We start from the raw sequence: 140747 nt of genomic DNA, 5'->3' as shown, positions 1-140747 counted from the left end.
ACAATGAAAGGAAGACATGGATGGGTCCGGCTCGGCACTCTCGGCTGTGGCTCATTTCCTCTCTGGCTGCAGTTCTCTTAACTCCTTAGGCTCTGGCCTCCACGCTGCCCTCCTCCCTTCATAAGAATCAGGAGGTGGGGGCGCTTTCGTGAAGACACAGTGGGGGAGTGAAGTATCAGCTTCCATGCCACGTTACAGGATGCCAAGATTCAAAAATTAAGCATAAAATACAATAAGCGCTGAAACGAAACTGGAGGTAATCTTATTTTTCTTGATGTTGCAGAGGGCACATCATGAGTTTTGGGGGGGTCCTGAGGCTCATCATGATGACTCCCCAGCAGCCAGGAGGGCACAAGCTTCCAGGGGCTCTGGTTACTGGAGATCGGTGATCTGAAGTCTGGGTAACCAGGGGTGAGGTTAAGCAGTCGGTCTTCACTCTTCTCTCTTTTAAAAATTTGCCACGTGTTTCTAAATGCCACGCTGGTTTGGTGTGGCTTTATGCAGACTGTTCAATATACATCGAACATGACTGGAAAAGATGTATCTTGCAGACCTTCAATTATGCTTACATAGAAGCCTTGCCATTTTGGTCTTGTCCAAAGTACCTGGATCCCCCTGCTGGCCAGATGCCCTAATTGCAAGCAAAATGCTAGGATTTCTTGTAAAGCCATAGGCAGCCTTGGGTGGGGAATTTGGTGGGCCTAATTACACGGGTTGTGAAAGAATGCACGAGTATCTCATGGCAGGTGCATGACACAGGGCTGCCACATGTTGGTTGGCCTCCGTGGGTCCTGTGAAGTGAAGAGATTCTTTGCTTTGGCTCAGCTCCACTCCTGTCCCCCACTCCCTGGAGAAAGGGACTAGCCCGGGTTCCTCTACTTCTACAAGGAACAGAAAAATCTGCTCCCCGCACCCACTGAGAGCCATATATTCTCATTTGCTTCTGCCTGCAGGAACAAAATAAACAGAAGCTTGGAGAAAATAAACATGAAAACCGGGAAGGAGGTGGGTGCTGACTTGAACACTGATTTGCTTCTCGGCAAGAGGCCCATTTGGAGACAAAATCATCACCCTGCACTTTCCACACCGACCCTGAAATCACAAACAGCCCCTTGGCTGAGCTCCTAACGAGCTTCTGACGAGCACAGCCCGCCCTTTTGACACAGAAAATACAATTAGACATGCACAAGTGGCCTCTGAAATACCAGGCCGGGCACTGGGCACTTGAGCTCTCTGAGAATTCCACCCCGGGCTTTCTCGGGAAAACATTGCTTGGGCTCGTTAGGAGTGATAATGACTAATAACACAGAGAGAACATTGTGTTTTGGTTTCGAGTCCTTGGCCAGTGCCAGACCACCATGGCGGCAAGAGAAGAGCGAGTGTGCGAGTGTGTGTGTGTTGATATTTCAGGGGGAAGAAACTGGAGTAAAACACATTAGTGTTAAGATCAAGGTCCCACCTCCAGCAGCCTGTGACACTGGGAAAGTTACCAACTCCTGGGACCTCAGTCTTGGCGCCTGAAAAATGAGGATAATAATAGAAACTTCCCTCCCTCTGATGTGGTGATTAAATGAGATATTGCAGGTAAAGTGCTTGGCCCGATGCCTGGAGCCTAGTTAGGACTCATTCAACATTGACTATAATTAAAAGAACACGCTTTATGTGTTTTGGTCCATTTAAGAAACCATTTTCAAGTGTTTGTAAACACCCATGCAGGAGCTGGCTGTGAACCCGGAAAGCACAGTGTTTGCCCTCAAAGAGCTTGAGAACCGCTAGGATGCTGAGAGAACCATTCTGGGCCAGGTGGGTTTGATGCTGGAGTGTTTGGTACAAACCAGGTGGCAGCTGTGGCTCACAGGTGTTTATGCTCTTTCTAATTTTTGTTCGTCTGTTTCCTTCGGTGGTGGAGGCTGGGCTGGCTGTTTTTGTGGGCTAGAGACAGCAGGGGGTGGGTCGTTGTTTCACTTAAGGCTGTAATAAAGAAGGGAAATCCACTGTGTGTGCTTGTTGCCTCTTCAAAACCCACTATCTTCTAGTTGTGATGATCGAATTCCATGTCCCGTGAACTGAAGCAGATTTATTGCGTCATGTACTTGGAGAGAACAAAGATGGGTCTCACGGGTTTCAGTCACAGCTGGATCCAGGGGCTCAAAAAAGTCTCCTCTCTCCTTCTTCCTTCTCTAGTAAGCCCTTAGCTCATGACTCAGATTAAGAGAGAGCTTCTCTCTCTCTCCCAGAATCTGCATACTGAATTTGGGGGGGGGGGTTCTGGTGCCCTTGCTTGGTCCCTTGCCCTGTTGTTGGACCAATAACCTCTGGGCAGAGAAACGGGGCACCACAGTTAGCCAGACCAGGGTCCCATGCACACCCCTGCAGCCAGAGGATGATGGTGTAGCCAGCAGGACGCACAGGGGACAGATAAGAATGTGCGGCAGACAAAACCGCCTACATCGGTGACACGCTGTGGGTAGGAAGTGTGAATAGACTCCACGCACCCAGGGTGAGCAGCTGATGGAGACTCTTACATTGGCCTTTCACCCGATTGTGTTTAAAATGGCTAGTCTGGCATGATTTGAAGAGTCAGCCCACTTCCTTGCATTCAAAAGTTGAGAAGTTTCTAACAATTCTTGAGCAAACCCGGTGAGTGAGGACTAAGTGTTCCGAGGTGGGGCCAAACATAGAGCACTGTGGTAGCTTTTTCAAGAAAGTGTCCACTGAGCCTCGTCCCCTGACTGATTTTATATCCTGGTTGAGTCCCCTCACCATCAAGTAGAACTGACCTGGGAACCAGTAAGATATTGTGGAAATGAGTCCAAGGCTAGATCATAAAAGACATTGCTGCTTTGGCCCTGATTCCCTTGGATCAGTCTCTAGAGAAGTCAGCTCTACAGAGGAGTCCACATGCCAAGAAACTGAGGACTCCCACCGGCAGCCAGCATCAACTAGCCAGACACGTGGGTAAGCCACCCTGGAAGGGCTCCTCCAGCCCCAGTCGAGCCTTCAGATGAGGTTGCCCTGACTGACACCCTGACTGCAGCCTCATGAGGGACCCTGAGCCAGAACCACCCAGCTAAGCCTCTCCTGAATTCCCGACCCACAGAAATTGTGTGAGATGGTAACTGTTTGTTGTTGTTTTGAACTGCTAGGTTTCGGAGTAATTTGTTACACAGCAGAGGATAACTGATACAAGCACGTTATGATATCCTCACTTCACAGGGACAGAATCATTTAGACAGTCTCCTGGGGTCGTTTTTAAAGCTTTTCTCAATGACCCTATTAGTGATTGCTACAAAATTGAAATTTCACAAGTGGAATTGTGCTGACATTACAGGGCTTCTCTGTCTCAATACCGTGAGTTTGTGGATTGAAAAAAATCAGGTTTACACTTGTGCTTCCCCCTCCTGTACTAGATAGGGAAGGAGTCGAGATCTGAACAGGAAGGATGCCTTCAATGATTTGTCTTTTGCATTGTTAAGAGGAGTCATGGCACGTGCCCTGGTGATTGCAGAGCAATTGCGTGATTCCGCAAGGGTCCCTGGGTTTGGAACCCCAAAGGAGTCCTCCCAGTGGGCTTCTGGCTGCAGCATTGCCTGTCCTGGCAGGCAAGCTAGAATTCAAGGAAGCCTGATTGTAGGCCGTTTGAATCAAGGGAGGTGAATCAAGGGAGGAGGTGAATCAAAAGGTAGGTCCTGAGCAGGCCCCTCAAGGGCCCCACTCCACCAGGCTGACTGAATTATCTCCAGACCTGCGTCTGGTCCCTCAGCATGGCTCTCCAAGCCTGGTCTCACCTGCCCTGCTTTTCCAAATGAGTTTCCCCCACTGTCCTACGAGTCCTCAATCACTTAGGTGCCAACGCCAGGGCCCCACCTACAGAGAACCTTGCATGGGGCTCATTTCTGATGCTGTCCAGTCACTTGTGTGCCCATTTCCTCCCCCTGATGATCCAGACGTGACCATTCATCCTGGGCTCTTCTGGGAAACTTTCCGAAAGACTCCATTTCCCCCTCCCCCATCGCTGAACCCCAGTAATTGAGGGAAATGCCACACAATTTAGTACTTCACCAGCGCACAAGCTAGGACTCTGCAAGTCAAAGGAATGCCAGTTCACACAGGCTCATGCGACCCCCTGGCTCTGGGCTCAAGCAACTCCTTTGGCTCTGGTTTCCTCAGAGTGTCCCCCAGCAGCCCTGTGAGGCAGAGCAGTCCCCCAGGGCCACGCGGGTGGTGAGAGGCTCTTTCCCAAAGGACATAGGGCTGCTGGAAACTCATTTGAAAACCAGCAAGTCAACTTGCTCAGCACACCCTTGATATCCAGCCCATGTCACGTCTCACTCTGCTGTCTGGGGGGTATTTAGGCTCCTCAAGATCAGGCTCTGTTTCTTATGCTCCTCATAGCAGAGAGTAACTAAAAAGGATCCCTTGGTCCTGTCTCTGCTTGCATACATTCTGTGACAGGGAGCTCATCACTTCCGGAAGTAATTCCTTTTATGGAATTGGTCTCCTGTCTGCGACTGTCACCCATCGGGCCAGTCTGCCTAATGCCAAAGAGCACTAGTCACTAGTCACCATGTTTCCTCCTCCCTCCCTCCCTTCTGTTCGCCCATAAGTCACCAGCGGACAGACTGGGTGCAGGGGTACCGTCCAGGGGAGATGCTGTGTTCTCTCCTCCACCCATGGTGCAGTGATTTCTCGCCCTGAAGCAGGCACAGCTGCCTTTGGGGAAAATCCTGTCATCTCATTCTCCCTTAGCCTAGAATAGCCACTTCCTTATTGGGAGTTGTGGGGTGGTGGGGACGTGGTAAGCCACCCAGACATGCCTGGTTTGCAAACATTTCTGGAAAGGTCAATGCCGATATCAGCCAAACACATCAGGCAAGGCACTTTCGGCCGACCATTAACGCAGTGTAAACAGAATGGTGAAGAAAGTCAAAACAGGGGCCCTGAACCACAAATAAATGTCATGAATGAATGTATCCTCTGTGGAGTAGGTAGGACTTTCTTCTAAAGGAGTTTGTCATCGTTTGCAGATAATATCAATGTCCACCTTTGTATTTCGCACCAGGTTAAGGTGATGGACAGCTGGACAGTGTCGGGGTCATATTAAGTGAGGTGCATGGCCCTTCTGAGATAATTAAGTAAGTATCCCTCTTCCGGTTGCATGAGCGATTCTCCCGGCCACCTCCCTCCCCCCCCCCGCCCCCAGCAGGGTGTCAGGGGGCACAGTAGCCTCCTCCCCCCCATGGTTCTCTACATCACTCTTCTCTGGTGCTGCCCAGAAGGACAGCTCACATTTACCTCACTGTGGAGGCTGCCTGCTCGCTTCCTCAGCTAAGGAAATGACATGACTTTCTAGGAGCTCCTTAAAATACCCACTGATCTCTTCCCGGTCCTCCTGCTGCTTGGCTGTCCCTGTGCTTGTTGCCTTGTTGCACCCCCCGCTGTCCAGATGTGCTTCCCCAGGGGTGTCCCCACTGTGTGGATAAGGGGGCAGAGGGCGGAGCCACAGGCTTGGCTGAGCGCCCTTACTCACAGGGTAGAAGAGAGAGGGGTTAGAGGGCAGGGGGTCAGAGGGAGGGGGCAGGAGAGTGCAGATTTCCCCTGAAAGGTCACTGGGTCTGTTGGAATTCCTAACCAAGGCAGGAGAGCCCCTCCAGGATTCCGAAGGCTTCTTGGGAGGAGCAGACTGGTGGCTGGGCTCTGTCTGGGCCTTGGTGCTGAGCAGGGAGGGGAGGATGCTGGACCAGATTCCCTGAACAGGGTCAGAAGGCTGCCTGCATCACTGTCCCCTGGAGAGAATGGCTTCCAGTATCAGGACTGCTGGGGGTGGCCGCTCAGTGTGGGCTGTGGGCGTCACCGGGGAGCTTGTTAGAAATGAGCACAGTCGGGCAACACCCCAGGCCTACTCAATTAGATTCTGGATTTTCAACGACTTTAAATGACATTTCCCTCCATCCCTCTATTTTAACCTTCCAGAAGCAGGAGGCCATCTCTAAGAATGGCCCTTCAGAAGCAGATATTTTGTACAAATCTGGAATCCGGAGCTGGGTCAAAGCACACTTCCGGAGTCAGAACTTTGAGCCAATCTAGGTTCAATGTACAAATGAACTTCGAGGAAAGGCTGTGTAGTGGGCCCCCCAAAGATACGTCACAACCCAGACCTATGAAGGTGACTGTATTTGGAAACGGGGTCTTTGCAGGTGTAACGAGGGATCTTCGGATGGACACCATGGATTACCCAAGTGGGTCCCAAGTTCAATGGTGGTATCCTTATGACAGACAGAAGAGGAGAGGCCCACAGAAGCCGCAATGATGAAGGCAGAGACGAGAGGGGGTCAGCCACATGCCAAGCATGTCCAGAGCCACCTGCTGCTGGAAGAGGCAAGCAAGGATCCCTTCCTCGAGCTTCCAGAACCAGTGCAGTCCTGCCGACACTTGGATTTCAGACTTCTGGCCTCCAGGACGGCGAGACAATAATTTCACGTTGTTGTGAGCCAGCCGGTTTACGTCATTTTATCACGGCAGCCTTGGGAAACGAATACGGCTGGCATTTTCTGACTGTGGAAAGGGAAAAAAAATGGCCAAAAATGGCTCAAGAAACTAGCAATGACCCGGCCAATCCCCAGTTACAGTAATCTTTGCTTTGTTCCCAGAATTAGCTGACTTTCCTCCTCATTTCCTTATTTCTTTTTAACGCTCCATGAAACCCAAATACAGTCGAGACCCAGGGCACCTGGTCTTGTGGGGTTGACTGATCACCAGACCATCAAAGTCCCCGGAACAGCTCCTTCACGCTCCCAAACACAGCGATTTTATTTGTTCCTAACTCCACCTCGTTAGGAAATTATCTAAAGCAGTTATGACACAGCAAAATGGAGTAATAGTTTAACGACCTAGGCACCACTTAGAAAACAGACTTTATCTAGCAAGCCCTTTGGCAAATGATCCCCCGGGGCTGAGTTTGCTAAGTTCCCACGACCATCTATGACGTGAATTTAAAGCAAGGTATACTGGTCTGCCATCTGAGTGGACAGAAATTCTGACGGCTGTGGGGCTGTTAGATCATTTCATCATTTCCTTTTAAAAAGTTTTTTGGTGGGGGCGCCTGGGTGGCTCAGTCAGTTAAGCATCTGACTCTTGATTTTGGCTTAGGTCATGACCTCAGGGTTTGTGACTTCGAGCCCCACGGCAGGCTCTGTGATCAGTTGGAGTCTGCTTAAGATTCTCTCTCCCTCCCCCTCTCTCCCACCCCCCCCCAAGCGTGTTCTCTCTCTCTCTCTCTTAAAAAAAAAAGTTTTTGGAATTCAAAGATAAAGATTCAGGGGAGTCATTCTCAACTCTGACTCACACTGGAATCATTGGGGGGAACTTAAACATAACAATGGCTGTGTTTCAGCCTCTCCCCAGATCAGTTAATCAGAATCTCAGGGGGGCTTCTGGGGAATCACCCACCTTGTTGGGTAGAGCCCACCTTCTGGGACTCTGCAGAGGTCCCCTGAGCCAGGCTGTGCTCCCAGCCTCCCCGTGCAGCCCAGGCATGAGCACGTGCCCAGGGCTGGCCAAGCAGACACGCTGACCCTGGCCTCAAGTTGGGGGCCCTGATGCCAAGGACTGAGACCATCCATTCAGCAATGAGGGGCCCAGGCTCCCAGGGCCAGTGTCGACGGTGATGGCAATGCAAGCTGAAGATGCGGGCTCAGAGAGGTCCAGGGACCTGTCCAGGGTCCTAGGATGAAGGACTAGCAGCCAGGACTTGAACCCGGCCTGCCTGGCTCCGGAAGTTCACAGATCCTAGGCAACTCAGGGAATTCAGGTAAAGGGAACACCCCTGAGAACCAGAACCCAGATTAAGAAACAGAACAGGGCCAGTGCCCTGGAGGTTCCCCGGGACCCCTCCTCCCAAATGCAGTCACCGTAGGATTTCTGGATTGGCTCCGTTTGTCTCTGAGCTTTACATGAATGGAAGTACACAGGTTATGCTCGTTTCATGTCTGACTTCTTCCACTCAGCATCCTGGTGGTGAGATTCCTTCATGCTGCTATGCATCGCCAGGGTTTCTCCGTGCTCCTTGCTGTGTGGCGTAAGCGGACCTCATCCCCATGCTACTGTGGGCGGGCACTTGGTGTTTCCAGTTTGGGACTGTGACAGACAGATGGTGCTGCTAGCAGTACTCTCATGCCTGTCCTTTGGCGCCCAGACGGACATCAGTATCCTCTTAAGAATGACCTTTCCTGCTTATATTAGCTGAGCTGGTTTATGTTGCTTCTAACAAGCACCTTGGCTGGTGCGGTGTACAGACGCCATTATCACTCCCATTTTACAGAGGAGGAAACTGAGGCTCGGAGAGGTTCAGCCCCTTGCCTGAGGTCACATGACTAACAAGCAGTAGAGTCGGGGTTTGGACCAGCGCCTGCCCTCCAAGCCATTAGTTCAGGGACGCATGTGTATCTGCACTCCTGGCACTGTCCCCGGCTGAGAGCAATTTAAGAGTTAACACCCACTCCTTTGATGAAGCTGGTGGAGCGTGGAGGGAGTGGGCAGACAGCTGCTGAGCCCCGCTGTCCCAGGCACAGTTGTGATGTCGGCTAGTGCCCTGGCTTCCTGAGGAGAGGATCGGTCCTCTCCTGGAGAGATGTGTGGGGGAGGACGAGGCTTGCCCTCAGACGAGAGGGCGGGCACCTTGACTGAGCAGAGCAGCGCTCAAATGGCCTGGGGAGAAAGCCTCCAGATTCACCCTCTACCTCTCACATGACTCTGAAGTATGGGAATGACATTTCCATGGCAGGTGCACGTGTCTGGAGCGTGTCCCAGTCCTGCTCACCATCTGGCAGCTCAGGGCCAGGGAACCGTCCCCACCTACTCACCACTGCAAATAGCAGGACAGCATATGGTGGCAGAAGAGAAGGCCCAGAAGTAGTACTTGCTGCCCAATGGCCCAAGCGGTGAGCCTCCCTGTGACTCATAGGAAGGGGGGTCACTTCCTTACAGGTGGAGGAGTGTGTCAGAGGCCAGGCTCCCACAGAGCTCCTTCCTGGGGACAGGTCACAGACCCTCCCCGGCAGCCCTCTGTAAACAGCACTTGAGTCAGGTTCACCCCTCCAGGAATCAGGGATCAGGGCCCCAGAGGCTCCGGAGCAGGCATAGAGGTGAGAGGGCACTGGTCGTACGTCTGACAGGACGCTAAGACCAGATGTGCCGCCCTGGGATGCTCAGTCTAGACCTCCCTGTGTCCCTTCCTGTGGGGCTGCACAGCAGGGGTGGGGGTGCACAGAGGGGGCTGCAGTTACAAAGTATGGTGTCTGGCCAGCAGCAGCAGCACCTGAACATTTGCTAGAAATGCAGAATTTTGAGTCCTACTGAATCAGAAGCTCTGTGGGTAAGGCACAGCATGGTTTTAAAAACCTCCAGGTAATTCTCGTGCAAGCTGTAATTTGAAAGCCACTGACATGTAACCACAGGAAGTAGGGAGACGCAGAAGGTTTGAGCCAGTTGTCCAAAGTTACACAGTTAGTAAAAGGGACTGTGTTCGTTGAGATTAGATTCAGCTGCAAATAACGAAATAAAACCTCCAAAGAACCAAGGTTAACCAAAACAGTTTCTTTTTTCTTCATGGTCTAAGATAGCTGCTGGAGCTCCAGTCGTTATGTCCACATTCCGGGCAGCATAAACGAGGAACAGGAGGAAGTTCAGGCCCTGCGCCTTTAAGGATACTTCCTAAAATTTTATACGTGACTTCCCCTTACATCCTATTGGCCCCAACTTCATCAATTGCTTCATCTAGCTGAAAGAGGGGCTGGAAGGGGTCCTAGGGTCCTAGGATGAAGGACTAGCAGCCTTCATCCTGTCCTGAGGGGACCACACATGCAGGTAAAACGTGGAGCTCTACTGCCGTGGAAGAATGTAGACCCTGGGGCCAACTAGGCAGTGTCTACCCCAAAGTGCACCTGGGAATCGAATCTAGAGCTGACAGTGTCGCATCTGAAGTTATGTTACATTTTTGTTTCCCTGTTGTCTTTACTTCCCCTTTTAGAAGTCCCACAAAGACCAAGCCTTCTGGAAAGTCTTCCTGCTCCCCGCTGCTCCCACCCCCGGCGCCTAGAACAATGCGTGGCATATAGTGGAGGAGATCAATATTTCTCATCAAATGTAAATTTTAAATAGATTACATTAGAGGCCATGTGGAAATAAGCTCGTTAGAGATCTGGCACGCAGTAGGTCCTCAGAATGTGGCTGCTGCCATTTAAGACCACGCTTCCCGGTCAAGCTCAGCTGGCCACATCAGCGTTTCTCTCTCAGACTTAAATTCCCACTGCCATCCCCTGCCTGCATGCAGGGACTCACAGCAAGTGCCACTTCCTGACCTGGGCCCATCGTTGGGCTTTCAAGGTCATTGGCGCTCTTTGATAGGGTCTGGAGAGCCCTCCAGCCGCCCACAGCCCTGGGGAGCAGCTGAATCGGTAAAGAAAGAAAGTTCACATCACCATTCACATCACTGTCCAAACCTGAAACCTTGAGAACCAAGCCAGGTCCAAGCTACAGTTAGTGGGACATGTGTCCCCACCTGGGTCTCGAGCATGTTTCAGCCTCTCCCCTTTCTCCTCTGGGCTTTTTCTTTGTCGCTGCAGGTTCCAGGAACTCTGGCGACCCTGCTTACGGCACAGTGGACGCCCGCCCTCTGGTCCCGTGTTCAGGTTTGCAATGGCCCCAATTTTGCCTAAGTGGGTCAGGCTGGATGCAGTACAAGAGGGCTGTGAGCGCTGGCTGCTTTCCCCTGCTAAGTGGCACACGCTAACGCAGCCTCAAAAATCCAGTTTAACATACATCTTGACCTTTGCACCAAGGCAAATGGGCCTTATTCAAACGCGAACAATCTATTGCCGAGCTGCGTGGGCCAGACAATAGCCCGTGTTGTGCTGTTCCGTTGTAACTGTCCTAATTACCAAAACCCACTAATTTCATGGAATAGTTCAGAGTGAAGCAGATCTTTAGAAAGAATTGTCCCCATTTTTTTCCCTCTACAGAGAGGAAAGGCGAGGAGGGCTCATTTTATTTACCGATAATGAGAACCTTGTCAATTCTTGAATCTCGTTTGCCGAACTACTTGCCTCCCGGAGCTATTAGGAGGAGCCAATGAAGACAAGGTGTTTGTGGAAGCCCTTTGTGAAAGGCACAGCAACCCGCCAGCACGCGGTGTTCCCGTGCATTCCATACTGCGCGCCTTACAGCTGCGCCCATCGGGGGCACCCCAAGAACTCACAGAGCTCCCCCTCCACTCCCCCCACTGCCCCGCAGCTCCCTTGCACCTGTCGCCTTCTCAACATTCAGGTGGAAGCCCAAACATCAGCTCCTTGGGGAAGAGGGTCCAATGAACGGGTCCCAGTGCTGACCTCTCCATTCTTCTAGGCTCCCACTCCTCGCTGAGAGTGTCCCATGCATTTGTTGGCTCCTTGCTTCTCTTCCCCACAAGGAGCATCAGCTCCGGGAGGACAGCACCTGTCTGTCTTGTTCCCAGTGCATCTTTTGTGTCTAGAACTGTGGCAGGTCCGTAGTAGAGATAAACATATGTAGGTTGAGAGACTGCTGGGGAGTTTGGTTCGGGGAGCAAGGGGGGAGAAATTGATGGGTCAACAAGTTGATTAGGGTGCTTTGCACCTGCAGCAGGTGTTATGGAGAAGGACCTGGAGCATCTAAGAACCTGGAGGAGAGTCGTGTGAGTCTTCGGCACTCAGGAGCTTACAGATTAGTATGAGGAAGACCAATTTGCCGGCGTCAAATAACTGCTTCCAATGGGCAGGGTGTCAAGACAGCCATGGTTCTCCTCGGGGGCAGGGCACAGGGTGGATTGTCCCCGTTCAGCAGCCTCCTCTGTCACCTCCGGGTGCCCACAGCTCTGCTCTGCCATTCCAGGTCCAACAAGTGCACTCCCGGACCTCCTGGGGCGCCTGCGTGCCTAGCAGCAACTGTCAGCCACAGCCTGGCACCTGGCTCCTGCGCTCCCTGCCCTTGGCCTCCCCACCCCCACACCCAGCTGGCAGGTGCAAGGTCAAGTACTCTGCCAAGTGCTCGCAAGGTCTGGCCGGGATGGGAGCGCTCCCTGCGCCCACTCGGGAGGTGGCACTTGGTCTGCGCCCTCCTTTTAGAAGTTTTAAAGCCCGCTTGATACTTTTTTCTGTGTGTTTTCTCATCTCATTCTCACCAATAAAATCCTCACTGCGGCCCTCCAGGGAACTGGCTCGAGGGATGGCAGTCCGGCTAATAAGACCTTGAGCATTCCGTCTTCCAGGGATGCCTTGACCCACACGTGCAAAGGAAGCTCTGAAGAACACCTGGAAAGATCACCCAGGCCATGCCCAATGAGGAGCCCATTAAAATGTACTTAGCATTGAGACCTATATTTTTCAAAGCTCCATGATTAGAAAAAAATGGATTTGGAAGGTGAGGAAGACTTCTTGCACAGTGACGGTGTCAAGTGCACTTAGTTTTATAATCATCCTGCCTGGATAGGCTGTTTATACCCAGCAGGGCAGGGTTGTACTGTCTGAGGAGGGGCCAAACAAGAATTGGGATGTTTTGGGGTAGGTTGTTGTTTTTTTGTTTTGTTTTTTGTTTTTTTTTTTTACTCCCTCCAAAAGCAGAACCTATGCTCTTCTCATGTAATCAGCTTGGGCCTAATCCCGAGCACATCGTCTCCGAGGTTCCCGTGTGAGGAGCAGACAAGAGAAGAAAAGAACTTTCTAAAGACAGCAAATTGTAATCATCCCCTAATGAAGCCAGGATGTCACAGTGTAAGGAAGGACCCTGCTGAGAACTGGGGGGGGGGGGTCAGTGATTCGCAGGTTTGCCCCAGACTTTTCAACCCAGATATGCTCTCCTGACCTCAGTCCTTGGCGGCGTCAACAGCTGAACCCATACCCCTTTCCGCAAGGCTGTGCTGGTGGCAGCCAGGGCATCCAAAGCCAGAAGAACAGCTTCCAGTGGCCTTCCCTCCCCAGCGCCACCGAGATGTAGGTGGCTATGAGTGTGGCTCAGCCCTGCTGGGCCTCTCTCCCACCTTCAGGGACATGCGTCATTAACATGACCAGAAATAAAAAAAATGAAGACAGAGCACTGTTATTCCCATCCTGCTCCCAGAACTGGGCTGGGCGAGGGCGGTGCTCAGCAAACGTTAGCCATCACGGGGCTATAGTGGGTCATTGCCGCTCAGGTAATAAAACCATCCCCAGATTTGCAGCGTCACCACGACAACCACAGGGGTAAAGTTATACACCAGTACAAGTGCTACTATGCAAGAGACTCCAGGTCTTGCTGGTGAGGAGTGAGGAAATCGAAGTTCTGCTATGTGACCGCAAACTTGTAAAAATCCACTGACTCTAAAAGAGACGGGGTTCGGGCCGTCTGAGACTCAACCTGCTGATTCACCAGGTGCATGTGGGGAGGCAGGGTTTTGTCCACGAAGGTACAGGGAGTATCTAGTCTATCTCTAGAGAGGTGGAAGGGTTCATGGGTCACTGTGTCCTAAATGCCTAGCCCAGAAGTGTAGAGGGATATGCCAGACGATACAAAACAACACAGTTCAATCTCTGTAGGTCTGCACGTCGTTGTAGAGATCAGGCCCGGCTTGCTTGTTCTATGGTCTAAGTGAGCCACAAAGGCCAAACTCAGACTGAAGAGGAGACCCCAGTGGTCTGGCCACTAATACCCTTGGATTGATTCTATGCATAATAGAACATTCCATAGAAGACCACCTGGAATGAGCCTTAGAGAGTGATTGGTCAACCCCCTTCCTCGAACCAATAGGCTGAAACGGGTTACTAAGAATCCTCAGCATCACTGTAGCATACGTGCCTGAGAAGACACTGTTTCGATTATAATGTAAGTGCCTGACGCTAAGCTTTAACGGCTGAGGCATCTCCGTCCCAGACATCCACGTCACATAAACACATTGCCGGCTGTGTGCCATGGTCACCAGCTATACAGCTGGATAAAGACCCAGGCTGTCCTCCCCATGAAGTTCCTCTTTTAGAAAGCCCTGGGTGACCTAGATCATGGACCACTTGAGTCACCCTGTTTTTCCCTTCTGGCACCCTGATTCCTGCTCCCATATTTTAAATTTGTCAATAAAGAGTGAAACTGAAAAACCGTAGGCTACCCACCCTCGACCCCCAAAAAGGCAGAGCTTTAGGTCTGCTCTCAGTCCTCTGTCTCTGTCTCTATCTCTGTCTCTCTGACCTTGCTCTGTGGCCCTGGGTGTGTGGTGTACCTTCTGGGACTTGTGAGTAATAAACCTTGTTTTTTCAAAGGTCCCGGATGGTTATTGCTGAGGTGTGTATTGCAATCATAAGAACCACAAGGGCAGTCCAGCCACAACATCGGCTCTGGTCTGGGAAATAGCTGTGGGGGCTCACCGCATGTAATACAGGCCCAGGTGAATACCCCAGACAGTCCTAGCTGATAGCCTCTATTGATAGGCTAAGACCAACACAGAACAACCACTATAATCATCATCATCATTATCAGTCACCATCACCACCCTCATCACTAACACCATCACCACCATCACCATCATCACCACCATCATCACTAACACCATCACCACCATCATCACTAACACCGTCATCACCACCATCATCACCAACACCATCACCACCATCACCATCATCACCACCATCATCACCATCATCACTAACACCATCACCACCATCATCATCATCACCACCATCATCACCAACACCATCACCACCACCATCACTAACCCCATCATCACATTATCATCATCACTTATCACTAACACCACTATCACCACCATCATCCCTATTATCACTACATCATCATGACCATCATGATCGTCATCACCATCATCACCAACACCATCACCACCATCATCACTAACACCATCACCACCATCACCATCATCACCATCATCACTAACACCATCACCAACACCATCACCACCATCATCACTAACACCATCACCACCATCATCACCATCACCACCATCACCATCACCATCATCGCTAACCACATCATCACATTATCATCATCACTTATCACTAACACCACCATCACCATCATCACTAACACCATCATCACCACCATCACCACCAACACCATCATCACTAATACCATCACCACTGTCATCACCATCACCACCATCACCACCATCATCACTAACACCATCACCACCATCATCACCATCATCACCACCATCACCACCATCACCGTCATCACTAACACCATCACCACCATCATCACCATCATCACCATCACCACCATCATCACTAACACCACCACCACCATCATCACTAACACCGTCATCACCACCATCACCACCAACACCATCATCACTAATACCATCACCACTGTCATCACCATCACCACCATCATCACTATTATCACTACATCATCATGACCATCATGATCATCATCCCCATCATCACCATCAACATCATTATCATTGTCACTATGATCATCACCAACATCCCCATCACCATCACTACCATCATCATCCTCTTCGTGACCATCACCACTGCTAACACTTACTGCGCACTTCCTGTGCCCTTTCCATGGATTCGTTCAGTTAATCTTCACAAGCCTAGATATGTTTATTATTATCCCAGGTTTACTTATGAGGAAATGCAGGTTACATACATAGCCCAGGCACATAGCTAGTAAGAGGTGCAGCTGGAATTTGAGCCCAGTCTGTCCAGCTCCAGGAACTGGCAGCATTTGGCCAAGACCTTGCAATAGAGGCAGCTGGAGGATTGAAGGAAATATGTCTTGGCTGAGTTTTCAGAAGTATTTTCTGCTGCCCCGCACTGCTTTCACACAGCATGGCTTCAAGAAGTCAGGGCAGGGAGGGAAGGAGGCTGCCATTTGCCAGCTGCTGGGTTGGGATGAAAGACTTTGGTAAAGCAGATGGGAAGCAGACTTTTCCATTCAGTTTGGTCCAGTTCTGCAATGGCTCCACGCACACGGCTTCCATTTTTCTGTCACAGGGCAGCTTATTTATGCCCCAGAAACAAGATGGAAAAACACCCTGAGCTGGGCCACAGAGGGAGAGTTGGGCTACTGGGCTACTGAGGGAGACTCACCCCTCAGTAGTCCTCAGACTCAGACTGTTAAATCCAGTCTTCTCCATTCTTTTTTCTGCAGCCAGAACCCTGAATGTTGTATTGAAACTTCTGTAGTGCAAACATACCTCCCACCCCTTTCTTTATGAAAAAGACCATGTGATGCACTAAAGAACTTTGAAAAATAAAGAGTACCTATAATCCCACCGCCAAATAATGACTTTGGAGTTTAAATATTTATTACCTTCCAGTTTACTATCCCTTTTAAAGCCTCAGAGACTCATAATCATAGCATCTTGTGGCCAGAAGTCTAACCTAGCTCTTTCCCTGTACTAATGAAGGGGGCGATGTTCCCAGAGTTCTGTGATAAGATTTTACACAGAGGGAATAGGGGTGATGCCCTCAGCAGAGTTTCCCTGATGGGCCTTCTAGCCGCTGCTCATACTCTCCAGGCATACCCCAGTCTCAGGGAAAATGTGTTGCCTGGGCAAACCTTGTTCTTTCTTAACCCAGACACCAGCGGATAGAGCGTTGGTCATTTCAGTCTTAAAGTCTATCTATTGGACTGAAGTTAAACTGACCAATGAATGAAGTTTATTAGGAAAATCATGAACAAGGTAATCACTAAAATAGATGGAAATGTCCTTTACTTATAGTTTTTACCCCAAACCTACAGCAAATACCACATTTAACAGTAAAACACTTGCCACGTTCCCAATGAATCAAGAACCAGACAGCAGCTAAGGGAGCTATCCCCCACCATCGTACAGGGGGTCCCAGCCAACCACACAATGAGAAAAGGAAGTAAGCATTAAAAAGATTAGAAAACAAGAGGCCAAGCGATCATTTGTTGGTAATATGGTTGACTATCTACAAAATTCAGAAGAATCAACTACAGATTCATAGAAAATCAGACCTAGAAGGAAACATTTACAAAAACTTACTGGCAGTAACCAATTTTAAAAGTGTAAGGGGAAAGATCAGTGATTAAGTGGCAGGCGTAGACATCTGAGTACTTGGCTCTTTCTGGTGGGTGTGAGGGAGGTCTGGGCTGGGAGGAACAAAGCCCAGGAATGTGACCCAGGACTTGTCCTCAGAAACTGACTGTAAAGAAGTAGAAGGGAATGAGGCTTGGTCTTCTATAACCTGCTAGTGCTGCCCTTCAAATTCCCTGCACAGAATTAGGGAAGAACCTCTTAGGAAAAAGTGATTTCTAAGACACCTGTTCCAGCTACTGTTGCTGGAAACAAACCACCTCCAAGTTTAGCGGCATAAAATAATCCTTTTGTTGTGCTCGCGGATTCTGTGGGTCAGGTGCTGAGTTAGGGTAGAGAGGAGTGGTTCGTCTCTGCTCCACCACGCTGGGGCCTCAGCTGGTGGAGCAGAGATGAGCCAATTTGTCTTATAAAAGGTTGTGGAAGGCAAGGCAAAAACGTACCCCCAAAATGGTTAGCATGAAAAAAAGACGGATTGTCAGGTGCTGGTGAAGATGTGGAGCACCTGGAACTCTCGTACGCTGCTGACGTGAGTGTTAAGTGGGAATAACCAATTTGGGAATCTGTCTGGCAGTTTCTACTCAGCTGAACACACACCAATCGGCGGCCTGGCGATCACGTTCCCAGGCCTACAAATGGGCACCAGAAGCCATACACAAGAATGTTTACAGTAGCACAATCTAGCCCAAACCTCAAAACTTCCAGAATGTCCATCCACAGCAGAATGGATAGATATTCACATGATAGGTTACTTTACATCAATGAAAGTTATAACCACTTGTCCCCAGTATGGGTTAATCTCACAAACAAAATGTAGTCAAAGTAACTAGAAAAAAATACCTGCATAGGATTCCATTTAGGTAAGTTCAGAAGCAGAAAAAACTAACCTAGCATGGTGTCAGAAGTCAGGAGAGCGGTTATGCTTGGAGACAAGAGTGACTGGATGGAGACATGAGTGGCTTCTCACATGCTTGTCAAGTTCTGTTGCTTGATCTAGGCGTCAGGTACATGGGTGTGTTTGCCAGGTGCAAATCGGTCAAGCTGTACACTTCATGTCTTATGCACCCTTCTGGGTGTGTGTCAAACTTCAAGATAAAAAAAATAAAAATTTTGTGGGAGAGCTTGGCTGTCCTACAAGGAGACGGTATCATGCGTGAAGATCAAAGGACATGATTTGTTCACTGAACGTTAATCAGCCCCCCTGCCCACCCTGTGCAAGCCTGTGCTCGGTACCATGCAGCATTTATGAGCTGGACATAAATCGTCAGAGAGAGAAAGGGAAGAGTCATAAGACAAGTACGCATGGGCCCTGGCGGGTTAGCAGAAGCTTGCTGTGAACCCTAAAATGAGACACAAATATATTATTATGATGATTTCCAAACTAGTCATTCCAACTTTCACTCACAAAGTTCAAAAACTTACTCTAAACATTCTGTATTCCCTTACCGCATGGAACAAGAGAAGAGCCATTTACCTGAATCGTTTATGAATTAGAAATAATTTTTCCGGGGCGCCTGGGTAGCGCAGTCGTTAAGCGTCTGCCTTCGGCTCAGGGCGTGATCCCGGCGTTCCGGGATCGAGCCCCACATCAGGTTCCTCCACTGGGAGCCTGCTTCTTCCTCTCCCACTCCCCCTGCTTGTGTTCCCTCTCTCGCTGGCTGTCTCTCTGTCACATAAATAAATAAAATCTTTATAAAAATAAATAAATAAATAAACAAACAAACAAATAAATAAATAAATAAATAAATAAATAAATAATTTTTCCTCCTGTGCCATCTCTTGGCATAATAAATTAGTTCAAGGAATTTCCTGTCCTCTCATTAAAATCACATCTGTTTGGGGTTCTATTAAGTTATTTTATCTAGATGTCAGTTAGCATGAATGTTTACTAACAAAATCTCTTTCACATATGAACTTGCTGCTTTAATGTTTTTGGTATTTGAAAATGAAAAGAAACTTGCTGCTTTAAAGGTGTCCCTCCTACCCCTCACAGCCATTATCCTTCTTCTTGTTTTGTTTTATTTTATTTTTTTAAAGATTTCATTTATTTGAGAGAGAGTAAGAGAGAGCTAGAGCACCGGTGAGGGGAAAGGGGGGCAGAGGGTGAAGAAGAAGCAGGCTCCCCACTAAGCAGGGAGCCTGATGTGGGGCTCGATGCCAGGACCCCGGGATCATGACCTGAGCCGAAGACAGACCCTTAACCAACTGAGCCACCCCAGGCGCCCCCCTCTTTCTCCTTGTTTTAATTATTCATTTATTTTTTTTAATTATACGAGATAAGTGACACCTGTGTGGCTTCCCTCAATCTTGGTCCTTGGAATACCCTGCTTGACTGGCCTTCATCATGTGTCCCACTATTGTCATTCCAGCCTTGTCACTGACTGTAGAGTTACATCCTCCTTGCCTCTGACAGCGAAGGGTTGCCTCCTGGCCTCTACTCCAGGATCCCCATTGATCCTCGGGAGCCCAGGTTCACGGCAGCAACTCACAGTGTCAGCCCCAGTTTATAGAGGACAGCTGCCACCAAGCTTCTCCAAGATGCAGGTGCCAGGACACCTGGGTGTCTCCGTTGGTGAAGCGTCTGCCTTTGGCTCCGGTCATGATCCCGGGGTTCTGGGATCGACCCCCATGTAGGGCTCTCTGCTCAGCAGGGAGTCTGCTTCTTTCTCTCCCTCTGCCTGCTTCTCCCTGCTTGTGCACTTGCTCTCTCTATCTCAAATAAATAAATAAATAAAATCTTTAAAAATTTTTTAAAAATTTAGAAAGATGCTGGTGCCCCCTCACCTCTGTAATTAGTGAAGATGGTGTCCCCTGGGCCCTCCTGAGGACGATAGTCAGGAAACAAGGGCTCTGGTCTCACCTAATACATCCATGTTCATATACCCATGACCCTGACCTTCAAGAGCCCTTCCTCGATCCTGTACCAAGGCATTTGTGGCGTCTGTGCCTTATTTCCGGTAGGCTATTCCTAGGGACATCCCAGCAGGGTACGAGGATGGGCTCCAAGGGACTTTCTGGTCACAGAGATCCCTGATCACAGATGTGTATCTCTGTGGCGCTGAACCTCTCCTCTCCAGCTTTCCATTTCTACTCCACCCCCAGCTCAACACCCTCAGGACCCAGCCCCACCTCTGTTCTCGAAGTCCCTGCTGGCCACGCTGCTCAGTCCGCAGTCCCATGAGCGTGGGAGCTAGTTCCTTCTGCAGCGGGGTCTGCATCCCCTCACACTGCACTGGCACCTGACCCCGCTTGTGAACAGGGACCCGCTATAGCGTGGCAGCTCTGAGTGTCGAGGAGGACACGTGTGTCTTATGAGACACCTGCCTCGGGTGGAGTCCGTGCAGGGCCCCCGGACTGTGGGAGACTGGCTGCTCCCTTCCAGCAAGACAGAGGGGCTGCGGCTGAGGAAGGATCCAGAGACATACCGGAGATTTCCAAGATTCTCAGGCTTGCCTGCAACGTCTCCCTTCCAGGATTCAGGGGTGCTCCCTGTTCCCACCAGAGCCCTGCCTCCCCCACGGGAGACCCCCTGAGGCTGGCATTCTGTCTCCCCTGAAGCGCTGTGGCCCTGCCATCAAGTCCTGGTCTCCGCTGTGGGAAACCAGGCCTCCTCATGCCCTCCCCTGGAGGTTCACGGGCCTTCACAATGGCACACTGTCCTTGATGAGCGGCTGACCTGGGCCTGCCAGGCTTTTTTAGGGTCTCCAAAGCAGATAACAGCAACTATCCAATGCTATCTTCACAGCCATTATCACTGCCTCCAGACCATTCCAGCACCACGGCTGTGGCTTCCTCAACACTTTGCATGAGCTCCGCTCCCGCCAGCCCCAGGTGGGGTCTTCATAACTGTTCTGTCACTGCCCATCTCAGCTGTCACCTCTCCACTTGCAGTCAGTACTGGGGGCCCATCCTGAGGACCTACTTTGCAGGGTCATGCTTGGGGTCCTCTTTCTTAGCCTGGATTCCCCAAAGAGGAGAGCCTGAGGACTCATTCGGGCAGGTGAGCCCAGGAAGGAGGGGTGAGTGATGCGGAGGAGGAAGCCCGGGAAGGAAGGAGGGGAGGCAGGCACAGCAGGAAGCCAGGACATAGGATCAAAGTGGCCATTCCACCGGAGACTGGTGGCTCTACGCACCGGACTATGCTGAAGCCTTATGACCCTGCACCTCGGAACTCTTCCTCTAAGAGAAGTGGGTGGCCAGAGGCATCCCCACTGATGTTACCTGGCTTGCACTCTGGGCTGCACGTGTGTGAGGATAGCGTGGACTGCCACGCGCCCCGCACTGAGATGTTGGCGAGACCCTAGTGCCTGGGGCTACGCGGTGCGGGCCACGTGGCCGGGAGGAGCCAGCTGCACGGGCTAGCTGGTGCACACCTGGGCACTGCAGGGGAGCGGGGCTGAGAGCACCGGTGGGCCTGCCCACGCGGAGCCTGGCGCGGACACGTGGACATTGCCCTTCTTCCCAAGCTTCTTCCGATCAGGTGGCCGGTTTGAGCCGTGTGCCTTCCCACGGCTCTAATGGGCTGGTGCAGGGGGCATAAACTCCCATGCCCTCGGGGTCCCTGGAGGGAGCAGCAGGCCACGCAAACACACACACACACACACACACACACGGTGCATGCACTGGGGGCCTGAGATGGGGCCTCGCCCCCTCTAAACCAGGCATCACTTCTTCTCCCAGGCTGCTCTGGCCACATGGAATATGGGGCTGCTGGTGATGCCTTGGGATTCTTCAAGAGAAGCTGAAAATACAGCAGTTCTTCCGTAAAACCTGTTGATTTTTAAATGGTGATTTTTTTTTTCTTTAATTGTGGGAGTCTTTGGCCCGGCACCAACGCTGCATGAGAGCGAGGGTTTGCCCCGTTCACTGCTGTGTCCTGGCTTTTAGGGACGTTCGGGAGCTGGCTGTCAAGTTCATGGAATGGATAGGCCAGTTAGCATTCTTTGTCCATGCTGTCTCCCATCCCTCTCCCCTCCTCCTTCCCTCTCTGCTCCTCTCCCTCCTCTCTTCTCTCCCTCCCTCTTTCTCTCCCTCCCTCTCTCCCTCTCTTCTTCTCTTTCTCTGTCTTCTTCTCTCCCTCCCTCTTCTTCTCTCCCTCCCTCTCTCCCCCTCCCTCTCTCTCCTCCCCTTCCCTCCCTCCCTCCCTCTCTCTTCTTCCCCCTCCCTTCTTCCCTCCTTCCCTCCCTCTCTGCTGGACCTCATTTTCACATTTCAAAACTTACTGTTTTATCTGGTAACCCTGGTAACTGACCTCTTGGAAGCCTATTTGGGAATTCTAATGCCTTGTTTTTTAATTCCAGGAAAAAAAAAACCCAGATAAATCCTGCCCTTGACTGTAATTTCTAATCTCCCCCCTTGTCGTATGTGGGTGTGTATTTAGATTACAAACTCACCGGATAGGAGCTGTGCTTACAGTTCCGTTTTGTGAGGCGGGTGGAGGTGTGACAAAGACGCCCTTCAAAGGTCCCCTCCCCCAAAGAAAAGCTTGTGTTTTGCTGCCTGCACATCCGGGACTTCATCGGGGCACAGGTGCCCACGGCACTGAAGTGAACACAGCGGTACTGCAGCCAGGCAGAGGGCAGAGGGAGGAGTCGCATCCCTTCCCAGCGCCTTTCCAAGGTGATACTCCCTTGCCCACTGTTTGAACTTGGATGAAGCCATGGTAGAGGAAGGAGTGAAAGCGAGACTGGCCAGGTCCATACTCCATGGAAACCCCAGGAGTCAGAAGAAGCCAGGAGGCCAGGCTGCCAAAGGGTACCGCCCGCTCAGAGCCTGCTTGAGGTCTGTAAGCCAGCCACGGCTCTGAGAAAGAACTACGCGCAGCACGTTGGCTTGCATGAAGGCTTGGGTACAGAACTATCTTTCGTTTTTAAGATCTAATACTTTTGCCCTTTGACAGAAAGAGAGAATAAGGAACCAATCATAAATAATTTCCCTTTTTAAAACTTCGAAGAGACTAAAATGAGATTTCGGGACAACTTAAAAAATCGGATGCTCAGAGGACCTGAGAATTGATTCATTTCAATAAAAATGGTCCCCGAGGTCACCTGCACCGCTGTGATTCCCAAAACCCTGCAAGTCTGCTCCGGATGCCTGGTCCCACAAACAATTCTGAATAGTACTGGCTTTTCGTAGGAATTTGCTGTTTTTTCTCTTTGGTTTAGGTTTTTGGTTTTTTTTTTTCATGAATCCTTTTATTATAAACCATGTTGTAAATAAATATTAGCTGACATGGGAAGCCATTCATGGCAAATTAAGAAAAAAAAAACAGATTATAAAGCATTATGATCCCAAATTTGTTTTAAAAGCACACATACACATTTATGGTGTGTATTTGGAAAAGACAGACAACGAAACGTTCATCGTGGATATCTTTAGGGGTTTGAAGAAAGTTTTTATTTTCTTTTGTGTGTATTTTTTGCACTTTTCAGAAGTTCCTCCACTGAATATACTTTTTGTTAATAGATTTTAAAATAATAGGTATTTTTATAAGTTAAAAAAAAACTTGAAATTATCATTAAGGATGAATTTAGGGGCTAGTAACAGAATGGCCTCTTTTTCACACCTAAGAAGCCTGGAGGTTGGCCTTTGCAACTCTGCAATGATGCTGTCAGAGACCCGAACTCTTTCTCTATATGCGTTCTGCCACTCTAACATGTCATGGCCTCATGATCTCAAAATGGCTACACATCTCCAGGCATTGCATCCACATTCCATCAAGAAAGAAGGGAGAAACTAGCAGCCCCTCACATTTCTTTATCCCTTTTTCATACAAGAATGCAAGTTCTTCTGGAAACCCCTCTCAACAGATTTCTGCTGATGAGGTCATATGGCCACCTCCAGACCAGTCACTGGCCAAGGGGAATGAGATGATCATTTCCCTAGACTAACTCAGCTCCATCACGTTTTATCTCCCAGGGCTGGAGTAAAGGCTGGATAGAGCATGTGTAGGCAATGGATAATATTTGACCAAAAGACAAAAACAAAACCGCTTTTTGCAAGAAATGTTCACCTTGCACTGTAGATATGTCAAATCTCTGTTCTCCATCTGCTCCCGCCCCCGTCCCTGTCCCCTGCCCCCTGCCCACTGCGAGATCTCCAGGAGTAGCAAGGGTGTCTCGTTCATGAACATCCCACATGAGGCAGATTCTTCGGGAATGATAGCTGGGTGCGGGAAGGACAGGCGGATGTGTTCCTGGCTGGCTCAAGTTGCAGACAAGTGGCAGGTTTTGAAAAGTGAGAGAGCCCTTGTGTGCCGCGTGTCCAGCAAGGATCTGGGGGCCGGAAGGAGTGGTGTCTTAAAGGATGTGCTCCTCTCTCTGGTTTTACGAGTTTTTTGCAGAGATTTCTTTACCGCTCTGAGATGGCTCCCTTCACTTGCAGGCTTCCTCATTCTGATTTGATCTGCTTTTTACAAGTTTAGCTGGGGGGGGGGAGGGCGGTGGCTGGGGGCGCTGAACCAGTTGGGATTTCAACTGTAGCTTTTGGAAGATTTCCTTTTGTCATCCGTGTGCTTTTAGCTTCTCAAAACGAGCTGTGCCAGTGCCCAGATCTGCTCGTGCCGCATTCTGCCACGTTTTCCTTAGAAAACAATCTGCTCTTGTCTTCCGGTCGATCTTCCCACAAAGGCCATTTCAAGAGTGGTTTCTGGGCACATCCCTGGAGCAGGAGGCAGAGCTCCTTGGCAGGGCACACATCATCCAGCCCAGGCTCGGCGGCATCCGCCAGTCAGAGGAGCTGATAGGAGGAAAGCGAACGTCTGGGCCGGGAAACGCATTCTTGGCTAACGCCAGAGAGCCTGGTCCCTTGTGCAATATTGTTTCTCCCACGTGATTAAAAGCTTCCCACACCGCTCCTTACAGCCCTCACCTCCTCCTAGCACGTAACGAATGGCCTGGCACGGGGCAGGGCATCAGTCAGTACTTTCATCATCGGAGCAGTGTTAGACCGATGACGATGCTGTGAGCCCGCGGGTTATCAGAACAACGGCGCGGGCAGGGGGTGGGGCGGGGTGAAGGATGTGCCAACATGACTTCTATCTGCTCTGATTTCCATCCGATTTCCAATTTTCTGTACTCCTGGCTGATTCGGAGCTGTGCGTAGACAGCTCCAGAGATGCGGAAACCACAGACATCAGAGGAAAGGACAGGAAGCCGCCTGGAGACATGGGTAGGGATCACACCTTTGACTCAGTTCCCCGGAGCCGCCTGACCTCCAGGGACAGTGCCTGACACCGGACAAGGGTGGTCTCTCATCCTCAGGGGCCCAGGCGGGGAGATGTGACCACCGAGACACCCAAGTTCAAGGTGGGTGAATGACTCGCCCGCGGTCACGGAGCTAGTACTTGGCAGACGTGGGTTTTGGCCTCTTCTCCAGACCTGTCCTTGTGAGCAGCCTGAGCCTACGAGTGGAGGGGCTGCCCTGTTACTGATGATCGCTGCCTGGCTCCTGGCCTCCTCTCACCGCTCCATAAACGAATCTTGCACCTTTATGCCTTCTGCACTGAATCACGCTATAAGAAAACCGAACTTTGAGCCTGGAAACCGGTGTGACTCCGGCACGCAGTCTGGGGCTGACCTGGAGGATCTTGCTGCCTCCTGGGCACTCAGACCATGGCTGCCTTCCTCGCAGGCTGGGCGGCCAAGAAGCTTTCCTAAGCCACCAATGAATTTCACCTATAGGAGTCTCCTTGGCTCCCCGGATTGCGGCTGGCTCTTCCCACACTTGCCTCTCTCCCTGCAGTTGCTGCAATCCCCGGTCAGACAGTTACATAAGCAGTCCCCCTTGCCAACTGTCACCAAGGCCACCTGGAAAATCAAGACTTACGCAAACCAGCAATGGCTTGCCAAAGGTGCAACACCCTCGTGAGCTTGTCCCCGGCTCCTCGGGAGCTACGTTCAAGCCCTCTCCTTACTACCAGCCCTGGTTTTTTCAGAGCTGGAAAAACAACAACAACAACGTGTATTTTCTGCAGACTTGAAGCCAGTTAGGATGCTGGGGCGTTTCTAGAATAAATAGGCTGGAAATTCCATTGTCACATCTGTCCTCTGGTTCCTGGTTTCTTCCTAATGTCAGTATAACATACTTACTCCTGTGTCTATGTCCTGGTTCTTCTATCAACTGGCTGCTTGGCCTGAAGCGAGTCACTCTGTCTCCCCAGGCTCCGGCTTCCTCATCTGCAAAACGAGGGGATCACGGGAGACAAGCACCGGGACCCTTCTAGTTCTGAACTGACTTGTCCATTCTCCTGTGGTTTGGCCTGGAGCCTCCTCTTTCCTCCCGTCTGTCTCATGCACAGAGCTGGTGCCCAAAACACAGCACAGGCACAGACCACAGCTGTCTCCTGACAGCTCTCAGGATCGCACAGTTTGTTGGAGCCAAAGACCTGGCAGGAGATGTTCACAGCTCACAGAACCACAGTTTCAAAGTCATGTTGTCAAGAAAGGATGAAGGACAAGAGGGACAAATGCCGTTCCCTCTCGAAGCTTCTTTCATTTTTCAGCTTGGAACTTGTTGCTGTCTGTACTTTGACGATGTTCCAAACGTCTACAGTTACAGACTATCCCCTCCCGTGCCAGCAGGTCTGGAAGCCCAGCCACGGAATCAGGCTATGACGACCAGCCACACATCCTATCTTCCTCAGCATTCCAGTTGCAGAATAATTTTTCAACTGTAGTTTTGCAACTGTGGTTAGTAACCAAGAGGCAAAAGACTTAACAGCAAATCCAGTGAGGGAAACAAAGTAACTTCTAGGGAAAAAAAAAAAAAGGAAAGAGTGAGAAAAACCAGAAAGGCCATCATGAGAAAAAGGACATTTTTTTAAAAGAAGGATTAACAGAAGGGGCTAAAGTTGGGGCTGTGCAGAGGCACCCAGCAGACAGGGAAATAACAAGCAAAGAAACAAACAAAAACCAAACAAACAAAACCCTTGGCTAAGAGATCATCAGAGAATGCTTAGTAAAGAGATTGGAAAGAATATGGTTATCAGAACAGTAATGACCATTTTAAAAGAAAATGAGTTCTGGCAATGGATTGCCTCTCATTTTTATTCTATCAAAAGCTGGTGGAAGTCTGATGAAAAATAAGGAGGAGTAACAGGGACGAAAGAAAATGTCTTACAGAGAAAATTCTGAGTCTGAACGAAATACAGTCCGGTTTGTGTGCTGAAATGCCCCCAGATGAGTGCTTCCAAGAAATGAAACCATTAACATAAGTGATTTGAGAAACTGGGCATCACAGAGTGTCTCAGAGTAAGGACAGGATGATTGGAAGGAATACAAAGAAAAGAATCAAATTCCGTTCAGAGAGAGAAGAAAGGCCATCTGCAGGATGGACTGGAGGAAAGGCTTTTGTCCTGCCGTTTAAGCAGCGAACTGTGGCTTCAGGGAGCCTTTTCCCGCTTGCTCCGTGCTATACCACGTTTGGCTTGAGCCATGATTGCTGCCTGTTTTGTTTTGTGGTGTGTGTGTGTGTGTGTGTGTGTGTGTGTGTGTGTGTGTGTGTTTTAACTCGCAAAATCAAAGTATCATGTAGTTTTGCAAACTGCCCGAGGTTCCAGGCAATGAGAGAATAGGATGAATCATATGTAAGAATATAGCTTTGATGAAAAAGCCTTCAATCAGTCAATGGCATGATGGGTTAAATAATCCCCATGATGTCTGTCTGACAGAGGAAGGACTATTTTTGGACTTCACATAGAAGGGATGTATCACAAGCACAGTCATAGGTATTTGTGGCGTAGGCCCACTTAGAGCACCTCAAAGTGCCCTTCTTGGATGCAGCCGGTTTTTGTATTTCTACTTGTGGGAACAGTTTGTGGTGATTATTATAAGAAATAATGATGAGGGGTTTTCTTGAAAAATTAAAAAAACAGTAGCAGTAGTAGCTAAAACTTGATAGTACTTACTAAGTGCCTCTTCCAACAGCTCTTTACATACATTCATTCCCGTATCCCTATCAAGTAGGTGCTGTTATGATTCCATTTTGCAGATAAGGAAACTGAGGCACGGGAAGGTGAGATGGCTTGTCCAAGTTCACACAGCCAGAAAGAAGCAGAGCCGGGTTTCTAATGAACCACATTCCCACGTGCCCGCTCCCATTTTTAGCAAACTGTTCATACTTTTCCTATTTGCCTCAAGTCCTCTTATAATATATAAAGGAAATAAAACATTACACAGAAAGTTGCTGTTACATGCCTATCCCCATTCCATGAACATGGGGTATAGTCTCTAGCTCCTTTTAAAACACTTTTACAGGGGCACCTGGGTGGCTCAGTCAGTTAAGCATCTGCCTCCGGGTCAGGTCATGATCCTGGGGTCTTGGGATCGAGCCCCGCATCGGGCTCCCTGCTCTGCCGGGAGCCTGCCTCTTCCTCTCCCACTCCCCCTGCTTGTGTTCCCTCTCTCGCTGGCTGTCTCTCTCTCTGTCAAATAAATAAATAAAATCTTTTAAAAAATACATAGTGTTCGTTTTCACATTTCAAACATCTATAAAGAGTACTATATTCTATTTCCTTTCACCATTATGATTACGAGCTGTCTATGTTGATATGTATTGACCTCCTGGACCACACAGCCCAGTTCTGTAGTCACATACGGCCAGGAGCACTTGACAAGTGGCCATTCAAACTGAGAAGTGCTCTCAGGGTAAAGTGCATAGTAGATTTCAAAGACAGTATGAAAAACAGTAAAATGCCTCTTTAATAATAATTTAATACTTTTTAATATTGATCACATGTTGAACCGTTAATATTCTGGAGATACGGAGTGAAATAAAATGTATGACTGCAATTCATTTCACCTGTTTCTTTCCTTTTTTTAACGTGGCTACTAGAAAATTGAAAATAGCATAACCGTTCAGGACTCTGGGAGGCTGCATGGCCGCACAAAGGGAGGTCGAGCTGGGCCCGGAGGCAGGCAGACTGGCTGAACTTGTAAACTCCCAATGTGACTGGAAACGCTCTTCGAGAAACAGCGTCAATCTGCCCAAGAAAGCAATGACCTGGGGGCTTAGCTTGGTGACGTCTATCACAAAATACAGTCCTTACCTATTAGTGCAGTTTCTGTCTTTTTTTTTTTAACTCTGAACAGAGCCGTTATGACCAGACCCACGTTTGTTGGGGCAATTTCAGCTTTAATGAAGCCAGCACGGCAGATTTTTCTGGCATCTGCCTGCAATGTTATGAAGTCAGCTTTACTCTGTGCCACTAAGTGTATTAACTATTTTTAGGGCCAACTGTCAATGCACCTACTTGTTCACGCTTCCTCCGCTTTCGATTTGTTTTCTTAAGCCACAGCTATTTATACCTGAAGTGCTTTTTCATTTTTTAGAAAGAGATGTCCTCATTCTTCTGCCAAAGATAAAACCGAGGCTCGTAATTAAGTTATAAAACACACCGGGAGGGAAAAGATGATGGGCAATTGCCATGGGGATATTATTGATGATTGCTTTTCGAATTCTGAATAAAAACCTCAGTTTCATATTTTGAATCATAAAGTTACAGACCCAGCAGAGACCTGAGGTCTCCTAGGTGTTGGTCAAGACCGTGGATTTGGTGTCAGGCAAGCTGTGTGACCCTGGGGCCAGTACCTTAACCATCATAAGCCTCGGTTTCCTCATCCAAGGAATGAAGATACCAGCATCTGCCCTCTAGAGTTCTTTTGTGGGTTAAATGTGATAACGATTGTGATCTTCCTTGTACCTACTTTTATTCCACTGCGGTTGTGGTAATTACTATTCATTACTGCACCATTAATATTTCCCCCAGACGGCTCCAAGGGGATAGCCTCTTCAAGCATACCTGGTCCGACTGCAACAGGCTCTCTACCTGGGCTCTCTACCAAGACTCTTAAAACTCTTCCCTGAAATGGAGAGGTCCATGGTTAGCAAGACAAAAACCCTGCAGACTCTCCTCCGCCTTGCTCTCGCCCGGGGCGGGGGGGGGGGGGGGCTGCTCTGGGCAGTTCTGGCTGAAGAAAGCTGTGCTAGGGCCCATCACTACCAGAAGAGTTTCCAACTTCCTACTTCCTTCTACAGTCTGGCTTTCCTAGGGTCTGCCTCCATATGCCTTTCCTGATGCATCTGAAAATAGTAGCATCGATGCTTTCCTTGGGATCAACCACCTTGCACTTAAGTTCTCCGGCTCATCTTGCTACCTGAATATGGGCTTCCTTGCCTCTTCTCAAGACCCTGGATTGTAGACTTTGGAAGGTTGGGGCTTTCCTTGCTCATGTCCTCTCCCGCTCACTAGCTAAGCTTGGGATGGGTGTCACATTGCCCAGAAATCTATTATACACCTCCCATATCACACTTGTTTTGAGAAATATAATTACAAAACCACCAGGTTTGGGGCCTAGGATCCTAGAGGCAAACCAGACCTTTGGAGGTCAGCCATGTACCTGAAATTAGAAAGCAGTTTCGGCTCTGCCATGACCGTGGACTAAGGATTTACGGTTAGGAAAACTGAGACCTAGGTGATCAAGGAACTGGCAGGCAGGTAGGGAGAGTACCTGCTGATGACTTTCCTGTAGGATATATTCATTCTTCTCACTAGTCAATCTCCTTCTGTCTTGTTTTGAAGTTAGGACAGCCTTCCCACCCCCCTACCCCCACCTTTAGCCCTGCATCTGTCATCCAGAAGATGCATATTAAATGTTGAATCATGGGGCCCCTGGGTGGCTCAGTCCTTAAGCGTCTGCCTTTGGCTCAGGTCATGATCCCAGAGTCCTGGGATCGAGCCCCGCATCGGGCTCCCTGCTCGGCGGGAAGCTGCTTCTCCTTCTCCCACTCCCACTCCCCCCGCTTGTGTTCCCTCTCTCACTGTCTTTCTCTGTCAAATAAATAAATAAAACCTTTTTAAAAAACTGTTGAATAATTTGTTCCTCCCTATCTAGCCTTGCGGGGCTTTTGGAGACTCAATTTCTTTGTCTCTGAACGCTTTGGGCTAACACAGTCTCACGCTGGGGCTGGGTCAGGGTTTGCTGCCCGTCCTCCTGGAAGCGTCTGCGTGGTGGAGGAACTGTAGGCCCTCCATCTCTGGATTCTTAATGCCCGTAAAGCCCAGGCCTTTACACATAACAGGTACTGGGTAAGTTGTTTACTCTGCCTGTGGTTCAAGGTGATTCTTTGGGAGGACTTCTCCGAGGGCGGGGCCGTGCAGAGCCTTCTGTATCTCAGCCTTCCTGTATTAGTGGCTTTTAAACCCTCTTCGTCGTGTGACTAAGAATAAGATGTTATTTCTGAAATAAATCTATTTCTGACTATTTAATAATCTAGTTGCCTCGATTTAGAACCAAATCCGTCAATCGCCCGTTGCCTAGTTACAGCAACCACGCCCCCTGCGCGTTGCCCCGCCCCGTTGCCCTGCCCCATATCTTAGTACGCACGCGCACAACCTTTCTCCAGGGCCCGCCCCCCGCGGGCGCGCGGTGGTGACGTGCGGGGACCGCGACGCTTTTGAGAAACTGACCGGTGGGGTCCCGGTGACTGACCGGCGCGGTCCCGAGCGCCATGGCCTCCGCCGGGGTGGCCGCCGGGCGACAGGCCGAGGATGCGTTACCGCCGCCGGCCGAGCCGCCGCTGCCCGAGACGAAGCCGCTGCCGCCTTCGCAGCCGCCGCCTCCGGTCGCCGCGCCTCAGCCTCAGCAGTCGCCGGCGCCGAGGCCTCAGTCACCCGCCGGCGTGAAGGAGGAGGAGAATTACTCCTTTTTACCTTTGGTTCACAACATCATCAAATGGTAAGAGCCCAAGAGAGGACCGGCCACGACACGCCCTCCCGCTTCTCGTCTCATGTTCAGAGCTGCAAAGGCCTAGGTGCTGTCGGCTACACCCCCATTTTACCGATGGGGAAACAGACCCAGGGGGAGGAGACCTTTCCCAAGACCACCCCTAATCGCACCGTGAGTCCAGCAAACGTTTGAGCCCTGAGAGAGTTGCCAGACCTCACGATGGCCAGGCGATATTCTTAAAAAATGAAGGCAGAGTAGAGACCGAACGCACAGGCTCTGCAGTCAGACTCCTCAAGTTTGCCTCTTAGTGATCTGGAGCGAGCCAAGCGTCTCTGAGCCTCAGTTTTCTCACCTGTAATAGAGGAGTAACACTTGGATTCTGTCTTTTCAACAGATCCCACAGATATGGATCATCTCCCTTGAGTGGCACACTGCTAAGTGCTGTGGGATGTACACAGTAAAAGGGCCAAAAGGGGGGCAGAGGGCGAGAGAATCTCAAGCAGACTCCTTGCTGAGCATAGAGCCCCTGGCGGGGCTGGATCCCATGATCCTGAGATCCCCACCCCAGCGGAAATCAGGAGCCCCACACTCTGAATAGACCGAGCCACCCAGGCGCGCGATTTGTCATTCTTTTGGCCAGTCATCAGGTTAGCCTGAGTTTTCAAACTGACCCTGTAAAAGAAAAAAAATAGTGCAACCAAAAGTCTCCTGGACCCCCATGTTTGCCTTAATTATTTTTGCTGTTACGTTACTTATATCCACATGAAACAGGGGTAAACTAGGCTCGTAACTTATTCAACCATTAAAAACCAAAGCAAGGTAAATTAAACTCACTCTTACTCTAACATTCAGGGGAGCACTAATGTGTTCTTGGGTGTTTTGCTGAAATGAACTTGCGACCCACAACATGAAAGTCTTGTTTGTTGATGGCCCAGCTTCTTTGGGTTTAGCCAGACTAGATTCATTTGCTGTGGGATGACCTCATGCTTCCACCACTTTTTAAACAACTGCAAAGCCTTTGTTCTCGCATTAGATGCTGCCTTCGTTTGGCTTCACTTGACGCGAACATACTGTTTATAGGGTAAGGCCGACTCTGTTCTGTTCTCATGAGCCTGTGATCATCAAGTAACGCTTCTAGGCAGCAGTGAGATGGCAGACAAACACAAATGCAGACCCCCAAACCCCACGACAGTGCTGGATTGTAAGTGGGTTATCCAAATTAACCCAAATATACTGGGTTAGGGTTTTTTAAGCTTTTTTTATTTATTTATTTGCAGAGCGCACAAGCAGGGGGAAACGGCAGGCAGAGGGAGAAGCAGGCTCCCCCCCCCCCCCGCTCCCCCGAGCAAGGAGCCCAGTGCGGGACTCTATCCCAGGACCCTGAGATCATGACCTGAACCGAAGGCAGCGCCTTCACCAACCGAGCCACCCAGGTGCCCCGCAAATATACTGGTTTTAAGAAAAATACAGAAAAGTGAAAACATAAAATGTATACAGTCTCTAGAGACAGCTCCGGGACCCCTGAGAGTATATGCGCGCATCCCAGTAGAACCGTTGGGTTGGGCTGGCCTTAAACAGGGAGCAGTAAGCTACGCTAGAAAGAACATGTGTTTTGAAGTCATGTAGTTTTGGATTCAAATCCACATACTGATACTTGCTTGCGTTGTAATCTTAGTAAATACATAACCTTTCTAGGCCTTGATTTCTTTAATACGTGAATAATAACAGTGGACCTCAAACAGTGGGTTCAAATTACAGCTTTATAGTGTATGGGCTAGGTGATCTTGGTCAAATGACTTAGTTTCCCTGAGTTTCTTTGCTCTTGTGAAATGGGATAACAGTACGTAAATCATGAGATTGCTGTGAGGTATACTCAGGAGCAGCCTTCTGTGAAAGATGGTGGGTTAATCGCATGTGTTTATTTCTGTACCCTCAGAAAGGACAGTGAAGAGTGTTTTTTTAAAGCATAAAACCGGAAAGAACAGGAGAGGAGAGAATTGTCACAAAGCAGATGAGCAAAGGCTAATCCATCTCTTAGCCCCAAGAAGCATCCAGAAGCAGCTGCCTTTAACCATGGCTTCCCCCCAAATCTCAGGAATTGACAGTGCCAGGGACTTCTGGAAATAGAGGTGAAGTGGGACTAGAACAGGAGGATTACTCAAAGTCTGTTTAAGAATCAGATCCCATAGTCCTCTTCCCCACTCCAAGCAGATGGGTGAGTATCCTTCTTCCATCTTGGCAATTAACGGATTACTCTCTCCCAAGGTTTATTTTTAAAGGTAAGCCAGAATGTCTCTGGACTGGGGAACAGCAGGCACATGGCAGGAGTTGGAGAAAGGGAGCCATACTGAAAAGAGGGATTAAGAGAAACTTCACAAACTGAATACTGAATACCCAACCCTAGCCTTCTTCCCCAGCCTGGCTTCTAGACTGGCAGCCAAAGAGACAGAGATACCTTTTCTAGGGTGTCTGATGAGCCCAAAAGAGAAGACATTGGGGGCTCCCCAAGAAAGGACTTAGTTTATTCTAAGAAAATAAAGAAGCATCACTAAGAGGTTCCACTGAGTGGGGGCACCTGGGTGGCTCAGTCAGTTAAGCATCCGACTCTTGGTTTCAGCTCAGGTCACGATCTGAGGGTCATGAGGTCCGGCACTCTGCGAGTGCAGAGTCTGCTTGGGATTCTCTCTCCCCCTCCCTCTGCCCCTCCTCCGCTCTCTCTCTCTCTCTCTCTCAAATAATAAAATCTTTTTAAAAAGGTTTTCACTAAGCCTTTTAGTGTTTTACTGGTTTTTTTCAATATTCTCCATTATTTATTTATACCCTGCTTTTTACTAACAGAATACAAAGTATTTGTATTTTCTGTTGGCATTCAGCTTCCTGCTCCACGTCTGATCCGGGTCAGAATAATCAATATAGGATCACATCTTTTTCTTCTTTCATTTAGTCTGGTGAAAGCAGTGAACTATGCACGTGACCTAAATAGTATTTTACTCTTAACTATATGACTGGGCAGCCATGGTCACTAAGCATGTGAAGAAAAACCCTAGCAAGAGACAGGACAAAACAGGAGAGCAAGACTCCACTTGGAGGAAACTGTCGCGGAGAGAAGGAAAGATGCTAGCACCGTGGAAAAAAAGCTAGGATGTGATTTTCAAATATGTGTAGGTATGTATTTGGGTTTATAGGCTAATGAGGGAAGGAGACAGACTGGTAGGAATGGCGACGAGAGAGGGGGCCCAGGGAAGCCTGGAGGAGTCAGAAGGCTTGTTAAGGGTTGATGCCAATGCGGAGTCTTAAATTATGGCAGGTAGGAGGGGTGGTGTAGGAAGAGCACGGGCAAGGATGTGATGCCAGGAAACAGCCTCAGACTCGTGCGGCCAGCTCGCAGTTTGGTGGGGCTGGGGCATAAATGCAAGGCAGGCAGGCAGAACTGGCAAGAGGGCGAGAGCCAGCATACAGAGGACAGCACATCCCCCGCGGGGAGGGAGATTTTGTCCTCTGAGGAGTGGGGAGCTAGTGAGACCTTCCAGCCACTGGGCCTCGGTCAGATTGGTGCTCGATACGGAGGTGGCATCTGTGCCCCACAGGCGGGGAGCCAGTGCGGAGGCTGTGGAGGCTGTCCCGGCAGGCCGGCCTGGCCCGAGGGAGTGAGGGCCCGGACCTGCTGGCTCATGCAGGCCCTTGATCTCTCCCTCTCCTGTAGCTTCCCCAGGAGCCCTTTTATTATCTGTTTACTCCTTGCCCAGGGGATGAATAAGAAAGAAGCTGAAGTAAGGTTAGCCTTTCTTGTTCTCAAAGAATTCACACCGCTGCCTCATGAGGTTCGTAGAAAATTTATACTTAAAAAAGTAACAGTTGCAAATTCAGCGTCCTGTGAAGTGAAGTTCCCTCACCAATCCTAACTGCTGTTAGTGTTTCAAGTACCCTTCCAGGAGCTAAGTATGCATATCGTCTAAGAATTCTATAGAATTAGAGATCATACTGTACTTTGCGTGTTTTCCTCTCATGAGTCTGTTTTGGACACCTTTCCATGCTCACACACGAAGGTCTTCCTCAGTTAGGTGGCCCCCACCGTCAGTTACATAACCGGGCTTCTGTTTGTGGACGTTTCCATGCTGTTCTAATGTTTGCCGTCACCAGCTGCGCTGGGGTGAGCACCCTTGCGTCTGAGTACGGTTATGATGCGGCGAGTCCTCAGCGGTGGAATTGCTGGAGGGGAGGGGACAGGCCTTTTTCATGTTCATAGCTGTCGCTGAAGGTAGAGTGCTGCCTCGCTTCAGCTTTCTCCCGAACACAATCCTGTGGCCTGGACTGCTTCCATTAACCCAAAATGGCCCAGAAATCTGCCATCCAGAAAATATTTTTTAAAAATTGCTGGGGCGCCTGGCTGGCTTAGTCGGTGAAGCGTCTGCCTTCGGCTCAGGTCATGATCCCAGGGTCCTGGGATCGAGCCCCATGTCTTAGGGCTTCCTGCTTAGCGGGGAGCCTGCTTCTCCCTCTGCCTCTGCCACTCCCCCTGCTTGTGCTTTCTCAAATAAATAAATAAATAAAATCTTTAAAAAAAAAAATTGCAGCTGTAAAAAAGTACATAAATAAAATGAAAGCTTTCAGTCGTCGATGTATTCCAAGTGCCCCCGAAGATCCAAAATGGCAAGTGAGCCTCTCCCTGCCCGCCCCCCGCCCCCGCTCCCTCCCTGGTCCCCAAACTGCGTCATACTGCACTTCAAGATTATGCCATCATTTCTTTCAACACCTCCCAGCTCAAGGACACTGCAGTGTTTCTGGCAGTTTGCTGCTGCAGTGACCCTGTTTGTAAACGGCCTCTTGTAAACTCGGTAAATTTCTAGCAAAGGGATGTATGAATTTAAAGTTTCGATCCACTGCTAGCAAGTCGGTATGAATGCACCCGCGTACGCTTTACCAGCAGTGTTCTGTGTGTCTCTTTCCCCCCACCCCCGCCGTCACCTTTCAACTTTGTATCTGAGGCGAATCTGATAGGTCAGAAGTGGTGTGTTGTCTTGCTGTGTGTCTCGTTTCATCAGATGAAGCAGCTTTTCATATGTGTCTTCTTGGGTCGTTTGCTTTTTTCCCCTGTAAACTGGCCATTTTCTATAAGGTCCTCCCTCTACTAATGAACTCCTCGTGCAGTAGGGAAAGTATGCCTCTGCCAGGCTAGTGTATTAGAAATATTTCCCCCAAGTTGTGCCTTTTCTTGTGACTTTGCTCCTGGGCTCTTTTGTTTGCTTTTGTCATTCGGAAGCATATCATTTTATGCAGGCGGATTTGTTAACGCTTTTCCTTTATGGCTTCTGGATTGGGGTCCTAGTTAGCAAGGCCTTCCCACTCTAATAAAATGACAAATATCAGTCTCTTTTTCCGAGGACTTTTATGGTTTCATTTTTCACTTTCAATTCTTTTTTCTTTTTTAATTTATTTATTTGAGAGAGGGCACGTGAAGGGGGAGGGACAGAGGGAGAGAGAGAATCTCAAGCAGGCTCCACACTGAGTGTGGTGCCTGACGCGGGGCTTGATCCCAGGACCCTTAGACAATGACCTGAGCTGAAATCGGGAGTCCGTTGCTTAACTGAGCCACCCAGGTGCCCCGTTCACTTTCAGTTCTGTGATGCTTCTGGAATGTATTTTGATGGAAGAAGGAAGGGGGCACCCCCACTTTTCCTCTGTGAGCCATATCATCCCGCTGCTCTTGCTGAATACTTACTGCTTTCTCTGCCAGAGCCACCGCGTTCATACACACGGACCCCCCATATGTTTGCTCATCTACTTCTGGACATTCTGTTCTTCTCCAGCACCAAAGTGTGAAATCTTCCTGGCACAGTTCACGGTCTGTCCGTGCTGGTCTTCCCTCTTCCTTCTTTCTTGGCGACATTTACCCGGAGCACCTTGACCTCTCCCAGCCTGTTTTCTGTAGCCTGGCTGAGAGATATTGAGATCGGCCTAGTGCAACATTTGGGCTTTCATCTGCCCCTTTACTTCCAAGCCTGTCGGGAACACTCATGGTCAGGTCTTCTAACCTCCTTCCGGGATCTTACAGTCACTTCTTAAATAGTTTCTTTGCCTTTATCCTCTCATCTCTCTCATCCGTCCTGTGCATGTTTGCATTTGCATTCTTCTCTGCTTGGAAATCTACAGGGCTCCCTACTCTTCCCATACTGTGCTTCCTCACTGGTAGCCCTCCATTCAGGGGTCTGTGCAGACCATCTTCAAAGGCCTGCCCGGACCACGCCACAGAAAACCCACAGCAAGTCATTCGGGTGCCAGTGCCCTTTGGGTGCGTGGAGTCCTCCACAGCGCATGCACCCCACACCCCATCTTGGCCAGGGAAATGCCACGTACGCTTGAGGACCCGCTCAGAGGCCCGTCCCGTGCCAGGAGAGCTCCTGGTTCTTGCTGTCGTGGCTGGGGTGCTCCCTGCCTGGCGCTGGAGAGAAGCTCCCGAACTCCTCTCCCACTGTCTGTCCCTTAGTTGAATGAATGATCCAAACAACACATTTGTATTATTTTAAAGAATGAGGACAAGGGGGGGGAGGTCATTTTTATGCCCGTAAGAAATGTTAGAGCTCCCAACTCTTGGAGACCTCTCCTGTTATGTATAGAAATCACATTAGAGAAATACGTGTAGAACAAAGGAGGTAAGAAATGAGGCCTGTTAGACCAGAGCGAGTTCAATTTTTTCCCCCCTCAAACCTGCCACATCCAGTCTGGGTCTGGAACTAAGTGTCCCGGCCTAGGCATTCTGAGTGGCAGTTGTCACTGCCTGGCCTGCCGGTCGTGGCTCACTCAGTAGACGTATTCTGTCAACAGGGATATTTAAATGTTTTCTTGGTTTTGGGTTTTTTTTGTTTTTGTGGGGTTTTTTGGTTAAATTTTTTAGTTCTTTAAAATGTTCTAGGTTGCTAGGTAGGTAAGGGGAGCCACGTGTGACACTGCAGAGGCAGTCCGAGCGAAGAGTACACGGCGGTGTCCTTTACCTCTCAAGCCGGGGCCATATCACTGACAGCAAGTCCCTTCGTTGTCCAGGCAGGTCAGTAAGACCTGAGAGCACAGGCAAGACCACTTTCGTGGAAACAGAGTGTTACTGACCTGCTTCTTCCCACACAAGATCTATTTTCATCTGAGCAGCTCTCCCTGCCAGCTGAGGCCTGCCGCGGGCGGAGCAGGCGGCCGCCCCCACCCCACCCTCCCCCAGCTCCGTGGGGCTTGTCTGCCCTCATCTGACTGTATCCCTCTCTGCCCTTGGCTTCTCCTTCAGCCGAATCCCAGGGAAAAGGACAAGCGCACAGATAGGGAGTATTTATAGACTGTTCAGAAGCATTATTTCTGGGCCCACTTACAAGCCTGTTCCCTCCTCTGCCATTTCATCTCTGTTCATTCGGCAGAACTCATGGAGCACCTGCCGGAACCCGGGCTCCATGAAAGCGGGCACACGGGTCAGCGGTCACATAGTGCAGCGTGAGAAGTGCCACAGTGCGGCATTGGCGCTGAGTCTGGGCAAGAGTGGGAAGTTGCGCCCGGAAGGGGCATAGGCTGCTGGCGGCTGGCCCTGAGGGGCCCCCTTCCAGTGCGAAGTGGCCTGGCAGGTGTTGTCCAGGAGTTTGGGAGCTCAGACTCGGGTTTTGTAAAGGTAGCTGGGGCAGAGGGTGTCAGGAGGAGGAGAGGCCCCGGCTCTGGAAATCGGGGCCGGTGGGAGGAGGAGGCAGGGGCAGGGAGGAGGAGCGAGCAGGACCAGCGACTGGGTGCACATCGGGCACCAGGCAGCGGGGCGCAGCGTTCCAGCTCGGCTCGGTCATGCGGACGGGAGGCCCTCCGTCGGACCGCGGCGTGCTGAGGCGGCAGTCAGCGCGCTTTGACGTCGGCAGCCCTCCCCAGACTCCAGGGAGAAGATCTGCGTGAACTGTTGGCACGAGGGTCCTGAAATTCAGGAAGGAGGGCAGGCTGGGGCACTGCTGGCCTCTGAAGAGGTAGAAGTGGACGAACACGTTCTGGGCTGTTCTGTAGTTTAGCAGAAGAACCTTCTGTTGCCCCTCCCTAAAAGGAGTATTTTTCACCTGTAACCCTGTGAGTGGATAAAAGCAAGGGTCAGAGGCTCAAAGCCCCCCTCCGGAGGACGGCTCAGATGCTGGCGCGACCCGCGGAGAAATGCACACGGCTGCTAGCTCTCTAACAGCCGCCGTAGCGGCCAGTGCAGTCAAGGGCGCAAGGGAAAAGCGGGTCCGCGGCCGCGGTACAGGTTTCTTGGAGGGCATTTTGGCAGTCCGTCAAAAATTTGAATGTACCTAACCTTCAACCTGGAAATTCACTTCTGAGAAATCTCTTACCGAAGTGCTTGCACAAGTACTTACGGGTATAGGTACAAAATGTCCGTTGCCATTCCGATTACAGGTGGGAAGTTGCAGACCTCCAAACACCCATCAATAGCCAAATAATTTAGCTGTATCACTGTACGTGTGTTCACATGGAAAGACATCCAAGGTGCAACCGAAGTGGAAAAAACAAGAACGTTCACATTTTTGTCAAAGCAAAGAACAAAAAAGTACATGTGTGTTTGTAACCTTGTATTTCAAAGCGGTCTGAAACAATATATACCACATGTTCATAGAGGTTTCTCTGGGACACGGATTAGAGAGACCTTCCTTTTCTAAGCCTTGGTGTCTGTTATTTTTAAATGTTTTTCCCTCAAGCACCTATTACAGTCACAGCAGAAACAACAACCCCCACCCTCACCACTATTTTAGAAAGATGCCGGCCACTGAAGTTAGCGTGGAAGGAAGGGGGGGAAGGACTGGTCCCAGCATGGGGCAGCTAGGACAGTAGGGGCGTGGGATGGAGGGTCACAGAAATTCTGAGGAGGAAAAAATGCGAAACAGAGTCCTGCTCCTGCGTGGTCTCAAGTGTGGGAGGAGGCTGGCTTCAGGAACCTGGCAGGTTCCTTTTGCTTCTAAGTTACCAGTGGACACACTTGCCCAGTTGAGGCACCTTTAAGTCCCGAGGCGCCTGTAGGAAAAAATGAAGCTGTCCCTTACTTAGCACCTGCGCAAGGCATCTCTCTTAGGCCCGCCGGCCTAATAAGCCTGTGGTGTTTGCCCCGGGTCTGGTGACACGAATACCGAATGCCTGTGTCCACGGAATGCTGAGTGTCACCAGGATGTGCACAGAAGACAGAAGAAGTGGCCTGTCAAGCCAGACCGGTAGTATTTTTGTCCATCTTTTAGAAACTACTATAAGCGGGACCAAAGGGCCCTAACTTGTTTGTACGATTTTCGTACCTCTCGACCTTGGCCTAGTCTCCTTTTTTTCTCCTTCTTCTTCTTAAGTTGGCTGATGACTAACGTTGAACACAAAGGCAACCCCGTTTGGAGCTTTCTTCTTTTATTCACGCAGTATCTGGGCCTGGCTTGTTCCTTTTGGCTTGAGTATTTCACACTCATCCCGGCCTAGCAGGCTCCTGCTTGGCTCGCGCCAGTTCCTGAATAGAGTGTTTTCCTCGCTCCAGGAGTCCCACGTTATTCACCTTCAACTAGGGCAGGCTGAGAGGCTTGCACGGGGGCCTTGCTGTGGGCTCCGTGGCCCCCTTTCCCCGTAGCTTCCCTCCGGGCCAGCTTTTATGTGGCTCTTTTACCAAAAGGTCACCGGGGGAAGAATGGACAACCCTTGAGCTCCGGGGGTTTTCAGAAGTGAGCACCCTAAGCACAGCCCACTTTCTCTTTCAGAATTCAGTCTTCTTTGGGGCCAGGTCATGTTCGTTTCCAGAACTCGATGATCATTGCTTCCTTCCAAATTCTTATTTCATGTATTTTCATTTGTTTGCTTTTACTGTGTCCTTTCAGATTGGTGATGTGAATCAGCGTTCTTAAAACTAGATTTTAATTTCAAAACTCCCTTGGGACTTCTATTCGTACAATGTGTTAACACATATGCCATCCAAGTATAATGATTTCAGAAATCCAGATGGTTTCTATCCAGGGTTGTAGATTTGAGCTGAGATCTACAATCGTTAAAATAAAAGATGCCCCCCTATTTGCTTCCTTCTAAACAATTTACAATTCTCCTAAGTACCAATTACTCCTCTCTAGAAACTGGGATAAAGTATACCATTAATTGGGTATTTAAAGTGAGGGCATCAAATGACAATAAGAAATGCTTGCCTGGTGAACATTCCCTAGAATGAGTGATTCCCGAGATCTTGCCTCTGAGTTAGCGCTATTGATAAATAGGGAACAGGGCGCACCTCATTTGCCAGGTGTGAGCGTAACCAATGGATTGCCAAGGAAGATGGATAGTCTGTCTGTGTAGGCAGAGAAATGATGAATAATAAACACGAATTAGCACCATCTGGGTTGAAATTTCCCATCAGGAATGGATGTTTATTAAAAAAAATAAATGATCATTGACAGCCCCCCCCCCACCTTGCCGCCACGCCTCAATGGGTGACTTTTAGAGCAGCCTACTGAATTGGCTTTTAGTTTTAGTCCCGACTGTTTGTCTTCAAAAGCTCATCCACTTGCTAACTTTCAAAAAATGTATAGGAGCAACTGACAAGCTGTTTCTTTGATCTTAGGTGAAGGTTTTGTTCTTATTGTTTTTAATTTGGCAGTGCGAGGGGAGCAGGGATCTCGGGGCAGCTAGTAATAGCCCACAGTGGGCTGAAGGCAATGATCCTACCTTTAAAGGGAGCCTGCCCTGGGGCGCCTGGGTGGTTCAATCGTTAAGCGTCTGCCTTCGGCTCAGGGAGTGATCCCAGGGTCCTGGGATCGAGCCCCACATCGGGCTCCCTTCTCTGCTGGGAGCCTGCTTCTTCCTCTCCCACCCCCCCCCCGTGTTACCTCTCTCACTGTCTGTCAAATAAATAAATAAAAATCTTTAAAAATAAATAGAATAAAAGGAGCCTGACCTGAAGGCAAGGAATTAACGGGACTGGTAGGGGAGGCTTCGTACCTGCTGAAAAATTTCCAATGGCTTGTAACTAATTTAAAATTTATAACTAGCTCTGTGGAAATTAGTGCTTACGTGAACAGGTTCAAGCATCAAAACATCAGCTAAACTTAGCTCTTGCTCGCTGATAACATTTCCTGATTGGCCTGGAAATGTCTCCAATTAGAAGAAATGTAAGATTTCGGCCAGTTTTGCCTGCCATTCGTCACCTGACAGTGGTAATGGTGTGTTCATTCATTCAACAAACATTTATGAACTTACTTGCCCAGCATCCCTTCTGGCAACAAAGGCGACTTGAGTGCCCACGGCGCTCAGGGCCCGGGGGTATGGTTCCGAACAAAACAGACCCAGCCCCTGTCCTCTGAGCTAATGGGGTTTCGGCCTCGAGTGGTGCGGGCAGGCTGAGGGGGGCTGCGGTGGCAGGGCTGGGCACGGGCGGTCCCCCGGGGGTGCACGGCCTCGGGAGGGGACGTGGCAAGCAAGGCCTGCCGAAAGGTAAGGTGGGAAGAGAGCAAGTTCTGTGGGGGTGCAGAGGAGGGAAGCCAGGCGCTGCGTCAGTCCGAGCCGTGAACGCTAATGACTGCCCTCTGCCCCCTGCAGTATGGACAAGGACAGCCCAGACATCCACCAGGACCTGAACGCCCTCAAGACCAAGTTCCAGGAGATGCGCAAGGTCATCAGCACCATGCCGGGCATCCAGCTGAGTCCCGAGCAGCAGCAGCAGCAGCTGCAGCGCCTGCGGGAGCAAGTCAGGACCAAGAACGAGCTGCTCCAGAAGTACAAGAGCCTCTGCATGTTTGAGATCCCCAAGGAGTAGACCAGGCCGGCTCCCGGAACGCTCGAGAAAGAAGGGAAGAGCACGCGGCCTCTCTGTCTCCCACCTCCCCCACTACCTCGGCCTGTGGTTCTTTGGGACTCCAGCTGCGAACTCTGTAACCGGAGCTGCTGCTGTCGCTGACCTTGGCATTGACTGTGCGGGGAGGCAGCGCGCAGGCTTGGCTTTGTTGGGGCCTCCTCGTAGCCGATGTATCCATATGTCCAAATGCGTAATTACTCGAGTGCCTGCTGGTGGAAGGAAGAATGTTCCTGGAGGCTGGGGAGGGGCAGGGGATGCTGCCCCTGCTTCTGGGGAGGGGGCCATCTGCTGTGTGTTCTGGCTCCTCGGGCAGAGCGCAGGAGGAAAGGAGGCGGCTGCTCTTCGCTTCCTGCCCTCCCCCCCTCCCTCTGCTCCCACCCCTGGGTATGCTCAGTGCGCGCCAGGTACACACTGTTCTCTTGACAGCAGTGTCATGAAACATTTGCATAGAATTCACCGGACTGATTGGGGCTGCACTCCTATGGCGTGGATTTCAAATGGTAAAAGAAAACTGTGGGGGAACGAATATTGTTCTGAAAGACGAATATTGTTTTGAAAGACGGCAGGGTGGCTTCCTCCCTCCGCCCCCCTATCCCCCGAAACACTTTGTCTCGTTTTTATGTTTGAGCCAATGAATGTAACCATGTCTTTGGGGGTGTCAACCCAGAGCCCGGCGGGCGGCCCTTGTCTCCAGTTTCTCTCCCACCTACGTGTTCTTGTTACTTTCAGCTCTTGCTCCCTTTGTCTCCTGCCCCCTTCAGTCTGCTCGTCCAGCCGTTTCATGCTGGAGGATGACCAGACCCCTTTGGACCCCACACTGCTTCCCACGGGCCCGGAGGGCACCATGGTCTCTGTGCAGGCTCACGCCGGTTCCCAGGGGAGCAGGCCTTGCCTCTTAGCGGTCCAGATCCCCCTTGTCCCGGCTTAAAAAAGGAGTTGCCCCTCTGGCCTTGTCACGGACAGAGGCGATCATGATGTGCTCCGTTCGGAGAGGGGCAGCTCGAGGTGACTGTTCCGATCACCCGTCAGCCAGTGCGACAGTGCGGTTCGGGGTCCGTTCTGACGGAGCGCCACGAGCCCCTGCTGTGAGTTCGACCCGGTCTGGTTCATGAGTGTGCAGAACGCCCCTCATGTCTTCCAGGCGGGACTCTGATTTGCGTACTCCTCCCTTGCCTGTCAAACCGAGCTCTCTCCCTCGCCTCTTCGCGGTGAGGTGAGAAGTGACTGCGTATTGTTTAGATCTAGAAATGGGCACATAACCTGCGCTGACCGAGTCAGGGGCTTCACAGATGCCCGCCGACGGACCTCGTTGGCAGCAAGGCTGCTGGAAGGTGTTTCGCAGGGGTTCCATGTGTGCGGACCCGCAGCCGCCTGTCAGGAGAGGGCTGGTGCGGCAGAGGGGGGCTCGGGACGCGTGAAGGGGGGTGTCCGGTTTCAGTGGCTTTGGACAGAAGAGCGGACTCTGAACTGAAGTGGGCCGCCGCCTGGTACACCAGTCCCCCCGAGACTGTTGCTTAACTGAATCAGTTATGTCCTTGACATTTCAGAGTCGTGTGGGGGCCGGTTTTAAGGCTCCGACCCAACATCATGAAACGTGAAGCACGTAGAGATACAAGACCACCGGGGCCCTTCTGCAAGGCTGAGATGCCCAGGGCCTCGTCCCGGGGCAGAGGGAGACAGAACCTTCCCTGTATTCCAGGCCTTGGACTTGTGACATTTTTTAAGAGTATAATTAAAAGAACTTGTGCTCTGCTCTCAGGACATCTTGGGTTTTGTACTGAGAAATTCATTATTCGATGTCTCTCTCGCATAGTTGAGAGGAAGATGTTCATTTTGCTTAGAGGAAACAGAACAAATTGTGGGAACCTCCACCGTGCACCTCCTCTCCTCACACACACACGGACACACAAACGCACACACATGGCAAAGCCAGAGTGAAAAACAGGGTAACGGCCCTAAGGAGCGACCTCTGTCCCCAAGGACCCAGTTGGCCTGGTGGGTCACCCTGCGGACCTGTGCCTGGCCCCCAGGGCCCAGAGGTGGGAGCAGCCCCCAGGGAGGGCGGGGATTCCCCCCAAGATGACACTGAGCGCCCCTCCCGGCCGAGCACCCGCTCACAGCCACCAGCAAGTCGGATTCCCGGGTGGGGGCACTCGTGCTAAGCACTTCTCAAACGCCGCACTGACTCCTCCCAGCAGCCCCATGCAGAGGGTGCCCTCTGTTTCGTGGGTGAAGAATCGGAGACTTGGCAGGTGTCACTTGGCCCGAGCTTGCAGGGACAAGTGGCAGAGAGTGCTGGGTTCCGAGTCAGGAACGGGTGCTCTAACCTGCGGAAGAGGAGACACAGGCAGAGAAGGTGCCGGACCTACCCCAGGGCGGCAAGTGCTTCCCGAGACTGGAGAGGTAAAGTCACAGAGATTTCAAACTGTCTCCAGGCAGCTACGTGGCAGACCCTGGAAGGGAGTCCGAGGACGAGGGTCCTGCACGGGCCTCACGCCAGTTTCGTCTCTCAAGGCTCTGTGCCCCTTGTGAGAGCAGTACCGTAGTGACCCTTCGAGGGAACTGTGAGTCACAGGGTTGGGGGCCTTTTGTCGCCCTCAGTCTGGAGTGAGTCTGGGCCCAGCCCAGAGGCCATTCGTGGCTGGAAAGATGCAGCTTTAGGAAAGACCTGGACCCCTTTCTTGCCCGGGCTCTCTGAGGAACTGCTCCCAGATAGAAGGGCTTTGGTCCAATCATCTGCAGCTTTTTCGGAATCTTTTCTCGGGGCGGGGGTTTGGGGGGGGCGGCTGAAGCTATTTTGAGAATGCCAGGCTCATCTGCCGGTCTGGGGAGGGTGAGTCTAATGCCACAGAAGTAAAACCCCACCCCCCTCCCTTCTCTCCCTTGGGCCTTCCAGCCATTTCTAAAAAGCAAAGCAAGTGTATGGCCTTCTGTTTTAAATTATTTTATTTGGTATTATAAAAAAAACAATAGCAATAACTTGAAAGACTGTCTCACACACACTGTACAAACGGCTGGGTAGGAGTTTGTTCATGTCCATGATGACTTCAGAGCTACTATTAAAGTGCAAGTTGTGTGTTTTGTTTTCCTTTGTGCAATTTCACACACATGTAAACAAGTCACTTGGCTATGATCTGACCCCCGCCCCCTTAGTCTCGGGAGGGCAGAGGCTGTCGTTAGCTGTCATGGCAACCCAGAATCACAGACAAGTTAATGCCCCATTTGTCCCGTCTTGACCCTCCAGGGGGCAGGACAGGTTTCCCAAAGCCTAACGGAGGCTAACTTACACCCCACCCCCCTCATTCTTGTCTTTGTCACAAACAAGACAAATCCCCCCTCTGCCGGGCCTGTGCCCCCAACTCGTGGGGGTGGCAGGTGCCCATGGGGGACAGGAGGTGGGGGGAGTCCCGGTCCGAGCCAGTTCGCTTTCCTTCCAGAGCAGATGACCGTCCCTTCGTGGTTTGCGCCTCCCCAGTGCGCGCGGGCGCGGGCGCGGGGCCGGGGAGGGAAGACGCCAGTCCGCGCGCGCACGCGGCCCGGGGCTGGCCCGGACGTCAGACGTGACTTTGAAACAAAAAGGTCCTCAGGTTCTGTGGCCGGCGCGGGGGGCTGGGGGGGGAGGGCTCCTAGCTGATGACGCAGCGCTCCTTGTCCTTGGCCTGGCTGCCGCCGCTGGCCTTCTCGCGGATGTACATGAGGTCGCTGTGCACGCTCGGCCGGCGCGCGAAGGGCGCCACGATGCCGAAGGCGTCGCCGGGGTCCCCGCCACCGCTGCCGGCCCGCAGCAGCTTCCGGCTCCGCAGCGCCTTCTTGGGCAGCGCGTCGCAGTACTGCACCGACACCTTGCGGTGCAGGTCCGGGCTCATCTCGCTGGGCAGCTTGGCCATGGCGAAGAGCGCCCGGAACATCTGGTCCAGGCTGCTGTTCTTCTTGGCCGAGATCTCGAAGTAGGCGCAGCGCTGGGGGTCGTCGCCCACCAGCTGCTCGATCTCGCGCTGCTCCACCTCGCGGTAGAAGTCCCGGTCACCCTTGTTGCCGCAGATGACCAGGGGCACGTCCACGTTCTCCTTGGTTTTGTTCTTGAGGCACGACTTGGTGTCCAGGATCTGCTGCTTGAGCCTCTGCACCTCCTCGAAGGAGTCGCGGTTGTCCAGGCTGAACACCAGGATGAAAACGTCTCCTACCGGGGGGGACAGAGGGGGCGTTAAAGGAGCCGGTGAGGGCGGCGGCCAAGAGGACAGCTCAAGCGGGGCCGTCGGGGCTCCAGCCGCCGCGCGCGGGACGCCCCGACCCGTCCCCGCGCACCGTGGCGCGCGGCGGCGGCGGCACCGGGGGTCACCGGGCGCCCTCGGACCGGGGGTCGCCGCCCTCCCGGGGGCGCAGCTCCCTCCCCCCGCCCGCCGCCGGCCGGGCCTCCCGCTCACCGGTGAGGATGGAGAGGCGTCGCATGGCGGGGAACGGGTGGTTGCCGGACGTGTCGAGGATGTCGAGCTGGTAGACCTCGCCGCGGATGGAGTAGAACTTGCGGTGGAAGTCCTCGATGGTGGGCGTGTAGGCGTCCTCGAAGCGGCCCGTGAGGAAGCGCGACACGATGGCCGTCTTGCCCACCTTGGACGAGCCGAGGATGACCATGCGGTAGCAGTTCTTGGCCGGGATACTCAGCTCCGAGTCACTCGGGCACATCTTCTTGATCATCGCGGCCAGTTTCATTGGGCGGAGGAGCCGCAGGGCGGGCGCGGGGCCGAGAGAAGCGTGGAGGGCGGCCGGGGGCCCGGGGCTGGCGCGGGGCTGGCGCGGGGCTGGTGCGGGGCTGGCGCGGGGCTGGCGCGGGGCTGTGCTCGCTCGGCCTGCGGCCGCGGCGGCTCTAGGGCTGCTCTCCGGCTCGAGCTCCGCTCCGGCTCTCGGACAAAGCCGCTCGCTCTGATTCGCGGCGCGCGGAGGGCGCCCTTATATGCAGCCTGCGCGGCCGCCCCGCCCCGAGCCCGCCCAGCCTCCGTGCGTCACGCCCCGCGGGCCCCCGCCGCCCCCTCCCGCGACCTCCGCCGGCCGCTGCTGCTTCTGCCTGCCGCGCGCGGGGAGCGACTGAGTCCGGAGTCCCGCTGGGCCTAGGGGCGAGCGGACCCCGTTTTCCACGGCACGGGGCTGGGTGGCCGCAGGGGTGTCGGGGTTGTAGCCCCGCTCGTGCCTCTGACCCTCTGTGCCTTGGGGCAAGGACCCCACCCGCAACACTGACACACGCATACACGCACTCTCAGGCTCACAGTCACTTCCTTTGGGCCTCAGTTTACCCAGAGAATGACAATAGCAATCCCGGCACAGCAGGAGCGTGATCGCAGGTGCTTAGCAGTGCTCGGCACTGCGCACGGGGCCTTGCGTACCTCCTTTCTCTCCTCGGTCCCGAAAGCGAGCCCCCGCGGCAGCCCCCTTCCCGTCCGCAGGTGCGTGCCTGTTCCGCCGCGAGTGTTAGCGCCGAGGTTTCCGCCGCGCGCTCCGGCCGCCAGAGGGCAGCAGAGGCTCCGCCGGCGGCTGGGGGGCCGCGGGCACCGCTCTCCCGGCCGGAGTTTGCTGGGGGTGTGGGGGGAGCGGCCAGGTTGGGGTGTGGCGAGGTGCGGGGCGTGGGTCTTAGGGCTCCAGGCCGAGACCCAGCAGGAGCCGTCCCCCGCCCCGCGCTCTACGGCAGGCCTCAGCGTGACCTTTCGCCCAGCCGGGGATGCTCTGAAGCCGGCAGGGGCTGTCCCCATCCTTCCCCTGAGCCGCACCCGAGGGACCAGAGACTTGCCCTTCCTTGCTCAGGCCTGGGCCAACGTGCCCTCCTCCCTCCCCCGTAGCGTTCTGTGCCTGGAGAGTCTCTTGGGCTAACATTCCCATTTTGCTGCTGGGGGAGCTGGGCCTCAAAGCCACAGCGTGAGTGAGAAATCCCCGGGCTCGGCAGTCTCGCCTTCCCCGGGTCTCGGGGGCCTCTTCTGGAAGATTGCGGTCCTGGTTCTGATCCGGGATGAGAAAGTGCAAGTTCAGGGGGCAGGGCGTGCTGACGACAGCAATAGTAAATGGCCCTCGGGCTTGCAGCACTGGGGGTGGGGGGAGGGGTGGGGAAGTTGCTGGAGCCCGGAGAGGAGGCAGCGAGTTGATCAGTAACCAGGCGGGGGCTGATCCTCTCAAGGGCCTGGAGCGCTGGGAAAAGCAAGCCGGGCCCTGCTGTGTTCCGCTCTGGCTTTGTCCGATTTGGGAGAAAGCCAGGGAGCCGTTAGCTGGCGCCGCCCCCCGTGTGCACAGGCCTGGGTGCTCAGGGCGGTGTCGGGGCACCCGCCTGCAGCCCCCAGCTGTTTGCACAGGGCTGTGGGCTCTCAGAGGCCATCTCCTCCAGCCCCTCTGTGACAGCGGTTCCCGCGGAATCTCACACCCTGTGCAGGGCGATGCCCGGGAGGGTTTATTTGTGCCCATGCGCTGTACTAAGTCCTTCCTTCTGGCGACCGTGAGGAGTGGGAATTATCACTCTCTGTATTCTACAGGTGGAGAAACTGAGGCAGGGGGAATGACTTGCCCAGGGCGCACAGGTACTAACAGCAGGGCTGGGGCTTGAACCCAGGGGGCTGCAGTCCCAGCTTGTAACCACCTACTGTTCCCCTCCTACAGCTCTGTCCCCCACTGTGGGACAACCGTGCCCCGTTTCTCAGAGCGCAGCCCTCAGATCTCCCTGCCCCTCCACACCTGTCCCCAAGCCTTGTGTCTACTGTTGACCAGGTGTTTCAGAGACACACATCACATGACGAGCACCCATGGGCTCACCACTCGGCTCTGATTTTTGGTGTCATTTATGCAGGAGTTGTGTGACAGGCCAGCTGGGCTGGGTCCCCCCATCCCTCTCGACCCTGCTGAGGCTGCCCTCCCCATCTGAGATGAGAAAGAACTGAGCCGGTGCCCCACACACAGGGCCGCTGTGGACGGTGGTGCAGGGTGTTCACTACGGAAAGGGACCAGCCCAGGATGCAAGCAGGGGCTGGTCACGGCCTGGGCCTGCATCATCCCCAGACAAGGGGCCCTCCCCCTGCCTCCCATGAAGGCACAGTATGGTCAGCTGGGCTCTGAAATACGATGGCTTCTGGCTCCCTCCTGAGGGCCCGTGCTAGAGGGCCAGAGTGAAGGTGTCCTGCAGTCCCCAGAGGGCCACCGTGATGAGCAGAGGCTCAAGGGCGGCGGGGTCAAGGACTGGAACCCTGCTCTCCCTCGGGAGATCCAGTGTGCTGGAACCCAGCTTGGAATCAGAGCCACCCTCCCCCACCCCAGGTCAGATGTCAGGGTTGGCAATGATGTCATGCCCCCGGCCCCTTCTAGCTGGTAAGCGCCAGGTACTGAGGCCAGTCCGGGTTCTCAACCACAATTTCCAGAACCTTCTGGGCATGTCACCCCACCTCACAGATGCCAGGTTATAGCACATGTCCTCCCAAGTCAGCCGAGTTAAGCCCCAAGCGCCTCTGTCATTCATTCCTCCAACGGATGCCCCCACCCCCCAACAGCCGTGCACCTGTCCAGCCCTGGGCGGCCCGTGGGGCCTCCCTGCCACTGGAAGCCAGCACAGCCGACGCTTGCTAGCTTGGGCTGCCTCAGCTCCGGCATTTTCTGGAGGCATAACTCCATTACAAAAGTAACAGCCTCCTGTTTTTGAAGCATCCGAACTTGAACAGAGCGAACCAGGAGCAGGACCCCCGCCCTTTCTGCCCTCGCCCCACCGGAGTGAGGCCCGCTCTGGGGGGGCAGCCACCCCTGCACACAGGGAGGAGTTTCTGCAGCCGCCCAAGGCCAAGCTCTTTGTTAACTAATTGCCCTTTTCTGCCCTCGAGAATTTACACCAGGCCCTGCCCCAGGCTGACCGAATCCTGGTGGCCCGAGTTAGGGGACATATTTTCAACAGGCGAGCCCTGTGGCCCAGCAAATGGGGACTGCTCACAGTCCCATGGACCCGTCAGCTTGTCTGGTCACCAGTGGGCACTCTGGGCCCCACACCGCGGGTGTGGGGACATACACACACACACACACACACACACCCCTTCCCCGCATTCCCACCACCCACGTCCTGCCAGCTGGAGCACTGTTTTTCCTGTTGTCCGGGTTAACAATAGTTACAAATGATTTTGTTTTCTGTGTGTTTGGGCAAAAGGCAACAAAGAGCATCTGCGGGGCCGAGCCTCCTCCTACAGCCATTTTCTTGCAGCACTCAGAGTGGAAAGGGGACTTTACAAACACTTGACCAAGTGGGGGGGGCAGAGGTGAGTGGGTACTTCCGCGGGAACGTGCGTGTCCAGGTCTGTGGCGCCGGCCCGAGCCCACCCCTAGCAGCTCCTCTCCAGGTCCACAGCCACCGCTGAACAGGAGCCCAGCTACACAGAGCTCGTATTCCCCTCACAGGCTCCCTTCATCACGCCTGGGTCATGGCCGTCCTCTGGTTTCCTCTTGAGCCATGAGCTCCGTTCCCTTCACAGCAGACCCTTTCAGGGCCTCTTCCCACTGCCATGTGGCCCTGTGGGTCAGGCTGCCTGGAGCTCCTCGTTTCTGCCCTGACAAAGCCTTCAGGATGCCAGCATCTCCTCTAAGGCTATGTGTGCAGAGGTCCTTGTGGAGGAGCGAGCTCCCTGTTCCTAGGGGTATGCAAGCAGACGCAAGGATTGAAGCACTGGGTAAGATCAGACTAGATGCCTCCTGGGCCTGAGATAGACTCTGGATTCCAGAAATCAAAGAAAAGGGCCCAAGGAGCTCCCTGGGTGACGAGGGAGGCGCCCAGCCTGCACCACTAGACACCTGCTGTATACACGAGGCAGGCCTGAGTATCATGGCCCTTTACAGCGCGGGAGACGGGGGCTCTGAGAGCTGCGTGCACAGGAGGAGGCTCGGCTCGCACGGCATGCACAGGGGAAGGCCCGGCCTGTGTCCTCCGAGAGCTGGCGGCCTGCAGATAAGGCTGGGGCTGGGCACGCCCGGGGGCACTCAGCTCCGCAGTCGGCCTTGACCGACAGGCCCCAGAGGATCACATGGCCTGTTCTTCCTGGCGATTCGAGGCCCAGGAGGAGTAAGGGGAGAAATGTCAGCATTAACCAGAGATGCCGAGCTCAGCCCGGGGATATGGGGGGAGACTTGGGTGCTGGGCCCGGGTCCTCTGGTCCCACCCAGGAAGCCCTATCCCATGGCCCCGGGAGCCCCCAGCTCCCTTCAACTCCCCCCCCCTCAGCGGGAGAGAGGGAGCGTGAGCTTGGGGTGGCACAGACCTGTGCCTCCGGGACAAGCCACCCTGCCTCGGCTGCCAAACGAGAGTGACCCTGGCCTGTGTGGTGCTCTCGAGACACCAGCGCGGGGCAGGGCTCCAGAGCACGCCACGTCCGCGGTCCAGCCCGGCCTGCCCCTTCCCCTCCCTCCGCGGGCTCAGGCACTAACAAGTCTGGGGAGACACGTAGCCCTCACTCGTTCCTTGGCCACAGGGCCTTTGCACGGCCGGCCCCGTGGCAGCCCTCGGGGGCGTGCACACTCCCATCCAGAGGCAGACCCTTCATAGGCCCAAGGGGGTTGCGACATGACCACATTTGCACTTTGCTGATAACCCTCAGATCACTCCACAAAGATGCTCTGTCACCAAGGCCAGCTCATCTAGGCTGGACCTGGTGGCCTGGGGTTCAGAGAGCATGAGCCTCATGGCCTGGCTTTCTGCGAATGCGGTCATGCCCCGGGGGCACCAACCGGGCCCACCCATTGGTCTGACCCCCTGGGGCCAGGCACCTTGTGGCTGACGGTCCTCCCTCGCCCAGTCCCTCAGAGCCTGCTGCTTTGGGCACCCATGCTTGTTCCGACCACAGGGCCTTTGCATTTGCCATTCCAACCGCCTGGAATCCTCCAGTTGGCTCCCTCTGCTCATTTGGGTCTCAGCTCAAATGTCACCTCCTCAGAGGGCCCCCACCACCATGGCTAATAGTGGCTCCCAGCCCCACCAGGTACGTTCACGTCGCTTTTAAATTTTTGGCGTATTTTTCACTCTCTGATCATTTACCTGGACGGCAGCTCCTTGGCACATAGAGGTGTTGGGCCGCTGGGTGGTATGATGATACACTCACCCTGAAGCCGGGCTGGCTCCCCAGAGGAAAGGGACAGAAGAGGGGGTATTGGGGCAGGGGTGAGGCCGGCAGCACAGGAAGCCCAGACATCCGGGCAGGTCCCTTCCCTACCAAGTGTGGATGGCGGTGCCCACCTCAGGTCTGAGAGGCTTCCGAGAGAAGGAGGGCCACACCAGCCCAGCCTGGAGCCCTCAGGGGAATGCCCCATCCCCACCGCCCCAAACTCCCTCCCCTCCACCCCTACCTCCCCGGGCCAGACAGAGAGCTGTATGGGATGCTGGCGTCAGGGTGCCTTTATTGGTGAGTCAGGACGTACTGGGGTCGGCAGGGCGGGGGGCTCGGTGGCCAGACAGCAGCATGTCCAGGGCCCCCAAGGTAGAGGTTTCCAAGGCACTGGAGTGGCCCTCGCCGGGCACGAACACCGAGTGGCGGCCGGGGCCCTTCTCCCCACTGCAGGGCTCGGCACTCGGGGTGGGCCGGAGGCGGCGGGTGCTCAACGCGGTGGCCGCAGGCCCGGTCAGCTCCTCTTGTGCGACGGGGAGGCTTTCTGCTGGTAGATCTGAGCGGTGAAGGGCCTGCGGGCAGGGGGAGAGGCTCCGGTCAGCAGGTCTCGGGGGTGATGCCGCCGCCCCAGGCCGTGCCCCCCTGCGGGAGCGTGGACAGAAGGGGGTGTCTGCGTGGGGCAGGAGGCCCGGGACGTCTCGGCACCGCCTGCCCGGCCCCCCAGGCCCCGCTGGGCCGGCTGTAAGCTTCCTGTGGGCCGCTCGGGTGGTGACGGGCAGCCCAGTCCCGCTCAGCGCTGTGACAGGTGTCTACTCACTCCTCGTACAGGACGGCGACCTTGTAGACAAGAGCCACAACCGCGGTCAGCAGCAGGCCGGTGGGGCTGGCGTGCCTGCAGAGAAGATGCCGTCAGGTCCCGAGCCCGGCCTTGTCCCTCGGATCAGGGACCCCGCCATCCGGGTCCTGACCCGCTGACCGCTCGCTGACCACCTGTCCGTGCTGGCTCAGTCCTCAAAGGGGGGCCCACACTCCCTTTCTCACGTCCCCAGCCCCCTCACGTCCCACGGCGGGGAAGAAATCAGGAAGGAAAGAATCGCCCGAGTGGCCAAGCGGGTCCTTTTCTCACAGGACGATGTTGCAGGGGACCTGCCCTCCACGGACAGTGTCCTTAGGCTGTTTTCTAGAAATGGGTCCAGTGCCCCCCAAAGGCATGTGGAGTATCCAGTGGGCCCTTCGTGGGCTCTCTGCCGGAAGAGCCGGGAGGCATCTGCCATCAGCTGGTCCCACCTTTTCTAGCTCCCTCGGATCCCCGAGGCTCCACGGGGCTGGGCTGCAGCATCTGGATGGCCGGGAGGAGAGAGGGGAACTGGCTCGTGGGGCCGCACAGCGTCCCCGAGCTGGCTGGGAACACGGGCCCCAGGACATGTGTGCACCGTGAAGGGACCCTCTACCCCGTCCACGCTCCTTCGTCCAGGACCTCACACTGTCTCTGTCTGTCCGTCTGGGCACCCCAGCAGGGACAGCAAAGACCGACGCCCATTCTGTGGACTCTGTTAGAACCATCCCCCGGGGCAGCGTGGGCTGCCCGCCGCTCGCCACGGCCGGGTGGACGTGCCAACACCAAACAGAGACCCTTCTGGGGCGGGAATGAAATCTGCCCTCCTGGGGCTTTACTCACTGGGCCTGGTTTGGTTTTCTAGGGTGAGCAGAGCCTCCCCACTCACGAGTCAGGCACCGCAGGAGCTGGGGTGGAGGTGGGCAGCAGGCCGGACTCCCACCCAGGCAGACTGGCCAGCAGGCAGCTCAGGCGGACAGCGCCAGGGGCCAGGGCTCTGCAACCACAGTGTCGCGAAGACCGACCCCTGGGACAGCCCCCACACCGGGCCCTGGACCGTGAGCCAAGCTGGCACCCCCTCTCCATTCCACCCACATGAAACTTCCCCCCTTGCCCAGTGCTGTCACACTCTTGACCTTGACACCCTAATGACCCCGTGTGGAAAGGATCGTCTCCTCCTGCAGATGGGGAGACCGAGGTCCCGACAGACCCACAAGCCTGGCCCTGAGCCCGACATGGTGGCAGGGCTGGGCCTAGGGAACTGGCTGCACACCCTGGGGACAGGGTGTCCCACTCGGGCTAGGGAGCTGGGAAGGTGAGACCTGGACAGAGCGGGAGGCCCCGGTGCCTCGTGCCCCCAGGAATCCTGCCACCCAGGCCCACCAGGGCTCCTGCATGCCCGGTTGCTCCGGGAAGCCCCATCCGTGGGGCCCCTAGTGGAAGACAGCGTCTTGCAGCCCAGGTGATGGCCCATCTCTAATGAGCTCTCAGACGCTGGGCCACGTCCTGAGCCACAGAGGAGGCCCTCTCTCATCACCGTGTGGCTGATGTCCTCCTGAGGGGGCCTCTGAGAGTCCAGGCCTCCCTAGGGCCCCATGTTCCTGAGAGCCATGGCCTGACAGCCCTGAGGCAGAGGTGACTCCTCACTCCTGGGCACCAGGCAGCCCACTGGGGCACGGAGGGGACCCACATGTGAGCTCTGCCTTTGGCGGCCCCATCTGAGCACAGAGGAGGCACCTGTGTGTCGGGGGGTGGGGAGCCAAGGGTCAGGGAGGGCTTCCTGGAGGAGGAGACACTCAAGTTGGGTTTGGAAAGACCAAATGGGGGTGGAAATGGGAGAGAACAGTGGGTGTGCTGGCAGGGGGTAGGGAAAGGAGGTCAGCAGGAAGAATCAAGAAGCTGCAGGGTGGGCCCTGGGAAGATGCTCTGTGGAGTGGGTGAATTGAGGGGCGTGGAACCTTCCCCCTGGGATCCCACTGCCCAAGTCCAGGCGAGGGGACTGTCTGGTCTGGAGGTGGGACTGGGGCAGGGCGAGAGGTCCCAGCCAGACCCACAGACCCTCTAGCTCCTTGCACTCATAGCCCAGCGCTCGGATCTGGGCTGCCCCGAAAGGTGGGGCTTTCAAGAAAATACCACGCTCCTGACATTCCACCATTCGAGATTCACTCCTTTATGTCCCATAACCTTCCTGGTGTCTGGGAGCACCTGTGACGTTCTAGGGATGTGGTTTGGAGTGTTCAATAAAAGCAGAACACTTTCTACAAAACACCTGCCTATGGAAGGAGCCCTCACACGGACAGCGGCCAAACGGGAAGGGCTCCGCAGGGCGCATGGTTAGAACGCCAGAGCCCACAGCGCTCCCGATGCCGGCTCCTCGCCCGACGCCTCCAGACAGCGTGAGCCCTGGAAGCGCTGGGGGCCTACCCGCCCTCGCGTTCAAGTGCACTGTTGGCAGCTTATGGTCTGCAGGCCAGGAATGCTTTTTACATTTTTAAGTGGTTTAAAAAAAAAAGGACTAGAGTATGATGACATGACACATGAAAAGTATATGAAATGCAAATTTCTGTGTCCATAAATGAAGCGTGGCTGGCTCCGGCTGCAGTCACTCCTTCACCCACGGTCTCACGGCTGCTTGTGAGCTGCGGAGCCCCACCTGTGGCCTGGGAGCCTCGCCTCTCCGGCCCTTCGAGAGAAAGCTGGCTGACCCCCTGCTCTAGGACGTGGTTTGTTTCCGCGGCCGCGCGAAGGACAGAAGGCTGCCCCCTCGACCGCAGGCGCCAGCCCGCACGGCAGGCCCGATACTCACATGACGGCCCAGCCCAGGTAATTGGCCGTGCTGCCCCAGTACATGGGGTTGTCCAGGACGTTGAATGGGAACGTGGTCACTCTTGCCTCCTTGAGGATCCCGAAGTAATCGCCTGTGGACAAGGTGGGGCAGGACCGGAGGCTCACAGCCTGGCCACACCGTTCCTGGCCACACACCGGGGTGGGCACCACGAGATCTGCCCTCCGGCAGGCTCCAGGCCAGCCGGGGAGCAGCCTTAACCACGTCAAGGGACACCCCGGGGGGTGGGTTCACTCAGGCCATAGGCACACAGACGCCTCAGAGGGCCTTCCCACCCACCATCTGCTCCTCTCCTCTCCTCTGCCTTTGCACATGCTGTTCCTTCTGCTTGGGACACCTTCCCTGCTCTCTGCTCAGCCAGCAGCTTTCTTCCTTTGGCACTTCTCCCTTGGCTCACGTCACCTCCTGAAAGAGACCCTTCTTCCACGACTGAAAGCAGGCCTGCCTGCTCCCCACTCTTTCCACCCCTAGATCCTCCCTTCTCACCCAACATGTGGCCTGGGTGAGCGCCTCCCACCCCGGGGGGAAACGAGGGGGCCTGTTCTGCTCCTCCACCCCAGACCGCCACCCACACAGGAGGTCAGCGCTGGGATGACGGCCACAACCAGCCCAGAGCAGCTGGTCACAGCGGAGAGCATGACCATCAGACGGCCGACCCCAGACAGGTCCGTCATCCAGGCCTCCCCTCGAGGCCACTCTCAGGGGCACAGAGGCACAGACACCGTGCCTGGCACAGGCCCACCGGCAGCCCGCATGGCCATGGGCTCCGTGCGTCCCCCAGCCTCCTCTCCCCACGAGTGCCTCAGAGCTTCATCTGAGACAGAAGTAGGGCAGCCGCAGGTGGGAGGAGTCCTTGTCTGGGGACAAAGGGTGCGTGGGGCACAGGAGCCGCCAGAGGGGCTGCGGAAGGCTTTCTCCCCAGGAGGCAGGAAAGGGGCCATGGGCCCGGAGGTGGATGGCACAGAAACCCGCTTTGGGGCTGACTCACAGGAGGAACACGGCTGCCTGCCCTACATTCAGAGCCCCGTGGCCTTTCTCGGCCACTTCTCCTGGGGGCAGCTGGGCTCTGGTGACTGGGATTTTCCAGCTCCTTCCCACCAGCCACCCACCCTGACTGGCTCCTCTAGGCCATTCTCCCCCCAACGGCCCCTTCCCCGCTCTCTGCCCACACGGGTGGCGCGCCTGCATGCTGCTGGGCTATTCACGCCTGGTCTTCAGAGGACCCGAGGCGGACAGGACCGTGCCCCTCCTCCCTCCGTGGCCCCGGGCCCCCACTCTGCGCGACAGACACTGCGATCCACTCCTCCACCCTGCCCCTCCCCCAGGACCCCCCCCACCCCCGTCCAACCTCCTCATTGCTGGGAGGAGATCTTTCCAGGCCTCCTGTGGCCCCCACCTCCGCAGGAGTGAAGCCTCAGGCCGTGCCTGGCCTTCAGGGACACGTGTGATGTGGCCCCCACCTGACCTCTGGACTGGCCCACCTGCCCACCATCCCGCCCTGGAGCTTGCTGTTTGCTCCCGGGGCCTCCTTCCCGCCCGCCCCAGTGCCCCACTCCCACCAGGCAGACCCAGGAGCTCCCAACATCTCTTCCCACCTTCCCGTCTGCTGCCCCTCTCCGAGCACTGGGCACCCTAAAGCTCTGGCCTGAGCATGAGGCGTAACCCGCCTGGGGGCCCCGCTGCTGCAGGTGGGCGACAGGCCCAGCTCAGAACGCGCCCCCCCCCCACCCCTGCACGCGCTGCTCCCTCATGTCTCCTCTGCCTGTGAACACAGCGCCTTCAGAGCTCCCACCTGCCCGCTCCCCGCTCCCTGCTGCAGCCTGCGGTACCCCTCGCCCCAAGCGACTTCGGACAGAGAGGCCCCCAGGCGGACGGGGAAGGCGCGGGGACTGCCCTGGGTGCCAGAGGAAATTGAGGCCAGGTCTGCGAAGTTTGCTGGGGGCTGAGAGTGGGCAGGACCCAGGAGCCCCTGATCCAGCCCATCAGAGGGGTGGGCACCTCCCACGTGCCACTGGCCTGCTGGGCTCCTTCTGTGGGCCGCCTCCTCCTTTCTGTCCTTGTCCCCAACGCTGCCTTGCTCTTGCAGCCTCCCCCAGCTGCGTTCCTTCTTGGGCTTCCAAGTTGCTAGAAGTTGCTGATGTCATGAGGACCTCCAGCCCAGGCATCCCGGGGCTCCCAGCCCGAAAGCCCCTCAGCCATAGGCAGTGGGGAACGCAGAGCAGGGACAGCGTCCCCGTACCCCCACCCAATGCAGACCCGCACCAGCCCTGGCTTGTGGCCCAAACGCAGCACATGGCAATCCCACCTGGCCTGGCAGCCAACCGGCTGGATGAGACAGGCGAGCCCTGCTTCCCAGGCTAACCACGGACTGGCAGAGGCCTGGAGGGGGGAAGCGCCCGGAGCCTCAGAGCAACGAGGCAGCCGGGTCCCCCAGGGCTCCCCATGAAGATGTCACAGATGGCAGGGCAGGCAGCCACCCAGCCCCTGCTCCCCCCGGACCCAGAGTGCGTGTGCTCAGGGCCCCCCGGCTCCCTCGGGGTCTTACCTAGGAAGGTCCCGGTGAAGCCCAGTGCGAGGAAGCTGGAGATCACAAACGCGCTGCCCACTCCCAGCAGCGCGAGGCCCGTGCGGTAGGCCGTGGGGTTATCCAGACTCTCCATCTTGGGCTGGCTCAGCATGGCCTGCGTGAAGCTGCGTGAAGCGGGTCAGGAGATCACTGCCACGGAGAGGGGCCGCCCTGCCCTTCCCACCCTCTGTCCCCCGGGCGACCCCCAGAACAGCCAGTCCAGGGCTCTCAAACTCAGTGTCTGCTGGGGCCAGGCAGGTGACTGCCAACGAGGGAAGGCAGCTGCAGGTGGGGCGCAGGGGACCTGCTCGAGGGGGGCTGCCGTGCAGCCCCAGCCCCTGCTGCCACCAGGGAAGTGACCGCAATGAGTTTTCAGTTTCCGAGAAGCCAAAAATCATGACTTGTATTTAAAATCTCCTAATTATGAGAAACAGGCAAGAACGACAACCGCGTTAGACTCCGCGTGCCCGCGGGCCAGATCCATGCAGGGCCCCCCCGTTTGCAAACTGACTCCTGTCCAGGTAGAACCGGGACATCAGAGAAAAATGTGGCTCCAAAATGGACAGACGCATGGTCCTGGCTGCGCCGTGAGGCCCTGCACTTGGCGTATGCCTCACGTGCTGCCGGCATCCCAGACCCCCGGCAGATGCGGTGCCCCCCGGAAGCCCGGGGCACGCCCACCCCTTCCACGGCCTCCACAGTCCCTGTAGAGGGCTGGCCACATCCCAGGTGGCCCCTCAGAGGCCCCCTATGTCTTCCCCCCACCTCCAAAATGGCCCCAGCAAGCTCCTTTTGGGGCCGAGCCATTGAAGGCCTTGTTAAACGGCAAGTGACCACGCTCGTGGGCTTGGAGGCCCAGGTTCTCCAAGTGGCTACTGCAGAGGGAAGGCCTGCTGCAGGCGGGGCAAAGCGGCTGGGCTCGTGCTAGTACACAGGAGCATGTTCGAGTGCTGCCTCGCCAGCGGGGGGCTGGCACTGGGGGGACACACGCAAAGGAAAGGATGTACGTGAGAGCAAGTGCATGGGGCTACCCCTAACGTGCACTCCCCACCCCCCACGATCGTAACACTCAGAAGAGACATGGAGCTCTCCTGTCTAGCCTGGGAAACTGCTTGCACTCACTCTGTACCAGGTACCTCTTAGCAGGGCAGCTCACTGTCTACCCACCCACCGGCACAGCCATCCGCCTGTCTAGCCTCTAACCATCCGGCCAGCCATCAGTCTATCCTCTATCCATCCATCCTTCCATCCATCCATCCTTCCATCCATCCATCCATCCATCTGTCCACCCATCCACCCACCCATCAGTCTATCCTCTATCCATCCATCCGTCCATCCTTCCATCATCCACCCGTCCATCCTTCCATCATCCACCCGTCCACCCACCCATCTGTCCATCCTCCATCCATCCCTCCATCCGTCCACGTACCCACCCATTGTCCTAACCCCTATGTGTCCATCCTTCCACCCATCGTTCCATCCATCAACCTACCAATCTACTCACCCATCCATCCATGCACCCATGCATCCCTCCATCAGCTATCCTGTTTCTATCCATCCATCCGCCACAAAGCACCTCTATTTACAAGGCTCTTTCAAGCAGAACACGTTCACCACCCTCACTCATCCATTCCACCGGCAAATTCAAATTGTTGTAAAACCATCCTGATATAGAGCTAAAAACCACCTCCCCGCAACGTTCTTCCGCAACTACTTTCAGCTCTGGGAGAACAGAGGCTGCTTCTCCTCCCTCGAGTATCTCCCCGGCATCGGGCACACGCCAGGAGGGAGGGGTTATACCAGATATCCGTCAGCTGGAGCGAAAGCAGCCCCCCCATCCACGGCCTTACTCCCCACATGTGGGCAGAGGCCGGCATGGTGACCCGACCAGCTGCAGCACATATGTCAAGGCACAGCCGGCCACCGGTCATGCTGCCCACACCCCCGGCTCTCCGCCCACCAATGCCCTCCCTCAGCCTTCCTGCTGCCCGGGCTCAGGGCCACCCTGCAGAGCCGGCCTGAGCTGCTGGCACAGGCTCAGGGTCACGCACACCCTGCTGTCGTACGTGCTCACCACACCCCTGCCCCACCCCTCTCTGCCCTCACCTGACCTTCTGGTAAACCACCGGCCCCTGTGAGCCGGGCACACCTTCAACTGCGCAGACCCAGCAGCTAGGCCCCGGAGCAGGGAGCTCCAGCACCCGGCCTCGGCACCCTCCCCCTCTGCTGTCTGCAGGAGGGTGTGGCCCCAGCAAGGCTCGCTGCCCCACCCAGAGCGGGGCTCACCTGCAGGCCCCTGGCTCCTTGGCAACCACTGACCACCCAGCAGAGAATGTCTATGTATCCGCAAAGAGGGGTGGGTGGGGATGGGGCTCAGGCCGCCGTGCTCTTGGAGACTAGGGTACCTGCCCCCTGCCCGGCTCTTGGGCTCTCCCTCCCTCAACATAGCGCTGGTATCCGCTCCTCCCTGCCTGGGCTGACCCCTGGCCCCCAAATCTAGGGAAATGAGGCACGGCGGGGACCCTCTGGCCAGCTCAGCATACCCGTCTGCCTCGAGTGCTCTGGGGGCCCTCAAGGCAGCCCACTGAAGGCTCCTGGCAGAAGAGCCGCATCGATGTTCAGACAGTCTTGGCTGCCCGGAGCCTTGGTTTCTGCCTCTGTATGACAGTGACGGTAACCCCTCGTCTCTCTGTGCAGAGCCGCAGCCGATGGCTGCACCCACTCTGGAAGCTCGAAACGCGTCACGCTCTGCCCATGGGGCTTGTGGACAGCGGGAAGGACAGAGGTGTGAAGGCAGGGTGACACCGTGTGATGAAGCATGGCGTGCCACAGGACGGCCACACGGGACAGGGAGCCCAGAAGGCCACGGCCAGGCTTACGCTGAGATCTGATGAAGACAGTCCCCAGGAGAAGGGCATGGGCAGGGAGAGCATTCCAGAAAGAGGAACAGCCCCGGCAAAGGCTGGGGACAGAGCCCAGCACAGGGGCTGGGGGTGCAAGCAGCCCGAGGCAGAGACCTCGCCCTGGGGTCGTTTGGCCCCTGCGCTTGGTGAGTGGGAAGTCACTGCCGCAGGGGTGCAGAGTGAGAGAGCGTCAGCGGCGGCAGCAGTGGGGCCAGTGCCCCGGGGCCGGGGCGCCCAGCCCAGCCACACCCCTGACGGGCCCAGATACAGGGTTCCAGAGAACCCGGCCTCAGGGTCACGCTCCGCCAGAATTCACTCGCATCATCCAAGAAGCACGCAAGTCGCTGACCCTGAGTGCGCACAGCACGGCGCAGATGAAAATGGAAAGTTCTGCCTCTGACCTCTGGCGTGCTGGCCGGAAGCAGCTTCCCAGGGGGACGGCCTCGCACTTAGAGCCATCTGGTTGGAAGCAGATGGAGATTCCTAAGAAAGGGCAGATCAGGGGCCAGCGATGAGGAGGAGAAGGCCCTGAAGTGGCCGGGGCGCAGCCCCAGACTGGACCCGGGCCTCCATCCACCTGCGCCTCCCTTTCTATTCCTTCGCCTTTGGGAACAAGGAAGGGAGAGGCCCAAGGGGAAGCACTTTCCCAACTCCTTCAGCACCCACTCCCCACAAAGCACTATGGGGCCGCTGTCTGGGGTCAGCAGAGAGAGCAGGCAAGGCCCCTCCCGGGGGTTCTGTTCAGACACCCACAGGCGTCAGGGTTCCTGGAATGGCAGGGCCCGGCCCCAATCAGGTGATCTGTGGTGTTCTTGCTCCTGCATTAAGCCAGGAAGGCACAGTCCATTCCCCACAGAAAATTAATGGAGGGATGAGTGGCTCTGTGAGCCACGCTCTCCGTAATAGAATGAAGTAACAGGAGGCAATTTCCTTTGGAAAGATTCCGCACTAGGGGTGGGAGAGGAGAGACGCGTCCATTTGTCTCGGGTTCTATTTTTAAAACTGGGATTGAGCTTTCGGTCACCAGTGTGACTTGAGGATGTCTGCACTCTGCTCCCCTGAAATCCGGGAATCCGCGGTGGAGGCGAGGAGAGGGTGTCACAGCCCGCTGTGTCCCGGCCACATGCCAGGCAGCCGGCTCGGCCACACGTGGTGCCCACAGCCCTGAGAGAGGCCTGTTCCTGCGTCTGTCTGCGACGGACCGGCAGTGACAAACTTTGCTCCCTCGAGGGCATCCTCCCCAGCCGTCCAGGCAAATCTGAGTGGCATTTGCTTTACAGTCTACCTCTCGGGCTTAGGTTAGCACACACCTCGTGGTTCCATACCACGCAAACTGTCCATGAACATGGGTCTCTGGGGATTGGCTTATTTTTCCCTAGTCTATATTTAAATAGACCTATGTGTCCTAAAACAGAACAAAACAAAAATGTTCACCTATGCAACCCCCTATAAATTCGTCCAGCAATGAGAATTTAGGGCTCGGAGGCTGTACGTTGAATGAACGCATCACCTTTTCAAAGTGTTTCCAAAACCCATCACAGTCAAGAGAGGGTCCGTCTTATCTTGCGAATAAGGAAACAGGTGGGGTGGGGGTGGGGCAGGAGAGGAGCCCTGGCTGATAACCAGCCTCTTCGCGGGCGTCAGTGTGGGGAGGTGGGTGGGCAGGGTCCTATGTCTGCCTTCCCAGCTGGAAGTCCTTGGCCCCAACTGCTCTGGAGGGGAAGACCCCCTCTACCTGGGCCCTGACCCCAACATCTGTTGACACACAGGGTTGTGTCTTCTCCACCCCCCACCCCCGCCTACCTGAAATCCCACAGCCAGGCCCCTTTTGCCTCAGAGTAGCCTCTCCCAGGTTGCCTGACCCCCTCTCTGGTCAGGCAGCCAGTTCTCCATCTGCCCCCACCTGTCCTGCCTGCACTGAGGGGCTTCAGGCCTCTGCCTCCAAAGGTCCCAACACAGGCCCCGCCCACAGTTCACGGGCCCAAGCAGGATACACAGAACTCTAGGCTTCGAGGGGTAAAAGGTGCCTGAGGGGACCCCCTCATTCCCACATCAATCAGTTGCCCAATCTCCAGATTCTAAGTCTGCATGGACCTCTGGCTGCTCCCTGGCTCTGGCCTCGGCCTCCACCTGCCTCCTACGCCAGCCTCCCCCTCCTGGAGCACCTCCAGTGCAGATCCCACCTCTAACCGAGGCCCTTCCCCGAGGCAAACCCCCAACGTCCGCAGGACCTGTGGAGTTAAGGCTGACCCCACCCATGCCTCCTGCCCCCTCCGCCTGGAACTCCCTTCCACCACGGGGCAGGCGGACCTCCACGGGGCTCCGGAGCGCAGGCCCGCAGAATCCCTCCCCCTGGGTGTGGGCTGCACCACCAACACAGGTGAGGGCATTTCCAGACGTAATTACAGTTCAAGGAAAAAGAGATTTACGCTGGCCAGGGGGATGGAGTGGAGGAACCTTTCCAAGAGGGTCTGGAGGTCAGAGAGAAGTCAGAGGGACTTTCTCCCGCTGGACTAGAAGAAGCCAAGCCCCACGCTGTGGGGAGGACCACATGCCTTGGAGCACTGCAGGCACCGGCCGCGGAGGGCCTACCGCAACGAGGATCAGAGCCCTCCCACACTCCCCGAGCCTGGGGGAGCCCCCCATTTTCTGGCCGGGCTCTCACTGCCCCTTCTGACAACCCTCCTTGGCAGCGAACTGTCCCCATCCACCCCATTTGCGGGGCCCTGGCTTCGTGCGTGGCAGACGCGCTGCCCAGCGGTCCCTTGACACCCCTGCTCAGGGCTCTAACAGGCCCGTGATCTGTAAAAAAGTTCTGGAATTAGACAAAAGGGGATGCACAACATTACAAGTGTTCTGTCACTGACCTGTACACTCTGAAATGGCTAAACGGTGAATTTCCCGTTATGTGTATTTTACCACAAAAGAAAAAGAAAACACACCTCCAGGAATCAAATGAAGGCACGTGTGAGAAATATGGGGGGGTGCAGAGGGCTACAGGCAGGATTCTCACAAGCCTCTTCTGGAAGCCCCACGCACCTGCCATCACTCGATGCGTCAGAGGGAAGGACAAGTGGGAAAAGACGGGGGGGAGGGAAAGTGCCCGCCGACCAGGAAGGAGAGCAGAGCAAACAGTCCTGCCCGCAATTATGTTCCGTCTCCTGGCAGAAGCTTCCTGGGGTGGCCGGTCCAACCAGGAGAAAAGTCATGGGCTGGAAGGCAGACCCCGGGCCAGGCCAATGGTAATACCGAGGGGCCAGGGAGGAGGAAGAGCCGAGGAACTATGAACTCTAAGAAGCTGGGCATGAGCGGACTTCTTCCCAGCTCTCCCGGGGCACCGGACGCAAGAATGAGCCAGGGAGCTCTTTGCTGGTGTATGCAGGTCTGCAGCTGGGCTGCCAGGGCGCCTGTCCCCTTGGTCTCCTAGGAACCCACAGTGCTGGGCTGGGGGCATGGAGGAAGGAGGCGCCCCCATCAGGGGCCCAGGGCCCTGGGGCCTGGAGCATTTTGCCTCCTGCTGGCATCCAAGCAGAGTGGTCCCTCCTTTACCCACTTCCTACTGGCTCCCGAGTGGAGCTGGAGGTCTGACCACGTCACCGCCCCATCCACGTTGCTATAGGACGGTGCCCAGGGCAGGGCCACCGCTGCTCAGCCTGGGATCCCCTGCGTGGCCACACACTCTGTGAGGAGCCAGTCAGTGAGCATGGATGACTGCCTCCTGGGAGAGGACCAGGAGACCGAGAGAGCCCGAGCGACCTGCTCCAGGCCCGCACATCGGGAGCAGAGCAGAGGCTGCCCAGGGCACCTGCCCCTTCCCCAGGCTGCCGTGACACGCACTCCATCCCAGGGTCCCGGACGGCACCCGCCAGGTGGGCCTGCATATCCAAAGGCAGGAGTGGGACTTTCCTTTCACGGAGCGCGAGGGGGGGGGGCGGGGGGGGGCGAACCACAGCCTGGGCCGATGTGGCCCAGCGGACTGTTCTCGTAAATTCCGTTTTATTGGAACTCAAGCACGTGCATTTCTCTAGCGCTGACGTGCTGTCTCTGGGAGTCACAGCGGAGATTATGTGGGCCTCAGAGTCAAAAACACTGACTTTCTGGCCCTTACAAAAAAAGTTTGCTGACACCCGATATGGAAAATCATAAAATTATGCATCTGCGTGAGCTAGAAGGGACCTCAGCCACCAACTAGTCCAGGGGTTGACAAACTTTTTCTCAAAAGGCCGGAGAATAAATATTTTCAGCTTTGAAGCCTGAGAGGCAACACCTGGTAGGTCATGTAGGAGCTCATAGAACCATTTAAAATGCAACCATTTGTACAATTCAACAGCGACAAAGCACCAACCTGCTGAGAAAATGAGCAAAGGACTTGAACAGACATTTCTCAAAGGGAGAGAGGTGGCCGGTGAGCACATGAAGAAGGAAGTGCTCAGGGGAACGCCAATCCGAACAGTTCACACCCTTAAGGACGGCCATCACCAAAATAATAACGTGAGCCTGGGGGCTCAGGCGGGGGAGGGTCTGACTCTTGATTTCGGCTCGGGTCATCATCTCAGGGTTCCGAGATCGAGCCCCGCATCGGGCTCCACGCTGAGCTTGGGATTCTCTCTCTCCCTCTCCGTCTGCCCGTGCACCCCGGCCTCAAAAAAAAAAAAAAAAAAAAAGTAACAGCGAGCCCTGGAAGGATGTGGAGAAACGGGAGGCCTGCGCACCGCGGACGGGAAGGTGAAATGGTGCGGCGGCTGTGGGAGACGGTACGGCGGTTCCCCAGACAGTTAAATGCAGAACTGTAGAAGGACGTTCTTTAAAAAACAAAAAACTCAAAGTGCTTTTATTTTTTCCCCGTTTCATTGAGATGTCATTGACATATAACTTCGTGTGAGTTTGAGGGCACGTGGTGACCTGATGCATATACAGAGTATAAAAGCATCACAATAAGGTTGGTTACTGTGTATCACCTCCCAGAGTCAGCGTGCGTGTGTGTGTGTGTGTGTGTGTGTGTGTGTGTGTGTGTGTGGCGAGAATTTCCAAGATCTCCTCTCTCAGCAACTTCCAGGTATCAGAGGCAGTATTCACTACAGTCCCCACGCTGTGCACTGGATCCCCAGAACTTACCTTCTAACTGCAAGTCTGTGCCCTCTGACCAACATCTCCCTGCCTCTCGCACCCCCACCCCCTCCCGGGCCCTGGCAACCGCAGATCTACTCTGTGTTTCTAGAAGTTGGGTTTTTTTTACATCCCACATGTAAGTGGAATCATACAGGATTAGGCCCGGGTCTAGCTCACTTCACGTAGCATTATCGAGTAAATTCTGACACGTGCTCCAACAGGGTTGAGCCCTGACGACAGGACGCCAAACGAAATAAACCAGACACAACGGAACAAATACCGCAGAATTCCACTTATACGGGGTTCTAGCGTAGCTCGGGACACATAAAAAGGCAGGTGGCTAGCGGGGATGGACCTTGGGGGCACAGTGCGCCAAGCCCTGACGAGCTCAACACCCAGCTGGGAGCAGAACAGAGAGGGGAAGGGATTCATTCATTCATTCATTCTGAAGGGGGAGAATGTCTGCAGGCCCTGTGGGAAAAGGCTCCTTGGGGAAGAAAACAAAGGGAAAAGAATCCATTGAACTGGAAAGGCTGGGCCGCAGACCAGGGCGGGGGCTGGGGAAGAAGGAATGAGGCCGGTGGGGTCTCCCGGCCAGCTGAGTTCTCAGAGTCATCGAGGGAGGGACCCCGAGGGGTGGCGGAGGAAGGCTAGCACGCAGCACAGGGGGCCCAAAGGTGCCCAGCAGCCAAGCCGGGATGTGGGCCTCTTCACCAGAGCAGACAAGGGGGCCTGGCCGCCGCCCGCACAGCTTCTCCACTAGGAGGGCACCTTCCTCCACACCCCCACCCCTCCCTGTCCCTTCCCTCGGCTTCCGTACCCCTCCAAGCGGTTTCTCTCAGCCGCACGGTGAAGGAGGCTAGCTCAGGAGCTCAGAGTAGCCCCCTGCAAACTGAAAAACCGAGCTGGTGCATGAATTCGCTGCCCTGCCCCTGAGAGCCTCGTGGCGCCTTCGTTCCTACCGTATATCTCAGGTGCGGCCTGACCCCACAGCCCGTGCCCCGCCCGGCCGGGGACACCAAGGGATCACGGGGGGGTGCATGAGCAAGAGAAGGAGTCAGCCCCCCACCTCACAGAAGCCCTTCGGTCAGGGCCAAGAGCGGCAGGGTCCAGATACAAAAGGTTAAGAGAGTCGTGCACGCACGCGTGAGTCTGCTCGGTGACAGGATGCAGACAGACCCAGGTCTGTCTCTGAGCTAGCCTCCCCCACTTCTGCTAAGCGAGCCCGCCCCGCGCCCGCTCACAGAAGGGACGGAAGTGTGTACAGGGCTAAGTCCAGACAGCCTCCCAGAGAAATGGGTAATGAGGTCCCCCATCCCTGGGGGGGAGGGCCATGCCGAGGGCCCACCTGTGCCAGCCCTGCCAGGAGGGGCTTCTCCTGCTGGGGAGCTGAGGACCCTGAGGCTGGGAGGCCACGGCAGGCCACGGCGGGCCACGGTGGGCAGGACAGGCACAGGCCCTCCGGGCCAGCCCCTCTCCCCCAGCATCCGGGGCAGCCGCCGCCCAGCAGGAGAGCACAGCAGGATGGAAGGCCAGGTCTCACTGTAACCCTGGCACCGTGACCACAGTCCGAGTGAGGCCCAGGGGACACAGGGACAGGGCCAAGGAGTGAGCCACTTGTTTCCATGTCTGGCACGCTCCTCAGCTTTCAGACTGCGCTGGAGCCTCTGAGCTACCCTAGGACTCCTCTCCCCGGGGTCAGGGGTCAGCTGGGCTCCCAGTGCCGGCTCCGTCCACTCTGCATTTAGCCCAAGTGCTCACTGATCGCCTCTGAGCAACGTGCGGCATCTGGCCCTGGCCATCAACTGGCTCACAGGACAGGCACAAGCCTGACCCCCTGGGGCTCATGGTCGGTGGACACGTGGGTCCTTCATTGTACCAACCAATGGCCTCGGGGCTCTGCAGGAGCTGGGCTGGAGCAGGGGTCACCCTGGGCCTCTGCATACACGGGGCAGTCAGGGGGGCTCTGGGAGGTGCCACGGACACCAAGGCCTAATGCAGGAGGAGAGGCCAGACACGACCAGAGGTGGGGCAGGGGCCCTGCAGGGGCTTGGGAGGGGGTGACCCGGAGCCGACTGACATGGCTGGGTCTGTCACTGTGAGGAGACAACAGGCAGGCAGCCTGAAAGGCCAAGAAGCAAAGGCCAGGAGTCAAATGTCCGTGGGGGAGGCTGGCCTCGGCGGGGCCCCTCCTGACCACTCGCTCTCCTCACTCCCAGGAAGGCCGAGCCCGCGATGGTGGGAAGGCAGCAGGGGTGTATGGCGACGGTGTCCGGTGTCCCGGACACAGAGAGGGAAGGCTGGCGCCCTGGCTCTCTCAGGGTGGGAGTGACAACGGTCCAGTCAACACGCACACCCCTGCCCTTGGCATCTACTGAGGCCGCTTCCACGTGCCGGGGCCCACAGGAGAACATGGGGACCAGCTGCCACTCGGCTCCCCGGTGATCACTCCCAGGTGGGGGCCGGGGCCACCAGAGCACCTCATCGGTCACGACAAGCCAGGGATGGGGATTCGCCTGTGCCATGCCTCCGTTTTTTAAAGCAGCACGTGGGCCATGTTCAGTCCACGAGCTAGCGTGCCACCCACAGTGGTTCCCACGTAACCGAGGAGGTGGGACCTGAGGCTCAGGGACGGCCAGGCCGGGCTGGGCCACCTCTGACAGAGGTCTCCCTGCCCATCTGCAGCCTGCAGCCTACAAGGCGCGGAGCCTCCCGTCCGAGCACGAGCGCTCGCCAACGGCCCAAGGGCAGCGCTCCGTCATCCAGAAGGAGTCCGCCTGCTTTCTCCTCCTTCTTGGCTGGCAGGAAGGTAACGTACCAAGTCCAGAGATGAGCTGAGCAGCTTGCTGGCACAGCCTGAGCCTGGGTGAGGCCCAGTCCCCAAGTGTCCCCTGCCTTGTGCCCTGGCACTTCCCAGAGGGGACTCCAGCAGCAGCTTTGTCTACATGCTTGAGACTGGGGACGGGAGCCTGGGGTCCACCTGGCCTTGTCCACCCCACTCCTCCATGCCTGCACCCTGGGCACGTGGCACTGTCCCCTTCTTGGGGCCACGAGGACTCCTCTGCCGACAGTAGAGTGACGGCCCAGAGAGGGAAGGGGTGACTTGCCGTGGCACGAAGCCTCGGAGAGCAGAATTCCCCAGTGCAGACACAGTGCCCCCACATCTTGGTGGACCCCCTCACACTGCCGGCGCGGCCGCCCCTTCAGACACCGCGGCTGCCCGCGGGGAACACGTCTGCATCGGGCCGGCCAGCCGGGGTTCTTACCAGTGCGAGCGCAGGACGTTCAGGAGCAAGATGGCGGCACCCAGGGAGTAGCAGGCCAGGTAGGGCGAGCGGAAGGCCCTGCTCAGCTTGCGGGTTTTCTGTTCCCATCTCGCAACCTAAACAGCGCGGAAGAGAGAAGAAGGTAACATAAGATGCTCGCTGGGGAGAATCGGGGGCGACGTGGCATGGGAGGCAGGTCCCCATGCCAAGGAGGGAGAGTTGCACGGAGCAGCTGCGTGTGGCTCTCAGCCCAGCCCCCCAGGGACTGCAGCACCTCTAGTCCTGTCCGGGTGGACCGCGTGGTCCTTCTGGAAGCCCACAACAAACCCACGGAGCGGCGGAACTCAGAAGACATGCCTGAGCCAGAGCAGCTCCACCCAGCCTCTGAACCTTGCTGCAAAGCTGGCATCGGACGGGACTCCCGACGGCCATGCTGGACCGCGAGGGTACAGAGGAGAAGATGCTGGAAACAGGAGCTGCCAAGGGGAGAGCTCAGACCCAGGGTCTACATCCCGCCTGCAGGGTGCTCTCAGCCCCGGGCAGGGGGAGGCCAAGAAGGGGCAACCCACACCCTCACCCCTGCTTTCCCAGCGCCCTCCCAGGCACAGACTTCCAAGTTTTTAATTTTGGCCACAGGATCCTTATTTCAGTTTTTCACACTAACCCTATCTAGACTCTCATCCTTCAACAGCTCACAGTAGAGCACAGTGAACAGACGGCTGTTTGTCTCCACCAGCCCAGCTTCCTCACACGCACAAGCCGCCATGCTGGGGCCCCGCTGCACCTGCTGGTGGAGGCCGGGGGTGGGGGGGCAAATACACAGCCGGTGGTGCTGGAGGGGAGGCAGCTGGGAGTCAAGGTGGCCACTCTCTGGTCCTGTGAGCAGGTCACCCACCTGGGCCCTGAACATGCATAGATGTGTGTGTGTAATATATGGAGGGTCTCGAAGGCCCCAGCGGCCCTCTGTGGTCCCAGAATTACTGCAGGGGGCTACTGGGGCTGGTATCTATTTGCCTTACGGCCTCAGCCACGATTCTGCCTGCTGCCCAGCTCCACTTCCCCAATGAACCTGCCTTTCCCGGAACTTCATCAGTGAGAGACTAGCGGCCCCAGGTCTACCGGTGATTTGGCCCAAGGCCACCGACTCTCTGACTCTCTCCCTGGAGGAAACGGCTCTGAGCCTGTCCTCAGATTTCCTGGACGGTAGAGGGCTGGGCAGAGAGGGTACAGGCTGGCATTTACGGGAAGGAAGGAGGAGAGTGCGGTGGCTCCCGGGCCTTCCCCTCAGTTGCGATCTGATGTTGACACCACCGCTCAGTTCTCCCGGAAGGTAAACAAGCCCTTTGTCCGGCTCCAGGCAGGCGGCCTGCTGACCCCATGGGAAGCTCAGGCCTCAATCAGAAAGGGAGGGTTGAGCGTTCAAGGGGGCTCCGGGTGCTCCACCCCGTGGCCTGCAGGTGGCTCGGTGGGAGGCAGGGCCACAGACTGCACGCTTCTCGTGGCCAATTCAAGGTTTTCGAAACACGTTGAGGGATAAAATTCAAAGGGTTTTTTCGCTGTGCAGCCATCATCAGGGTCTAATTCCAGAACGCTTCCATCACCCCACGCCGGAACCCTGTACCCATCCTCTGTCCCTCTGTCTCCCCCTCTCCAGCCCCTGGCTACCTCTAAACTACTTTCTGTGTCTATGGATTTCCCTCTTCCAGAAGAGGTTTAAACAGGACCTCAGGACCGACTGGGGCTGGCTTCCTTCACGTAGCGTAACGTTTTTGAGGCAGCACGTTGTCGCACGTGACTTTATGACCGAATGACAGCCCAGCGTGTGCAGAGATCACATTCTGCTGACCCACCCAGCAGGTGATGGGCATCTGGGTTATTTCTGTGCGTTGGCTGCTATGGGTTACGCTGCTGTGAACGCCTGTGTCTAAGCTTGTGCGGACACGGGTTTGCACTTCTCTTGGGTGTAAATCCAGGAGTGGAATTACTGGGTCATAGGGTAGATCTATTCTTCACCTACTGAGGAACTTCCAGACTGTTCTCCACAGTGGCTGCCCCGTTTCCACGCCCGCCAGCAGTATGTACGGGTTCCGATTTCTCCACATGCTCGCCAACACTCGGTATTTTCCATTAAAAAAAAAAAAAAAAAAACCATGAAACTACGGCCATTCTAGTAGGTGTCAAGTGGCAAATCAGCTCATCCGGAATCCCCACAAACGAACGGATGACAGGAAACACCTTTTCATGCAGCTACCGGCCACTCGTAGGTCTTCTTGGGAGAAGAGTCTGTTCACGTCCTTTGCCATTCTTTCTGTCAGGTTGCTGTTCTTTTTGTTAATGAGCTCTTTACATATTCTGGATACTAGATCTTTGTCAGATATCCGAGTCACAAAGATTTTTCTCCCTTTCTATAGGTAGTCTTCACTTTCATGCACAAAGGCCTTTTATGTGCCTGAACCACTCTGTTTGCCTTGTAGGATTCAACCCAACTCAACGAACCAACCATGGGCGGGAGGCGAAAAAAGCCGGTAAACCAGCAGGACTGCCCTCAGGGAGCTCAGAGCCTACCAAGACAAGACACAGAGTAGGTTTTCCATCTGTGCACCTGACCCTAAATCCAGAGGGGGTCTGGGGTGGTCAGACTTCCAGTGAGATTATGTGGCTGCATAAGTTTCCTTCCAAAGGTCCCCGGGAAGACACGGTCACCCTCCAAAGCCGTCGATCAAGGGGTACAGACCAAAGGGTAAAGAGAAGTCCTTTCAGAGTGGCCGGTGGGGTCACACAGCCAGAAAGAAGATCAGCAGAATGACCCTCTGGGCTCCTGACCCAGTGCTCCCTCTGTCCAGGGAAGGCCTCTCTTTCCACCCTTCCAACGAGCCAGCTGTTTTTCAAATAAGCTCTCGTTAGCAGACCCTGTTCCTTGAATGTGATTTTAACATACAGCTTGAAAGATTATTGATTTACTTCCCCTCCCAGTTGATGGGATAATGCTTTCAAAAGGACACTGAAATCGGTTAGACCGTCCCAGCAGGCCCAGTCTGGAAAGCGTAGAGGGGGAATCACTGGGAGCACTAGACGCCAGACCCAGACCTGCCCGGTGTACCGTCCATGCTTGAGGAGGCCAGTTTCTCTCTCTGGAGCTGCTTGTCCAGCTGTAAAATGAGGCGGACATGGGAGCAGGTAGCATTCTGTGCTCCTGATGATGGCTCTGCCTCTCAGAAACCCGCCCCCTACTTCTGGAACGCAGAGACACAATGTGTCCCATCGTGCAAAGGGACAATTGTCATCGACTCTATGCTGAACAAAAGGAGCCAGATACAAAGGAGTGCCTTCTGCCTCATTCCATTTACATGAAGTTCTGGACCGGGCAGGACCCACTAGAGTGACAGAAGTCGGAGCCGCGGCTGCTGGGGGGGGGCCGGGGGCCGTGGCAGGGAGGGGAGCTGACTAGGCGGGGAGCATGCGAGGACGTTGTGGGGAAGGAAATGCTCTGTACCTCGATGGCAGCGGTGGTTACACGGGCAGACACCTCGGTCAGGACTCAAACTGTACACTTGACGTGTGTGCCTTATCGTGTATGTAGACTACACCGCAATAAAGCTGAGTTTTAAATCCAATCCTTGCTGTACCGGAGCTCTAGGGACAGATGAGAATGGCTGCCAATGTCACGTCCCTGGCAGACTCTTCCACGCGCGACACCCCGAGTCCTGAGTCCCTCCTCTAAAGGAGGGGACTTCCCCCCGCGTCCGTGGGGCTGACTGATGTGTGCAAGGATACACACCAGACCCCAGCCCAGACCCCACACTCTTCCGCAGCCATGGTGCAGTCCTGGGAGGCCACGAAGGGGGCCCATGCTCCAGCCTTTGGGGACCACTCTGCCACCACCAACCTCCCAGCTGCCCCCCCACACCCCTGTCCTTTCACCTGGGGAACGGGGCGGGGTGGGGTGACAAATGTACTTTCTGAGTAATCTAATAACAAAAGGTGGCAGAGCCCGAGACCGGGCCGTGTGGGAAAGAGGAAACAAGGAATCCTATGAATAACTACCATCTATCTGACTTTCCGTCAGCCTGTATTAGATTGGGCTGTTATTTCAAGGCAATCAATACATCAGCAGCCAGCGGCCTTGCTGAGTCCAAGGTTAATTTTCCTCCCTGCCTGGCAGCCCCACCTTCCCTTCCTCAGGCGCCCAGCTGCACACTTCATCCTATTAAGGGGCCGGAAGCAGGCCGCGGAGCTCGCCCGCAGGGGGCTGGACGCCAGGGCCCGAGCGGTGGGATGACGCAGGCCACTGTCCCATGCGCTGCACGGGCGTAGGTGCGGGAGGCAGAATGGGCACTCCTGGCTTTGCCTGCCTTCTAGATTCCCGCAATCTCCATGATGGGAGATGGGCATCCCCACCCTCCCCCACCCCACGCCGACTTCCACTCCCCCGAGGGCGCCACGTCAATCCAGGGCCCCCCGGGACAAATCTGAATTGCTCATCAACAACATTTTAGCAGAAGTTGTCCCAAACGCTGCATTTGTCGTTTACCCAAAACCCACATTGAACCGGGGCTCTGTGTTTACCGCACTTGGCAACCCTGCCTCTCCCAAGCCCCCGACCAAGGTCACCCGGCTCAGCTCTGTAATGCGGAGGTCTCTTCTTCCAAAATGTTGGTTCATTTTCTTCCTTCCTTCCTTCCTTCCTTCCTTCCTTCCTTCCTTCCTTCCTTCCTTCCTTTCTTCCCTCCTTTCTGTAAACCTCTCCCGCGGGCTCTGCGCCGGGGCAGAAGAGACAGGCTGTAGGCTGCTGGAGCAGGAATGGGCTGGGATGGCCACCCAGGGACACAAGTCGCAATCCCTGACTGCCAGCACCCAGCCGTGCGGCTGGAGGCAATCACTTCGTTGTGTCCCCCTCAACCGACTCACGAAAAATAAGGCAGTAAATCCCTCTTCCGCATCCCGGTATGGGGTTAAGACCAGAGCAGGTATGGACGAAAACACACCGGCCCTACAGCCTCGTCTGGGTGGAGGAGAACGTCTCTCCCTTGGCTCCCTGGCCCCCAGAGCAGGCTCTGAATTTTCCTTACTTCTGGGTGCCACCTGATCACGTTGACAGTGCCGGGTCTGATCCTAAAGGAGGCGGCTCCAAAGTCTGTTCCCAGAGGAAGTACCCACAGCTCCCGACAGGGTGTACACTTCTTTCTGGCACTTTCCAGAGCTCTGTTCTCGGTATCCCATGGACTGCATGCTTTTGCTCAGACAGAGGTCGTAACTGGGAGCCCAAGCAACACTTTGGTCAAACTCATGGCACTTGAAAAATATTTGACTCAAAAACTCAACATAGAGAGTTTTCACATGAAAAGCCTGGCAGCCAGTTTGAGGGGGGAAATCTGGACAACGAGGCCACGGTGGGCCCGCCACCCTACATGGCAGCCCATGGCTACGAGCCCACCTCCTGGCAGACAGGTCAGGGGCAAGGGTCTCCATCAGAGCCGGCTGCACACGTGTGAGCCGAGGGCTCCTGACAGCCGGGGGGAGGGGGGTGTCTGTGAGCAGAGATAAACAAGGTGCGTGCCAGGACTGCTCACATAGCCTCCAGCAAGCACACCAGAGTGACTTCAAACTCCAGGCCCCCAACATGCAAGCCCCGCATGCTGCGGGCCCGAGCTGGGCGGCCCCACCAGCTGCAAAGGGAACCCTCATCAGCGTCCACAGGGAAGGACAAATGTGCCTTCAGCAAGTCCCCAAAACAGTGTGATGTGTTCCAGCCGGGATCCACAGCATCGCGCAGCAGCATGTCCCTGCCGCTCAGACCCAAGGCCTGCTGGGGTTAAGGCCCAGGGACCAGAGGCGCAAGTGTGTACCTAGTAACGTCAGTGACTCTCAATCTGGAAAGCCTTGGAAACCACCAAGGTCGTTGCCAGGCTCAGCAGGCCTGAGAGCCATGAGCTCCAGGGGCCCAGGCTTGAATCCTGACCCCCAGTCTTTACAGACTGTGTGCGCTTGAGCCACTTCCTCTGCTTGAAATATGAGTAACACCTAGCACGGAGCGCTGTGAGATTATATGAGAGCAACGTGATGTGCTCAGCCCAGGGCCGGAGATAAGGGTATCCTTGGGAGATCCTCATCCTTACGCAGGGATGCTGGCAAGCCGGTGCCACCTGTTAGAACCAGGGAGAGCCAGGACTTGCCAAGCATCTTGGGACTGTCTGAGTAGCTCACTGGGAACACAGTGAGTATGGGTGACAACAACTGAGAAGATGGGAGGCATGTGGCTGTGGCCACAAGTGATAGACGCACGGATATCGGGGATGTCTTTCTGACAGACCAGGGAAAGTCTTCAGCTCTGGAAGGCTATGAGAAATATCCTTCCGCTCAATCTACCCACCTATCCACACATCCGGCCACCTACGTGCCCATCCATCCACCGTCCACCCATCCATCCACCGTCCACCCACCCATCCACCCACCCACCCATCCATCCACTCATTCAGCAAACCATCTACCTGTTCATCCAGCATTTACTGGGGATCTACTATAGGCCAGATATTGTGTTAGCCAGTAGAATGTTTTGAGAAGAAAACGGGGAGAAAACCATACAAAGTCGTTCATAACAATGGCGCTTATTTTGGTGTAAAATATGTAACGTAACGAAAATAATTAAAGCCAAGGATGCCTCAGTCACTGAAAGCACCAGCAGCAGCCCCTCCCTCGGGGTGTCCACGAGACAAAAGCAAGGGCCAGGGAGGAGACGATCGGAGTCCATGCAGGGGCCTCAAGAGCCATCTCTCCAACTTGATGAGGACCTTTTCTGGACACACACTCCTCTTTGCCTCTCAAATTTCCTACATGTCCTCAGAAAGAGGGTCACCAAGGGTGGATTTGTGAAATACCCCATTTGAAATGAGACAGAGGCTTTTTCACGCTCACTAAATGCCTCACTGCTGGACATCCATCCTGGTGGCTGGCAGGGTAGTACACTGGGGAAGAGCACCGGGTCTGTTTCCAACTTGAGCTAGGGCAGATCACGTGCCTCTCTCTGTACAATGGAGCTAATAATGCACGACCTCGTGGCACTGCGGTGAGGACGAAGTGAGTTCGTGCACACAAATGCTCAGAGCTCACGTCCGGAGTGTGGCAAACTTTCCGATGGTAGCGATGCTGTTCGTCTTCGTTCTGGTGTGGACAAGCAGGTGGGAGTTGAAAGGCACAGAGAAGGCCAGGGCAATGCAGGTGGAGAAACTCTGTTGTGGACCAGCATCCCTGGGAGAGGACACACAGACCCTGTGTCACACTGGGCACCAGGCCCACTCACCTGGCGGTCCCTCTGTGCCCTGGGAAGCCGTCAATGCGCACCGAGGCTCCTCCTCTCGCTCTGTGCAAGCTCTGCTGGAGAAACCCATCAGAGCCCGACTGCAGCCATGGGATCTCTGACAGCCAGAGTCAGACCCCAGCATCTAGTCTAGGCCTCTCCACCTGCAGACCTGGGGCCCACTGCAGGGCTCAGGGAACATCCCAAAGCTGAAGCAAAGGGCACAGGACACTTTATAACTCTGGCTGAGGAGGAGCCAGAGTTTCCATGAGCTTTTCCAAGGGCTTCACAGGCCCCAAAGTGAGAACCACCAATATAGCCCCTCTTCTCCTTCCATTGAGATTACGTGGCCCACTTCCCTGCCCAGACACATACGCGTGCCTCTGATACTTTCTGCCTTCTTGCTGGCACCTCGAGCTCCTCTTGCCTGCAACTGGGCCCCACCAGCACCCCCAGATTCTACCCACTACCCACGCCCCATGTCCTAGGTCATCCCAGCCACAACCAGAACCTTCTCACTCCTTTGAGCTCCTGTCCCACACTCACTGACAAATTCTGGACCTGGCTTCACCATTTACATGACATCCCACCTCTCCCCGTACTTAGCATTGTCTCCAGCAGAGAAAAAGGATCTCGGAGAACACTGGGCTTCATGAATGAATGAAGGCTCGAATGCACGGAAGAAAGCGCAGAGGCCTCCAACATAACCAATGAGTAGCTTCTCTGACCTTCTCTCCTCTGCTTCTGCCTGCCTTACAGGGAGACTCAGTGGGGCCCACCCAGGTGGTTCCATTTAGAAGTGAGCAAGGGCTTGCAAGGGCCAGGAGGGGCAGGGAGCCACTGACTGGAAGTTGGGGAGCTGCACGAAGAGGGGAGGAGTCCAAAGACCCTGGAGGAAGGCAAGGTGTATGTCTCAGCTCAGCTGGCTAGGCTGCCCTCCCCCAGGGAGTGTGCAGGCTGGCTCACACCTGCCCTTCCCTGACACCCAGCTCTGCCCCGTCCTTCAGGGGCATACAGCCCTGGCTCCTTTGTGAGGCCTGCCCTGATCTGCCCTGATCTGCCCTCTCAGTCCTCGGCAGCCTGAGTCTGGTCCAGCTACCCTTCCATGACACAGAACCAGCCGCACTGGGCCGCATCCAATGACTTCCATAGCTCCGTGCCCCTTCGGTGCTGTCCACAACCTCACTCCGTCATTCCCTGCTCATCGGACACTTCCTACCAGCTTGTTGAGTGAAAAAATCAACGTCAAGATACATCCAAGGCATCCCCCTTGCAAGGAACTAACATCTGGACTTGACAGCCTGGGAGAGAGTCCCCAAGTCATACTTTGGAAGCCAGGGCACAAAGCCTTTTGTTAACGTGACACCAGCTGCCCACCGCCAGGCAACCTGCACGATTCCAGGCCACCGGCATGAGCTCACGTCGCACTCGAGGGTTCCAGGGTGCACAGAGAGTCTCCTGCCTGCACTTGGCATTCCTGCTTCTTCAGCTGCCTTGAGCCCAGCAACCCCCCATTTGCAATGGCCATAGAGAGGAGATAGGAAGCAGGCCACACTCTCACTGTTTCCAGATGCAGGGCAGGAGAAAGAACCATAGGGAACGAGTCCCACTAGATGTCAGAAACAGAGGCTCTGGGGATGATGATATCCTTTAACCTGGGGAACCCACCCCAGCGTCCATTAGCTGGGGACAGGCGGAATAAACCATGTTACAACCCCCCTCCCCCCCCCGCTGGGAGAATGGCCCAGAGGGAAAGGAAGAAAGAAGATTTCTACCTATTGCTATGGCGTGAGTTCCAGAATATGCCATTAGGTGATAAAAGGCAGGTGCAGGAGAACACGTGCCCTACCTGTTGTGTAAAAAAGGGGGTCACAAACACTTGCTTATGATTTCAAAAACGAGAGAAATAACAGAAGGAGAGACCAAAAACTAATAAAAACTATTACCTGTAGGCGAGGGGTGGAGCAGCGGGAGGGAAGAGATGCCAGACGTCTACGAATGTCTTTTGGTTGATAATGTTGACTGCAAGACCACTTCACGTTTTATAAAAACACTAAAAATCACTAAAAACCCAAAAACCAAATAAAGGAACTTAACTATATATGAAATTGTTTTCAAGTAATTTTAAACACAGTATTTTGACCAATCTTCCCTCATCCAATAATATAGCCTAAGGATAAACAAAAACAAAACAAAAAAGCAAACCTAGAAAGAAATTCTAAACTGCATCCTGTAAGCATATTGTTAGTAATAATACAGCTATTATTATTTTGACGATATATAAAGGGCGTTAATGTATTTAGGAGAGAAGAGATACAAAAATAAAATCTTTAAAGTTAAGCAAAAACTGGAGCGCCTGGGTGGCTCAGTCAGTTAAGCATCTGACTCCTGATTTCGGCTCAGGTCATAATCTCAGGGTTGTGAGATCAAGTCCCATATTGGGCTCTGCGCTGGGTGTGGATGGAGTCTTCTTAAGATTCTCTGTCTCCCTCTGCCCCACCCATCCTCCCCTCTTAAAAAAATGTAAAAAATAAGTAAATATAATAAAGTAAAGCAAAAACTTTCAGAATGGAAATATCAGCATGAACGTATTTACTTCTTTCTAAAAAATTCATTTTTCCTAGCCTGATCCACAAATAGGCCTCTCCAGTTGCAGTGAGCACCTCTAGCACCTCAAGTCTCATTTCCAACTACAAGTCTCCAGAGCTCCTTGGTTCAAAGGTCAATTCCAGGTCTAGAATAGGAAACATACAAGACGTTGAATCTGGGACGAGGAGCTGTCAAAGATGCATGTGGAAACGTCAGAACACTGACGAAAACTTCAAGTGTCCCCAGCTGGTTAAAAAGGGGTGAGCAACAAAAACAAGGACAGCAAGTTGAACTATGTCAAATATATGCACATACACAAAAATAACATACATACACACACACAAGTCATCAATCTCTTTGGAGGTTGCTAGGATACTGACACAGTATTCTGAAGACTGGTTTTTAAAAGGGGGAAAATTAAGCATTCATCCTGCTATTGCTAAATGAACTGGATCTCAGAGTAACCAAATCACTGATGAGGAAAAGCTCCTATTTACAGAAGAATCACAGCTAATAAATGCAAGAAGAGGGACAGAAGGAAAACATCACCATTTTGCAACTCCGAAATGAGATAAAGATCTAGGCCATGGGCATCAGTGACCAAAACCATCAGGGAATAGGTGGGGAACTTGACAATGGAGGGCCAGGCTGACCTCCAGAATCCACCAGCCAATTTCTGTCACTCAAAGTGGGACTTCCTGACATGGTGCAACAGGAAGCTTAGGGTTCAACAGCAGGGGACTGCCACTTAGGGCAAATAGTCAAATATTAGCAATTTCATGTATTTCAACTGAACATGCATCACATTCTATGAATATTCTCTGTATCTATCAGCTTACAGGAAATATATCAGAACAGAGGAATATATTAAAAAGTATCATAAAGGTATAATCACCCAAACCCAATTTGGTGACTCAGTTTCTTGAATAAATGAATGACATGGAAAGAAGGGATGGGACACTACTCTAATTAAAAGGGACTTAAGAATGCAACCAAATGCAACATATCTCTTATCTGGGTCCCGATTCAAACACACCAATTGTAAAAAGATACTTTTGAGACCATCAGGGACAAATGAACATGGACTGAATGTTAAACATGGGCTGTCCTTTCCACTTCCAGCCAAGATGGATGGAGTTTAGCCTCTCACCTGAAACAACCAAAAACAAATATACAATAGTTGTCCAGACACTGAACATGAAGGAATGAAGGACACTGATTTAAACTTAACCACATCAATAATCACACTAAATGTTAATGGCCTAAACATCACAATTAAGACAGGTTGTCGGGTTAAAAAAAAAAAAAAGCAAGATCTAATTATATGCTGGCTACAAAGAAACATGCTTTACTTATAAGGATACAGATAGGTTAAAAGTAAAAGGATGGTACAAGAGACAACAGGCTAACGGGGTCAAAAGAAAGCTGGAGTGTTGTATTAGTTTCAAGTGTACAATACAGGGGCTCAACAATTCTGTAATTATTCAGTGTCCGTCGCGATTGTTAATTGTACTGGAATTTTAAAAATAAATAAATAAATATCTTTTTAAAAAGGAAGCTGGCATATTATATTCATATCAGACAAAGTAAGTTTCAGGGAAAACATTGTTACCAGGATAAAGAAGATTTCTTCAGAATGAACCAAGTGGACATAACAATTCTAAGCATCCATGCACCCAGTATCAGAGCTTACATGAAGTAAAAACTGATAAAACTGCAAGAAGAAATAGATAAACCTTCAATTACACTCAGGTATTTCAATACCTTTCTCTCAATATTGACAGAACAAGTAAAGATAGAGATTTGAATATTATCAACCAACTCAACTGATTTTATAAAATACTTCCTTCACCCAACAACAGCAGAAAACACCTCAGTTTCAAGTGCACATAAGATAGACCATATTCTGGAAAATAAAACAACTCACAGTAAGTTCAAGAGAATTCAAATTATACAAAGTATATTCTATGACTACAGTGGAATTAGGAATTAATTACAGAAAGATCTCTGAAAAGAAATCCCCAAACATTTGGAAACTAAGTAACACATTTCCAAAAAAACCACTTGGGAAAAATAAGAAATCAAAAGTGAAATTAGAAAGATTTTTAATTGAATGAAAATGAAAACCCAGCATATCAAAATTTGTGGGGCTACAGCTGCCTGTGGGGCAAATTTATAGCACTGAACACCACTGTTAGAAAAGAGCGGAGGGGCAATGCCTGGGTGGCTCAGTCAGTTAAGAGCTTGACTCTTCATTTCGGCTCAGGTCATGACCTCAGGGTTGTGAGATCAAGCCCCATGCCAGACTCCCCGCTCAGAGGGGAGTCTGCTTGAGATTCTCTCCCTCTCCCTCTTCCCCTCCCTCTCTCTCTCTCAATTAAATAAATCTTAAAAAGAGAGAGAGAGAGAGAAGAAAGGTCTGAAATCATTGGTTTCTCAACCACCTTAAGAAATTAGAACAGGAGAGGAAATGGAGCCCATGTCAGTAGAAGTTTGCCCTAGAAATCAATGGAATCAAAATTAGAAAAACACTAGAGACAAGTCAATGAAACCAAGCACTGGTTCCCTGGGAAGAGGAATAAAACGTCACTCCAGACTGATCAAGAAAAAAAAAAAAAAGGCACGGATTCTCAATGTCAGCAACGACGGAGATGGTATCACATCAGAGTATGCAGAAGATGTTAGAAGGGAAACAAGAGGACGCGTGAACGGCTTTACGCCAGTAAGTGTGACAGCGTAGAAGAGAATGTACACATCCTTGCAAGGCGCAAATTACCAGCGCTCAGTCAAGGGAAGAAGTTCATAACCTGACGAGCCAAGTATAGCGGAAAACTCGCACACGACAAATCCGGCCCGGACGGCCTCCCTGGAGATTCTACCAAACATTTAAGGAACAAATAACGCCAATTATGTGGACTCTTCTCCCAAATTGAAAAGGGGAGAACACGTCTCGATTCATTTCAACGAGGCCAGCATTCCCTGATACCAAAATCAAAGACATCACAAGAAAACTAGGGACAAATATCCCTTCTGAACAGAGATACAAAAATTCTAGACAAAATTTAGTAAATTAGCAAATAGAATCTCATGACAGATTGAAAGAATAGTACATCGTGTCCAAGTGGGGTTTATCCCAGGAATGAAAAGTTGATTTAACAGTTGAAAACCAATCAATGGGGGCACCTGGGTGGCACAGCGGTTAAGCGTCTGCCTTCGGCTCAGGGCGTGATCCCGGCGTTGTGGGATCGAACCCCACATCAGGCTCCTCCGCTGGGAGCCTGCTTCTTCCTCTCCCACTCCCCCTGCTTGTGTCCCTCTCTCGCTGGCTGTCTCTGTCTCTGTCAAATAAATACATAAAATCTTTAAAAAATTTAAAAAAAATGACCTCAAAACGGATTATGAATCTAAACATAAAACCGAAAGCTATAACACGTTTAGAGGAAACGTACTAGAAAATTTTATGATCTTGAGTTTTGCTATCATTTCTTAGATACAACATGAAAAGCGTGATTCATAAAAGAAGAAAAGTTGCTACACAGAACCCTGAGGGTGAGGCTCCTGGGGCGAGGGACACCCCACCCTTTCCTGGAACTCTGTGGGACCTTGGTTTGGGTCTGGCCCGGTAGGTGGCTGCGGTTCCTCTCTCCGCACGTGACCATGGCCTCGAGGACACAGTGTCCCCTCTGTGGGGCGAGCACTCATGAAGGTGGATGTCACTTGCTCTCCTGTCTCCTGCCACTGACTCCACATGGCAGTCCTATGAGGGGTGTACAGACGGATGCCTACTCCCAGCTGGGGGTGGAGGGCAGTGGGGGAGAAATGGCACAGAGCCACGTTCCCCTCGTGAGGGCCTGCAGCACCTGGGGGCCCTGTGCCCAGGTGACGCTTGGCAGCTCAAACCCCACACTGACTGCATGGGGCACGATCAGCTCCTCCCCGGAGCTGCTCTCATTCACAGTGTGGATGGTCCGTCCGCACCTAAGGGGGAAGCACAAGGCCCACACCCCCAAACCCGTGGGCACTCCACCGTTCGCAGCCCTAAAACCAGGCAGGTACTCTGCAGGTGAGACCGGCCTCCAAGGCCCTTTGCAGCCAGGGATGCCCACAGAGAGACCTTGGGGCAGCTCGGGGCTGGACAGTGACACTCTATTTGGTTACTTTTCCTGGATCTGTCCAAGTCCCAAACCAAGGTCTCTAAGCGCCTGTTTGCAATGACGGCCACATCCTGAAGGTTGGGCCAATGCCGCCCCTGAAAGAAGGAACGAGCGACCACAAACAACTTGATTCCGTAATGGGCAGAGGACTTGAAGAGACGTTTCTGCAAACAATGGCCCAAGAGCACATGGAAAGGTGCTCAACACCCCTCCTCATTAGGAAATCAAAACCACAAAGAGATACCACCTCACACATTAGGATGGCTACTATCAAAACTCCGAACCAACTAGTGTTGGCGAGGACGTGGACAACCCGGAAGCCTGTGCACCTTGGGCTGGAATGCAAGGCGGTGCAGTTGGCATGGAAAACACTCGAGGGTTTCGCTTACGAATTAAACACAGAACTCCCATATGCTCCGGCAATTCCAGCTCCAGGGACACACCCAACGGAATGCAAGGCCGGGTCTGCAAGAGCTATCTGGTCACCCATGTTCATTCTAACACTATCCACAAGAGCTAACACATGAAAGCAACTCCATGGTGACGGGTGAGCGGGCGACCAGAACGTGGTATATCCATACAGTGGAACAGGACTCCTGCTCAAGGAAGAAAATTCTGACCCAGGCTACCACGTGGATGAACGTGCTTGAGGACATCATGCTACCTCACTAGGCCAGACACCTGAGGACAAATACCAGGTGATCCCACTTATCTCGGATTCCTAGAGTCGTCAAATTCAGAGACAGAGCAGAAGGGTGGTTGCCGAGGGCAGGGGGCAGGGGAATGGGGAGTTAGTGCTGAAGGGGCCAGAGTTTCCGTGTTACAGGACGCAGAGCTCTGGGGATGGATGGGGCTGCTCGCTGCGTAAACACCGTCAATGTTTTTAATACCGCGAACTCTACACTTGAGAAGTGGCTAAAATGGTAAACTTCATGTTATGTGCATGTTAACACCAGAAAAAAAAAGAGAGAGACAGAGAGAACGGGGAACCTGGGTGGCTCAGTCGGTTAGGCGTCTGACTCTTGGTTTTGGCTCCGGTCATGATCTCAGGTTCGTGAGATGGAGCCCCAGGTCGAGCTCTGCTCTGGACGTGGAGCCTACTTGAGATTCTCTCTCCCTCTCCCTCTGCCCTGCCTCCCCCAAAAAAGTGGGAAAAGGGGGTAAAAGACATGCAGAAAAAAAACATTTTTTAAAAAAAGGGAAGGAGAGAGGGAGTCCCTGGGCCCAGCTCTGAAGGGAACACCATGGCTGCCTGCCCGGTTCCCATGACAAGGCCCCCATCCTGTTCCTGGGCCCTGGATCCTCTGCTCCCCTAGCCCTGTGGCTGACACCCCCAAGAGGGCAGACCCCATCCCTGCGGATCCTCAGACCCCATGCCCACAGGGTGACCACGGCCAGGCCAGAGAAGGACATAGCACACCCGACACACCTGGCCTCACCAACCCCACATGGGAGCCACAGGCCACCCCAGGTGCCAGCAGCTACACAGCCCTCTCCCTGCACTGGCCCCCAACAGGATCACGGTCTGTACAACGCACCACCCTCCACCTCATGGCCACCTCTCCTGTCCCTGACATTCATCTTGGGGAAAGGGGGGAGTGGGAGGGAGGGAAGGAAAGCCTGGACCACTGCTGGCTCCAGGACCCAGAGGCTCTGCCCCTCCGGGAGTGGGACCTCATCCCGGCGTCCAACCTGCGGGAGTGGGACCTCATCCCGGCGTCCAACCTGCGGGAGTGGGACCTCATCCCGGCGTCCAACCTGCGGGAGTGGGACCTCATCCCGGCGTCCAACCTGCGGGAGTGGGACCTCATCCCGGTGTCCAACCTGCGGAGGTGGGATCTCATCCCGGCATCCAACCTGCAGCTGCAGGGGGTCCGGGCAGAGAGCCAAGGAGCTCTCGGGTGACAAGTACCTTCCGGAGGGGACAGCTTGACTGTAGGGAGCCACAGGGTAGCCGATCCCGTCTGATCTGCTCTCTGTCCCTGAAGGAGGATGCTAAAGAGATGCCACCTATCCTCACCTTGACAGGAAGCAGGGAGGCCACCCAGTTCCCCACAAGACAGCCCCCTGGAAGTCCCGTCACTCACTCGACACACCATGTGCCTTCTCATAAGGAGACGGTCGCCACGTGGCCTGGAGAGCCCCAGGCCAGGGCAAAGGCAGCACTACGGACTAACACGGTCCTCGCTTAAGCAGACCAAATATCTATTTTTAAATTGCACTTAATACATACACTTAAAAGGGTAGGTAGAGGGGCGCCTGGGTGGCTCAGTCGTTAGGCGTCTGCCTTCGGCTCAGGGCGTGATCCCGGCGTTATGGGATCGAGCCCCACATCAGGCTCCTCTGCTGGGAGCCTGCTTCTTCCTCTCCCACTCCCCCTGCTTGTGCTCCCTCTCTTGCTGGCTGTCTCTCTCTCTCTGTCGAATAAATAAATAAAATCTTAAAAAAAAGGGGGGGGGGTAGGTAGAGTTAACTGCCTTCTCACAAGATTCGCCGCGAGATTCATCTAAATACGCGGGCTTTCCTACCGCCTTTCCGATGTCTGATTTACACAGAGTTTTACAGGCTCTTTTTAAAAATTTACTTTAAATAAAACAAGGCCCACCTGTACAAAGCCGCTGGAAAAATAGCCCTGGAGTGAGTGACTCTTCAACTATTAACCAAATATAGTGCAAAATCTAGTCTGCCTTCTTTGGTCAATATTTACATGGACTTCAGCCTGACTCAGAAAGGAAATTCGGAAGTATTTGGTTCGAGGCCAGAGTGGTTGTCTGGATACACTAGGTTTCAATAAGCAGCTGGGGCCTTTCCCGGGCATCTCAGGGGGGTGCCAGGTGCGAGATACAATATCCCCGTCACCGTCACCTTCGCTATAATATTAGCAGCTATGGCCAGCCAGCTTTTTCTATTTTTTCTGAAATACTATTAGTTTATTCTAGAAGAGAGTTGTTTCCCAGGTCAGACTTACAGAGGAAAACATAGAATTCACATCCCATAGAAACATAGCCTTTTGAAGGCACAGTTCTGAGTTCTGACAAACACACCCGGTCAGGCGGCCAAATGAAGACAGAGGACACTTCGGTCACCCTGGAAAGTTCCTGGTGGCCTTCGCGGCCAGGCTCCTCCCCCACCCCCACCCCCACGACCCCTGACCTGTTTCCTCCCCCCTTGTCCTAGAGGTGGCAGCCTGCGGTCTGTGGCCCCCACCCCCTGCAGTGGGAGCCTTTGCAATGGGCCCCCGGGGGGCCAGGCATCGGTGGCTGGAGGGAGGGAGTCCGTGGTACGGGTGACGGGTGACGGAGCACGGTCGGTTTATCCTCTCCCCAGCTGAGGGACACTTGCAGGTCACGGGACTCTGCTACTGTAAATAAAACCACCATAGACAGCTGTTTCTAGGGCTTAGTGTGGCGCGTGCCTTTGTGTTCCCTGCTCCTGCGGCCTGCTGGCCAGGAGGGTAAGTTCAGTGGTCAGAGCCCAGGGGAGCTGAGACCCTCGGAGCACCCGCCCTGTCGAGCTCCATGCCTCTAGAGCTGGGGCACCTCTCTGGGCCCCCCACCACGGCCGCACGAGCCCCCAGGAGGGCGGGCAAGAAAAACGGACCGGGCACAGGAAGACAGGGAACACAGACACACGCACACATGCACGCACACGCACACACACGCACACACGCACGCCCCGCCACTAGGATAGTGCTTCCCACACGTGTCCATTTTCCAGGTGAGGACTCAGGCTCAGAGAGGGGCAGCGACCTGCCCAAGAGCACACAGCGACGGGGCGAGGATGGTGCCCAAGGCCACCAGCTTGGTCTGAGACCACAGAAGGACGTCTTTGGAGCCCCTCGCCCAAAGAGGAATGGGCTGCCGGCCCCGGCTCTAAGCCCACCCAGACGGGCGCTGGCCACGTGGGCCCAGCACCCAGGAAGCCCCCTGCCCCACGCTGCCTTCGAGAAAGTGTTTCAGGGCCAGCGAAGCCCCACTAGTGAATATTCAAATAACAGCTTCGGAGCCAGAAAGGTGCAGCTAATCTTGTTATTCTTTAAGGCCATCGCTGAGCTGGGGAAAGTGGTTCGCCTAATTGAGCTCCCTTGAAGTTAATCCAGGAACAGGGGCGCAGTCTCCGTGGACTGGGGTGACACAGCCAGCAGAGCCCGGGCCGCTCAGGTGACCCCCGCTGAGTGCGCTCACCTCACCCCGGGCCGGGATCACCTCTCCGGGCTTCACCCCGGCACACCTCCGGTGACCTACCCAGCTAATGCCGCCCGCCTCTCCGGGCGCCCGGAGCAGGGAAGGGCCTATCTCAGGGCGATCGCCAGGCTTCTGGACAATAGGACACAAACGGGGGGAGGATAGGGTCTTCGTGCTCTGGTGGGATTGCCTTTCATGGAAGGAAGGCAAGGGCACGGTGTGAACCTTTCGCCACACCCCAATCCTGCCATCTGTTGGGTTTCTGAGGCTGGTCCGCGCCTGTCTGTCGGACCCTCAGCAGGCCCTCGAGCTGGCGGGGCGTGTGAGCGGGAACCGAGGCTGAGCGGAGGCCAGGCCCGTGTGCGGCCGTCGGGGGAAGGGAGGCAGGGCCCCAGGCCGCCAGCACCACTCTGTAGGGTGACAGGAGGCGGTGTGCCTCCTTCCCTCGGAGATGCCGCCCTGTCTGGGGCATTCTGATGCTCCACGGGTTCGGACACGCACTTTTGCTCCTCTCCAGCTGCCTTCCCTCGGAGACCGGCCTCGCCGCCTCCGAGCCGGCCCCGCAAACCCAGACCAGCTGTGTGGGCATCACCTGGGAGCCTGTTAGAAATGCAGACTCTCGGGGCGCCTGGGTGGCTCAGTGGGGTAAGCGCCTGCCTTCAGCTCAGGGCGTGATCCCAGGGTCCTGGGATCAGGATCAGGATCGGGATCGAGTCCCAGGTCCGGCTCCCTGCTCAGCAGGGACGCTGCTTCTCCCTTTGCTCCTCGCCCCGCTTGTGCTCTCTCTCTCTCTCAAATAAATAATCTTTTAAAAAAAGAAAGAAAGAAATGCCAATTCTCAGGCCCCGCCCCAGGCTGGCCGAGTCACAGTGTGCATTGGAACCACACCCCCAGGCACTGCCTAGAAGGGCTATGCCGTTCCATGACACTCTGAGGGAACTCACACACCCACTCCGTTACTGACTCAATCCTGAAACCGTTTTCACTGCCAGCAAGCTGCCCCATAATCACCCTGGGCGGCTCGTGTTTTTCTATGACTCTCACTAGCTCCACAAGTCATGATCCCTCCTTGGATTTCCTTGGAATCACATGTCACTGTGTGAGCGTTACTTCCCGCTCCTCACTCGGCGCGGTGGCCCTCCACCAGGCCCCTGGCCCCGTGGCGCCCTGCCTCGACGAGTGGCCGTCCTTGGAAACAGTCGTTGAGGGTAGTACCCACCACCTCCAGCCCAGGCCCCACCGCTCAGAGCACAGCTGCGGCAGCTCTGAGCCTCAAGGCCAGTTCCCGGGCCGAGGGCAAAGTCACGCGCAAGCCTTCTTTTGACCTCTGAGCCTGACCACACACGCGATTCGCTACAGGTGATGCCAGGACCTGTCAGTGCCTTAGGTGACACCAGGACCTGTCAGTGCCTTGTAACAACATGAAGGTTTGCCACCACAGTGCTGGAGAGAGCTCAGAGATCCAGCTCCCCACTTTAAGGACCTCAGCAACTCAGCCTTGCCGGGAGAAGTCTTAATGCCTCTTCTGGGAACTGCCCGGAGGCTGGCGAGGCTGGGGAGAGCACTGGACAGGGTTCAGGAGAAGCAGAGCGCCTACTGTGTGCAGCACCCTGCCCACGGATTGGCTCAGGGCGCCCTCACCATTTATGAGAAAAACACTTCATCTGACCTATAAGGGAACAGAGTGGTTTAGCGACTCACCCAAAGCCACACAGCTGAGAAGTAGGAAAGTTCAGCCTTGAACCCGGAACCTGTGTTTCTCACCACTAAGCTCCCAGGCCTGCTCTCCTTCTGGTGGTTCCCCCTGATTTGCTGGGACACATCACGACCTTGGTTTTGTCGCATGTAAAGGGGAGGGGGTTAGATTCCAACATCTCCACCAGCTGCGACATCCCACAAGTCTGCAAATGACACAGGGCCGCTTCCTTCACTCTGGCCAGCGGGCACGGGGCCAAGAGCATTCTTCCACCGGACTGGGAACTTCATCCCCACGTGAAACTGGGCCACAGGGGCGCCTGGGTGGCTCAGTTGTTAAGCGTCGGCCTTTGGCTCCACTCATGATCCCAGGGTCCTGGGATCGAGCCCCGCGTTGGGCTCCCTGTTCAGTGGGAAGCCTGCTTCTCCCTCTGCCACTCCCCCTACTTGTGTTCCCTCTCTCGCTTTCTGTCAAATAAATAAATAAAATCTTTAAAAAACAAAACCTGGGGCACGAACAAGCAGCTCAAGCTACCACACTGCACCCGCCAACGTTTGTGGTAAGGGGCTAGAGATGTCTGTGCCGTGGGAGGCAGCACGCAGCCCAGGCCAGGTGACCACTCTCCCTGTTTCTTCCTGAGTGAGCCCACCTGGGCCCGGCCCTCATTAACCCCTCGGGGCATTTCCCACTCCAAGGGGCCACTCAGCGTCCTCAGCTTGCACAGTGGGGCTATCTGGCCTGCACGTCCCCCCGTCCCATACCCCTGGAAAGTCTGACCTCCCCCGGGCACGTTGGGCGGGCCGGATAGGACCTCAGTCATGCATGCCGATCATGAGGCCACGGCTCCATCTACATTTTAAGAGACCTCACCCACCCACGCAGGTGACCCTCCAAAGGTCAGAGGCAACCAGGCCACCACCACTGGGAAGCCCTGCACAGTCCTGGTGTCCCGGCTCACCCCGAGAGGATATGCACCTGCACGTGTCCCCAGCACATGCATTCCACCTGGATTCTATGAGCCTCTAATACCAACAGGGCGACCCAGCAGTGCTGTCCCTGCCATCACACCTGTGCTGTCGGCCAAGCTGAAGACCCTCCTCTTGCAACCTCGTCCCTGGTGGCTCCAGTCCCCAGGAGCCATTCCCAGTGGCCTGGGGAGCAGCCCCATCTGTCCTGCGTCCTGGGTCTTGGCCTCAGCTCCTCAGCCAGACTGCAAGGCCTAGAGGCCGGGGGCATCCAATGTCTCATTCATTCACTCCATTCCAGAGCAAGCCCACTCCTGCTCGCTTGCAAACTTCTGCTCAAAATGTTCTCTCCTATGATAATGAAGTTGTCTAAGGTAGGAAATGTCCTCAGTTTCAGAGATGCTGCACTGAAGGGTGGAGGGGGCACGTGTCACTGCATTCAGGACGTCAGCAAAGGCGGCAAGATGTTCTAGAAGCTAGGTGACAGTGTTGGGGGGTTTGTTCTCTCCGCTGTTGTATGCATTTAAAATTTGCCAGCTGAAAAAAAGGTCCCCTCTGCCTGAGAACACTATCCCTCTCCTGCCTGTCCCTTCCTGCCAAAGCCTCCCTTCCTGCAGGGGGTCGATGCCTTTGGCCTGCTCTGCTCTGTCCCTTCTCAGAGGCCTGCGATTTGCTCACAGCACAGCATCTTCTAGGCCCTGAAATCTGCACCCTCCTTCCCCCCTCAAGCATCCTCTAAATACCAGCAAAGGGGGCCATGCCTTGTTCCTCTCCAAACCTCCCAGGGGCCCTGTATGTAGACACTGGCTCAATGTCCCACGTGCTACGTGCCCATTCCTGCATTTGCAGCTGCCCAGTCGTGGGGGAAGAAAGGAAATGACCGCACTGGGGGAGAAGAGCGTGTGCCGGAGCCAAGGTGGGGGCAAGAACACGCTGGGCACCACCACCACCACCCTGGTCTGGCCAGCCCACACTCTCCGCAGGCCCGGCGCCGGCTCGGCAGTCCTGAACCCAGCAGGTACACATTCAAATAGCCTGGGCTCCCTCCCAGGCACAGCAAGACCTTCCCCCAAGACATGAGCAGAAGGAGGCTTCAAGCTGGTGGCAAACTCACTTGGCCAGGGGGTGCTGGGCATACAAGGCTTTAAAGAACCCAGAGCACTTCTAACGTTTGCTAAATCTGCGAAAGGCACAGAGAGAAAAAGACAACGAGAGGGCGTCTGCAAGGCTGAGAACAGCAGCATGGAGCAGCCGTGTCTCTCTTTCTGTCTCTCTCACACACACACGCGCGTGCGCGCACCGTCCAGCCCCCCAGGCCCCTCGCTCATGCACGTAGCACGAAGATGCTCCGAGGCCAACCTGCATCTAGTCCCAGAGGAACGTCACCGTTCCCCCTGGGGGGTGGCGTAGGGGTCAGCAGCGACATCGTACCACAGGGTGGGGGGGGAGTCTAGGCATACGAGGGAGGCGTGGCTTCCGTTCAGAGGGGGAAGTCTCAACTGGCCTCTGATCAAAGGGGCAGGGTGGCCCTTGGTGGCCCGGTAGCACGCACAGCCTGGAGGCAGGCCACGAAATCCCAATTAGTTCCCGATAATTGCCGAGCTTCTATGCCGACCAAGGCCATCCCGTTACCCTCACAGCCGGCATCAAAGCAAAGTCAGGATCACTTCATTTGCTGCATGCTGACCCGGGCCTCCGTCCCCCGGGCTCAGTTTTTCTTCTGTCTCCTTTTAAAGCACAGTAATGAGGCGGCGAGGGGGCTGGGCCCGGACGAGGTGGGGTGCTGGGGTGAAGGGGCCCGGGAAGCCTGTGCCTCTCTCGAGGGCCCGAGCTGAACGCCACTCTGGCTCGGAGCGGGCTTCACAGCAGAGCGCGGCCCCTCCTCGGGCGGCACCTAATGTTCCCTATTAGCGGCTCCGCTGTTACTACAAGCAGCGTCTGCAGACACTCGGGATAATGAATTCAACAGAAAACAATTCAGCAGGCAAAGAGCACCGCTATGCTCTCACACCTGCCGATGCCAAGGGACGTATTTGCAGAGCAGCCCAGGCTCGCCCGCAAGCGAAGGCCAGCCTTAGCCTTCACGCCTGCGGCTGTCTGTTCTCCGGGCAGCCCCGGAGCACCTCCCGGTGCCAGGCAAGGGGCACTAAGGGGAACGGCCCCCCGGGAGGCCTCCAGCGTGGGGCGGGCATGCCAGAGATGTGACCGGCAAAGAACGGGGGCCGGCAGAAAGAATACCTTGGGGCAGGGGTGTGGAGCCCCTCCGGCAGGCCGACCTCCATGCCAAGGCCTGCAACACAAAACCGAGACCTGCACGGAACGCAGAGAGAAGGTTCGTCCGGGCAGGAAAACGTGGCATGGTGCTCTCTGTCCTCACGATCGAAACTGGAGGTGCTAGGCAGCACATCTAAACCACGCTAGTCGCTAGTCAGTGACCAAGCTCGGAGGGAAAGGGAAACTGGATGGGGGTGGGGGTGGGGGTGGGGGGAGGGGTGGAGAAGGCAGAACAAAGGCGCTAAGAGGAAGATGGATACCCGATGGTCCAGACTGTTGTGGGATCAGAAGCACCAATGCGTGAGCCTAACCAACGAAACCCAAAGGGAGACGGGCACAGAGGGTGCCACCCCTACCCCCCCCACCCCCAAAAGAACACACTGAGGTGGATCAAGGACCCACAGTGCACAGTCAGAAGACTCAGGAGTGGCCAAGCCCCACACACACCAGGCCTTCTGCAGGGGCCACTGACACCTGGGACGGGGGAGCCCTGTGGGCTGGGGCCGACGGGGCGGGGGGGGATTCCCAGAGGCATCGAGCAGGACTGGGGATCCTCTCACCCCTGCCCTCCGGGGACCCGGAGTCTCCATGGTCTGTGTCTAGATGTGTCCCACAGCCCATGTCAGGCAGTGGAATGCAAAGGTGGCACAGGCCAAACACACCGGAAGCGGTGACACCCGTCCCCAAGGCTTACTGACTGGGAGCGGGAGTGACCCTCTGCAGTGACAAACAGCCACGGCATTTTTAAAGAGCATTTTATTCTTCAATCCTTTGAGATTCTGGGTAAGTCACAAAGTCAGGGCATGGAGCTCTTGTGCACCTCGGGCCAGGTCCTCTAAGGTGGCCACCGACGGTCTGTTTGTCACAAACGCAGCTGAGACAAGTCGTCCATTCCTTTGTGCAAAAGCAGTTCTATTCTGCCCGGTATGAGCACTGGTCAGCTTTCCAGCCCAGCAACTGGGAGGGACGTCCTTGTCCCTGCCACCCGGCCACACCCATGCCACGCCCCCTCCCAGAGGCTGTGAGCGGGGTGGGGTGGGTGGGGGGCAGTGCGAGCTCAGAGGGGTGAGCTAACCCCACCCGACAGCAGGGAGAAAGAGAAGAAAGCAGCGTCCTGAGGAAACCCAATCCCCTCGCAGAGTGGTGTGACTGTCCCTGAAACAGTCTCTGACAGCCGAGAGGACAGAGCCCTGAGCGCAAGGACTCTCTCTTCTCGCAGGGAACAGCCTGGGTTCGACATACTGTGTTCTGTGCTAATCACACACCCCGCCGCAACACTTCCCGTGACCTCCGAGGATGGGGACACTGGTGGCTCTCTGTCACCCAAAGGGAGGGCAAGACAGAACAGCACCATCTCTGTCTGTGGCACGGTCTCTCTGGGACGAACCCGTACACCTTCCCAGGTGTACCCCCTGAGGGTTCTGCAGATCCGCAGCAGAGACAGGGCAGAGGGCCTCCTGTGGCCCTCGGGGGTCAAGGGCCAGGTGAACCAGCCACCTGGGGCGGGGGGGGGGGGTGTCTGCTATCGGTGCTATCGGACACGGGGTCTTGGGCCGCTCTCCATCACAGTCATGGCCACACTGCTTCTCTGCCCCGGTGATTCCAGATCCAGAAGCAGATCGGACACGTATCTGCCCACGTGTGCAAACAAGCAGGGTAAGGATGTCTCCTGCAGCACCGTTGATGGTGGCCGAAGTCTGCAACCAACTGAACGTCCGTGGTGAGATGAACAAAGATCGGACAGCCATACAATGGGTTACTACGTAGCAATTGGAAGAAAGAAGTAGATCTATGGACGGGAAAGGGGACAGCTGCAATGCCCACCAAGAGCTACCCGAACGGTTAGTTAGAACAGGGTCTAGTCGGAGCAAACACACATGAACGTTGGTTCCCACTATTGTTCTAAGAGTAGCACACTCCGCTTTTAGGAAGGAAAAGGAGTAGGACATACAAGGGTGGCCATCCGCGTAGGAAAGAGACCCCCTCCGTGCAGAGAACAGCTCAGGAGGGGGTGCAGGGGAAAGGGGCCCAAGGGAGACATTTTCACCCCATGCCTTCTGGCCCTGTTGGGGTTGTTATCACGTGCATGAAACACTCTACTCGAAATTGTAAACCTCCCAATTGCAGAGACGCTGAACACAACAGACTCACGTGTCCCCAGGGGTGAGGGGCAGATGGCTACGTCAGCTCAGGCAGGGACCCCAGGCAGGGACCCCAGAGGGCTGATCTTCAAGGCCAGCCAAGGTGATGAGGGTTATATGGTTTTTCAGGTGTCGGCTCCCGGGGCCCCCGCCTATCCAAACCAAGGGCTGGGCGGGGGGGGGGGGGGGGGGTTACCCTGTCCCGGGTTGACAGGCTTTTACTTTACACAAGATTCTAACCAGCCGGACCGTGGGGCTGCCCCAAACAGCAGGCAAGTGGCAGATCCAGAGGGAGAGGGACAGGCACAGGGCAGGCAGTGAGACGCAGCAGCTGAGAGGGGTCCGAAGTCCTGAACAGAGCAACATCTGGGGGCACCACGCACAGAGGCAAGGGGCCCGCACCCTAGCTCTGGGCGCCGTGTCCTCGTAACACGGTTCCGTGAGCCCGTCTGTGCTAGTGAGCAGGGAAGGGGAACCGATGGGCGACTTCAGGAAGACCATACGCAAGATTTTTTTTTTTTAAAGGTAACAATAAACCTTAGGGCATTTCAGGTTTCATGAATACTGGAAAGTTGACTGACAGGAAACCCACTCCTCCCAGAAGGTACCGGATAAAGGCCACCACTCACTCTCTAACAAAGAAGGCCCTGGCCCCAAGGGCAGGGTCCCTTCCCGCATCCCCGTCTGAGCTCTGCCAGGGGGTGGGGGTCGCCGCCTGTGTGTCCCTCATCTGTGGGCCGGCCGTGGAGCCACCCATGCCCAGGCAGCTAAAGGGTCTGGGTGCCACCGAGGACCCCCAGGCAGGAGGAATGCCCAGCTGCTGGCCGAGGGCTCTGGTCCTAGTGGAAATGTGCTTGCTTCGTAATTAACAAGGGGTCAAAGCCAGCCGGTCATTGTTCTTTTCTTTCAGGTTGTTTTTTTTGTGGGTTTTTTTTGTTTTTTTTTTTTTAATTATCCTGCTGCTATTTTGACATGGAGACCCAAGGTCTAAAATTAGGCCACTGGATCTCACACCTGACTTTCCAAGCTCCCCGGGAGAGGGGGCCTGTGTCAGTGCCGACCGCGGAAGGTGTCAAATTCGTGCTCAGGGAACAGTGTCTTCTGAACACACTGCTCCTGCCGGGCACAGCCGCAGGACTGTCGGTCCCGCCGCACACCTGGGGCACCGCCAAGCGTCCCCCACTTGGGAGGCTTCAGGGTCCCGCTCCTCCACTCACCACTTCCAGAAACCGCAATCTCAACCCATTCTTCAAAGTAGCCAGCGTGCAGGGTTCCATCGAGGTGTGAAGGCACATGGGGGGTGGGGGTTAGAAAGTCTGGGAGGTCCCCTCACCAGGGCCCCCGGACCAGGCTCTCGGGGACCCAGCAGCCGGCCCCCTCACACAGGCCACGGCTCAGCTCTGCGGCCGGAGAACAACAAGGGCCCGGGCCCCGGTAGCCCCCCCCAGAGGGAGACCCTGCCAATTCTTTCTGTCCTCCACCTGGCAGCCGGGGTGGGAGGGGGCCCCCCACGTCTCCAGCCGGGCTGACGGCGCTCAGCTTCTGGAATGCAGGAGGCGCCTGCACTTTCCATTTTCTCGCTCATAATTATCCCTGTAATTATCCCCGGAGGCCGTGAGGATCAGAGGGAGAGAGAGGGAGGGAAAGCTGATGTGCACAGGAGACCGCCATTCCCAGCTGCCATCTGGGCTTCGTGTCAGAGGGATGCCTCAGATGAAATCATGCACCCTCCGGAGCCCCCCAGTAATGCATCTTTTTTTAAGCCTATGGAGGCTTCCAGACACGGGAAGGGCCCTGCCCCTGCTCAGCTCATCTTGTGTGACCTCCTCCTGGGCCATCCACAGCATCCGTCACAATCAGCCACTCAGCAAACTGAGGCCCCGTGAATCCCTCCGAGTCTGTATGTCTATTTGGACAGTTTAGCAAAATCTAGATACTTCCTCCGTGGATAACTATCGGCTCCCCTTTATTTCTTTTGCCTGTCTTGAAAGATGTTAAATGCTGGCCACAGCAGGGGACGCGCTGCCCTTTGGAAGAATTGGTTCTTCCACCCTCTGTCCCTTCCACGCTGCACACACCCTGCCAGGGGGTGGGGGCAACTCCAGGCTGGATGGTCGGAGGCTCCTGGGGGAGGGGGCATTAAACCTTCGAGCTGAGAGGCCGCGCCAAGGGGCCTCGTAGCTGAATCCTGCCAGCCACAGCAAGCCCAGAGGCCTTCAACATCTCCCTCTTTTCTCCTGTCTGTTTCTCTCGAAGGCACAACGTGGGTTCAGCTTTCGGTATAAGGAGAGAGCATCAGGAGACCTGGACGCCCCCCTGCCACCAGCTGCAGGGCGAGATCAGGCCTCCGGCCTCCAGAAAACAGGGAAGCACGTGATATGGTCCATGAGGGCCCCGACAGATGTTCACATCCTAGGTATTTACATTCCTCCCACATCCTGCTTTTGAGCAAACTGTCATTGGCTTCAGAGGCCTAAATATGGTACCTTGAGTATGGCTAACGGTGCAGGAACAGGCTCCAGAAGGTGGGGTGCTCTGCCAGCAGGGGTGCGGGGAGCTAGCCTCCAGCTGGGCCCAGCAAACGGAGCCCTTGCACTCCAGGACTGTATGTCTATCGACCGGGGCAGTGTCAGCAGATGTTTTAAAAGAAACTGCAGTGAAAAGGGGGCGTACATCTATGCATTTACTCAGCCAACATTTATAGACTGTGCACGGCCTCTCTGCCCTCTGGGGATGGGGCTTAAGAGCCACCAGACCACACGCCTGCGTGACTACTAACGGGCACCATTCCAAACCCTGCCTGGGGACCAAGTCACTGACTTCTCACGGGGCTCCTACAGGCATTATGCCCGTTTCACAGAGGAGGAAACTGAGGCCGGCTGGAAAATGGTAGAGCTAGGATCCATACGGGTGCACCCCCACCACTCCCCCGAGATGAAAGGTGACATGTAGAAAGAGAAAGCAGAACAGGGAAGTGCAGAGGCAGACGGGCCGGGCATGTGCTGGAGGTCAGAGCTCTTACACACTCCTTCTGCCCCCAGAGGAAGACCATTCAGCAGCTCAGCAGGGGCCCACCTCCTCCAGCTCCAGGACAGCCCAGCCTTGACCAAGGCCCAGGCACCCTTTTATCAATGGCCAGTGGCACACCCTTGGACAAATACCCTCCACCCAGGACAGTTTCTTCTTCTGACAAGTGAGGAAGAACTTTCCAGAACCACAATCTTCTAGGCATGCACCACAAAAGAGGGTAGGGACTCCATCTCCTGCTCAGGAGGAGGAAGAGCTCAGTGTTTGAATCCCCCCTTTCCTTTGGCCCCTGCAGGACCTGTACTAGGGGTTCCATTCGCAGAGCTTCTCTGAGAGCTGATTTGGTCCCATCAGCCCTGAGGGTGGCCTGTCCATGCTGACCACCAATGCCTGTCATGACGACCCCGGGGGCCCAGCCAGACCCTGAGCTGCCCTCCGGAAACGTTTGTTCTCCACGGCTGAAGCAAGGGTGTTCTGCTGCCTTGGGCTCTCTGAAAACGTGCTCCGGGGGGAATGTCTCTAAGTGCCTGCCTAGACCGCAGAGAGGACTGGAATCCAGCCCTGTCTGGCGGCAGAGCTGGAAGCCAGATGCTTTACTCGTTTCATAGATGAGGCCTCTAAGAGCTGGACCCTTGGGCAGGGGAACTGACGCTCAGCCGGGAGCAAACAACACAGAGAGAAGACATGACACAGGACATCACATCACACAGACTGCCCGGGCTGGGGAGCAGGGAAATGACAAGAGGGGGTGAGAGGCAGGTAAGGAGGCTCCCCCAGACCGTGATTACCGCCAAGGGGGCCAGGTGTGTTTCAAGTTAACAACACAGTCATCTGGCCCTCAGAACAGCAAGCCACAGGAGCCCCATTGCCTAGACAGGAAAGTTCCGAGAGCAGGGCCTGGCCAGGGTGCCGGCCACGGCTGGGACCATTCCAGGTCAGTTCCGGTGGATTCCTACAGGCTGGCCAAAGCCTCCTCTTTCCTTCCAGAGGCCTCAGCAGCACTCAAAGCACGAGAATGAAGAAGAGAACGGAAACGCCCTTCGTTTGTAGGGAAGGCCCCCGGTGGTATTGTTAATGGGGGAAGCCAGGGCCTCTGTAGACCACTGCGGTCCCCTAGGGCCGTGGGCTGCCACCTCTCACAGGGAAAAGGAAAGCAAGGCTCTGTGTCTGCAGCAAGAAGTGGGATGCTGTAAAGATGCCGAGAACCCCCGGCCCCGGCAGGTCCCCAGGGCCCCACCGCAGTTATAACTTGTGTCTCTGCCTTGAATCTCTCTTACATCGGTGAGCGGGGCCCCCAGAGATTTCGGTCCTTGTCAGACAGTTGGCCTGCAACCCCTCCTCCACCTCGCTGGACCCCTGGCTTCCCTCCAAGCCTTGGCACCCACCAACCCCCTCTGATCCCTGGCCTCAGTGCAGCCTGTCCACCTGCCCAGGTCAGCGCCCCCACACACACACATGGGGACATACACATGCCAGGGGCTGGCTCCTCCCAAGGCTTCCCCTCCTGGGAGCCCACACCTCAGACTGAGCACCAGACCCAGCTACCCGGCACTGGGCTCCACTGGCCTTTGTCTCTTTACCCCGTGCTTTATTACATGAAAGACATGGAGTGCTTACAGAAATGCACTCAACAGACAGACTGGAGATGAAAAATAAAAGAGGCGCTTGGACCAGGCTTCAGGCAGGTCTGGAGGAAGGGAGCCCGGGGTTGGCCCAGAAGCCCTGGAGGCCACGGCCACGGGAAAGGCATTTCCAGGAGCCCCTTCTGGTCCTGTGACACAGATGCTCTGGCCGAACACAGCAAACCACCGGTTCATCACCAGGCCCTGGAGCTGGCTTCCTACTCATCTCCAGCACCTCCCAGAGCCGTGTGCGGCAAGGCCCTGGGAGTGTTTGCAGAATGAGGAAAGGTCCAAAGCAAAGCTCCGCAGGACTGTGGGGGGAGGAGTGGGCAGAGTGACGTAGAGAGTGGTGTTGTGGCAGGAGCTGGGCACCACGACAGGTCACACTCCCCGATCCAGGCAGAGGCAGAAGTCCGGGACTGGCAGGTTTCCCTCGGGGCGGGGACCCAGGGAAGGCAGTCCTCGGGAAAAGCGCCAGCATCCCAGGGCCCATGGGGCGCCAAGGAGGGCAGCGAGAGCCAGCCCTGAGAGGCTGCGGCGGAAGAGGGCCTACTTCCCAGAACAGGATCCCGAGGCTGAGAGAGGCTCACTGATTTTGCTCAGGGCAGGCGGGACAGGACTGGAGCCCAGGCAGCCCATCTACGGCCGCACTTGCCCCTTGATGGCACTCCACAGCCGGAAGTGGCTGGGGCAGGGGGCCAGCTAACCAGGAGCCTGGCGTGAGCGAGGGATGGAGACCATCTAGCTAGGGAGTGGTCAGGGTTGGACTCCTTGCAATGAGCCTCTGAGCCTTCACGTCACAGTTCCACAGTCTCGGAGGTGTGAAGGATGGGCAGGCCATCCCTGCGGGCAGGGAGGCAGTGGGGTAGCGGATTTGCAGCTCTGGACTGGGGTGAACGTTTGGGGCTGTCGGCAAGTCACAGCTGGGATTCTCAGAAAACCCAGGGCACAGGCTGGAGCCTCAGGACAGCCTCGAATACACGGAAACAGAAAAGACCATTGTACACTCCACCTTCCCCAGTTCTGCAGAGAGAAACTGAGCCTCAGAGCCAATGGCATGGCCTGTCCGGGCTGCCAGTTGGCCAGTGCATGGCCAGACCGGAGCCACATGGCAAGCCTCCGTCACCCACACTGTCCTGGGGCCCAGGTGGCCCTCTTGGATGATCAGAGCCTCTGAGCCCTACCGGCCACTCTGACCCACCTGAGGTCTCACCAGGACTGCCAATACCTGGTCTCTTGGCCAACGACAGAAAGACACAGCTGGACTGGGCCAGAGGATCCAGGTGACCAGGGCTGGGACAGGACCCTTGCGCAATGCCTCCCACACCACCACCCCAGGTCCAAACAGCGACCAGCTGGCATCTGACGGAAGCCAGCAAACAGGTGCTGAAAGGCTCCAACACCCCGCCCCTGGGCGCACGTCCTGGCCCTGCCTAGGTGGGGCAAGCTCTGAGTGACAGTCCCCTAACCCCGCCACTTCAAGCGGTGAACCAGGTCCTGGGCCCTACCCTTGGCACACGTGACCAAACAAAAGCCAAAGAAACTGAGGCGCAGAGGCAGGCCTATGCAGCCGCAGGCCCTGCTCTCAACAATGCTGCGATTGCCCGAAGCATTGGGAGGAGGCCAGCGGTGCAGAGCCCCCAGGCGCAGGCCTTGTGACCAAGTGGGCCACATGCAGCCCCGTCACCGGACAGTTTGCAGGGACAAGTCAGACGGAACCCAGACGACAACAGCTCACACTTCCCCAAGCTTGCCTCTGCACCGGACACCGCGCTGCGTGCGGCTCGTGGCTTCCTTCGTTCATCTCACCACAACCCCGGCACGGAACCTACAGTGAACTTGTCTCACGGAGGAAGACACTGAGGCACGCAGCTTACGTGGAGGACCTTGCCTGAGGTCAGGCGGTCCATAGCTGGCCACGACTTAGACCCGGCCGTCAGATCCTAGACTGGGGAGCAAGGCCCCGGCTGGCCTGCCAGAGCCCATCCTGAAGGACTGAGGCCACAGGACAGGTCCACAACAGAGGCCCCGGGGCAGCCAGGCCACGAGGCCCTACCAGGAACAAAGGGGAACATAAGAACGAGTGAGCAGCTGAGGGGGTCCAGGGACGGTCCTACCTACCTTCTTTTTTTTTTTTTTTTTTTTAAAGATTTTATTTATTGGGGCGCCTGGGTAGCACAGTCGTTAAAGCGTCTGCCTTCGGCTCAGGGCGTGATCCCAGCGTTCCGGGATCGAGTCCCACATCGGGCTCCTCTGCTGGGAGCCTGCTTCTTCCTCTCTCACTCGCTTGCTGTGTTCCCTCTCTCACTGGCTGTCTCTCTGTCACATAAATAAATAAAATCTTAAAAAAAAAAAAAAAAGATTTTATTTATTTATGTGACAGAGATAGAGACAGCCAGCGAGAGAGGGAACACAAGCAGGGGGAGTGGGAGAGGAAGAAGCAGGCTCATAGCGGAAGAGCCTGATGTGGGACTCGATCCCATTACGCCGGGATCACGCCCTGAGCCGAAGGCAGATGCTTAACCGCTGTGCCACCCAGGCGCCCCGGTCCTACCTACCTTCTTGTCCAACCCTTCGGGCCCTGACCACTGTGCTGCTTTTACAGATGACCAAACTGAGGCTCCGAGAAGCCAAAAGTCGTGCCCGGGGCCCTCGTCTGAGAGAAAGCATCAGCGAGACAGGCTCCTGTACTGAGAAGCCTCGGCCCCACCTCCCCACCCCGGCCCAGCGACATGGACCAGGAGGACTTGGGGGGTCAGGGGGACGTGACTGCACTGGCTCCTGAGGCCGAGCAGGCCGAGGACGGGCCATGAGGACACCTGCGCCTGCCCTACCCCCAGAGGCACCCTTTCCAGGTCACTGGCCTTCGCGGACACCTACCTGCAGCCGGGCCCCCGGGAAGTCCACGTGCAGTCATAATATTGACACAGGAAGGACGCGCCCCAGCCAGGAAGCCACGCTGCTGAGCAGTGAGTGCAGGACACACTCGTGTACCCCCGGCTCCAGGGGGAGGGGGCCCCAGGGCAAGAGCCCCAGCGGGTGTTCTGAGAGCCTGTTCCCACCAGCGGGCCCCCAGCGATCTGCCTCACCCAGGCCAGGCCACGCTGTCACGTAGGGCTGTGTTTGCACCACGCAGGCCCTCCAGGGCATCAGATGGGGGAGCGGAGTAACGCCCAGGAGGCCCAGTTCTGGTCCCGCAGCTGTGTGACCAGGGCAGGTCAAACAACCTCTCTGGTCCTCAGCGGCCGCTTCCAAAGAATCTGGGGTGGTGCCCTCCACGGACAGCACTGCTCCTACCCAGGGCTGTTCTGCCCCGTCACTGCAGGCTGTCCTCCCTTGAGCCCTACCCTCAAAGACTCGGGGGTAGATACGGAGCCGTGCCACCGCATCCGACCCGCTGGTGACCAGGGCAGGCCGCCCGCACCCGGCCACTTCGTCTGTGACCCCGTCCCAGATTCCTACCTACAGAACAGGCGACAGAGGAGTCTCTGTGGGACAGCGCCACCGTCACCCCTTCCGCGAGCACCCCCTTCCCCAGTGTGCTTCACCGCCAAGGGAAGAGAGCGTCGAGAAGGCACTAGCGCCTCCGACGCCTTATGAAAGGACAGCTGAGTGGTGTTTCTCGCAGTAATGGGGGAGAGCCAAGCGCTGGACCAGGGGCAGACTCAGCCTCGCACCCTGCCAGGAGATGGGGCGCACACGGAAGGGCTCCCAGGTGCTCGTCAAGGTCACCTCCAGCCCCCGCTGGGCACAAGTGGTGGGGGGCTCCAGGCTCCGCTCGCGGAGGCAGCACAGGCACCCGGGGAACATGACTCGGCCGCAGATGCGTGCCCTTCCCCGGCAGAGAGCCCACCCACCGCACAGCCCAAGCTGCCCTTCCCGGGCTAGCACTTCCTAGGAGGGCTGCCGGGGCCCTCAGCACAAATCGGACCCTGGAACCGCACCTCCCAAGACACCCACCCACTCCCGTAGCCTCGTGCTAGACACACGGAACCCTGAAGGGGCCCTTGGGAATCGACGGCTGGTCCCAAGTCTCGGTGCTGGTGGCAACCAGCCTTCGGAGCCGCCCTGGCTGGGGGTGGTGGCGGGGTTATGGAGGCTGCATTGCACAGGCACCAAATTCAATCTCCAGCCCCCCTCCCCTCCCTGGAGCTCGGGACGGGACTGAAAGTTCCAACTGTCCACACTAGGTTGGCAGTGCTGGTACCCAGACTTAGGTGACCTAGAGGCCTCCCAAAAGTCACCTCGTTAACCTAACAAAAGACACTTTTATGGCTCTGTTCACTTAGGAAATTCCAAGGGTTTTAGGAAGGCTGTGTCAGGAACTGACTGAAGACAAAATATATGCTTATTATAAATCACGTAACTCCTTCCACTTGTACTTGGCTTTACAGCTTACAAATCCCCTTCGTGCCCGCTATTCCTGTAATGCCCTGTCAGCTCCGCCCGCCGTGTGGGGGGACAGATGGGGGCTCTCGCATGCCCGGGGCACGTCACGCACCTTCCATGCCGTATTCCCATCTAAGCCACAGGAAAACCCTGAAGACGGGCAAACCTATCCAGCCAAAGAGCTGGCATCCACGCTGTCCTCACCACGGGCCCCTCGGCCCATGAGCACAGCCCTGGAAGGTTGGAGAACATCACACCTGCTAGGGGTGCCATTTCGAGACCAGTCGGGGTCAGTTCAAATGTCATGCTGAAGTTAGCAGAACCTTGTGCGCAAGTACAGGGGCTGGCCTCTGAGGCTGGGCCAGAGCCTCAGACAGTAAGCACCTGACTTTGGAGGCTAACCCTGGAGCATCTGTACAGGCTCTGCCTCCCACCGTCTGCTCCTCCCCCACCCAGGCCCGCCCCTAATTCCCCATTTTCTATCAGGTGGCCTGGATTCCCCACTCCTCTCCACCCAGGACCCTCCAGGCCAGCTGCTCATCTTTGGTTCCAGCCCCTCTCATGATCTCTGGTCCCTGCCCAGTGCACACCTAGGTGTCCCCCAGCCAGTCCAGACTCCCTGGCCACCAAAACCTCAGGAGCCTGGCGCCCCAGGCCCATGCTGTCCCCTCTTTGAAGAAACCCCTGGCATTGTTATCCCTCGTCCAGCAAACACACAAGCATGGGAGCCTTCCCTGAAATGAAATGGGGCGTCGCCCCGGGTCTTCGGACCTAATCCCCACATTGATTAGGCTGGCACTTGACCACTGCCCATCTTAGCCCCCCTGAGTGTGACTTTGCCGAGGCAGGGTACAAGGAGGGCAGGAATCGGAGACAAAGGTGGCAAGAAGGGGGCTGCCTCTTGGGCAACCGGTGGACCAGAACTCCACAGCCTGGTGTGGTGCCTGATGACGCTGGAGAGCCTGACAATACCGTTGGTGATGCGTGGCCCCTCGTATGGCGTTGGCCGACCCCGTGAACGCCCATCACCTCCTGAGTCAAAGTCTCTCCCGGGCTCACTCCTGACTCCTGGGGACAAGTGAGGGGCTGCCAGCTACAGCAATGACTCCAAGATGTATCCGGAAGCTGTGGAAATTTTCGGGGCAGGAGATTCTGGAACAAGTGCAAGTACTTGGCCTAAAGCTTGGAGAGGTGGCAGGGAGGACAAAGGCTCTAGGAGTTTCCACTGATGCAAGAGCTCTTCCGGACATGCCTGCAACCGGACAGCTCCCACAGCTGCTCCTCCCTCGCGCCAAATATGACACTGGGCACTTCCCGCTTCCAAACCCTTTTGCACCCATTCCCTCCCCAACAGCCTCGCTGCCACACGGTGAGGAAATCGGGCAAAGGCTGCCCTAGCAGACCTCCGATGAGGCAAGCGAGACCTAGGGAAGGGAAGGGACTGGCTCGGGTCACAGAGCAAGTGAGAGGTAAAGTGAGACAAAACCTCAAGCCCTGGAAACTGTCCATGGAATCTCAGCTGGCTGGGGGCAGAGCCAACAACACAACCAGTCTGCCTCCCAGGCTGCAAAACTGTCCCGGCCGCATCTCACGGATCCCTGACAGCGCGCTCACCGTAGCACTAGCGGGGTCCGCGGGAGGACCTGGCACCCTTCTCACCGATGGACAAAGGAAGGCGCGACCTTGCCTGGCTCACCGCTCCCCGGGCTACTCAGGGCTCACTCCCGGTGAAGGAAGGACACCTTTCCATCCTCCCCTTCTTACACTGGGCTAGGCCCTGTCCTTGGCTCCGAGACACTGTCCTTAGCTTCCGGGAGCACTCAGTCTGAGGGAGGACGCGAAACATGGGCGCACAATGAACAGAGTCCACGGAGCTGTGGAGTAGCAAAGCAGCAGGGTCGGGGAGGCACACAGGGGATGCTCGGCCATGTCCGCTTGGGCTTAGGGCTCCGGGCAGGCTGGCTAAAGGACAAGCAAAGGCTTGTGGAGGAAACAGGAAGCAGCCAGGTGGACAGGAAGGGACGCCCCCTTTGGAAGAGGGAACACACCGAGAAGATACAGGAGGCGAGAGATCCGGTCTGCAGAATGGTGGAGGGGAGGCAGCCGGCGCTTTGGAAGGGGGTCACGGGGAAATGTACCCTATGGAAGCAGGTGGATATCTCCAGGTGATGAATGACCCCCAAGCCACACATCTAACCCGAAGGTCAGGGGGGTCTACAGAAAGGTTGACGTCAGAGGACCTGATCTGCTCAGAATCCCCAGGTAAAGCTGGGGTAATAAAACTCTACCCTGGCCCCCCTCCGTGCATGAAGGATCCCAAGAGGTCACCTTCACCAAACCACTCAGCCAGGAGCCCTTTCCAAAGTGTGCATTTCATCCCACACATGCTGACGGTGCCTGATGTCCTCACGAGGCCACAGAGGCCAGAACCAAAAATAAATCATCACAGGAAGAAGTGCTTGGACACCCCCCTCCCCACCACGCCTCACCCCTACCCAGCTCAGACTTTCTAAGAAAACTCAAATCACATCTCCAGAAAGTCAGGAAGCTGAGGGGAGGATGCGGTCACGGTTGGGCCTGGGCTTCGGGTGGGAAACAGCCTCCTTCTTTTTATTCTTAACTGTGTCACTCCGAGGGATCCTGGCGAAGACTGTGAGCTGACCCAGTTTGAGGTGCCGTGGACACTCCATCACCACGCTGCTCAGACACGGAGGGTCTAAAGTTAGCCCTGGCCGATGGCACGATGCCCCCCCGCCAGGCCAGGGCCACAGCCCCACGGAGCGACGCGCTGGCCAGTACAGCTCTCCATCCGGGCAGGGATGGGGCTGCAGGGGTGGCCAGAGCTGCCTCCAGCTAAAAACCATGGCCACCTGGCTCAGAAAAGAACACACATACACGGAACATCTTGCCCTTGAGCCGACACGCAGATGCCAGGGAGCAAGCGTGGGGCCCTGGTGACGAGGAGCTGACTGTCCCCACCCGGGAAGCTGAGACCAGACATGCGGTTAGTTCTGTCGAATCCAGCTCCGAGCACAGGGTGGGAGCCCGGGCTGGGGAAGGGCTACAGTGTCCCAGGCAACATCAGTCGTTAGAGACAAGGAAGCGGCTGGCTAGCCAGAGTTCTGTGCTCTCTTGGCTCTAGGAGCCAAGGTCGGCCAGCCCGCTCCGCTCAGCGAAAACCCCTGCTTGTGCCCCAGGCTCTACCAGCAAGCCCAGCTCAGCGTTCCCACAGCGGCGAGACCCACCCTGGCAGAAGAGGATGTTTTCGGGTCCGGAAACACTGCCCCGGAGCCCAGTGGGTCCACGGCCATGCCCTGGGAGCCAGATTTCTAAGCCAGATGGGAGCCAGGGCCTCAGACAGTTTGGGTTCACGTCCTGTCCGAATTCCCCAGCCTGTCTGAACGACACACGTGCACACACACACATTCACCACCGGCCTGTAGCAGACAATCGGGGTTGCAAGCCCACGTTCAGGGTCCTCCCTCCGGGGCCCCAGGCCCACCAGTCCCCCTTCTCTCCACGCACCTCCCCTTCTCTTTGGTCTTCTCGACTCCTGCCCCCCATCCTCCCCCTGCCGCTCCTCTAGAAAGCCCAACCATACTTCAGCAGGCCCTCTGCAGCCCGCAAGCCCAGGGGACTCGCAACCCCTCTGTCGTCTCCTGCCTTTCAGATGTGTTCTCTACTTGCCAGCTTTACTATCAGTCAAGCCCTGACCTTCAGGCTGCACTCGTGATACCCAACCCTCCCTCGGTGGCCCAAGCGCCAGTGCCAGGAGGGCAAGGGATGTCCTCTTCCCCTGGACCCAGCAAAGGGCCATCCCAGGGCAGCGCTTGGCAAAGTGAATGGGTCCCAGTGTTTCAGAGCTCAAGAGGCCCTCAACTGGGCGTCCTCACCTCACAGATGGAGAAACCAAGGCCCAGAGGGGGTGTGAACACAGGGAATGGGACCCGGGCCCCCCTTCCAGGTACCAGGCTGATTCCCTTGCTTCAGCCCAGCGGCATCTGCAGGGTCAGCTTCCTGCCACCTGTGGGGTGGGGGGTGGGGAGCCTCTGGGGCACCTGAAATTAGCCAACAGGTTGCTGGCTGGGGATCTGCAACCAGAAAACGGGGCCACACCACAAATGCACACGAAAGGTGTCGGCCCACCCACCCTTAGCTGTCCTGGCCTTACCCACAGCGCCACCTACTGTCCTGCCTTCCTGGCTCCCACCAAAGCCCAGGGCCACAGACACTCAGCCAGCAAAACATCCCTTGCTGAGGGACCCACCCCCACCCCCACCCCCACCCCCGCCGTCCCGGCCAGGCGGTGAGTGCCCCTACTTCCTGGAGGGGAAGAGGGGCCTCCTCCCCAGCTCACCCTCTGGGGAGGCTGTGTCTCCCCGCAGATAGGGCGACCAACCCAGGAATGAGGGGCTCTGGGGATGCGGAAAGAGTAGGACTAACCCCGAAAGCCCCGGCCAATAGGCAGGTTGGCCATTCTGCCGCAGATGCCCCAGACTGCCCAGACACCGGACGCTGGCCGTAGATCCCACACTCAGAGAGAGGAGTCTGAGGCCAGGACACAGCCTGGGGCAGCCGGTCAGGGAGGGCTGGGGGTGGTGGGGGGCGCTGCCCACACACCCCGAAAGGATCGGTCTCAGGCAGAAGACACCAAGCAAGCAGACAAGGGTGTGAGAGAGCAGGCACCCGGGGGGAGCAGAGAGCTGGGCCAGGACAGTCCCCACGGTCACCTGCCGTCCCAGGCAGCTCATGAGAAGCACCCCTTCGTTCTCCCAAGGGGCCCCACAAGAAGATGAACAATATGGTCACTGTCCACAAACGCATCCAACCTAGCAGGGTGTCCACGCACTGATAGTCTCAATCAGCTTTGACGTCCGAACAAGCAATTTGCCTTCGGTAATAGTTAAGACACCAAAGCACGGCAGTTTTCTTCTGTAAACAACGGGGGAGCTCAAGGTTACCTCCTAACAGCCTGGCGCTGGCTCGCTGGGTTCTGACACCGGAGGGCGTTCCCAGAGCTGGAGTGGCGCAGGGCTGGTCTATCTTATCTTTACTGAGATGCCAAGAATAGCTGGGCCCGCCGGACGTCACCTCCCCGCGGCTCCCTTCCCTCGCAGAGTCAGAGTATGCACGTGCCCATGGCCCAGATGGACATGGTCCCCTCCACGGACGCCACCCCAGAAAACTGGGGAAGAGGCCAACTGTTGAGAAGCCAGTAGACACTGGCTACAGGTCTGTCCATGCCAGTGCCGCAGGGCACGAGCATGGAGAGGTGAGGCGGGAGCTCTGCCCTTCCTAACAGCACACAGTGCCCAGCATGGGCCAGGGTTGGGGTACAGGGGCGCAAGGCAGGGGCTCTCTTCGAACACCCGGGCTAAGGGGAAGGCCAAGGGGCAAGCAGGGACGCCAAAGGGAACACAGGACACAAGCAGCGGGCACAAAGGGCTGCTTCACTCAGACCAACCAGGGCAACTGTGCCCCTCAGGGATCCTGGCAACATCTGGAGACCGTCGAGACTGTCAGGACATCTGGTGCGTAGAGGCAGGTGACATCGTTAAACACCCCCCAGTGAACAGGATGGCCCAAAACGTCAACAATGCCAACGTTGGGGACCCAGGCCGGGAGGGTGGGCTGGGAAGGGGGTTTGTGAGAAGCAGGGAAGACTGCCTGGAAGAGGCGGCACAGGTACGAAGGACACTGTCAGCAAGAGGATGAGTCACGGAGAAAGGCAGGGACCAGGACGATGGGGCTTTTGGGCAACAGGATGCCCGGTAGAGGGGCCTCAGGGGCCAGGGAAAGAGCTCACACCTTCTGCTGGAATGTGTGGGGTGCCTTTAAGCAATTGAGAGTGTGCTGGGGCACTGGGCAGTTTGGCCCTGGCCTGTGTTCACAACATGTGAGGGAGTGAGTGCGCAGTGTGGACAGGTGGACAGGTGCAGGGAGTGCTGGGGAGCCTGGCTAGAAGGCTGCAGTGTTGACCAGATGAGCAGGCGACTGGTGAGGACAGGGCCTGGAGGGAGCGTAAGAGCGAGGACTGAAGGCCAGCCCCTGGATCTCTGCATCGGACTCCTGGAAGGGGCGCACACAGCCCACACTCCCGTGCTAGCCAGAGTTCAAACAGCAAGCTCCCTTTGGGGCCTGGACATGCCCAGGCGGGACCAGAGCACCTGGACCTGAGGTGCTGGTACCCTGAGAAGATTCTGGGCCAGAGACTGAGACACGATGACAAAGGGAAAAGCCCCAATTAGTCCCTCTGTAGCACCTGACCTTTTTACCATTTTAATTATTTGTGATTTCTAACAATGGAGACCACGCAGCTTTATTCCCTGGCTCCATGGGCTCACACAGTGCCTGGCACACAGAGGGTTCTTGGCCAACGAACATTCCTTATTTTGTTTGTTTTGTTTTGGGGGGGGGGGCAAAGGGAGAAGGAGAGAGAATCTTAAGCAGGCTCCATGGTCCGCACGGAGCCCAACATAGGGCTTGATCTCAGGACCCCATGACCTGAGCTGAAATCAAGAGTCGGACGCTTAGGGGCGCCTGGGTGGCTCGGTCGGTGAAGCATCTGCCTTCAGCTGGGGTCATGATCCTGGGTCCTGGGTTCGAGCCTCGCATCAGGCTCCTCCACTGGGAGCCTGCTTCTTCCTCTCCCACTCCCCCTGCCTGTGTTCCCGCTCTCGCTGGCTGTCTCTCTCTGTCAAATAAATAAACAAAATCTTAAAAAAAAAAAAAAAAAAAGAGGGAGAGTCGGACGCTTAACCAACGGCATCACCCAGGCACCCTCAATGAACATTTGTTGAATGAATGAATGAATGAGTGAATGAATGAATGAATGAGGCAAAGCTGTTCACAGGAGCAGCAGAGCGAGACAGAAGAGCAGTGTGAGGCCCCGGCAGAACAGTGTCACAAGAAACTGTGAGGGTCACCGGCGTTGGTTTCCCCAAAGATCCGACAGGAGGACAGCAGAAGGCAACAAGGCTCGTTGAAACTCTAGAAGCAGGATTCTAACGGAATGCAGGAGATCAAAACCGGCTGCGGGGACAGAGGGGGAGGGAAGGAGAGAGAGATGAGGGTGCGTGCTGGTGGGGAGGGGGTACCCCACATCCACATGCTCGCTCTGACAGGTGGGCAGGCCCCTCCAGCCAACGTTGTAGCTTCTTCCAAAAGCCACAGGCCCAGGGAGGCAGAAGGCGGGCCCTGGAGCAACTGGAAGGCGCCAGTCCAAGGCCAGACTCAGCCTGGGCCACTCTCCGTGGCCTCACGCGTCATCACCAACCCCAGCCACTCCACTCCCCTCAATTCCAGACTCCCAAGGTCTCCCCCCCAGAATCTCCCAGATGCGCGCAGAACGGAGCTCTGTTCCCTCAGCCCCTCCATTGTCCCACTCGGCCAATTCTGCACCCAATTTTGATGTGTGGGTTTTGTCCCCACGCACCCAGCCAATTCTCCGACACCTGCTGGGTGTCCCACAGTTCCACTCAGTTCTGACACTCTCTGCCCAGCTCACAGAACTCAGGGAACCTGCTTATTTGCTTGACCACCAGCTTATGACGAAGGATATTAAAGGCTAGGAATCATCACCCAGATGAAAAGATGAGTAAGACGAGGGACGGGAAAGGGTGCAGAGCGCGCATGCTCTCTGGGCACGCCACGCTCTCCGCATCTCCACGTGTCCACCAACCCAGACGCTCTCCGAACCCCATCCTTTTTTTTTTTAAGTAGATTTTATTTATTTATTTCAGAGAGAGGAGGAGCACACTCAAAAGGAGCAGCAGCCAGAGGGAGAAGCCCACTCCCCGCCACGCAGGGAGCCCAAGCTAGATCCCAGGGCCCCGAGATCATGACCTGAGCGGAAGGCAGACGCCCGAATTACTGAGCCACCCAGGCGCCCCATCTCCGAGCCTCATCCTTATGGGGTTCAAGGAGGCTGCATTACAGAGGCGACTCATTCAATCATTGGCCCTTGACAACTCAACCTCCAGCTCCCCGCCCCTCCCCAATCACGTGGTTGGTTCCTCTGGCAACAAGCCCCGCCCCCGTCCTTAGGTGGGGGAAGGGGCTAGCGTCACCTCATTAACATCACAAAAGGCACCTTGCAGGCACTCCACACCTAGGAAATTTCAAGGGTTTGGGGAAATGTGAGCCAGATTGAAGACCAAATCCGTAGTTCTTAGAAGTCACTGGGGTCCCGACTGGAGCTGGCGGGCCTCCCCTCTCCGGCGCTTCCCCACCAAACCACGGTAAATCCTGTAGGCTCTTCCGGCTTTCAAACTGTGCCCAGCATCTGACCACTTCTGCTACTTCCGCTGGTGCCACTCTGGTCCAAGCCACCATTGGGCCTCCAGCACCGTGACAGCCTCCAGCCCCGCCCTCACCCCGCATCTGCTCTCCTCTGCCCACGGCAGCCTAGAAAACCGGAGTCAGATCAGGCCGCTCCCCGCTCAGAATCCCCCCCCCACGTGCTCCCCACAGCTACAAGGCCCTTACTGTTATGCCAGCCCCCTCTCTGACCTGCTGCCCTCCATTCTCGCTCAGTGGGATTCCAGCCAGCGGGCCCTTCCTTGAAATCACCCAGGACTTTTGCACTTGTCGCTTCTTCTTCCCCAGATACCCGGAGGGCTCGCTCCCTCCCACGTGGGGGCAGGTTTCTGCTCAGAGCTCACCCCTGCCCTGACCAGCTGCTTCACCGTCCCCCAACCCCATCCCGCGTATGGTGGTATGTGAGTTCATTCAGTGTCCCCCTCCTAGAACGTCAGCTCCTTTAGAACTCAGGTGTTGAGGATCTCAGGATGGGGAGCCTGGCCTGGCATGTGGTGGGCCAGCCGGTGCCTGGCATGTGGTGGGCCATTGATAAGTAGCTGAAGAAATGAGCGAACCTCTTCGGGGGCCTGGTTTCCAAAGGGGATAGTAACAGCCTTCGCCCTGCCCATCAACTAAAATGCTGTGGGAAACTAACTCAGCACAAGGCAAGTCGCGCCCAGGACCAGCTCTCAGGACCACTGAATCACTGTTCATGCGGCGCTTTCACAGGTGCCCCCTGGCTAACTGCTCCTGGGCTGGGACCCCGTCCCCATGCACCGAGCCAGCCCAGGCCCACCCAGACCGGTTCTTCCTGTTTGGCCACGGCCGGGCCAGCAGCAGCCCACTAAACCACAGTGTGTCTCCCTAACGGCTCCCACTCCGAACCCGCTGAAGAGCTCTCCCTCCCACAGACGACTGCAGACTGTTCCAGTGAATAACTTTCTCAAAAGCAAAGCAAATCAAACACTGTAACAAAAGAAAAAAAGCCTCATGACAAACACAGATTATGAGCTGCCCGTCTCCCAAATCTTAAGGACCCTGACCACGCGGCTGAGGGTCACAGCGTGACTTAGCATGAACTTGCAGGGGCGCCTGGGGGGCTCAGCCAGTTAAGCACCTGCCTTCAGCTGGGGTCATTATCCCGGGGTCCTGGGATGGAGCCCGAATGGCACTGGGCTCCCTGCTCAGGGGGGAGCCTGCTTCTCCCCCTCCCTTTACCCCTCCCCCTGCTCGAGCGCGTGGGGCTCACTCTCTCTCTCTCCCTCTCTCAAATAAACAAATAAAACCCTAAAACAAAAACAAACCAAACTTGCAAAAACACACCATTGGAAGGATTCACAGGAAATAACGCAAAGGACTTGTGCATAAAGAACTGTCCTGGGGACCCGCCCTGCACTGGGCAAGCCGAGCCCCCAGCGCTGGGAGACCAGCCAGGCCCGCAAGGCATGGACCGTGGACAGGGGCGAGCACTGCACACTCCCAACAGATTGCCAGCCCTTCCAGCACAGATTCACAGCCTTTCTGGGGCCCTGCACCCACTTCCTGTGGCTGCTGTGGGCAATTTCCACGGACTAGGTGGTTTAGAACGATGGAATCCACACTCTCCCAGTTCTGGAGGCCAGAAATCCAAAATCAGCATCTCTCGGCCAAATCAAGGTGCAGGCAGAGGAGCGCTTCCCCTTCCTTCCCCCCTCCCCCAGCCCCAGGCTCTAGGGGAGAATCCATCCCTCCCCTCTTCCAGCTTCTGGTGGGCACGGCCTTCCCTGGCTGGCGCGGCCACATCATCGCAGTCTCCACAGCCCGTGTCTTCTCCTCTCCCTCTGCCTCCCTCTTATAAGGACATGTGACTGCACTGAGGGCCCACCCCGATACTGCAGGACAATCTCCCCATCCTGAGATCCTTAACACCTGCGAAGCTCCCCTTTTTTGCCATATAAAGTAACTTTCATAGATTCCAAGGATGAGGATGTGGACATACATCTTTGGGGACCATTTTTCCAGCCTGCCACATACCCGTTTTACCCAGCTTGTGCTGCAGGAGGAAGGGTGGGGGTGGGAGCAGGGATGGGGGAGAAGGAACGGAGAGTAGAAGGGCACAGGGAGACCAGATCTTGCTGGGAGGGCCAGCTCAGACATGGGGGGGGCAGTCCTATGTAAACTGAGGCGGGGGTCCAAGAATGGCTTTAGACAAAGAAGCCAGTTCTAACCTCTGTCCCTCAGAGCTCCTCCCTTCCCTCAGGTCCCCTGCAGCCGGAGGCCTACACCAACCAGCTCAGGGTGGGTCCAGCGTGTTCAGGACAAGAGAGACGGCACATTCGGAATGTGGCCTCTTCGAGAAGCACAGTCCCGCTCCCACCCCACTCCCACCCACCCCAGATAGAAAAAAGACGCTAACTCATAAACCAATTGAAAAACATGTCATGTTCCGCCCCTGGAACCAAGTGGTCACCCGAAATGAAAACAGTCTGGAACAGTGTGTTGCTAGGGCTGAGGCTGGCCTTCTTCTTCGGGCTAGCCTCAAGGGTGATCACAGGACGTTCACGGCTCTGCATCAGCAAACCCAAGCACAGGCACAGGGCAGGAGCAGCCCTAGGGGCACCACTGCCACCCGCTTCCATCCCTCCAGAAACCCCAAGAGCTTCCCCCACACGCTGGTGCAGGAGGAGGCATCGCAGAGAACCTTGGTAGCCGGAGGGACTGTCCACCCTTCCCCCACCTTCTTCAGAGGGCTCGGGGCCCCCTTCCCACACAGCCTGGTCCCACGCCAGCTCTCAGTCCTGAGTGTCCCCCGTACCCACAGAAGAGCTGGGTGCTGCTCTCTCTCCTGTGTTCGCGTCTTGCTAGCTCGTTCTTGCTTCCCCGTACACTCAGTCCAGTGCTGTGCGAACCATTTCGCCGGGAGCCTCGTTCAGGAAAAACTAATCACGTTTCTGGAGCGCATCGGAGGGGGTGGGGGTTCACAAGAAAGCCGCCTGACTGTGCAGCACGGCAGAGAAGGGAACCCCTAAGCAGAGCATCTAATTTCAGCCACTAGAAGACTGAGATCGCCGAGGCGCACGTGGGCCGCCACATCACAGGACAGCGCTGCTGGCCCGTTCCAGCCCAGCAGCGGCCCGGGACTGTCGCTGCCAGCATGTTGTGGGATCCCCAGAATGAGGCGCTTCCCTGGCCAGCATCAGCTAACTGGGCTCTGACCTCGACGGGGAAACAGAAAGGATGATTCCGCACTGGCCAGAGACTGACACGGGGAGGGAAGAGCCATCCGTCTGTCCATGCGTGCAGCCAGCCCAGGCAGTGCCGTGCTAAGGGCACTTACCACATTCCAGAAGAGCGGATTGAAAGTGATGGCGAGGACGGCAGCCACGAAGCAGGGATCCGAGGGGTCCACGTAGCCCAGCAGCCAGGTCATAACGCAGAGGTCTGCCTGCAGGGACAGAGCCAGCGTCAGCGGGTGACCCGCCCAGTCCCCGGTCGGCCCCCGCACCCGGACACGGAGTGCCAAGCCCCCAGAACTCAGAAACAAAGTTACCCTCTGGGAACACGCCGGGAGTCTGGGGCACAAGCACGTCCAGCAAAGGGTACTGCAGTGTAATCGTAAAACAGAAGATAAAAAGCCGAAACCCAATCAGCCGCGTCGTGCCCTGCCCGGAGGGTGGCCGGGGAGCCGCATGGGAACACGGTGCGGGGACGCTCGGCGAGGAAATCACCAGCGGCCAGCACCCTGGCGGGGCAGTGACCCCACCGGGACCAAGGTCTGGGTCACCAGGTGCTGTGACTGGGACCGAGCATGCAGAGGGTTTCGGAGGCTCAACCTCCCTAGCAACCAGGTAAATGCAAACTAAAACAGCAGGAGTGTTGCCTCCTCCCGCCAACCCTAAGGATGGCCAGTCTTGAGTGCTGGGGAGGGTGTGAACCCAAAGGCCTGCTCCTACTTGTCAGGAGTGTCACTCCCGAGCGCCTGTCCCAGAGAAACTCACGTGAGTGTGCAAAGCGTGTGTGCCTGCAATGAAAAAGATGAGCGATGTGGCCGTCCATCTATGAAAGATGGCCACCTAGAAGGGGGCCCATTCCTAAGGCAGCTAAGCTACAGAATTTAAACCAACTAGCCACATGTGCCAACTGTGACGCTCTCAAAAATGCCGAATGAACAGAGCGAGGAGCAGACTTCCCACAGCATATACACATACATACATTTTAGAAAATAACACACTACACATTGTACTAAATGTTCTTTCTATGTGCGTGTTTAAAAAAGAGACTGGCGAGAGACAGACCAGATTCACGCTACTTGCCCCATCTACGGCAGAGTTTCCTGCCCTCCACGGTCCCCACGTGGGGCTGGAGCCCTCCCTGTGCAGGGCCGTCCCCTGCCCCCCTGGCCGTCACCCACTCGGGGCCAGTGGCACCAAAAATGTCTCCACACAAGGCCCCAATGTCCCCCAGGGGCAGCATAGAGACACCCTTCCTGTAAGACAGTGGGAAGACTCTGGAATGTCACCGAGCATGGAAGATGTGGCCTGGTGCGCCCTTCACATGTGTGGGCCTCCTGTCCCAGCCAAGGGCAACCTTCACCTCGGAGGGACCAAGGGCAGAGCTAAGAATGAATGAGCCAACAAAGGCACTGCTACATGAGCGTGTGGATGAAATGGCTGAGGGACAGAGTGGCCACGTGAGCACACACGTGCATTATTAATAAACAACGGCAAAGGGGGAACCACTCAGCAAACAGGGAAGAGTGACACTGGAAGTACAGACTTGCCCTACGCTGACCGCAGCCTCTGAGTACCCTGTGGGCCCTGCCGACACCTACCAGGCAGGCAACCCCACACCCTGTCTTCCAGCCTCCTTCTCTTCTTTTTTTTTTTTTAAAGATTTTATTTATTCATTCGACAGAGATAGAGACAGCCAGCGAGAGAGGGAACACAAGCAGGGGGAGTGGGAGAGGAAGAAGCAGGCCTCCAGCGCAGGAGCCTGACGTGGGGCTCGATCCCAGAATGCCGGGGCCACGCCCTGAGCCAAAGGCAGTCGCTTAACTACTGAGCCACCCAGGCGCCCCCAGCCTCCTTCTCTTCTGATCCCAGGTCAGACCGCCCCTGGAGGCCCCCTGCCTTTCAGGCAGAGCAGTGGCGGCTCTCGGCTCTAGGCTTTCGGGGTGAGCACCTCACAAAGCTTGGGGCCGTGACGGGAAATTCCAAGTTGCCCTGAAGAACACACCAGGAGAGGCTAAGCCACTCGTGAAGGACCAAACAGCTGGATCAGGCCTCAAAACAGGCTGTCCACCCTGCAGGGAGAGGGCACACCTCAGCCCCAAAGCCTCTAGAGCCTGGCACTGAACCAAAGGGTGTTCTACCTTCTGTTTGAAAAGAAACATTTATTAAGCACCCGACTGCAAGGCCCACTGCGAGGCTGCGATGGGCCTGACTGGTGGAACAGGAGACCCCGGGGAGGGATGGAAGGAGCGCTGGCCTGGGGAGCCTCCAGACTGCTGCTCTGGTCCTGCTCGGCCACTTCCAGAGTGGTGCCTGCCTCACTGCCCCTGCTCCCAGTCCCCAGCTCAACCCTCAACACCCAGCCAAAGCCTGCCCACCATTGACACTTCCCTGCTCTCATGCAGGAGTCCAATCTGTCTGTTGACCCCATTGTCCCCCCTGCCCTCAGGATGGGGCACTCTAGTCCCAGCCAGCCTCCCATGTCTCGCTTCCTGCCACGCTCTAGACCCAGGCCTCCTCACCTGTACTGGGCTCACCCATCCCAGCACTCACCGACAGGTGATGAATTCACCTGCATCCCCCTCACCGGCTGTCCTTCCTGCCCCGCCCTCTCACTCACACCAAACATCACGCTCTAGACCCTTTTACGGTGGCTCTGCTCTGAAATCCTCTCTCTCCCTCTGACACCTCCAGACGAACTCCTATTCACCCCTCAAGACCCAGCAGGAGCACCTTGTCTACCTTCCCCCATGGCTGTCCTTAGTGTACACCCTATTACAATTATTTGGTTATCTGTCCCTATCTCATACTCATCCCTCCAGGCAGGGGCCATTTTTTCCTCCATCTTGGAGTCTTCCACCTGGCACAGAGAGTCAATGTTTGCTGAGTGAACGGTGGCCCTTGTTTCATCATCAGTAAAAAGCAGAGGCTAAAGGTACATCTCTGAAGGGCCCTCCAGCTCAGCTGCCCATGCTCCTGGGACTCTGATCCCCTCCCTTCTGGCTTCAAACTGGAGGCAGGAAATTGCCCAAGCGGCCGCTGGGGAGATGCTGCAGGTGGGCGGCCGGCAGCGGCCAGGAGATCCCTCCACCTCTAAGGCCACAGACTCACCAGCTGCCCAGGCATTGTGCTTCATCAATATTTTTATGGCACCTTTTACGCTGAGAAATCAAGCAGCGTTCACAAGCGTTGGCGGGAGGCGGGATGGCCAGACCAGGGACAGGATCGGGCTCTCTAGGGTCCTTAGAAACCCCGGGGCTGGGATCTCTTCAAGGCAGGTCAGTCCCTAGGGTGTACAGCTGAGTGTAGGGAGGAGCACCAGGGGGCTACTAGCAGTCCTGAAGCCCTGCCCCCACCCCCAATTCCACTACCCATCATCCCCTCCAGATCCTACTTGCCCCCTTCAGCAACTGCATAAATCGGGCATCCTCACCAACCGTCCACCAGAAGCTGCCCACAAAAGGCCCTCTAAGACCCAGGCTTGCCCTCTGAATTATCACATAGCGGAGCGGAGCGGAATATCCGCCCCCCCCCCCCCGCCCCCGCCCCCGTGCCCTGTCCCGGGATCCCCAGCTCTTCGCCACTGTTGGCTGCGAGCTAGTGGCTGGCTAAGGGACGCACACCTTCCGGAGGATAAGAAATCCCAAATCCCAGGCAAAGCTGGCATGCCCTCAATGTTATCCCCCCGTCCCACAGGCTGACCCTGCGCTGAGCGGACCAAGCCGGAGGAAAGAGGGTGAAGTGTGAGGTCCAGAGCAGGGACGCATCCAGCTGGAGAGAGGGTGCAGAGGATGGCCAGAGGGTCATGGCTGGAAACCCTGGCCTGAGGACACGGAGCAGGAGAGAACTGGACCAACGGTTCAGCGACTCCGGGCCAGTGGCTGCCCGGGGAAGCAAGGTGCCGCTGGCTGGGAGGGGCACAGGGCATTTCCGGGGGTGATGGAAGTACTCCCCATCTCAGCTGGAGCCTGGCTAGCCAGGAGCTTGCGTATTAGACCTTCCAACTGGACACAAGTTCTGTGCCTTTCACTGTGTGTAAATGACACTTCCCCAGAGAGGAAGGTTTGCAAGGGCCTCAGCGCTGGGAACTGTGAACTGTGTCCCCTATTTCCCCACCGGCCGTTGGGGGAAACAGAATCCACTGGAAATGCTGAAGGTGTTTTTAAGGATTCAAATCACTGTCACTCTGAGCAATCCACTAGGGAGGTGACACTCTGGGGGGGGTGTCTGAGGACCAAGACCTTCCTGCAAGAAACTTCCCAGTGCCAGAAAACAAGATCAAAGAGCCTTTGTTTAAGGTTCACACACTTCGTCTTGACAAGCACCATGGCTATGCCGACTTTGCAGAAAAGAAAGCCGAAGACTGAACGAAACCCCCAGATCACGGGCAGAGGGGGCAGAGCTAGGACACGGCCAGACCAGCCCTTCCGGATTCCTGACAGAGACTGGGCCTTTCTGTCAGGACTTAGAAATGCTGTAGCCAGTGCGGCCAGTGGGGCAAGGAGAAGCCTTGACTATCCCAGAGAGACGGGGCAAACAAGCAGGAGAAATATGCTGCTTTCACCTTTGGTGGGAGTTGAGGGAAGGGAAACTGAGGCACTTACGGGTTAACAAGCTAACACCAGCCAAAGCTGGCAGCCAAAGGACATCAAGCCAGCTCCCAACTAGGACTGAACTGGTTAAAACTAGAACCTCACCCCCCACCAGGTCCCAGTGCCCTTGGGTCAAACTGTCTCGGTGGGAGGAAAGTATCCAGTCACCTGGGTCACCTTGAGAGTGGGGGATCTGCGTTGCCTGGAGAAGGGCCTGCCTGGCAGGAAAGAATGACTAATGGTCCGCAGTGGTATTCCTCCAGAGACCTGAACGTCCAATAGCCTCACTGTTGTCACCTCCCAAAACTCACCTGAAAGGGCGGACCCCCCCTCCTAAAAGTGGATCAGCCGAAAAGGACAAAAAATCCGGGCCCCACCCGAGCAGATCAGGAGGGTCCCGGATCCCAGGTCCCTCGGTCACCCCTGCACCCCCGTGGGCTGCCTTGATTACGGGAAGGGTCCTCCTCCCCCCCCCACCCTCCCCGACCCCAACCTTATTAAAGCAGCAAAAGTCCTGGCTTTCTCTCCTGGGTAATTCTAAGAATGGAATCCCGCTCCAAGGTCACAGACCACAGAGTTCTGTGTTTGAAAAGAGGACAGGCGCTACCTACCGAAACCAGGGATAATTCCACTGAGGTCACCGATGAATGGGCTCGGCTGCTGAAACCCTACGAGTTGGTAAGGAAGCGGCTCATAGCGATTCCACTTCACTGCAGGCTTTGAGGACACTTCAGGGGATGATTTGCTGTGGGTCAACAGCACCCAGGGTCACATTGTGACATCCTAACAAACAGCAGGGCCCAGAGAGTCAAAGTCACATCGATCGCCAGTGGCACCCACACACCACATACCGCAAAGGGCAGAAGGAACGGGGTGAGAGTGGGGGCCGGAGGGGAGGGGGTCCTCCAGCACGACTCATCACCTCAGCCTCTTCTGCCTTTCCCAGGGGACCCCCAAGGGCCCCTGGCTTTCTCAGCTGAATCAGGCAATACTGATTGGGCAACTTTTGGTCAGAGCTCTGTGTCCGACACAGGCTACAGACACAAGAATGAGCGTGCCAGAGTCCTTCTCCTCAGAGTTTTATACTAAGGCAGTCCCCCAACCTCATTTTTTCTACTCTGCGTGGGGGGAGGGGGGCATCTGGCTCAGAGGAAGGTCTCTGGGCAGCTCACAATCTGAGCTGGGGTCGGATCACCCCCACCACAGGCAGGGTTCCTCTGACCAGTCTCAGCCCAGGGTGTCCCTCTGATGAAGCAGGGGTGATGAGACCACATCCCTCCCGCCCCCAAGCTGACGTTCTGGACAGAGGGGAGAACGGGCACGAAAGTACAAGGTGCAGAGGGTGCTTCCAGGGCTGAGGCTGTCCTGTCCCCTCCCTCTGTTTGCTTAAAGCTGACTAGCTAGAGCAGACAGACATCTCGCCTCTTCCTGGAGGGGCCCTCTGGGAATACACGCATCTTAAGGAAAAGGCAGAGAGAGGGCACAGATCCAAGGACTGTCGCCTCCACGCACACTGCGATCTGAGGGCACGCAAGCCCTGGAAACCTCTCAAGACAGGAAGTTGGCTAACATATCACAATGCAGTGGTGGTCAGCCACAGACAATTTCTAGAACACCGTTGCTTTCGAGTGTGCCTAAACCCCACAAGAAGAAGTGGCCAACAGCTGCTCCAATTCCCCAAATCTGTAACTCCTTTCAGGAAAGGGGAAGAGGGTCATCACTCTTCATTCTACCCCAGCAGGTGCAAAAAGGCTCTGGGAGCTCAGGCGCACCCTCATCAGCGGGGCCAAAGCGAGCCCCTTCCTGGGAGTGGCACCCATGGGCGGGTCTTGCGCTTCTCAAGGCCCCCATGTCCTCCGCCTTGGGTCCCCTCTCTCACCCCCTCTGCCTGATGGTGAGCTGCAGACCCCTTTTCTTTACACTCACCCTCGAGGGCCCAGGACACACCCCACTCGGGTGATGCTACTGTGTACATTTATTTGAATACATGTTATATATTAAAAGCAGTAACAATAAGCCAGCTGACCTTCCCTGGGAAGTTACCAGACACCTAGCCCTGCCTTTAATGAGACAGAGCAGAGCGCAGGGCGTACCCCAGCCTAGTCCAGCTGGAAGGGAAATTTTAACATATCTTGAACTGAATGAAAATGAAAATACAATGTATCAGAAATTGTGGGATGCAGGGCTAAGAGGTAAGAGTTATATTAATGAAGAAGAAAAGGCTCAAAACAGTAATATAAGCTTCGCCCCTAAGAAATTAGGGAAAGAGAAGTAAATTAAACCCAAAGCAAGCAGAAGGAAAAAATAAAAGCAAAAACCAATCAAACTGAAAGTAGGAAAACAGAGGAGGGAAAATCAAACCCAAAACATGTTCTTTGGGGAAAAAAATTAAAGTAGATAAACCTCTAGCCATACCAACCAAGGGAAAAAGAAGACACAAATTGCTAATACCAAGAATGAAAGGGGGGCCTCCCCGCTGACCTCACAAACATTACAGGGGTAATAAAGGAGCTTATGACCACAAGCCAACAACTCGGATGAAATGGTCCAATCACGGAAAGACATAAGCTAACAAAATTCACTCGACATATAGTCCTATGTCTATTTTTAAAAAATGAATTCACAGTTAAAAATCTTCCAAAACAGAAAGCTCCAGGCCCTGAAGATTTCACTGGATGAATTTACCAACATTTAAGAAAGAAAAGACACCAATTCCACACAATCTCTCCCAGAATACAGAATAGGAGAGAATACTTCCTAATTCACACGAAGAGGTAAGCATTACCTCAATACCAAAACCAGACAAAGAGACAACAAGAAAACTACAAACCCTATTCCTCATGAGTAGAGCCACCCAAATCCTCAACAACAACAACATAAAAAAGCAAAGCAAACCTAGCAATACATGCAAAGGACACCCCCTCAGGATCCTGCGTCACCCCAGGAATGCAAGGCTGGTTCAACCATCAAAACATCAACGTCATTCACCACATTAACAGCCAAATGAGGAAAAACCACGTGATCATCTCAACAGGAGCAGAAGAAACTGAGATTCTAGGAGGTTCAGTGACTTGCCCACGGTTACAATGAGAGGCAGAGGAAAGCCCCTACCCTGCTGTCTTGACTCTGACCCAAAATACCAAAGATAAAAATTAGGTCCTTGAGAACTTCCCAAAATCAGTCATCCAATCAAATGGACTATTACTTATTCTAACAAAGTAATAGCTTCCAAAGATTTTTCAAAACAATTTGTATAGCAGGCAAACATCTTCCCCCCGAAAGGCAGTAAAGACCTCCCACGTCTGCCACTGGGATTTTGCTCCTAAGGGTTTAGTGAGGCTCCCATAGCACATGGGAGCTGTGCAACTCAACAGGCCTGTCCCCCGTCTTGGTCTTGAAGCTTTCTGAATACAGGGGCTTTGCCTTCTGAAGACCGCCCTTCGGTGGGCTACCCTTGACAATCTATAAAGCTCCTCTACACCCTCATCTCATTCTGGTCTTCCTTCTAAGCCCTGTCTACTATCCCCGATCTACAGATCAGAAAATGAAGGGCACCTCTTGAGACCTACACGAACTGAAACCACACATCTGCTCATGAGAACAGGTGAGTCCATATGGGAAAGGGCATGAAAGGGGCCCACGCGACTATGCCCTGCCAGACTGGGTTCTCCAAGAAGCCAGCACCCCTAGGCTCCACTGGAGCCGGAACCACCTTCTGAGTCCTTGAGGCAAACTGGCAGTCCCTGCTGCCATCCAGCCACCAGCCAGCTTGCTTCATGCCCCTGGCAGGCCGAGGGGCAAGCTTTGGAATCCCATGGCAGGGAGGGCAAAAGGGCTACAAAAGGCCATTGTCAGCGAGGCCACAGCGGGTACACGCCTCAACCCAAAGGGTGATTTTTTTATTTTAATTAAAAACAAAACCAAAATTCCGTATCAGCTGGAACAGACGCAGAAAATAGCTGGTTAAGGGCATTGTACCCAAGGGGTGCACTGTTCGGAATATAGTCTTAAAACTAATTGCCGGGGCACCTGGGTGGCAGTTCGTTGAGCATGTGACTCTTGATTTCAGGTCAGGTCGTGATCTCAGGGTCATGGGATCGAGCCCCCTGTGGGGCTCCACGCTCAGCGGAGAGTCTGCTGGAGATACTCTCTCCCTCTCCCTCTCCCTCTCCCTCTCCCTCTCCCTCTCCCTCTCCCTCTGCCCCTGTCCCTGCTCCTATGTGTGCTCTCACTCTCTCTCTCTCTGGAATAAATAAATAAATCCTAAAAAAAAAAGAAAAAGTAATGTTACCGATGTCTTTTTACTTTTTAAAATGCGGCTACTAGAGAAGTTTAAATGATAAATGGGACACACAGCATTCCTATCAGCTGGCGCCGGACGAGCAGGCTGAGACCTTGCAGCTCAGCTGCCCGTGGAGTGAAAAGAAACCTTGGTGCTCACTTGGGCCAGGGACTGACTGGCATCTTTTAAAACCAGAGATTTTAATTGAAGACAGAGGAGAACGACCACGACAAATACATGATAATGTTGTGTTGGTGTTGGTGTTGTTAGTGAACTAGGGTCAACCTGACTTGTCCCCAGAAGCTCTCCCAGTTCCCCCATCACACTCTGAAGTAAGGGAGAGAGCAGAAAAGTCCGTCCCACACACACCCAGTTAACCTTCCCCTCCCCATGGCTGATTCTCACTCCTGCTGGTAGGTCTAGAACTACAGGCCTTGCTCAGATGACCCGGCAGCACCCTAACACTCCACTGGGCCTGTGCTGGGCCCACTGCCCCCTTGCATTGCAGCCTCTGATTCGAAGACGTCCCACCTCAAGTTAATGTGACCTACCCTTCCCCATGGAGTCATTCATCCAGGAAGCATCCACCCCCTAAGCCAGGCATTCCAAGTGCCCCTTTTCATCGGAGATTTGCTCTGGTAGAAAACACGAAAAGTCTTGGGGCACCTGGGTGGCGCAGTCGTTAAGCTTCTGCCTTCGGCTCAGGGCATGATCCTGGCATTCTGGGGTCGAGCCCCACATCAGGCTCCTCCGCTAGGAGCCTGCTTCTTCCTCTCCCACTCCCCCTGCTTGTGTTCCCTCTCTCGCTGGCTCTCTGTGTGAAATAAATAAATAAAATCTTAAAAAAAAAAAAAACAACACGAAAAGTCTCATCACTGACTGTGTGGGGCCAGAGATTCTCTAATGGCCATTTGCAGTTTGAGCTTCTAAGGATTCCATGGGATACCATCATCCTCATGCGCGAGGCTGTTCTTCCTCCCTTCTGCTTCCCACTTATCAATGTCAACTCACCCTGCACCCTCTCAGGGTCAGATGCTAGCCTTCTCTTTGCTCCTTGGACGAATACTCCCCCCTTGAAGGCCTTTGCCCTGTCCCCGCTGACCAGAGCTTATCACACTGGGTCTCAGGCCACGGGTCACCTCCTCACAGATACAGGGATTTCAACCCCACCTCTCTCCCAGCTACTCTCTAAAACATTGACCAGTTTTATCCCCTTCAGAGAATGTTCTATGTTCCCAGGCTTATAGTCTCAAAGACTGGCTGTGATCAGTGAATGAATAAAGGGGAACATGCTGGAGATTAAAGAAGTCTGCTCCAGGCGGAGATGGAGCTCCCAGGCTCCACGAAGAGTGGCTGACTGATGAAAAAGGTGGAAAGGTGGAAAAAAGGAAGCTTTGACGGAAGGGAGAATGCAGGAGAGGAACAGCCATTGCAAGGGGGAGCCTGGACAGAGAGACACCAGGAAAAGACAAACTCTCTGGCCTATGACTTTGCAAGGGTCACCCACGCAGCCGGGTTCCCCAGCCACCGGGGCCCGTCCCACCTCATCCTGGCACAACGCTTCGAGGTCGTCAACTCTGTTCCACACGTGTACCCGGGAAGGAGGGACGGTGCGCAGGCAACTCAGGCCAGGGGGAGGGCGCAAACCTTTCTCGGGCCTTCTCTGCAGAGCTGGCCTCAAGCCCGGGTAGGGGGACGGAACTGCGGCAGGGGCCTCCCAGTTCCCACGCATCCACATGGGCCACCACGCACGGTGCCAAACACACCTGCTCGGCCTCCTTCCCACGCCTGCACGCCCAGTTCCAGCCCCGCACACTCCCACTCAGAACACACACTCGCGGGGCAACTCTGACCACACCATCCCAGGAGCGCACACACACGCACACACACACTCGGGAACCCTTTCTCTGGCACACGCAATCCGCCTCTTACACGCACACGCGCGCGCCCCGCCCCCGAACACGCAGCCCCGCCACGCCCCGCCACGCCCCCGTTGCCTGGCAACAGGGCCCCGCCCACCGGGCGTTGGCGGCGGCGGCCCCGGGCGGGAAGACCCACCCGGCCGCGCGAGCCCTCGCCCTGCCTCCGCAGCCCCGCGGCCGGCGCGTACCTGCCTCAAGTCCGCGTTGCCGAGGCCGCCGCAGCAGTCGGGCCCCGCCACAGAGCTGCTCATTGGCTCGGCTCCGGGCCGCCAAGTCCGCTCGGCCGGGCCACCTCGAGGGGGCCTCCGCCGGGGCCTCGCGGCCGCCGACTCACCCCCAAAGCTGCGCCGTCGTACCGGGAAGCTGTGCCGCCCGGGGCGCTTTCCCGGTGACCCCGAGTTCTCGGCCTTCTGGGAAATGTAGTTCCCCGTCCCCGCGAGGCGCGGCTGTCCCGAGCTCGCGACGGCATCGCGAGGAGCCGAGAGCGACCAGCCCCAGGGTCGTACGCGCGGTGACCGCCAGTTCCGAGGCGGCTCTCCGCTAGACCCTTCCGTCCCCGGCTCCCGCACCCGGCCCGCCGACTGACCTGGCCTCCCTGTGCTTGGCTGGCGGCGGGGCTCGGAGCCGGCGGCTGCGGGTCCTAGGTCTAAGTAGCTTCCTGCGCAGCCCCCTGTGGACTTGGACTTTGGCCCAGGCTCGGGGTCCCCCGCCCCCCTCCGAGATTTGCTTTCGCCCAGAGGCGGTGCGGGCCGAGCACACCCTGTAGCCTCCTGCAGAGGCTACTCCTCGGGACCCTGGGCCCCCGCCCCCACGGCCTCCCTATTCTTTGGCTCGGCCAGAGACACCTCCTCCACTCCTTTGTTCATTCATTCTCTGGTTCACTCACCGGGTACTTGCTGAACTCGTCTGTGTGCTGCGGGTACAGTAGGGAACAACACAGGTCCCTGCCCTCACTGTCTCCTAACAGAAGAGACAAAACATGAATAAAGGATTATAACCTGGAGAAGTACTGTGATGGAAAGAAACTGGGGGCGAGGTCAGATGATAAGAAGCCAAAGCGCCTTAGGATCCCTTGCGGGAGGCCAGAACACAGAAGGTGCAAGACGTGTGAAGTGTAGGGGCAGGACGGATTCGGAAGAGACAGCGTGTGTGCAAAGGCCAGGAGACAAGGCAGAATTAGGGCTACTTCAGGAATCCAGAAAGGGCTGATGATCCGTGGAGCACTGGCGGAGGAGAGAGTGGCAGGGACGTTTAGGAAAGCAGGTGAGATTTTAGATGGCCAGGTCCGGGAGATCCCCTTTTGCAGCCAGGTGTTAATTTACATGGGGAAACAGACTCAGAATCCCAGATTTGCGCAGTCTCCCACCCAGCTGCGAGCCCAGGCAGGGCTTTTCCAAGGCCAGCTGCTTCCTGATTCAGGTGGCCTGCTGCTTGGTTTTCTCGAGCTTAGCCCTAAGCATTTGCCGAGCAGCCACTGCGTGCCTGTCCCCACACTGACTGCTTGACAGACAGCCCCAACCTTTACAACAGCCTTAGGATGGGGCAGGCCCGCCAAGGACACAGGGAGGACAGGAAGGACGCTGGCTTCAGAGCACACGCCAAGTCTGTGACTATGGGCAAATTTCGGTCTCCTCAAAAGTAAATGGGAAGGGTGACTCAGTCGGTTAAGCACCTGCCTTCAGCTCAGGTCCCGATCCCAGGGTCCTGGGATCGAGTCTGCTTCTCCCTCTCCTTCTGCCTGCTGCTCCCTCTGCTTGTGCTCCCTCTCTGTCAAATAAATAACTGAAATCTTAAAAAATAATAATAATAAAAGGGAAATACACGTTGGTAAAACTCAGTACCCGTGATCTGCCCCACGTGAAGTAATTACCACTGGCCACAACAGGGCCCAGAACACAACAGGTGCTCAAAAGTTGGTTTGCCCGCAGGCCACCGTCGCCAAGAGTCAGGCATGCTCCCCTCCTCAGGGTGTCCAGGCAGAGCCTGCCGGACCCAGAGTCAATTCTGGGGAACCCGCCCAGGCGGAGTGCTTCCAAGGGCACTCCCCCTTCCCCCACCCCATGTCTGCTTTCCTGAAGCCCCAGTTTTCTCCTGACCTACCTGGCCGCTCCCACTGTTTTTTTAAGCCAGAAAAATGAGTTTGTGTGTTGTTTGGTTTATCTGGGAACAAAGAAAGGTAAACGTCAGAGGTCACACCAGAGCTGATGCAACTAGAGGAATCCACTCCTCCAGCCTGAATCCAGCCCCTGCCCCTTTCTGTGGAGAGAAAACACCCAGACCTGGAGAAGGCCAACTGCAGCTTCAGATGTGGTGGGAGCGGTTCCGATCAAAAGCCTCCTGCCCAAGATAGTTTGGGGCAGAAGTCTCTGCCAGGCCGTTTGAAAACTCCCAGGTCTGAGACCTTGCAGAAATCATCCAGGCCAACCTCTCGCGCTGGAATAGTCCTTTTTCAGCATCCCTAGCAAGTAGACAAGTCCCTTCTGTTTACATGCCTCAAGTAATGGGAGGCTCACCACTTCTTGAGGTAGCCTGCTCCAGTGTTGGGCAGGGTGTTTATTCATGGAACAGACCCAAAGCCACCCTTCCTGAAGATTAACAAGTAGAGCTCCTTTCTCCCCTCAGGGCTATCTCTCTTTCCCCCTTGATTATTCTTCAGATAATGAGAAGCCATTATCATAGACTATCTCCCAGGTGGCTCCAGGGCAAACATGCACTGATGACCTCTCTGGCCAGGAGTTTGACACTTGCTATGAAGGGATCAAAAGTAAAACCCATTTCTTCAAGGCCTTCCCCTGCCTCTCCCCCAGCCTCCACGGGCGTGGGATATGGCTGCCTGGCTCCCAGCAAATCACTAAAATGGGCTTTTATTACAAAAATTAGCATTTGCTTATTGGGTGGCTTTGGATAAAACCTAAACCTTCCCCTACTCTGAATCCATTTACTGCTCATAAAAGAGGCATAATAATATCTCTTGAGCAAGGCTGAAATAAGGATTAGAGTTAGCAAGATGCACAAACGTGCCCAGCACACAGTGGGTTCTCAATAAATGTTTGTCTCCCTCTCTTGTACATAACTGAGACTCAGTACACTCATAACGCTTGTGGGCACCCTGGGGTCTAGGGCCAGCCCAGCTCAGGGGCCCACTGAGTTCCTGGGAAGAGAGCGGGTGAGCAGACAGCTTAGGCTGGGCAGGGGTGCGGGGGTGGCGGGCGGTGTGCAGGGAGCGAGGGCAGGCTGGGCAGCATGCAAGGCGGGTCAGAAACCACATTATCGGGAGTTCTTCAAAACCAGGAGGGTAAGGAGGGGTTGCAGCCACAATGCCCAGTGCCTCCCTCCTATATTCAGGCCCCACTGCCCCCACTTGGCCCAAGCAGGGTCCAGGAACGGGAGAGAGGCAGGTTCAGCAGGAGCTGTGGACGGAGCTGGGGCAGTGCTGTGGATCTGGAGTAAACCCTCCCTTCCTCCCCAGACTCGGGAAGGAGCCTCTCCCTCCACGATCTCCTACTGCTGGGAAGAGGGCTCAGGGGTAGACTCACCTGAATCCAGCCATTTAAGGCCCCGGCAACTCCAGCAAGGAGTGGGTACTAGCCGAGCCTCCCTGACCCCGGTCCACAGAGCAGCCAACTGCTGTCTTCCTGCTGGCCTCTTTGCTGTTCCTGGAACACCCCTGGCACACCCTCACCTCAGGGCCTTTGTACACACGCTGCCTGGAATGCTCTTCCTTCCAAAGTACTCGCAGCTCCCTCCCTCACCTCCTTCGGGTCCAGTATGACCTTTCTGCCCTGCGGAACACGTCAACCTCCCCCTCCACTCTCCATCCCCTGCCCCCAGCTTTATTCCTCTCCACAGCCCTTCCAGTCATCTAACAAATTGATTTAGCTTACTTATTCATGCAACGTGGTGTCAGTCTCCCGGGGGTAGAGTGTGAGCTTGAGGACGGGGCTTTTTTACCCCTTTATACACGATTCTCTCCATGGCACCTGGATCATGCCTGGCATAAAGCAGGCACTCAATAAGGAATGAATGAATGAATGAATGAATGAATGAATGAATGAATGAATGAATTGTTCTGCCACTCCCAAATTTGGCGTATCCGTGCGCAAACCACTTCTCTGGGACTCTGGGACTTCCATAGACCCTGCCTATGGAAAGGGGAGGGTGACAGGATCCGTGAGTAGGAAATCAAAGCAACCCATGAGCCATGAAGTCCCCACCCCACCACTCTCTGGCTGTGGGTCTGGGGCAAGTGACTTACCCTCTCTGTTGCTCCGCAGAAAAGAAAATTCTACCCATAGAAACAAAGCGCTAAGCTATTTGAGCTCTTACAAAGCTGTAGGCTCAGCTCTTGGTACTGCTTCCCTTATAAGCCTGCAAACTGCCCTGTGAGGTAGGGAGTGTTACTGTGGCTTTCCAGATGAGGGAACTGACTTCTGTGGAAGGGACCGGCCCATAGTCAGACAGCTGACTAAGTGACGCCTTTCCAGCCGGCCAGCCCAGAGCCACTCATGGCCTTTTACCCCTTTGCAGCCCTGCTTCCCTAGAATGGAGGAAATGACATAAAAACCCTAGCACATAGCCCAGTGTAGGCTCAGCACATACTCAAATATTCGGTGTTCAGAACACATCATGTTTCTGCTCCGTTCTCTACTTCTTTCCATCACATCCATCCTTCGAGGTCCAGGTAAGCTTCATCCTCTCTAAGAAGCCTCACTACTCCTATAAGGACTAAGGCAAAGCGTTCTTCCTCACCACGGCCCCCCGAGGTCCCGTATGGTCCAGGTGCAGTCCACCATTCCAGCTCTTTCTCTCCAGACTCCAGCCACACTGACCTCTTCTTAGTTGCTGCCAGCCACAGGGCCTTTGCACCTTTCATTCCCTTTCGGACGCACTTTACCCTTCTCTTCTTGGAGAGCAAGGGCATTTCCTGCTTTGACCACCCCCGCATCTCTGGCGCCTGGCAAACACCCGGCACCTATATCAGTCACTCATCGACTTTACCAAAGGAATCGAGGCGTGACGGAAGGCCAAAGCTGAATTTTAGCCCAGTGAAGTTTTCCCTCAAAAATGGAAACAAAGTAACAGTACTTTCAGACAAAGAGAACTCATCACCAGCAGGTAAGAGGAAAATGACCCCAGTCAGACACCCAGGAACACAGGAAGGAATGAAGAGCGCTGGAAAAGGTAAATCCCAATGAGTGTTAGATGTTTATAAGAATAAAAAAAGTTCATGGGGGTTAAAATGTTAAAATATTTATCTTGGTAAGTGAGGGGAAAGGTAGGAAAAACCCTGGAGGGCCACAGATTTGAAGGACAATGTGAACCATCTCTCTACCACGATCTCCTTGGAACCGTCCTCCCAGCAAGTGCAGAACATACATTCTTTTCAAGGTCATAGACGACATTTGCCAAAATCGACCATATGCTGGGGCATAAAGCAAATCTGAAAAGATTTCAAGGAATTGAGATCACATCGTTTATCCTCCTGAACACTGGATTAAGCTAGCAAACAAGAAGATGGCTAAAACATCTCCCAATGCTTGGAAATGAGACAATACATTTGTTTTTGAAACCCCAGAGATGAGGGGCACCTGGCTGGCTCAGTCGGTGAAGCATGTGACTCTTGACCTCCGGGTCGTAAAGAGATTGCTTAAAAATAAAATCTTAAGGGGCGCCTGGGTGGCTTAGCCCTTAAGTGTCTGCTTTCAGCTCAGGTCATGATCCCAGGGTCCTGGGATCGAGCCCCGCATTGGGCTCCCTGCTCAGCGGAAAGCCTGCTTCTCCCTCTCCCACTTCCCCTGCTTGTGTTCCCTCTCTCGCTGTCCCTCTCTGTCAAATAAATAAATAAAATCTTTTAAAAATAAAAAAAATAAAATCTTAAAAAAATAATAATAATAAATAACCCCCAGAGGCGAGATCCAGTTGGCTCCCTGTGGGCCAGGTGTCCATCCATGGACCAGCAAGGGCAGCTGAGGGTGTGAGCCCTACACCTGGCTAGACTGGGTCAGGTGACCAACCCCGGTCAAGCCACAGTAGCCAGCGAGTGGCGAGTGTCCAGACTCCAGGGGAAGGTGGCATTTCCCATTCACACTGGTGGGGTGGGGGCAGAGCCTTGAGCCGGCTGAGAGCCTCAGAGGCTAACGGGGCTGCCAGCGAGCAGTACCAAGCAGCCCCTGCCCCAGACACTCAAAGGTGACCACAGAATCAGCCGCTCTTTGCCATGTCGTGAAAACTGCACAGCCGGGCTATGCCCAGGAAGGAGGCTGGGATGCAAGGGCCAGAAGCAATCAGAACAAAGGACTTGGGACGCCTGGTTGGCTCAGTTGGTTAAGCATCTGCCTTTGGCCCCGATCATGATCCTGAGGTCCTGGGATCGAGCCCTGCGTTGGGCTCCCTGCTCAGTGGGGAGTCTGTTTCACCCTCTGCCTCTCCCCCAGCTCCTGTTGCTCCCTCTTTTTCTCTCAAATAAATTTTTAAAAAATCTTAAAAAAAAAAAAAAGGAACTAAGGATTGAGGGTCCCAGCAAAGATACTGCCTCTTGTGTTACATGGGTCACCTTAATGTGTGGCATTTCTGTAGGATTATCTCCTTAGGATTGACCCCAGAGGCAGAGAATCCAGACAGCCACACTCCTTCCGGAAGGTTCGTGCGTCCACACCACGTGCAAGGACACGGACGGACCTAGAAGGCATTGTGCTAAGTGAACTGAGTCAGACAGAGAAAGACAAATACCACATGATTTCACTCATATGTGGAATCTAAAATAACCAAACGGATGAACAAACCAACAAAAAGCGGAAACAGAAACAGATCTATAAAGAGAGAGAACAAACTGATGGTTGCCAGAGGGGAGGGAGAGATGGGGGGGTGAGCCAAAAGGGGGGAAGGGAAGAGGGAGGACCAGGCTTCCAGCCCTGGGATGAGTAAGTCATGGGATGAAAGGCCCAGCACGAGGCATATGGTCAATGTCACTGTCAGAGTGCTGTGTGGTGACTGACCATAGCTACACTTGGGGTGAGCACGGCGTAACGTACGCACTTGTCCCCGAAACTAAGGCAACGCTGTGTGTCAGCTATACGTCATTAAACACAAATAAATGAAGGTTCGTGCCTCCGCAGAAGGGTGAAGTCTCCATTTCCCCGACTCGCCAGCCTAGAGTATGATTATTCCAATCAGAGTTAACATTAATTTAACAGTTGAATAATTATACTTTATTTAATTTGGCTCCCCCCCTTATCTGTGATGTTGGACATTTTCCCATGTGCTTTCTTTTTTGATTGGAATAGTGTTTTCTTCGCCTTATTTACCAATGCACTTTCTGTGCCTTCTTTCAAAAAGACTCATGAGCCTGACTCAGCCGTCTCTTGAACTTACTTAATGAAATGAATCAGGCTGTTGTCAATTTTATGTGATTTACAAACTTTTTTTTACCTGCAAAATTTTCCAACCCACCAAATCTTGCAAGAACTGTACAAGAAACCCATATAGCCCCCACTTAGGTTTACCGATGTTCATTTCCCAGTGATCGCTTTATCTGTTTGTATGTCGTTCATCTTTTTACGATTTTATTTATTTATTTGAGAGAGAGAGAGAGCAAGAGAGCAGGAGCAGGGAGAGGGCTAGAGGGAGAGGGGGACGCAGGCTCCCCGCTGAGCAGGGAGCCCGATGTGGGGCTCGATCCCAGGACCCTGGGATGATGACCTGAGCCAAAGGTAACCGACTGAGCCGCCCAGACGTCCCTGTAATTATTTTTTTTAATCGACTGTTTGAAAGTAAGTTGCAGATTCTTCGCCCCTAAATACTTCAGGGGTATTTCCTAAGAACAAAGACAGTTTCCTCATCTAACATATAGGGCACGTGCGGACCTCACCGATTGTCCTGAGACGTCCTTCCTGGTGTGTCTCGTGTCAGATCCAGCCCCCAGGGCAGGAGCACTCACTGCCTGCAGCCGGCTTTGATGTGGGACTCTGTCTTTCACAGCACTGACGTTTGGGGACAGCACGGGGGATTTTGCAGACTGCCCCTCGGGGGTAGGTCTTGTCGCCCACAATTTCCCCGCAGGCTGTGCCTCGAGGGGCCAGAGCGCTGTGGCGTCCTCATCCTCCGGGGAGTGATGTGAGGTCCTGCTGCCCATTCTGGTGCGGGAGCTTTGATCACGGCGCGCGTCAGATCTCTCCCCCACAGAGGTATGAGGGGTTCAGCTGTGTTCTTTCTTCTGAATTACTGGTCTGTCATTGCCTGCTGGCATCTTGTTCTTGCTTTCATAAACCTGGGGCTTTATAGCCCAGCTCGGGAGGGCAGCTCAGGAGCAGTCGGTTTCCGCGGTTCCCAGGCGGTCAGCAGGGTGAGCTGTCCTCCCAGCCCCTCACCAGCGGGCCCTGCTGCCTGGTCCTTGTGTCCTTGTGTCCCGGCATCCCGGCTGTGTTTATAGAAGACCCCAGGGCCACTTCCTGGTCTAGCCTCCACCCCTCCTCGGGCCTTGGCCTCCCCACCTGCAGCAGGAAGTGCCAGGGTTAGGACCTGCTAAGTTTCTTGGTAAGGGCACTCAGCATTGAGTGGACCATGTTTCGTGGTGTGGGATGGGCTTGCAAACATGGGGTGTCCCTAGACCTCACCTTGAAATACATCCCCAACCCAAAACACCCCTGAAACATGTCCAAATGGCTCCAAGAAAGGGGTTGTGGCCTCCCTTTGATAACAGCTACAGGGAAAAGCAAATCATATTAGCTACTATGGGCTGAGAACTTCCCATGCACTGGTTTGGGTTTTTTTTTAAGATTTTATTTATTTATTTGACAGAGAGAGAGACAGCCAGCGAGAGAGGGAACACAAGCAGGGGGAGTGGGAGAGGAAGAAGCAGGCTCCCAGCATAGGAGCCTGATGTGGGGCTCGATCCCGGAACGCCAGGATCACGCCCTGCGCCGAAGACAGACGCTTAACGACTGAGCCACCCAGGCGCCCCTCCTATGCACTGGTCTTGTACTGAGCCCTTGGTATATGTTATCCCATTGACACTGCAAACAATTCATTTTACAGATGAAAACAGAGAGGCCCAGAAACTCTAAGTGGCAGTCAGGAAGCGTTGGGGCCAGGACCTCCACCCCAGGAGGCTGGACCCTTAACGTCCCATCCTGTTCAAGGCTATCCGCCGACGGAGACAATGGCACATATTGGTCGTAAGCTCGGGTTTCTGAGTTAAACCTGAACAAGAGATTGAATCGTTGCTCAGCAAATATTTGCCGCTCTCCTCCCCTCCCATTGCGGGTAGAGCAGACTGCCCTGTGCCATTGACTTTGCGCCTATGTAACCTGCTGTAAGGGGCATAAGCAGAGGCCTCAAATGTGCCGGTGTGGTTTGCTTGGACTTCTCGTGCTCTGGTGACCTACCGTGAGAAGCACAGATCCTGAGTGACTGCTGCCCCTTTAGCCTGGGTCCCAGAACCAACACACCTGGGGGAGACCTGATGTCAGTTCGGCCCCGCTGACTGCAGACTGAAGCGGAGCCACCCGCCAAACACCTGCTATAACCCCCTGAGTCCGGGGTGTTTGTTATGTGGCATTACTGTAGCGAGAGCTGACAGATACAATCTGGGTTCAAGAACCAGCGTGGGCGGGTCCTAGAGGCACCTGCAGACCTTGCTTCCTCATCAGTGTAAATGGTACCACACTGGTACTGATCTTACAGGCCTGTTGTGAGTTTCAAAGGTGATAATGCTCTCAGCACAGTGCCTGGGGCATAGAAGGTATGTAGGCAATGTTTGTCATTCATGCCACTATCACCACTGCGGCTACTGTCACCATGAGCAGTGACCATCAGGATCCAGTAAGGAGCCCTAACCTCCACCCTCAAGCACTCGGACAGCCTGAGGTTAATGAATTAGAAGGAGAGCTGGCCCTGGGTGAAGGGGAGTGGCCCCCAGCAGTACTCAGCCCTGGTCCCCGAGTTGCCCCCTCCCAGACCCGTGTTCCCCGGTGAGCATCTGGAGGAGGCTACTGGGGGACCACATGACTAAGTGCCTGCTGGTGAGGCCTGGCCAGGTCGAAGTGACCCACTTCAGAGTCAGCCCAGGACTTCGATAACCAACACTTTCAAATTACAGGCTAGCTGCAGAGTGCAGTCCCTCCCAGGAGTGTGAGTGTTAGCATCTGGCTCTGTGTTCCTGAGTGTGTGTGTGTGTGCGTGTGTTTCCGGGCGTGCACAAGTGTGCGTCAGCATCCAAGTGTGTGTGTCTAGTTTCCAGTGTGTGTGTGAATGGGTGTGACTGTTCCAGTGTGAGGGGGCGTGTGTCTGGGTGTGTTTGCCTGTGTTTGGGCCTCAGTGGGTACGTGTCTGTGTGATCTGTGTAGAGGGAGTGTATGTCCATGTTTCGGTGTGTGTGAGCGTACGTCTGCATTTCCAGGGCCACGGGTGCGTTGACTCCGGACTCAGAGCATTGCTGCCAGAAGTTGCGTAGGACCTGGCCCCACAGTGACACCCTCTCCCACACACACCAGGGCCAGACACACCTGGGGTCCCATCCCGTCTCTGCCACTTACCCACGAATGCATCCTGGGCAAATGTCCCGACCTCCTTGAGCGCCCAGGTCCTCATGGGCTTGTCCTGGGGGTCAAAGGCAACAAGCCCTTGGACCGGCTCTCTGTAGGCGGCCTCTGCGGACCTACAGGAAGCTCAGTCATTCAGAAAGAGGAAGAAACGAACTGTGGAGGGGCCAGGGAGGCGCAGGCTGTCGGCAATGATGGTAAAGGCGCAGGGAGGGGTCCCAACACCTAGCAGCTGGCAGGTGGCACCATGGAACCCAGGGTCACGGATTCCATCTCGTCATGTCCACTCCATGTTTTCGTGTTTTGTTTTGTTAATTAATACACTTTAGAGTACTTTAGCTTTCTAGGTAAAGTGAGCAGAGAGTACAGAGAGTTCCCACATACTTAAAAAAATTTGGGGGGGCGCCTGGTTGGCTGAGTCAGTAGAGCATGCAACTCTTGATCTCAGGGTCGTGACCTTGAGCCCCATGTTGGGCATGGAGCCTCACTTAAAAAAAATTTTATTGAGATAAAATTCATAAAATTTTAACCGTCTTATCTTCTTTTATTTTTTAACAATCGGTAATCAATGCATGAGAAAGGTTGCTTGAAGCATCTGTGATGATGACTTCATCCTTGACCACTGGCTCACTACGGAGGAGGGGTCATCTGCTGAGCGACCACAGAAGGACGGTGCTAGTCCTTGAGGGGCTTGTGGGTCCGCGCCTGGCAAAGATCCCACGTCTTAGAACCTTCAGCACTGGGAGTTTTTCTTGCAGTGATTCTCACAGTCTTACTGGGTATCCGAACTGGTCCCTTCACACTGGGATTCTTTGCCTTTGAGCCTCTGATCAAGTCAGCGCAGACCTTCTCCAAAGATGTGACATTCATTCTAATTCGGTGAACCACCACCTGCAGCTGCCACCACGTCTTCCCCAAGGAGCTATTTTCACCATTTTCAAGTGTACAGTTCAGTGGGTTTTAGTCACATTCACGATGTCGTGTGACCATCATCGTGATCTAATGCCAGGACATCTCCATCACCCCGCAGAGAAACCCTGTACCCATTAGCTGTCGCTCTGCCCCCTGCCACCCCAGCCGCTGGCAACCACTAACCTACTTTCTGTCTCTATGGATTTCCATCTTTTGGAAGAATCGTGCAGTTAGTGTGACCTTTTGTGTCTGGCTTCTTTCACGTAGCGTGATAGTTTCAGGGTCCATCCACATTGCAGCTCATATCAGTACTTCGTGCCATTCTATGACTGAGTAATACTCCACCGGACAGTCATAGCCCATTTTGTCCCTCCGTCCGTCTGTTGATGGACACCTAGGTTGTTTGCGTATTTTGGCTGTTGTAAATAATGCTGCTGGGACATGCCATGTACAGGCTGGGTTTTGTTTTGTTTTGTTTTTTACCTTTTTTTTTTTTTAAGTAGGCTGCACACCCAATGTGGGGCTTGAACTCACTACCTTGAGATCAAGGGTGGCATGCTCTACCGACCGAGCCAGCCAGGCGCCCGCCAGGTTGTTGTTTTGTGTGTGTTTTCTTTAAATGGATTCACTTTTTATTTCTCTTGGGTGTTCTCTAGCAGCGAAATTGTTGAGTCATAGGGTAACTCTATACTTAGCCTTTTGAGAAACTTCCAGACTGTTTTGCACAGTGGCTGCACCGTTTGACACTCCCACCAGCAGCTCGTGAGCGCTCCAGCTTCTCCACGGCCTCAGCGACACTTGGGCTTTCCTGTCCTTCTGATACTAGCCGTCCTCATAGGCGTGAAGCAGGGTCTCAGGGTGGTTTTGATTTGCATTTCCCTGGTGGCTAATGATGTCGAACATCTTTTCCTGTGCTATTGGCCATCTGTCTATCTCCTTTGGGGAAATGTCTGTTCAGATCCTTAGCCCATTTGTATTTGGGTTATTTACCTTTCTACTTTTGAGGTTTTTTTTTTTTTTAAGATTTTATTTATTTATTCGACAGGATAGAGACAGCCAGCGAGAGAGGGAACACAAGCAGGGGGAGTGGGAGAGGAAGAAGCAGGCTCCCAGCGGAGGAGCCTGATGTGGGGCTCGATCCCATAACGCCGGGATCACGCCCTGAGCCGAAGGCAGACGCCCAACTGCTGTGCCACCCAGGCGCCCCTCTACTGTTGAGTTCTAAGATAAAGGGGCATTACACACAAGGAGTCATTTAAAATGCAATGTCGGCCATCTCTGCTTCTCAAGGGTGTCCGCCCTGTCCCCCAAGAAAACCCCTGTCCCTGTCCTAAGGTCCTGCTCCAGCCCTCCAGTGTTTTCACACACCCCCACCCCCCATCTCTGGGGAAAATGGAGCACTCCTTCCCCTGCGAGCTTGCTACCAGGCAAGCCCAAGACC

At 55.1% G+C, this 140747-nt stretch overlaps 3 protein-coding genes across 18 annotated transcripts; 1 reads left to right on the top strand and 2 right to left on the bottom strand.

Moving 5' to 3' along the window:
- Positions 1-31475: 31475 nt before the first annotated feature.
- On the top strand, positions 31476-45352 carry MED9 (mediator complex subunit 9). The gene is made up of 2 exons (XM_045778227.2): positions 31476-31797; positions 43339-45352. Exons 1-2 carry the CDS (start codon positions 31571-31573, stop codon positions 43553-43555), a joined length of 444 nt encoding a protein of 147 aa, XP_045634183.1. The 5' UTR covers positions 31476-31570; the 3' UTR covers positions 43556-45352.
- Positions 45353-46517: 1165 nt separating this feature from the next.
- On the bottom strand, positions 46518-48527 carry RASD1 (ras related dexamethasone induced 1). 2 transcript variants are annotated; one of them, XM_045778223.2, is made up of 2 exons: positions 48019-48526; positions 46518-47774 (listed from the first exon to the last, which is right to left on the bottom strand). In XM_045778223.2, exons 1-2 carry the CDS (start codon positions 48302-48304, stop codon positions 47221-47223), a joined length of 840 nt encoding a protein of 279 aa, XP_045634179.1. In that variant the 5' UTR covers positions 48305-48526; the 3' UTR covers positions 46518-47220. The 2 variants fall into 2 exon arrangements, with proteins under 2 accessions (XP_045634179.1, XP_045634182.1); XM_045778226.2 differs by having other exon boundaries at positions 47470-47700; positions 48019-48527.
- A 5436-nt stretch (positions 48528-53963) lies between these two features.
- On the bottom strand, positions 53964-138490 carry PEMT (phosphatidylethanolamine N-methyltransferase). Of its 15 annotated transcripts, none has more exons than XM_087867691.1 (10): positions 138389-138490; positions 128743-128816; positions 117168-117275; positions 71216-71331; positions 59917-60062; positions 57651-57776; positions 57333-57444; positions 54818-55030; positions 54509-54583; positions 53964-54263 (listed from the first exon to the last, which is right to left on the bottom strand). In XM_087867691.1, the coding sequence occupies exons 1-10, from the start codon at positions 138441-138443 to the stop codon at positions 54206-54208; spliced, it is 1083 nt and encodes a 360-aa protein (XP_087723817.1). In that variant the 5' UTR covers positions 138444-138490; the 3' UTR covers positions 53964-54205. The 15 variants fall into 15 exon arrangements, with proteins under 15 accessions (XP_087723817.1, XP_087723821.1, XP_045634140.2 ...); XM_087867695.1 differs by lacking the exon at positions 138389-138490 and adding an exon at positions 132112-132230; XM_045778184.2 differs by lacking the exon at positions 57651-57776 and having other exon boundaries at positions 138389-138426.
- Positions 138491-140747: the final 2257 nt, after the last annotated feature.

This window comes from Ursus americanus, chromosome 14, assembly GCF_024610735.1.
Source record: "Ursus americanus isolate L20-20 chromosome 14, mUrsAme1.1.p, whole genome shotgun sequence".
In the NCBI taxonomy this organism is placed as follows: domain Eukaryota; kingdom Metazoa; phylum Chordata; class Mammalia; order Carnivora; family Ursidae; genus Ursus; species Ursus americanus.
Note: the sequence above shows the minus strand (reverse complement) of the source record. Positions and strands in the feature narration are given on the sequence as shown.

Excerpts from the sequence above, each read along its gene's own strand:
- MED9 (XM_045778227.2), top strand. The coding sequence starts at position 31,571 with ATGGCCTCCGCCGGGGTGGCCGCCGGGCGACAGGCCGAGGATGCGTTA. Across the intron at positions 31,798-43,338 it reads GTTCACAACATCATCAAATG|TATGGACAAGGACAGCCCAG; the intron begins GTAAGAGCCCAA and ends TGCCCCCTGCAG.
- RASD1 (XM_045778223.2), bottom strand. The coding sequence starts at position 48,304 with ATGAAACTGGCCGCGATGATCAAGAAGATGTGCCCGAGTGACTCGGAG. Across the intron at positions 47,775-48,018 it reads ACGCCTCTCCATCCTCACCG|GAGACGTTTTCATCCTGGTG; the intron begins GTGAGCGGGAGG and ends CCCCCCCGGTAG.
- PEMT (XM_087867691.1), bottom strand. The coding sequence starts at position 138,443 with ATGAGGACCTGGGCGCTCAAGGAGGTCGGGACATTTGCCCAGGATGCA. Across the intron at positions 117,276-128,742 it reads ACGAGTTCAGCAAGTACCCG|GCAGACCTCTGCGTTATGAC; the intron begins GTGAGTGAACCA and ends CTGTCCCTGCAG. Across the intron at positions 57,777-59,916 it reads CTTCACCGGGACCTTCCTAG|GAGGTGACGTGAGCCAAGGG; the intron begins GTAAGACCCCGA and ends GGTCTCTTTCAG.